General features: G+C 40.4%; 1 protein-coding gene across 13 annotated transcripts; it reads right to left on the bottom strand.

The window, feature by feature from the left end:
- Positions 1-43048: 43048 nt before the first annotated feature.
- Positions 43049-141745, bottom strand: LOC104346307 (transducin-like enhancer protein 4). 13 transcript variants are annotated; one of them, XM_086479067.1, is made up of 20 exons: positions 141701-141745; positions 141154-141251; positions 139963-140026; positions 138520-138564; positions 108453-108515; positions 99436-99540; positions 85097-85305; positions 71529-71538; positions 55160-55279; positions 54575-54628; positions 53780-53932; positions 52421-52553; positions 51949-52142; positions 51682-51758; positions 48397-48646; positions 47101-47348; positions 45998-46145; positions 45249-45399; positions 44851-44927; positions 43049-43174 (listed from the first exon to the last, which is right to left on the bottom strand). In XM_086479067.1, the coding sequence occupies exons 1-20, from the start codon at positions 141743-141745 to the stop codon at positions 43067-43069; spliced, it is 2352 nt and encodes a 783-aa protein (XP_086335193.1). In that variant the 3' UTR covers positions 43049-43066. The 13 variants fall into 13 exon arrangements, with proteins under 13 accessions (XP_086335193.1, XP_086335196.1, XP_086335198.1 ...); XM_086479070.1 differs by having other exon boundaries at positions 99466-99540; XM_086479072.1 differs by having other exon boundaries at positions 52448-52553; positions 99466-99540.
- Between the last annotated feature and the right edge of the window lie 2434 nt (positions 141746-144179).

Raw genomic sequence — 144179 nt, 5'->3', positions numbered from 1 at the left:
AAGGCATCAGGATGTGTGGGGTTTTGTGAATATACCGTATTTTAGATGATGAGCAAGCCAAAGTAGACCTTCCAGACTAGCAAGTTAGAAATTTGAGTTAGAGCAATATCTTGGGAAAAGATAAGTATCCCAAACCCTTCAGGCAATGGGGGGCTCATCCTGCATCTCTTGTTTTCCCCAAAACTTGCTGTCATTTTTTCTTTCTTATCTAAATGGCAAAATTCACCTGTTTGCTAATAATTTGGGGACATATAAACTACCTTCTTTTTCCTTTTTATTAGAAAAAAGAAGGTTCAAAAACCATAATCTCTAAGATAAAAAGCAAAGTGAATGACACTGAAAAGTAACTACGAAGAAGTTAATTTAAAAAATCAAAACAATCATGTTACTTAGACTATGAAGGTAGGAATCAGATATGGGTCTCCTCAGATCCCAGTTTCTCAGCCTGGACCCATTCTTCTCATATACCAAAAGTGAAAAAAAAAAAAAGAGTTAGCTAACTTTGCCATGTTCCCAAAGCCCTTCCTAAATTTCTCAGCTATCCTCACTGTGGTTGTTGAGGGTGGTTGAGGAGGTAGAGATAATTGTAAAGGGCCTGACAAATAAAAGGGACATGCAGAGATGTTGGTGGGGCCACAAAAAGAAAACAAACCACAGATATAGCTTTTCATGCTTCTGTGTTCTCTGGTCTGGGACATCTCGGCTGAGGGCCTTGACAATCTGGCCTGTAGTAAGTAAGATATCCAAATTTATTTTTGAAAGTGGAGAAAAAGTATTACCTTAACATTTGTTAGTCCAGAATATTTTCCCTTCTCTTTCAGAAAGGACGAGGCTCCTTAGCTGGGCCAGGATTACGTCTATTATTGTAGTTTACCCAGCAAGTCTTAATTTGTGTGTGTGGAGAGAAATAACTTGACGTGCAAAACCAAGAAAATGTGTGAAGCTTTGTAAAGGATATGTTGTGCAAAGGAGGAGGAAGAAAGTTGAAGCCAAGAAATGAATGGTCATGTTCTGAGAGCTCCTAATGTGTAAGTGGTTCAATATGATGTGGAAGGATGTGGAGAAGCAGCATAAAAGAGAATTTGACCATTCCTCATATGCTTGAGGTAAATAAAAAAAAATGGAATAAAGCACCCAAAAGGTCATACCGTGAGGACAGGAGCTCGTGAGAAGTTCAAGAATTCTTTAGACAAATTCTTAGAAATGTCCATCACATTTCAAGATTCACCATGGGTAAGAGCCTGAAATCTTTAATCCAGACAAATTACAAAGCCATCTAAGAGACCTATAATCTCCAGCAGGGCTGAATAAAGCAAAAGTAAGAATCTTCATTCTACTAAATGTACATAAAAGGGATAGGATTTGATAGATACATTGTATTCCTGCTATATCCTTTTCTCTCATCAGAATACTTCAACCCTCATCATGCCTCTTTTCATGCTAAAATAATAACAATAAACAAAAAGCATGATCAGCACAGTGGCATTTCACACCTACCCATCAGCTACACAGCCTGAAACAGGAAGCACAATTTTCCAAATTGGAAATGTTTGAATGGGCTGTCAAAAAGCCTTTCAGTAAATGTGTTCCATCCAACAGAAACAAACCCTGTGCAAACAAATCAAGTGGTGCAGAAATCCTTTGCACAAGATGATAGGCAAGGCCTCCATGCTGACACTGTATGCAAGCCAAGTTTTCACGTACTTTGATGGCTGACCTCCAACTCCTGACATATTCATTATATTCCAGCATGTTGGGCGCAGATTGCATTGAAGTGATGACAGCTACAAGACAGCCAACAAGGAATATGGGCATTCTGGCAACAGGTGGCCTTTCATTTGTAGTGGGAAAGTTAATCTAGTTTATCATCAAAGTATATTATGTTCAAGGAGTGTCATGTTTTGAGAAGTCTAGTGACAGATCAAACAGAAGAAGCAGTCTTCCATAGACTATGACATTTTTTGTAGACCAAACCTTTCAAACTGCTCTATTGTTTATGCTTGATCTAGGTCAGTTAAAAGTTATTCTGTTGTCTTCAGGTTAACATTGGTTGGCTCCAAATTACAGTTTCTGTCCTATGTTAAGGGCTGATCGAGGCATACTGTAAACTATGCAGCCCTGGGCCAACCATCAGCCACATGCTGAAGAATACTTGATTACCTTCTGACAGATCATTTTAGAAAGACGATACTCCTCAAGGAAAAATAATAGATAGAAATACTTCTGGGAATGTGTGTGTCTTTAGCTCTGACAACCACATTAGCTGCAAATCCAGACCTGAAAAATCCTGCCCCCCTGCCCACTTTGCTTATCTATTTCAACAGACTGAGGAAAATGATGTGTAAAATTGAAATCATGTCAAAGTCTCATAACTCAAGTGGCTGGTGTGAACTCTTGGTTTAATTTCACTTCTGATTTTCGACACAGGTCAGAGAAATACTCCACCACAGTTAAAACAAACCATCGATTTTACATGTGAGAATATAGCCATAGAGCTGACACGAATTTTTCTCTTAAAACTATTTTGGGGTAACAAATTGGGTAGCATTTTTTACCTAAACAAAGATTTTTCAACAAATAAATCCCCTTGCCTTGGAAACTATAAAGAAATATAGTCAGGAGATACAAATGAGCAGAAAATATCCCAAGGCCAAAGTATTTAAACTGGAAATGAAAATCTGGAAATCCTGGTGCACTCTCCAAATATTGCAGCTTTAATAATCTAAATTGCTTTTTCTTCTCTATTGACCACTTTTTGGGATACAGACATAGCTGAGGATCTTGGAAGTAAAAACTAGACACACCAAGAGAAATGTGATCTAACTGGGAAACTGAGCCACCAATAGAGCCAGCAGACTAGCAGGGCTCAAACTACAGCTACTGTAGGGCACCATGAAACATTTCCATATCAAAATATCAGGCTTTCAGATTAAACACTTTTAAAATTAATTTTATCAAAAAAAAAACAGCTTAGTGGGAAATGTAGACAAGTAGTGGCTTTGTTTCATAAAATAAGATTTGCCAAATAGAGGAAAAAACCCACATCTTTTTCTAGCATTTGTTGCTGGCAATGTAGTTAAGCTTAAACTACTGTTGCATAAGGATCCAAATGTAGTTTGACAGAAGAGCAGTCAGAAAAGTCCAGGCATATATGCTAATATTATTTTTGTAAAGGTGAATGTTAGTCAGGAATCTCATAAGAATATTTGCCTTTTGCATTCGTTGAACATAATACTTGAAAGATTTGGATCAGTACAGATGCATTAATATTTTAGGTGAGGTGAATTTTGTGTTCCTTTAAGTCATTTCCACCTCCTGGACTCCAGCTTTCGCCATGGAGTTGTCTCTGAGCACATGAAACAAATTAATTTGAGGTGCAACTTCATGAGAAAATGTGTTCCAGAAAAGCACGGGTAAACTACATCCTTCGGTCCTTGAAACCAGACCAGACCTAATCCAAAGACATTTACAATCAGCTTTTAGCTTTCCAAGCAAATAATTTACTGGCATGTATTTTTTTTACTGAAAGATACTAAGGATACTTTTAACTGAAAGATACATAATTTCTCAGTTAACAGTGCCTTTAAGACATCTCAGCAACCTCTAGAAACTGTGGCATAAGTATAAAATGTTTCTGACATAATCATAATTTGAATCATCTTCTGATATGGCTTTCATAGATGTACTTGTAAACAAAATCAAATATTTTAAGATGAGTTCTGAGAAAATATTGGGATCTGATAAACAAGGAGTCCTCTTTCAAGTGAGGAAAAGCAAAAATACACATCATCTTGAAAGGTAAAGCCAGCTAGGAAAAAAAATGTGGGAAATAAATTACTCAAGTTTGCAGAATGTGACAGATGAAACAGAGCGCAGGTCGTTATCTAATAAGGAAAAGCAGGCAAATGAACAGCAAGTATGCTGCTTTTCATAAATGAATACACCCAGATCACCACCTCTCACTGTTACAATGGCCATTGACACCCATTAGTTGACAGCTGTGAATATCTTTACCTCTGTAAGTCCTTTCCCGCATACATGAGTGTCTCCCAGTTCATCAGTTGCTTGCCCCAACCTGTCTACTGGATTTATAGCTTCTGATTATGGTCGTCTTTACAATGTTGTGCTGTTAATTAAGATATATGTGCATTCTACTCTGTGTGTGACTGAGAACAGAATCCTGCCCTCAGGCTCTAATTTCTTTCACATGACATAAAACCGTGTTCTATCGTTTTTGAGCAGAGATGTCTGGGTTTGCCTCATGTTCTGTGTTGTCCTAACTCCTTACGACTGATTTTATGAATGGCTTTTAATTAAAGAAGATGTCATGCAGTTCCTTGTGCTGCTCTCTCATCTTTCCCCTGTGATCCTTGCTGTCAGAGACAGCAATGTTTTGGAATTTTAATTTATTTTATTCCAAAGTTCTTTGCAATTTTGTCCTTAATCCCTGTAGCCAGTTATCAAGTAGCCGGCAGCTGGAAATAATATGTAATTTTGTTAACCAGGTGATTTTGCAAGTCTCCTGCATCAAAGAACACATGGCAGAATATGTCATACGGTGTTGCCTGAGATGGAAGTTAAATAATAACCATTTGAAATAATTTTTTGCCTGCTGTTTTATAGAGACACTTCCCCTTCTCTGCTCTTACAGTATTGCAGTTAGCTGGTGAAAACATATCTATGGAAAATAGGCTTTGTAATGGCTTCCTGCTTCCTGAAAAGTGGAAAAAAGCGGGCCCAGATATGAAGTTTTAGTGTCTCAAGCCCAGGGTGCTCAAGAAAAAAGGCAGTATAAACTTAATTTGATATATTTGTCTCCTTTAGCTGAAAGAGGGGCCTGAGTCTTGAACAACAATATTTTAAGAATAAACTTAAAGGCTAAATTTGCTTCCTTCTTCATAGCCATTCCTCTGAATGTCTGGATGCTTAGTAAAAAGTGAGAGAAGATTAAAACAAGTTTTGCAGTCTTACAAAACCTAGAAGCACTGTTGAACGACTTTCGGTGTTGCATACAAGCATATTAGCTCTCTCTACAAAGCACTTACTTCTGCCAGGTGTTACACCAGCGAAAACAAGACTGAGAAAAATCAATTTTGTTATACATACCACACAATTTTATGACTTTTAATAGGGTTCTGGTTCACAAAGGAGGTTTGTTGACACTATTCTAATTAAAAAAAATATTAAAAGACAGAAGTAAACAAACTGCAGATGGATAATAATCACGACAAGTTCTCAAGAGATAAGTACTGCTAGAGTTGATACCATTGCTGTTTCTGTCACATTTGAGAGAAAAATTTTGGTTCTCAGCCCAATTTATAGTATAGTATAGTACAGATCAGTGCAGTTATTATTTATAATATTAGCTTAATTCATCATTAAAATATATTTCCTAAATTATAATGTCTAAGAATAACGATTAAACTTGAAATAGATCAGAGCTGCTCACTCAGAATACTTGAAGACTGAGATACCCTTGTTAATAGGACAGATAGATGTCATGGCTTTCAATTATAGGAAGTAACACTCAGCCAGTTACTAGGTTTCTAGTAAGAATATTCAAGACTGGGAATTATGTTCCTCAATGTTCTTTTTCTTCTATGAACACATCTTGTATTCGTTTAAAAATCAGTTTTGCAACAAACATTTCGATCAGCAAATTTCTCTGAGACCAAATTTGCAAAGGCAAACACTAAGGCTTTCTCTGGACTGACTCAAAACTATGGTTTTTCTATAACTAGATAACAAAAACCTGGTGTTATCTCACTCAAAAATCTTAACAACAGGCAAAGTATGTTCATTGTTTCCTGTGAAGTACCCAGGTAAGTTGGATCTGCACCCTAGACCAGAAGCTGACCTCGTCCGATTGACCTTGTGCCAACTCTGAAACTTTTCTATTTATACTATATTTTTGGCACATATCAGTGAATTCATAGTAGTTATCTGTATGTAAAACACTTCTTTGCCATATAAGTCAACCACTGAGAAAGGAACTTATACAACTCATCCACTTAGGGATGCTATCAGACTGCCCCAAGAGCAAAAACTATGTTAGACAATCATACTTGTCTGTCCCATTTTGCTGTTGCCGTAGAGAAGGTGTCAACAGAAACACAACTATTGTTTCAAGACTGTACACTGGCATAAGTAAACAATCTCCAACCTGTTCCTAATAAACTGGGAAGGAATCCAAAGTTGCTTGCCTTTCCCAGTCACCACAGGAGCAGAAGCAATGTGAATTATAGAGAAACTTATTCTTTTCCCTGAAGAGATTTGTGACATGTTTGGCTGAAAGAGGCACCGATTTACATCCTCACCCTGCTACACTACCTGTCCTGCATTTGGCTTGTCATAGGTATTAATTCTTTAGAACAGGGTTTCAGACGTTTACACATCTGTAACACGCACCCCGAAAGCTTATATTGCAGCCTTCTGCTGATGCTGTCACACGTCAAGTAAGTTAAAACACTGAAGACATTAACAAAACATATAACATGTAACCAAAACACTGAAGACATTAACAAAACATATAACATGTAACCAAAATGAATTATAAGGCATTGTCTTTTGTAGAATAACAGTTCAGAAAAAGAGGAGCAATAAGCTTTTCACCCTAAAGTGTACATGCACCCTGTTTATAAAATGCAATGCAGTTATCAAAATGCCTGCTGATCTGTCGCACGTCTGCAGTAATTTCATGGCATGAGCTTCCAATGAGCTTCTGTGACACTGTCACTGATTTTTCTTATTAAGAAAAATTATTTCTACATTCCATCATGCCAGTTTCTGAAGGTATGCACTAAGGAACTAGTGTACAGTAACTCAAATTAGATACAACGTGTCTGTTTAATTTACTTCATGCTGTTAATTACCCATCTAGAGAGATTTTAATGATGCCACAGTTAATAATCCAGATCTGTCTATGTACAAGCACACATTTAAACTGAATGGAACTTATTTTGTTTTGGTACACAACCGGCAACAGTAACCTGAGAATTTCATGTAAGAGGATGTTGAATAAGCTGTTTTTTTCTAGTCCTCCTGCCAATAACAGATTGATAGTGTAGAAGGCTTCCCTAGGAGGCACTTTTTCCTGCCAAGACTATTCTGTGAAGAGCAAAGTCACTTAAACCCTAGGTCCTTTTCGTTTGCAGTTCAGAAAAGGGGTCCAGTCACATGTAGATGTAGATTCAGTATGTACTCTGCAAAGACTTATGCTGCAGAGACAGTTCCTACACTTTTCTCACAGCCCACCCTTGGCTGTATTTCACCATCCTTTGCTGGAAAATAACACAGATTGATCAGAATAAAAGGTACCTCCTGGCAAAGGAGTACTGGCGAGGTAGAAGAGGTCTGGCTGGGGTGATAATCCCCTGCCTAAATACCAGAGCTGAAAGAGGTAAGAGGTAAACATTTTCAAAATGTGTTTCAATATGATGATGCAGTTCTAAGTGGACTGTTACCATGTTTCAAGTACCTATTCCGGTAGTTGCTGAATTATAGCCAAGGATTTTGTCTGTCTATAAGCTGTTTCACAAATCCACATTAGTGACGATTTCATTCATCTTTCTGATAATTTACTTACCCCTGGTGTTCTGTTGCCAGTACTGTGGGTGCAATAAGGATTCCTGCTTCAGCTTATGCTCTCTGCACTCAAGAAGTGCAACCCAGAACGTATTTCTTCAGCTAGCTGGTCATGTCCAACATGGTCTGTTTTGCCCTCCATATGTGTCCTGTAGACCACTGACACTTGGTTAAGTTGCAAGATTTCAACCTATAGGGATACTTTTGAAGAAAAAATAACGCAGTTATAAACACAGATAAACTGCACTTAAGTGAAGAAGATACTCATCTGTGCATTTATTGGCTTAGCCTGACAAAGGCAGAAAACTTGTTGACTTTCTTCACAGCATGTTTCATCGGTCATGAAGATGAATGTGAAGACTATTTAGAGAGCAGTATTTTAACTACTGCATGAGGAAATGTGCTCGACTTTTTATTTAAATGCAAATAAGCAAGCAGTTGCAATTGATTTTACAAATTCCACAAATAACTTCACAAATAATTAATAGTGCTAATCTATCCAGTCTCCCTCTCATCACGCCCTATGCTTTAAGAGTTCTATTTAATGTTCAGAAATCCATAGGGATAGCAAAGTGTTTGAGCAGGCAAAAAAAGATTAGGAGTTTAAACTGAAATGGTACCAGTATACAAGAGAGTTGTACAAAATATCGAGAAATCGTTGTCATTTCTTTATCTGGAGTATTGACATTGCAAACATCTTGCATTACAAAATGCGCACTTTTTGAAAGCAATTTATCATTAATCATAACAACCTGACCATAGAAACTGACTGTCAAAAAGAACGAAACTCTCTACATAATAATCTCTCACAATAATTGAAAAGAGACACCAAGTTTAATGTCTTACAACCAATTAGATTTCTCAGTTCCTTTACCTATGTGTTAGGGGAAAAGATGCTGCTCCTTCATTATTAATATTCAACAGCTTTGATTTTATATTTCTAAGGTAACAATTTGGCTCACATCAGTTTTGAGATATTTAATTTTTCCTTTTATATGAGTTAGAACATCTCCCTTTTAGTTCCTCTTCGATGGCATTTTTTTGGTCTCCTGAGGATATGCAGTAGAATTTTTATTCACATATTTCCTCTTTTGAAACAATATGTTTGTCTTCATGTTTCTTATCTGTGAACACTCTGTAACCTGTTCCTAATAAACCAGGCTCAGTTTCACATGTAACAATAGTCCATTATGTTGTTCTTGATCTTGCCTACTGAAGTGTCCCTTAAAAGAACAAAAAAAATTTAACTAGTCAATGAACAAGTTGTTGTTCTGTCCTCCGAGGCCTTTCTCTAAAGTTTTAATTCAGCGCTTATTTCAGGACCCGTTTGGCTGGTACATTCACACATTCTACTTGTTTAGCTGTCCATTTGTATTTGAGCAATAGAGAGACACTCCCTTATGCATTGTACCCCTCATAGTCAAATGGTCCTCCAGCTCTCTGGAGGTCAGTAGGAATCCATTGTCCCTTAACAATGTTTATATTACCTTTCATTTTGGAGAACAGGGGTAAAAGCAAACACAGACAAAGAACCCCAGACCACTATGTAGGAAATTATGTGACTATTTCTATACTACAAAAATATTAAACCAGTAGTCCAGATATATTAGAATTAGGCTCCTCCAGAGTAATGATACAGAGTGAAGTTCTTAGAAAGACCGAAATATTTCCAGACATATCCATAGTTACTTTCTTATCCAAAAAGTTTTTGAAAGTACCACAAATGGTGCAATGTTCTCTTTTAACATCTATTTCATTTAAGAGAATAAAAGGTCAAATTGTATTACTAGGTCTTGCAGTAGCTTGGTATTACGATTGCCTTCATAGGTACAAAGATGAGACTCACGGATATTATACAATTGTGAAGATAGGGAGCAGATCCGTATTTTATTGGCAAGAAAGAGCTTGTCATATAACCTCACTCTTAAATTCATCAGATTCCATCATACAACAACAACCACCTTTGAACCATTTCTCCAGTTGGGAAGCCTTTTCATTTCTTTGGTGAACAACTCAAATGAAGTAGCCGCGGACGGAAATTTGACCAATATATTTCCTCAGCAGTATCTTATACACTAAGGGCAATATTTTTAAGCCATACTTAGGTAAAACTTCCTTTGAATTTAATATGGGCACATTTTCACATAAAAGGACCACCTAACAAAACTCCTAATTCTTGCAATTTTTTATTTTACACTCAGACTCCACTTAATTAATGGGAACAGTCTTTCACCATGTTTCTGAAACTGTCACAGTTTTAATCATTTATACTTCAGCATCCAAAGGACTTGACTAGATTGAGACATAAATGTCCTGGACATTGTGCAAAGATATGTTAAATGAGAGTCCCTGCCAAAAAGAACTTAGCCTTGTACATCACAGTTATAAAAGAGCCTGCAGCACTGAATATTCTGAGTTTTGTACAACCTTCAGCTAAAGATATCTGATTCCATGTGGACTGTCGAACCAAGAGATTGGAAATGTCTGCCTCTGTCAAGCTGGCAGGAATTAATTTATTCTGATAAATGCAAAAATGTTAGCTTTTTAAGTCTTCAATGTGTACCACTATCAGGGCATTTGCCTTTGATCTAATATAAATGAAGATACCTGTTCTGAGTAGCAGAATTTAATTATTTATTCATTCCTTAGTCTGTCCCTTCCCCACTAAAGGGCTTATAACAAAATATGGGATTTTTAAAAAACTTTACATGAAATATGACAAGCCTTTTTGAAGAAGGACTTGCTTACTCTGAATATAATGAAATACTGTTTATGGTTCTTAAAAGCATGCAGCCTATGAGAGAGGCCACCACTGTGAGAAGATTTGCACTGACTGTCTACACCAGTAGCAACTAACAGACTACCCTGAATGACAGGAGATGTTTGATATCTTTCAGCGTCAGGGATATGGGCAACATTTCAAAAAGGTATCTCTATTGAACTAAGTTGTCTGCAGTGGTGGGGACAGCCAGAGGCAGAGAAAGGTGGATAAGTTCCAGCCCTGAGATTATGAGAAACAGATCTCCACTTTTCTGCCCCTCCTTTCACGTTCTGCTCAGCTGACAGACACCAATAAATTGTGCTGTTGGGAATAAACACCTTCATATTTTCTAAACCATGAGTGCTTAAAAGTGAATTTTGCCTTTCCTCATGTAAGAGGGATCCCCCTATCACACAAATGAGGGTCAGACACCAGGCCCAAGAGTTATCAAACAAAAATTTCCTTAGGCAGGAATTTCTCTCCTAGGCACTTGTATCCTAATTATTGCCTCTTTCTGCCAAAACAATGAAAGGTTTTCACCTACTTTGGTTTTTTACCCCTTTCAAAACAAAAAAGCTCCCACAGAAACAAAGTTGCATTATCAAATATAGAAGATTAGTATTGCTTGTTTTTACCATACCAGGTGGTTTTCTGAATGAGAAGAAATACAAATTATTTGCAAACACAGTACACAAAAAAAGTTTTAAAGAGAATAACAAACTTGCTTACATGCATGCAAAGCAAACAGCAAAATGACTGGGGTTATGGCTTATTACAAGGTTTTCAGACATTTCATATACAAGAGCAGCTAAGCTGACCTACGATTTCATGCTGACATCATACAGATATGAGTTTTCCATGAATGGGAGAGCAGATAAAACTCAGCACTGGCAGATCTGACATTCAACATACAAGATGTGGGAAAGAAAATCCATTTCTCCACAAATCAAAGAAAATGTTGGCACCGATTTTTGGGTCATGAAGCTTCTGAGTTACACCCGCTCTGATTCAAAGTCCATTGCTTCTTTCATGTCAGCCCCACTTACGGTTTTGATTCACCACTACTATCACGGAGAATATGTCATTCACACATCTTTTCTTTTCAGTCAGCTATTTAAAATAGCATGCAAAATGGATTTTAAAAATGGATGTCACATCCCAGTTCTAGGAGTAATCCAGGGCCAGGTCACTTCTTTTAACAAAATAAACAAACAAAACCCCACCAACCTTGTGGTAGTAGCTTTGGGAAAGGGCTTTTCCAGTAGATAAAGTGAAATAGACTGACCAGTACTGGGGAATACAAGGCAGGTTACTTTCCAGCCTCTCCTTGCCTTCAAGATCTCCGGCTCCATGAAGCCTAACAGCCTCCTTAATTCCACCATCCCCTGGAAATCTCCATGGTGATCCTACCACAAAATTCCTGGGGAGAAGTTTGCCTGCAGTGGAACAAGTTTTAGCTAGTGGTCCAGAGGAGCCCAAAAGATGAGTGCCTCTCTGCGACCTCAATTTTTCAACAGGAGGCTCTTCCCTCCACTGCTTGTTTGCTCCCTGGTGGATGGTGCCTCACTCTGCATGAGCTGCCTGTGGCACAGCAACTTTGCTGGGTTTGTTCTAGAAGTGGGGAAGGTGAAACAAGTTGAAAATATAGGGACCAGGGCTGATCCACATCCATCATCATTTCTCGACGGTTTCTACACATGCAACTTACAGATCCCCAACTGCCCTATGGACTACACAACAAACAGTTAGCAGATGAGCCAACTTCTCACTCATGCTTGGTGAGAACATAAACAATCTTTTTACTATGAAGAAAAACTCAGTATTTGAGCTGAGCCAAAAAAGGTCATAAAACCTACATAAGCAGTAATTTTAGCAAACCAGACCCAGAAGTTCTATTCATGGTGAGACAATAAATTAAACTAAATGCAATAATGAAAGTCCTTTTTATTGATTAACTGCGTTATTGTTTTGCTGTCTATGTAGAAATAGATTTTTGCCTCTGATTGTTTTATTCACCTGTTTGACTCTCTGGAGAGTGTAGAACCCCTTACCCCTGAAGATCAGTGAAGTGTTTAACTTGCCTACTTTTCAGAAACATGTATGTCAACATATTGCAACCGTATTTTCAAACTCAGTTTGATTCTTCAGTGTTATAAGATGAATCTCACCCTTCATCTGCTGTATTGGGTGATATTGTCATTTAGAAGTTTTTACTTTTACTTGCCCACTAAAACTGAAGACACCACAAGACAGAAGATGTCTAAAATATAACTGATATTGCATCGTGGACAATCCACAAAAATAGAATAATATTTTCCTAATTTGGAAAGACTGTTCTATAATCCTGCTGAGATTCTGCCACAGACTTTTAACTCATTTTTTGCCTGTAAACAAACAGAAATAAAAAACCTGTGATTTGCAAAGCTCTCATACATAATATTATAGTTTACAAAATGCAAGTTGTTCACATCAGTTTGTCAGACAGATAGTTTGAGAGAACCTCTAAAGATATTTTGAGAAGCTTAATTATCTAACAGATCAGTGGGGAAAGATGGAAAAGAAACTATTCGTAGTTCATAGCTATGTTTTATTTCTTTTCTGTTACAGTTACTGAGGAGCATAAGTCCAGCCAGAAACTATTTTGAACAGAAGAGTGAACAATGACTCACAGACCATAACCTGAGCTTCTGCCACAGCTTTGATGTCACCTTGACCTAAAAAACTGACATAATTTTTAAAATTCACTCCTCCTTTGTTATTACAGAATCTTGAATATTATCCTTTGGACTGTAACACATTCATGTTTCATGCCATTGTGCGGTTTTTAAGCGCTTGGTTTAGAGAGTAAGTTACTCACATAGTTAAAACCAAACTTTCCAAGTTTTTCTGGAATTTATTTTTCTAATAAAGAGATACAATGAGCTCAGACTCCTATGGATTTCAAAAAAAAAAAGTTTTTTGTGACAATTAATGTATGCTTTTTGTGTACCCCATGCTTAGACATAACTGTAACACCTCTTGAAAGGGCAAGAATGAGTATTCTGTATTCAGTAATTAAAGGTGAATCCATGGCACAGATTACCACTTCTAAGGTTTATTTTTTAATTTTTTAATTCAGAAATTTACAGTTCCTTCCCATTACTTACAGATCTGCTAGCCATTTGAAACTGAGGTATATTGGGAATGAACAAATTCATTGATTGTTTGCAGGAATTTGAGCTGACTCTCCCTCCTCACAATAGGACACCTGACTCCAGAGAAGATCAGCTCCCTCAGTGTAGCATGAGACCTTTTTGCTCAATGTTGGCCATACTTGTATAAATAGACAATTTAGGATTTCAATAAAAGAAAATGTAGTTAAAATTTAAAAGTCAGTAAGGATCAGATTTACTCTGAAATCTATATAAGGCACTAGCACTAAAATAAAATTGTCCACAAGGGGATTTTTTTTTTAGCAAAAGAACAGTAGTTCTTTCTTCTCAGTTGAAGTAGTTAAAATATATATACACATTTGACAATAACAAATCTTAAGTAATGCTGCTTTACAGTTTACAAAATAATGAGGAAACACAAATTTAACAAGCCATTCTCCTGAAATACGAAAAACATGACTAGATTATTTCTTCAATATTTAGACAGTCTTGATGCATAAAAGTAAGGGAAAATGTTTCTATTTATGCTAATAATAGCAAAAAGGAATTTTTAAATATTGTCACACATTTCTTCTTAACTCTCTGTTCTATTTTACATTTCATTTCTAAAAATTGGTGTATCTTTAGCTTCAATTTGGTTTTGCACCATATTCTTACAACGCATTGTTGAGACAAATCTGTAAGACTAACATTACCAGAATATCTGAAAAAATGTGTTTCCTGCAGCTCATCTCCTAATTATTAATAATTACAAATTCAACATTTTGGTTTATTTTAATTTGCTCTTTTTCATGAAGTTGGACCCTCAATACTGTAGTTTAAATGATAGGTACAATTCTGTACCTCTTCTGTACCAGTATTTGTACCTCATTTAGTGGTTTCACTGAGGACTTAATATTTCCTGAGAAAGGAAGAGAACCCTGACTAAATTTCAACTATTGGATTGCAAATCACTTATCTTACCAAAACTACCTGTATAGATTAATCCATATAAAAAGGTTATATATCTGTCAGTCAGTCCTTTCTTCAAGGCTTTACAGTTTTGGACAGAAATGGTAATATTCTTCAATAGCATTTACCATCAGCTCAAAGATATAACCAAGTTAAAAAATTTCTTAGTCCATAGAACGAGATTCTGCTATAACGGGTAAGCTAAAAACATCAGTCCTTCAGATCCCAAGCCATGAAATACCACTCCCATCATGCAGTAAACTTCAACACTGTTAATTGTCTTCCAGTGATTCAGAAAATTCAACTTCCAGTGACTCAGAAAATTCAACTTCCAAGTTTTTATCCAAAGATAAAAAGTGCTCCAGGATACAGTGAGAAAATTACTGCAGTGATAGCCGTATCACATTTCAGTACAAGGACTTCCAACACAGCTCAGAAAAATTTGAATTCCTGTTGTATTTAATTATAATGAAACAAGAATTGAAAAGAGGAGTTGAATTTATTTACACTGCACATCAATGCAGTGGGATATTTACACACCCCAGAGCAGGGTCTTATTTTAAATCATACAATAATGTTTATTCACCAAACTGCTGAATTTATTTGGGATTACATAAAACTTCGTATTCTAATTTTATGACAGTTTTAGACTCAAAGACATAGGTTAAGAGTCCGTCTGTATGATTCATATGTTTTACTTTTCAACACATGTCTGAAAGAAGCGGTAAATAAAATGGCAAGAGTGACAAAAACCTTAACTGTACATTGATATTAAAATGCTCTGCTGCAGAACAGGATTTGCAATTTGTGGCAATTACTGTTTGACCAAAAACATTAACAATAGGGATTTTTTTCCAGCATATTTTGGGTGGAATTTAACACTAATATTGATTTTGAATAAGCATGGCAATACAGTAGCTGTAAAAAGACTGCAAGGAAAATTATTAGAGAGTGATCCAGTGAAATTAATTGCAAAACCATTTGCATTTCTCTTCCAAGTATTTTTTGAGAAGTTTATTAATTGGTTATAAGTGTGTTTCAAATGGAACTGAGTGTGTCAGAATTTAGTCTAAGATATTCTAATGATACATCTGATAATGTATCATTTCATTATTTTTAATGTTTTATTTTATGTAAAGATGCAGCATAAAAATAATCTTTATATGTAGGCATACATCACACACAGACAAACTGATGTTTCAAGATTGGTTTTGCACCATTCATTAATGAGTATTTACCTCCTAAAAAGAAACAGCACCTTTTGCGTGATCTATTAATAAAAAGGAGATTATTTTTGTAGTATTGCTGTCAGGAAAGCTGGACTCCATATTTGTTCTTCTGGAAATACAGTTTTTATTTTATTTTGTGAGAAGCAATTACACCTCTATATTTTTTTTTTTTAAATTTAGCAGATGAATACAAAGCTTTCCATGTGTAGCACTGGCATTTACAGCAGAACTACATAAGCCAATACTTTTCTTGATGTTTGCATTTTTTTCCAGTATGGCAGAGGTTACCTGAAAGCTTACAAATCAAATAACTCTCATGAACGTGTAGCAATATTAATGGAAGGCTAGGGGGCATATAAAAGTAGTTTATATAAACCCGGATTAAAACCAAGATAAATATTTTGATCTGGTGTGTAATAATAATACAATTAAAAACCAACCAACCAACCAAAAACCCAAAAACAACACCAAAAAAAACCCCAACACTTTTTGTAGAAAAAGGGGGAAACCAACCTTTTCGAAGCCAAATGGGAAGCGGACAATGTTCTATCTGTTCAACAGGCTTTGGGGACGTATGGACAACGGTGGGAAAAGCACTCAGCAGAGAAAAGCTGCAGAACATACTGCTCCAGGCACACAGATGCATCCTCTGGTGAGCATTGTCTATGCTATTGACTATGCATCTCCAAGGCCAGCTGCTGTGGAGGCATCTTGCCTCTTTCTTGCCCACTTCTCTGCAGACCTGATGGATACCAATGCCTTTGCACAACAGTGCCATGGCTGCCCTCTCCTCCTGACCGCAATCTCCTGCGCTGGTTGTATAGAGCTGAAGAGGCAATGGTCAGCACCAAGGAACTTTTGCCACATCCTGTTTACAGTCATATACTGAAAGTCTCTCTTGATTCTACAGCCCATATAGCAGCGGTGCCCCCACCCCAAGCACCTACTCTCCCTCCAGTGCACAAGACTAGAAAGGGGACTGGGTCATATATCCCTATCAAGTCTGCTGCCTATCAGTTTTAGGACAGACTCTAAGGATTTGCCTATAATGAGAATTTCTCATTATAGGCATATTGGTCATACTGGTGAAATACATAACTCCATGGCTGACATAGCACCAATAGCCTGATAAAAAAATGGTATATGCTGGTGTAATTTATTCCTCTTTAAAATTAGGATTATTAGTTCCAAACCAAATTACTCTTTACCTTGTAGTAGTTCACCTACCATGTACGAAGTAGTGCAAACAGTCATGAGGTTTATAATTATGATTAATCTTCTACTTCAGGCTCACCTTCATTTTATACCCATTCTACCTATAAAGCCAGGTTTTAATGCATGCAAGTTAAAGTGATAAGACTAAGAATATGGCAGCTAACATTGCAAGCTCTCAAAAATTTTGCTGAGATGCAAATCAAATTCTCACAATCAAAAAGTCACGGTATAAGAAAAGGCCCTGTGCTTCCTGAAACACAGTGTTTAGGAAAAGGACAAATGTTTAATAGAGAGAACCAAAATGACCAAGGGTCAGTGAGCTACAGAAAAGGAAAACATGCATTAAAAAAGGTTATTCATTACATCATTCTCATGGGTGTGTATCACGAACCAGAATCAAGAAACAATAGAGCATATGTTTAAATTTAAGCACTGACTGCAAAGTGTCTTAGGTGAATCCTTAAGTGCTATGATGAACAGAGATTTTGCAAGTGAAGTTATGTTTTTCTGCTTCACTGACTCGCAACCTTTTATATTTTCTGCAAAGAAAACTATCTTACTAACGTTTTACACTCAGATGTTTTCCTCATTGCTGTCATTGCTTTTTAACAGTGGAAATGAATTATTATAAAGAAAACATCCTTGACATAGATAAAATATCAGGCCTGTGCAACCTTTAAAAGCATCCTGTCATGCTGCTTGGAAAAAAACTAAATGAAGACAGTAACAGTAGCACTATACAGCTCTGCAACGATTAACAAGGCTAAAAGGATTAACATTTAGTATTTATTTTATGAGGGACACAATGGTATTCTGGAAGATCACGTAGAGAAATCACTTGCAAAAAAACCTGTATTTTTTGACGAATTAAGGTTTCTGTTAGAACAATTTGTAATTTCAGAGCGTATGGCTGCTGGCAACCATTGAAAAATGACATCATCTTTGACCCCAGAAATACAACTGATAAATATAAGAGGATTATAAACCATTTTCCATAGTGCTTTAATTCTACTTCCTAGCTTGTCAGAAATGATTGCCTTAGAAGCAAACTAGTAAATATTTAAAAGTCTTCGTTGTTGGCAGATTTAGCTTGTTAACTGTGAAGGCAATATTAGCATAAATATCTTCTAAATAGTACCATTATTGCTCTCAGGCTGCTCTTATGACCAGGCTAGCACCAAACTGAGCTTGTCACCACCCATCACTAGGAAAGGGCTTGCTATACATTTTGGAAACCACTTCTTTTCCATGGCCATGGCTAACCCTCCCAGCTTCATTTTTTCTCTAGGCTACCATTCCCATCCCTGTGTGTTCAAAGCCTCACAGCTGTGGTGCAATTTACTCTCTATGCCAACCACACACAGGCCCCCTCTCCTTTGAGGGCCGTACCCCGGTTGCCCTGAAGTCACGACTCCACTGTGGAGCCATGCTTTGCACTCACCAGCTTGACAATGCAAAGTAAGTGCTTTAGTTCCATGGATGAAGAGCATTAAGGAAGAGCTGAATATCTTCATTGTTTGTCTCAAATAATTTCGAGGGGGTGGACGTTGGTTTTTACTGACTGTCCCGAATCCATGGACTTTTTTCCTAACAATCTGTAGGGAGCAAACAGCAGCAGCATTAGAAGACAGCAGTCGCCTGTCATAGTTCAATTTACCAGTTTATGGTATTAATATCATCCCATGAACCATCAGGTGCATAGAAACACCAAAAACACAAATTAAAAAACAGTGTACTTACTTACTATATTTTTATAAATTATATAAAGTATATCTAAACCTCTTACTTATTTTCCTTTTCATAGGGTGTTAGACTTAAAACCAGACGTATTTTAGAAATTTAGCAGCAGGCACATTAAGGCACGTTTTCACCCGGGGAAAAGGAGAGAAAGGCTAATATATTGCTCCATTCTTGTGTAACCCCACTCTGCTTATTTATTTGTTTATTTTATTTATTTCACATATCTGATCAAGCAATCTAGTGTCTAGAATAGCAGAGTGTTGAGGACCTAAAATTTCAGGTGTGTAACATTTTGTGTTGCAGTCCTATATGCAGAAGAAGGGCTGTAGAATCAAACTTCAGGCTTATAGGGCTGTAGAATCAAACTTCAGGCTTATTTACTGTATTTTGCTACTGTACATTTCATTAGCTGTATGGCTGCCCTGTACAAGGAATGTGATTGAAACCAGGGTATCTGTTACACACTCTAAGTGTGGAGTCCTGGAAACACTTTTACAAGAAGCGCTTTCTCATTTGGAGTTAAAGGAGCCTTTGGCACTACTCATGCAAAAGTAACAACAGGATCAAGCCTAGTATCAGGACAAACCTAAGCAATGCTCGCACGACTGCTCAGGCACGCACACAATGCCCCTTAATTCAAAACCAGTATACAAAGCATGAAGCACCTTTGCAGAACTGGAGTCTCTAAACATAGGGTGGACGCTCTATGAATTAAAACCATCTGCCCTGTGTCTGTCCCTGTTTAAGGATAACTTGCATAAGTAAGGTTGCACAAGGCTGAAGAGTTATAAATCCAAGAAAACAAAGTACGTACCTGCATTTTCCGGGGGAAGCAGAGGACCGATGGCTAACCTTTGTATTCCTACCAAGCCAGTTCAAAATAAAGAAACTCACTGATGCTGAATGGAAAGAGCTTCCACGACGATTAATTTTAAATAGGAAAAGTACTGCTTAAAATTCAATTTCAGGTGAAGGCGATTTGAAATACTTAATTTTGTCACATTTCGTGTTTGAAATGGATAAGGTATTGCAGTTTTTCACAGAATTATTTTAAATAATTGATGATTGTTTACCAGTGTCAGCTTACCCTTTGATGTTTGTCATATTATTTCTCTTTTAGAAAGCACTTACAGCTGCATAGTAGGATTGTTTTATCATCAGTAAACTGACATATCATAGATTATTTCTTACACACAGCTCCAGTCCTGATTTCACCAGATCAATAGGAAGTATCACATTACACTTAATAACACCAAGATGAATGTTTTCAGTTTCTTTCAACTTTCTGGCCAGAAAGCACAGAGGATCCCCATATTCATATGCATACAGCCCTGGGAAAGTCAAACACTGCATTCTGACTCATACAATTAACAATATGTCCTCCTACCTGTTAAGGAGAAGAGAAATCTCAGACTGGTAGAACCACCATTGCTATGCTATTAATTATACCTATAGCAAAAGAACTGGAGTCTCAGATGTCAAGATGTTACACAATCGACTGCTCTGTGTTTTCACCTTTTCTACCAAAGGAGTACAGACTAGAAACTGCTTTGATAATCAGGAAGATTTGCTTTTGTTTTCTTTTGATTTGATTTTTAAGTCAGCATACCTAAACACCAGTCGCTGGACAAAAAGTTATCTCACATTTAAGAGAAATACAAATTTCTAACTAAATTTTTTAAATGGGCCAAGAGTGTTCTGAAAAAAAATCAAAAAATTTAAAAATTCCCAAGTCCAACCACCACAATGCAGAAAACAGAAAAGAAACAAAAAGAAGTCAGTATCAATTACTCAACATTTATCATATGGTACTTTGGGGTCTAGCTTATTAATTTCTTTAATCTTTGAGAATCTCAGTGCACAATTTTTTCAATAAAATGTTCCTCAAATCTTACATTCTTTATTTCTTTTTTGAAATCTAAGGGAATTTGTGGAAATGACAAAAATGAGAATAATTCTGCTTGGATGAGGTTGTCTTTTCTTAGAAGAGAGACAATTAAGCTACAGGGAGGGCCCAAGACCCACCTGTGCTGAAGGGGAAGTTACTGTGCTCAGCTTCACCTGGCTGACCCTCACCTCTTCCTGCTGAAAGTCACTAACCCTTCAGATTTTCCAGCTGATCCTCCTAACATGTCACTTCCAAAATGAATCTAATTTGCTCCTTTTGAGCTACCCTTTGTTAATTTTTAGCTAACCTGATGCATTCGGAGCAAGTTTACAGACCATTCATATAAAACCATTTTTCTAGAAATATGGGAAGTGCAAATGTCCAGATGGAGGGGAAAGAAAGGTGCAAGGCTGAGTACAAGCAGGTGGATAACTATGTCTCTCCCTGTTAGAGCTGCTCATAGAGTCTTCACATTTGTCTTCCTGTCTTTCACGCTTATCCTGCTCTATATACAGCCTCTTGAAAAAATAAAATTCTGTGATTTTATTTGGAATAACCAATTCTGTGGGTAACAAAGATAGTAAAACATTAAAGAAAGTGACAAATACTTGATTTCAAGGGTCTGAAATAACATCTGAGATGAAAATAACATGTATTAATGCCTGTCAAGTTAGTTTTTAATCTGGAAAATATATGCATATGTGATCCTTTAGACGACTGAAAATGATCGGTTAGCGTTGATATAACACTTTGAACAGGAGCAGATCCATCTTCAGGTCTCTGTGTGATGTATACACACAGGCTCGCACGCTTGTGTACATGTTTGCATCTCCATGATCAGCCATTGTGATGCGGAGGAACTGCAGACTAGAGTAGATGGGAATCTAGATGAAGAGGAACAGCTAAAGGATCTGAAATTTGCATATGTTACATTGTGTAAAGGTTTGGAAACTTCACAAAGAACAGATGATGCAAAATATAGTATACGTTTGAAGAAATTAAAATAGAAGTTATTCCTTCAAAGCTAAGAAAAGTAGTGTGCATATATGGCTCTACATAAGTGGTAACTGTAAGAAAGCCAAAATTTGAAAATGGGAATAAGCTAAGAACAAGACCAACTGTCAAAAAATCTAAACAAAACCAAACCCCAGCAGTAAAGAATGCATTGAGATAAGTGAAAAAGATCTGATGCAGCTGCTTTATCTAAACTAAAAACTAAACTGAAAACGTGCAACAGCAATGCCTTGTCAACACTAAAACAGAATACAGAGCAAAATGCGCAGAGATAATTAGAGGTTTTCAACACCTCTTGCCTAAAGATGATATTTAGTTGGCAATACGAAAAAGGCTGTGGTGATAGCCAACCAGGCCTATGTATAGATCTCCATCTGGAATGCTAAGGCTGATGGAAAACTTGGGAGCAGATGACTATGCTTAGATCTTACATAGCAACTTTATAAGCAAGAAGCAAGAATGTTATGGATCTTGTCTATTATAAGCTCAAAAAACATCAGCAATCTTCAAACTAATTCCTACAGAGAGCTTCAGCTGAAGAATGAGACAAAGGGTCCAGCTCAGGACACATGAAATGAATGAAAGAAACCAAGAGCAACTCATCAGTTCCCGACACCTCCTAGAAATCTATTATTTAGTTTAATTTCCCACTTAAAAAGCTAATGATACAAATAGGAATGCAAATGGAGATCCACATGAAGAGTAGACCGTAAATCTGGGTGTAACTACAGCAAGGTCTGTTTATGGGTTGAGATCTCCTGCATGCTGCATTCGGCTTTCCTAACTTTTTAGAACATAATCATGCAACCTTATGTTGCTTTTAAATATCTTTTCTGTATGAATTACATTTTTAAATGGTAAAATAGAAAGCTAGTAAGACTGAAAATGTAATATTACCATCTTGGAAGAGGGATTGGCATCTTTGGTCATGAAAATAAAATTCTAGCATTCCTGGCATTTTTATTTTGATTGACTGACAAATAACTTTTTATGTCTTTAAAGCAGAAAATCATATGTATGTTTTTGAGATATAAAATACTCTGGCTAAGTGTTCAAAAACAACAAGCAGGTAACCCTGCCAAAATCTCATGTGTCCAAGTATAAGATGTACTGTAAATAAACAAAAACCCCCATTCAAATGTACAAAAAATTAAAGATTTCATAAATGCAACAAAAAAACTCGAAGACTAGTTCACTCATCTAATGACAGACCAACCATTGCAGAAGAAAGCATGACAGACTTTTCTATAGTTGTACTATCTGAGAATCTCTTTACAAACAGCCGCATTGTGTTTATCTTGTCTACAAGAGAGCTCTGGACCTGTAAAACACCATGGATGTGCCAATAGAAGATGCAACCAATCCCTGCTTCTCAGTACTACATGCTAACAGATGACATTGCTCCTCCTGGGTGACCATCTCATCTGAGCCTAAATTACCCAAATTAGCTGCAAAACCCAGGCTCAACAGTACATCTTTCAGTCATTTGGCTGAAACAGGTTAGAGAATACCCACCCAAACAGCTGTGCCAAGAAATGTCAGGGGAAAGTCATGACTGCTAGGGAGCCGGTGATGACAGTCAATAGTGTGAACCAATTCACGTGGCAGAGGTACATTACAAAGACAATGTATTTCTACAGAAAGAAAATACTTGCCTTGGAAAGCTGACAACACAAGCTGATCACACAAAAACAGGGGGAGAGAAAAGGGCTGGTATTTTTCCTCATTTTTTATGCGAGATGTTAAGTCGCAGTGGGATTACTCTCTCTGTTCCATGAAACACACATCTTGCAATTATTGGGACATAAATCTGTGCTCAAGCCTTTAGCCAAATTGTGACCTGAGCAATCTGCTTGAGGTCATTCCTGGCACCGGTGAGAGCAAATCCTGTGTCCTGAGTCTCAGACCAGTGTCTTACTAGAAACACAGACTTCCTCTCACCAAAGAAGTAGCTGAGCATGGTGCAAAATGCCTGTTAATTTGACTCTCCATACTCAAGATATTGTTAGCAGCTATCAAAGGCAGTGCTGGGCTTTATCATTCTTTAGAAATGTTGGCATCCTTTAGACATGCTTTATATTTAACTTCACGTGGAAAAAACTAGACACCTGTCTATTCTGGGAAAATCACTGGAGTAGTAACTGCAGGACACCTCACTTCCTCCCTTGGCATTCATTTCTGGAACGGCATGTTTACTTATCTTATTTTGTTCTGGAAATACTACAACCTTCATAAAGCATGGACACAGTGTCCACAGGGGGAGCTATTTTGTAAAAGCTACTCCAGTCATGAGCAGCATTTTGAGGTACGTTAACCGAACATAGACAGAACAAGAAAAAGAAAAACCAGGCTACTCAAAGAATATACCCATCTGAATCCCTACTAAGAATTACAAATTCTGTTTATTTATCTAAATATTTAAAAGTCTTTTCTCAAGATCCAACCTACATGCTTTTTATTCAGAAATACTGCATTATCTGTGGGAACTAGACAGAGGTACATTCAGTGTTAGCCAATTCTTGGTCTGGCAGGCAAAAGTAAGATCTGCTTCATGCCCATATTTTTCATTTTTTGTTTTAACAGTCATGAACACTTTCTCAAACTGAAAAAGAACAGGGCTGCAATTCAGATAAATTAAGATTTCTGAACTCTGAAAACTACACTTAGAATTATTCACCAAATGAGAAGAAAATGTATTTTATTCCCAGAATATCATACCCTATACTAGTACTAGACAAGGTTTCAGCATCTTTGTGGATCCATTCGGTTTTGAGTTTTGCAATCCCAAGAACATCAGTCATGATAACCATTCAGGAGTAAACAGTTTAATCACCTCAGCCATCATAAGCACTCCAAAGAGCTGTTGAAAACCAAGAAGTCTTCATACTAAGAAAGTTAACAGTAGTAAGTTGATCACTGATGTCCTAGGAGACGAGGACCTTTGGGAAACTAATAAAATCCCGAATATATCTTCTCTTAATACTCACACTGTGAAATATTATCAATTAAGATATATTTCCAAATATAAAGGAGCAAAGTAGAATCTCTTTTTTCAGTTTCAGGAGATTTTTATATCTCATGTTCTCCCACTCTGAGAAAGGAATTACATAAATATTTACATGGGGTATTCAAGCACTGCAATACACTAACAAGGAACAAATATAATTGTCAGGCAAATAGAGCATTATATAAAAGTACAAGTTCTGTAGAACATATAAAACCTTCCTTCAGATACGAGTACAGATTTTCTCTGGACAGAAAAAGATCAAAATATATGCTTGTGTGATTTCCTGAAGCTGAGCCTTAGATGACTCTTATTTTAAAAAAAGAGTATAAACCCTCTTCTATTACAACAGATATAACACCAAAAATACATTTTTTTTCCAATATAAAGAAAATTCCTCTCTCCTTTATGCAAGGTAACACAAAAGTCCTGATGCTTAATGATTCTCATTAAGATCAGACTTTTGTTTTAAGAACTGTAATCACTTCAGTCTCACTTGAACCTTAAGTGCCACCACAGTATGGGACTTAGATACCTAAGACACAATTCTTCTCGGAAAAGTTTCACTCGTCCTTTCATTTTGCAACAGATGGAGTAGCAAGATTGAAGAGAACCAGGCAAAAGTCCTAGGAAATCTAAAAATGTTCCACGCAGTTGAAATACACACATACACACATACTTTCTGTCAACAATACTATAATTACATGATCTTATACTAATTTTAGCAATGAAAACAAGGGTGAGTTAAAAAGGAAAAGTAATAATATTTGCTGAATAAAACTTACATGAATTAGATCTCAGCCAGTGTAGAAATGTGTCCTGTAATGGACCCTTTTAAGCAACTGGAGGGTTCAGGTTAGAGTCAATTTGGAAACCCCAGTTTGAATGACAGTGACAAACAAAAATCCCTCCCAGACCCACGTCCTTCATGCAGCTTACCTGCTGTAGTAAAGACTAACCTAAGTTTCAAGCTTTGAATCAGAGTTCTTCTGAACTAGTATTTATGAACTTCACCTACCATCAGCATTCCTTCCTCTAACTAATTAACAAAACCACTTTGATTATCAGGTTTTCTGAAGCATTAAAAAACATTTGTCAAAGAGTCAGGAGTAATCTGCATTTATTGTACTGCTAAATGAGAAGGCCCTGGAAGCTTCCAAAGATTCAAAGAGAGAAATGGGATGAACAGAGTAAAAAAAAAAAAAAAAAAAAGTAGCTTTATAAACATGATATACGATTTGCATGGTATACAGATTTCACAAGACAACAAAACTACACCATTACATACATGAGCTGGATGAACAAGGACTAGGTGGCAGAGGTGAATCGTATTAGCAAGATCATATCTTAAAAAACCTTTGAGGACTTTTGCTAATAGCCAAAAGCAAAAAAAAAAAGCAGGCATCAGAAAGGCTGAAAAACGTGGATAACTCCATCAGTTAAAAATGACACCTAAAAAAACCAATAATCAAAATCTTTTAGGCAATGACAGCAGACTGGGAATATGCCCAGTATGAGCTGCCCCCAAAGCATACTCATCCTTCTATGTCGTGAGAAGTCCACACTATCTAATCTAGTCCTTTGAGACAGCAGTCAGAAGTAATATCACTGCCATCAAGAATTGCACATGGCTGTATTTAGCTACATACAGACTGTATCTGTAACGCATCCTGCTTGATAGACCTGTTAAACATTTAAAGACACTTACTTCTAACGAAAACACGGTTTCAGACTAAACAACTGGCCTGATGTAGTTCAGCTTTCCAACGAAAGCAAAGTCACTGTCTGTCAACTTTACACAAATATCTAGTAATTCTCTTCTAGACTGCAAGAAAAGTTCAACAATGCAATACAGCAATATAGCATACAGCTCTGAAAAAAAAAAAAAAAAAGGCACCAAAAAACCAAAGCAAAACAAAAAACCAACCAACAAACCAAAATCCTACCATACTCAGTAAAGAAACCTGTTGCCGTGAGCGAAGTGAACACCTAAGGCACACTGAAAGTCTCTCCAACCTGGGTTGTCTCCGATCTCTAAGGTCCAAAATGTTTGAAACACTCAGGTGAAGCTATTCACCCTTTTATTTTTGTCCTGATATTGGAAAAGGATTGAGGACTCTCAAAGGTATTCTGCCAAATTTTCCACCGTAAGCTAATGGGACCGAGGTAGCCTGCTGCCTTTGAAAGTATCCCCTCTAAACCACTTTCTTTTAATTAAATCTTATAGCGAGTATACTTATGTCTTGTAAGTGATTAATACTTGTTATAAAACTAGTAAGAATCTAAGTTCAGGTAAAGGACTGTTTTCATAATTTCACTCCCAGAGTATATTGTAAATATTTTTACACCATGTGAACAGCATTAAATAGTGCATGACCTACAGTAAGTCTGAAGAATCTCATTATTTCATACTAGCAAAAATACAGTTCTTACACTTTGAAATGTTGTTAATGTAATCCATGCAAATAAAATAAAATAAAATAAAATAAAATAAAATAAAATAAAATAAAATAAAACAAAACACTTAAAGTATTCAGTGAGTGTATTTAATTGATTTTCCACAAACCAGGATATATTTCCAGAGGCAAGTGTTAGTCTTTCTTGTGGTTACAGAATTTCTTTTGTGGATCCTTTTCCTGAGTTGTCAAAAACATTTGCCCCTTGGCAGGCAGCCAGCACTGATTTTAAGCCTACAGCAGGAGCTATTCTCTAACGCTGTTGCTTTCACTGAGAAGAGCTTTCTCAGCATTGTACTGGTGGTTTCTGCAAAAGTCAGCGCATTCTTGGAAACATGCTTTAGTTCCGAATTACGGATGAGATGCAGTAATACATTGCTCTAAATTTTGCACACCTGTCAGCAGTAGCTTTTGAAGCTTTGAAAGTGCTGCAAGATGATCTCCATTGCCTTCCTGCAATTCAAGGTCTCCTTGAAAGTGGCAGCAAATGGCACCAGGGTCAGGTACCCATTCACCCAGTCCATCTTCTCAGTGGAACACCTCTTCCTGCTCTCACATTGCATTTCCCCAACAGTGTCTTTCAGCCAGCAATACTGGCTGAAAATCAAAACATCAAGTGATTTTCACACCCACAATGGATTAGTAAGGAATAGACTTCGGAGTATTTTTATAGACTTCAGAGTATCTCTTTTTTTTTTAACACAGAAAAAAGTGTAAGGCAGTAGCAGGTTGAGCTGAGGGGAAAAAGAAGTTCTTCCCCTGATGGTTAAGAGCAATTTGAGATAGAAAATACTTTTTGCTCTTTTTTACTGCTCTTCCAGTGCAGATTACTGCTGCAACACATGGTCCAGTGCTTGGTATCATCTGGCAAGAGATTTATTTGCTCATAACTCTTCTGACTTTGAGAAGATAAGTTACTAGGATTTCAGTGCGAATTCTAAAGCATGTCCCCATATTTTGTGAAGATTCCTCAGCATTTCTTCATGACCACTCAAGCTTATCTAATCACACATCACTAGCAATCACTAGGTCCCTGTTGTCCCAATACAAGACAAGGACAAGCAATTTTATGGAACACCCTTTTGTTATTAACCGTAGTTGAAGCCAAATTCAATTCTCTTAAGCTCCAGCTACTTGTACCACAAGCGTGGTTTTGCATGGCTTAGCTCTTGATCTTCTGCTCTTTCTGTGAATTACTGTATCTGGCCTAAAAGCATTTCAGGTTAAGTTTCTTGGTAAATGCATGCTAAAAACCACCATATCATAATCAATAAGTAGATGTCTGAATGCTGAGAAAAAACTCAAACTACTCTCTTTAAGACCTTTGGCAGGAATTCTAAGGGAACAAGATCAGATAAGTGGCATTTATCTATTCTTCTTCTGCTGAAGAAAAGAACACATCTGCGAAATCTGTTAGAGAGGAGCTATTCACGTTCTTTTCTTTCTCTGCTTCCATCACCACAAAAAAGTACATTAAAATAGCCTATTAAAAAATGACTGTTCACAAGACTGCAGGGGAAACTGACCAAATGAGGCCTTCATCCATGACAGCTTGCCTGCAGTATTTATTTAAAAAAACGAATGTTTAAGAAAGAAAGGCAGCTTCAAATCCATATTCATCTGACAGTTTTCTTTGGACATTAGAAAGAGAAAAGCAGATAAACAGAATAATCCTATTCTGGTCTTGTTTGGCTTAAACAAAGAGCTCCTTCTTTAACTGTGAGTGTCCTTTTGTATTCTGTATTTCAAGTATTTCATGGCAAGTAGTTACATAGATCAAACTGTCTTGAGGATTGTTAGTAGCCTTAAAACTGCTCCAATTATAGTAACAATTATTTTTAACAACATGAATCTAACTTTGCTGTGGATTGCAATTAAACATTCACTTATTTTCTGGTGAGTGCAGACCTAGCTTTTGGTATACAGGTATTATCTCCAAGTTTGTATCTTTGCATTTCCAGATACATATTTACATAACATAACGGATTATATTTTTGAGCACTCCTTTCAGTAACATTTCGTTCATAAGAGAAAAGGGTTTTTTTTATCATCATCTTTCCCACCTGAGCTGTACTTCACATTTGACTTGTTTCTAAAGAAAATAAACCAAAGCTCAGAGTCGGTTTTCTACAACTTTTTGTCTGTGAAGAGGAAAACAGCTTGGGTTGTGGGTTTTGAGGGGGTTTTTTGACAGTTCATATTAGAATTCAAAGGTGGCACTTTTCAAATGCATTTTCGTATCCCAGGTATTAGTTACAAAGCCATGTGAGCAAAGTTGTTTAAAAGTGCAACTACAAAGCCTAACTGTATACCGTAATCTCGGCTCTGGATCTGAGGCTTTCTCCCTAAGCAAAAATACATGGAAGTAATAGGTAATTTGCCCAAGTAAGACTAGATGAAAATCAGAGGACTGTGCCTTTAAGAAAAATATATCATCCTTTATCACTCTGAATGGTTGCATTACAGCTCTGCTACTTTTGTGCTTCAGTTGAGCAAGTTACAGATATTAAACAGAATGGCACATCACAATAGGACATGAAATGAATTATGGCATAATGAGTGAACACATCTACTGTATTATTATACATAGTCACCTTTTATGTATTATATAAAAGAACGCATCTTGAGAGATCCAGCTCATTTTTCATTTCAAAAGAATTTTGTAGAGAACAGTCATAGTGTCAATTACTTCAGCATCAAATAGCAGGTATTTTGAAAGCTGTGAGGTGCAGGAGGGCCAAGCAGAGGTAAGTACATCACCAGTCACTTGGACAGCACTGATCTTAACACACAGCAACAAAAAGCAGCAACAACAAATTTCAACCCTGTTTTGCTATCCAGCAGCATAACTGCTCTGCTTGGGATAAATGACAATGCAGTGTCAGGACTCTGACAGGCTACACAGAGGTCTTACCAGTGTCTTGGGAGGATCTTCACAGTTATACCTACCATCCTATTTTACAGGTAGCTGCCTGCACTGATGAGGGGGTTTATTCAGTAAAACTGATGTCCCGTGGAAAACAAAGCAAAGCAAATTGGAACAAAACATTCCTTTCCAGGAGGAAATACTGTTCCCAGCAGTAGCTTGCAAAAATAAGGCTGTCTCCAGGAAAGAGGGCAGCAGACTAAAACTGATTGCATGTTTAAAATTTCAAATCTTTAAAAACAATGTTTTGGGATTTTGTTACTTCTTCTCAGAACAAAGAATTATCAGGTTCTTCAGCTACTAGACACATGTTCAAGCTAATACCTATGCCACCCATAGACCATCCTGCACAAGCTCAAACCTGTGTCCATCAAAATTTAAAGATGCTTATACAGAAAATAATATTTTACCTTAACTTCTTGAATATTAATGGTTTGTATGATCTTGTGATGTTTCAGTTATGAAAAAAAAGAATTCAGCCATAAATAAGCCATCAGAAAAATGTGAAAGACAATGGAAACTGTACGCTACAACCTTTTTTTTTTGTTCAAGATAAAATATTTGGTTTATATATGTCATTCATTTGGAGATTATCTGCATGCAACTGAAAGGACTATTGGATAGATGAAACACTTAAATAGACTAACCATTTTATACAGCTGATAGTGGTTCAACAACTGCAAGAAATATAGTTCTCTTTAGAGGAATAACTTACTAATCTTTTATCTACTGAAAACCAAATACATTTTAAGGAAAATATAAATATTCCTTTTATCTTACCATGATAAAGAGATTTACTGCAAACATTAATGTACCTACTCACGACACATAATTTATAACAGAGGAAGAGCTTGAAATGCTTTTATGTAAACAATCATAGATTTTCCTATCATTACTAAAAGGCTGTTTAAAACTCTTTAATAGCAGGGGATCTTGAAAAACACCATTTCTAGCAAATCTCAGTGTTTCCTGTAACTTTTGCACAATATTCACCCTGCTGACACCATTTTTGTCTCAAATCCTTAAATAAACAATGTCTGTAATAAAAGCAAATATTTTTTTACCAGTTTCAAATAAAGCAGGCCTTGGAATAGAAATGCAAACAAAGATACTGGTGCAAATTAATGAAAACACCTTCCAACTCCTAGAGCTCATCAAGTACCTTCAACCATTCACAGAAAATGCCACACTTACCCTAACTGACAGAACAGAAAATACACACAACTCCAAATATCATACAACCATACTTCCATAACTACCATCACCTCTTATTACAACTGACGAGCAAGGATGTACTCAAAAGGAAAAAAAAAAAATAGACACAGTTACACACTTACTCTATGCCCTCTATTCACATAATAATGTCTAAAGGCTTTCAACTACAATGCAGTCTTTTGTCAAAGTTCACCCATCCAGAATCTGGGTTCAGGAAAGGAGAAATGAGACTCCAGTTGTGATAAGCTATTTATTATAAGGATGTTTAGAGACCCAGAGTAAGCTTAATATTTTAAGTTCCTGGTCTGCCTGGGAAACTACTACAAGCCTCCATGTTACATTAAGTCCTCCTAAGAGACTAGTATCTCCAAGAGTACCATCACAGTGCGCAGCAAATACCAACTGACAGATGTCATGATATCGCTCAGAGAGGTACCTCATTTTATAAATGATTCTGCATAATGAGACAAAACGTGCAAGCGTTCTGGATTCTGGAATAGCTATAGATGCATCAGGTTCTCACACTAGCGTGTCTTTTGATCTCAAATTTCCTGAAGCAGATATGTTAAAAATACGTTTCCATCCTTTATGTAATCTTTCACAGAAGTGATGTTACATAGTTTATAAATTAATCCCTAAGTAAAAGATAATAGTTACACTTCCCACTTCTAATCCACAGATATCAAAGTGTCTCACAAAGAAGCATATTTATCAGGGATATTTATCAGTGTCATAGAAAAATCCATAGGTTTCAATGGAGGACATTATCAGAATATTAGATTAGGAGCCACTGTGGAATAATTGATCTGTTACGGTCATTACAGAAAAAAAAAAAAAAAAAAAAAAAAGAAAAATTATTTACATCAGAGTCTAATATCTTTTACTCCAATTGAAGTCACATTTGTAGGCATACACAGTGTAACAGAAAGCAACATCAAACATGCTTTTAAGACCTTCTAGCTTGGCCAGAATAGGATCGTAGGAGTTGATACTATGTCTCTTAAAGCCTAAACAGCAAAAAAAGTGTCCCAGACCCACTATAACAAATTGATGTGAAAGCTTATTACAACAATCAACTGTAAAATAGATTAAAAATTGGCAATTAGTTCAGAGGGACCTTTAGACCCATGGTTCACTCTAGATCTCTAGAACCAGCAACCAGGACACAATTTTATTTGTGTTCTGGTAAAGCAGAAAGAGCTCAGGTAGGCCCAGGCACAGAATAGAAGGCAATCAAAAGAGGCTGCAACCTAGGAAACAAGACAGGAAAAAGACACACAGACACACAAATATCTATCTGATGGCTAGGGTCAATAGCCTGCAATGTTGGAATAGCCAGCGCACAAACTCTGGCTCTGAGCTCAGGAGAGCAGGGGATGGAGCACAAGCACCCCACCTCACCTAGGGCCATGCCCAGGGTGCCCTCATGTGGGAAGGGAGCTTGTCATTTCAGCAGAAACCGTGCTCTGACTCATGAGAAAGCTTCCAGATGAAAATCTGACTAAAATATAAACTTCAATAGAAAAATGAATTGGTATCAATCACCTGAGGTTTTCCATGAAGGAAAAACACCACACTTTTTCTGAGGTACTTTTAGTTTGTTCAGGGGGTTTATTTTTTCTTTTTTTAAGTTTTTATCTGGCTATAATTTAGAATCAGAGAACCGCAGAATATTCCAAGTCAGAAGGGACTCACAAGGATGATCAAGTTCAACTCCTGACTCCACATAAGGCAACCTAAAAGTTAAACCATGTATCTAAGACCTTTCCTTTATTAAGCACAAACTTTCCTTTATTAGGGAAATGTTGCAAAATGCAGCAAAAGACCAATAATAGAAGAACAAACATTCATCCAATTCGGCTAGTAAATAGTACTATGTAGCATACACACTGTGACTGAGTCGCTTGAACAGTTAATCTGGAACACAAACCCTTTTTTTTTTTCCCTAAAGAATACATTGCCACAAACTTAACACTGAGCTAGGGCCATACAGAGATGTGGGGTAAAAGGCAGAAAAGTGACATATCTTCCTTCACCTCCAATCCCATACCTTTTGAACAAACTCAGTAACAGTCTTAAAGGAATTAACTCTCAGTCTTATACTCTATTGTTCAATTATGCCAGTCCTTCAAAAAGAAAAAACAATAAGAAAAATATATCTACTTTTTGTTGAGCTGCAATTACAGCAAACCCAGAAATTGCCAAGCTGCTAAGAGGCTTCGGATGCACACAATAAAGAGTTGTCTCTAGAAGCTGAAGGGCCTACATCAATTTTTTTTTTTTTAAAAAAAAAAAAAAAAAAAAAAAAAAGATTGCCAGAAGGCAATATAAAAGAAAAAATTCTTTTCCTGAAAGACTCACTGAGACTATAGCTCAGAGAAAGGGCATATCTCAGATGAGGTGGTGATGGGCAAGCCCTTGCAAGGATTCAAAATGCTCCTATTTTACTGGTTTAGATTTTTTAAGGCAAAGGCAGACTACCTGGCCTCTTGTGCCGTTACCACAGGCATGGGAACGCCCCTAAGGCTGGAAGCCATAGAGCTGCAGGTGAGATGCAGTGGGAGGAAATCATGTGAGGGTGAAAGCCATACAGAATGCCTCTGAAGTCAGAGTTCCTCTGACCAGACAGCTAGGACACCAGGCAGAAAAGACTGACAGCATGCTCCTCAAGTATCAAATATTTCAGTGCCACCAAGCTGGGTCAATATTTCAATAACAGAAACAAGAGAAACCTAAATGCCTCACAATCTTTTCATGTCCGTCCTTCTGAAGAATTCTTACTGCCACAGTGTGAACAACTGGGTTGGGAAACAGATGATAACCAACAAAGATTAGCAAAACCTGCTCGCATGACCAAGTGCATCATAGAACACAACACTATGATCAATAAGAAGTAGCTATCCTGTATTTTCAGAAGAATATGAAGTTACTTATCCCTCAGTGTGTATGCTTCCTCTGCTGAGTAGCTACCTCCCACCAGTCCTGCCACAGCTGGAACTCACCAACAAATAAAGTTTTTCCTGGACTGTGCCTGTGGTTTGTCAAGTGCACTGGACAGAGGTGCTATATAAATGTCATTAGTCATTTCAGGTGATACCCTAAGGGAAAGCTGCTACAAACGATGTCAGGAGTAAGTGTTACCACACAGCTAGCAGTAGTCACATTATCCTTCTAGAACCCCAGCACTCTCCTCTCATAAGCCATTGCAACAAAGTGATGAAAAGTTACACAGGAGCAACCAAGCACAGGTGCCTGTGCTCTATTAGGTAAATTCAACGTGCAGAAAAACAGAAGGTTGTTTTTGTCTTTTGATTTCATAGGAGTTTTTTTAATATGGCAGGTACAGTCAGCCTCAGGACTATTTTCTGCATAAGAAAATTCAGCCATCCATTTGTTTCATTTCTTCTGTGTATTCCCCTGCTGACCTCCTGCATTCCAGTTGGGTACCATTCCAGTACCTAACTTCAATTGCATCAGACTCTTTTTTTTTTTTTTTTTTTTTTTTTTTTCACACCTAAAACTGGTGTGAGACCATACAAAACTCAGTTTGCAATTTTCTTGTTTTGTTACCATTGCACGTTGGTGGATTTAAAAAGTTACTTGCAAAGCTATGCAGGATTGCCAACAGTGATTCCCCTGGTGGACTGATGTTCACCTTCAGAATATACTATGTTTGAAAAGGGGGGAAAAAAAGAGGGGGATGGGGGGGAATAAAGAAAAAAGTTAGTTGATACGAAACAACTCTCACAGTGACCCATCAAGTCTGTACATGCATGTTCACATTCTTCCATCTGCAGACTTGCTCAGCCCAAAGTACACAAGTACTTGTGGCAGAATCAGAAATTTTCCATTTGCTAGGCATCAAGAAATGTCTGATCTAGAAGACAAGGCTGGTAAAATTTAGCCTGGTGTGAGAAGGCTACCTGTGTTTCACATGGAACAATTTGGCTTTTAATACCATTTTCCCCTACTCTTCCGGACATGGTAAGTGAAGGGATCCTTCGCAATCCTTGTCCTCAAGCCGCATCTCTCACAGCAGTGCACAGTAGCAGCCAGTACAGCTGGTTACGCTGAGCTGTAATCATCTTGCCTCCCTCCTGTGCAATCAAAATCATCTTCCCTGTTTTTCCTTGCTGTTATTCTGAGCAGCTTACAGCTATCAGTCTGCATAGCCGCAGTCTGGGATACTCCACCAAACCCAAGTGTTATGGACACAACCAGCAACAAACACGGAGGAGAAACATCTGCCATATCTCCAAGCTCAAAAAAAATCCAAACACTTTGACTTATGAAACAAACCAGATCACCCACCTGGGCTGGTGGAGTACGAATCCAGCGAGCCTTAAGTAGGCTGGAACACGCTGTATTAGAGCTTGAGTAACGTGCAAATTTCTTTTTAACTATTGTTTTTAGATAAGCAGTGTCATAATAAATAGACCTAGGCAGAAATGCTCGTTTTTCAGCTGCGGAGAAACACTCAAAATGAGTGTTCTCTGTTTGACAGCCCTTCTCCCACTCTTTTCACTCACCTTCCTCCTCTCCCTTCTTCACACCAAACTTTTTTTCAGAATAAACATTCCTTCATTCTCTTACCATTATACATCCTTTATATATGCAGGTCAATCATGTAGGAAGGACTGGAAGACTCTTATGGGCTATGGATACCAACGTCATGCTATCACACACACCTCTTCAGAAATGCATCATGCTCCATCTTAAAAGCAGTCTGCTTTTTGCTCAACAATCTCTGGAGTGGAAACCCACTCCAGGGTCTCCCTGCTTTAATGGGAGATTCTTTAATTCAAGGCTACACTGTTTTCCTCACTTGTTTTTCATGCTAGCATTACTTTTCAGTTGTAATACCTTTTCACCCTTGATGAATAGACATTTGAAACATTTTCAGACATTTGTATCTGTTCTCGGTCTACCACTTTTCTAGATTAAAGGGACACATGCTTTTCTCACACGACACGTTCTCCATCCCCTTGATTTTCCAGTCTGCCTGGTAGGCCCTTCTCCCTATCAGTCCCATTTTCAATTAAGTTTTTCGAACACAGGTGACCAGGTTTGTACTCACTATTTCAGGCGAGGTCTCATCAGTGCCTTGTATAATGCCAGCAATACTTCCCTATCTCTGCTGCAAATGCCTTTCCTGATGCATCCTCGATCACATTTCTCTTTTTCATGGCTGTCTCCTGCCGGCACGCTGAGCCCAGCAAGGACTCCCAGCTCCTTTTCTTCCTCTGTCATTTCCAGCTGATGAGCACCTGTGAAAACTTGGTAAAGCAGAAGGGTCAGCCAGACAGAGGACTGCTCCTACTGCATCTCTTTATTTAAGACTGCTCAGAGGAAGAAAGAGGCATAAATGAGTCTGTAACAGCTGTCACAGCAGTTGTTATAGCCAGCCAAATCCTGTGAACACTTTCCATTCCCATTTGCTGAGCAACCCCTGAGATCAAGATCAAGCCACAAGCAACAGCATCTCTTGAGCACTGAACACCAGCTACAGGAAGGTTCTCAGTGGTGAGGAAGGAGTGAGAAAACAGCAGCAGAGTCACACACTACCCCAAAAAAAACCCTAAAATTGATATGACGTTGATAAGCTATTCTGACTGTTTCTTAAAAGCCTGAATGAAATAAGCTAATTTGCAATGGAGGCGGGATTTTTTTTTGTTAGGCAAATATGTGTGCATAGGTAAATGGGAGGATGACATTAAAGTTGATTTGGAAAAAAATATTTTCATTAAAGTATTAACATCACTGTCCACACTTACAAGATTATATTGTAAAATAAGCAGGGTTTTTTTGTATAATATTGCTTCATGTGTTGGAGAGGAGACACCCTGGTAACTATCCTCATTCTTTCAACATCACTATTTTTCTTTAAGATGGCTAGCCATGCCATCATTAATATCAGAATACGATTCATGTTTGTTTATTCTAAAATGAATGTAAATTGGCCTTCATACCTAACAGCTTAAAGCCATGCTGAAACACAAGAAAGTCTATTATCTTTATACCATGTATTTTAGGATTTTTTTCTTGCTATTGCAGCAGAAGACTGACAGTTCATAACACAGTAGTGCAACTGCCTCATTTGCACATTTACAGTGCTTGATAAGTGGTTGAAATGTTTGATTCCCCAGAGGTCCTCCTTTGTTCTTTTCCCAAGAGAAAATGTCTCACTGTACTTCAATATAGCTTTTATGATTTTTTCTAAATAATGGATATCTAGCCTTTAGATAATGCCTTTCATGCAGAAGAATGTAAAAACACTTTACACAGGGCTCATGCAAATCATTTCACTACACGCAGGGCAGCACAGAGCAGAGTCTGGAATCGGAAGCGGAGCAGCTCGTTGCACATGGTACCTCTTGCCTGTGGCCCTGACACCTGACTTGTCCCTACAAACCTTTCTTGCATGAAATGCATCCTAAATTACAGTAAAAAAAAATAAGACAGAATTGTTGAAACCCCTCAACTCTTCCCTAAGCCATACTGGACCCAAATGCATTCAAATATACTGCCAAAAATCCATATTGCTTTTGCTCAGGAAATGAGGTAACACCTTCGACCACTAAATCACGCTTTTTTTTTTTTTTTTTACGTCAATAGCACTGTCTAAAACCTGGCTTTTAATAGCAGCCATATCACCTATCCCCATTTATAGCATTACTGTGGATTGTGCCACAGCACATTTGTAATAAAACTCGTCAAGAATATTGACAATAAAACCAAGACAATGACTCCTCCAAGCACTTGCATTGGGTTTTTTTTTAAAGAATAGGTTTGATTGAAAGGTAAAGATTAGCTTTAAAATCCTCCACCCCTTCTTTTATTTGAATATGAAAAGAAGGTGTAATACAGATGCTTACCTTGATATGACATTAAAAGACAGTTTGGGTCAATATAATTACTGCAGAAGAGCAGAATTTTTTTAAAAATCCTTAAATATTTGTACTTACTGATTTTACCCTTCAGATGCATTTTAGCATTCTGGGGTAATCGGCCAAGTCCAAACCACAGATGCAGAAGTAACTACTAGACAGTTCCTCCCTTAAAGGGCATACTATGCATATGGTGTCATAGGTTAATCTCCCCCAAAACAAGAAAAAAGGTATTTCTGCAACACCAGTTTAGTACGTAACCATGTGAGCTGAAGTGACCCCCCAGAAGAGCTTCTTTGCACTGGATGGCAGGTTTATGGACATGTTGTAAATGTCAGACTACACCATTTTTAATAACAAAAAAAGACACTATAATACTGCTTCCTTGTAAGCAGGACAGAAAATCATTTGGTAAGAGTAAGAACACTTATTGGTTTTGACATAAAAATTTCTTGCTGTGAGGTGGAAACGCTGCACTCCAAATACCGGAAGAAACATGAAATCTCAAGGGTTATGTTCAGTAACTCTTGGTTCAAAAGCAGACGTGGCAGGTGCATTATTTAAAAGCTTGTCAGAGATGATCTTCTACTGCACACTACTCCAGGATTCATCTCCTGCTATGTCTGGGAAGGGGATTCTCATGCAAACACAGCAGAACTGGCTGGCTGCCCATCAAGCCCATACTGCCCAACCCTCTTCAGTACCACTGTAGTTACTACACAATGTTAGTATCAGAAAAGGTCTTCAGTACTGAATGCAACTACTCCTCCCACATACCCCACATAAGAGTAGTTCTTGGCTGAGCTCTTCAGAATGCATTTATTCTGAAAAATTCAAAGCGACATTTTTCTCAGTAGCCATCCTTGATGTTCTAAAGCGTATTTTGTATTGCTGTATTCAGTGCTAATTCAGTGCCACAAAGATGTAGTGTATTCAATGCAAATGAGAAATCATTGCAGCCCAAGCTACTGCTTTGAATTTCCTGACTCCTGCACATACAAACACTTGAGCAGATTTTATTTAACAATTTCTTTTTTGCTTTTCATTCTTTCAGAGCATAAATCCTTGAGTAGAAGCTAGTCACAACAGGATTTCAGTAGGGATGATCCAAACAAACAAGCTAGTAGAAAAACAGAAGAGGCTCAAAGGACCAAACTGTTAAAAACAAACAAAACAAAACAATCCAAATGGGATGACTGAGTCTTCTATGCCTATAGCAGTGAGCTAGATTTTCAGCTGTGTAAGCCATGGGAGCATTGCTGTCTTCAGCACAGATGAGCTCATTTGTGCAAAGGATCTGATCCGTGTTTCTGTACAAGATAATCGAGACATACATAGACCTGCATAGCTACTTTCCTGTTTCACACACCCATCAACATTTCAGGAAGAAGGAATTTTCTACGTGTTTCAAGTGCCAGAGTAAAAAACCCCATGAAATCCAGTTTGAATTATTCCAGTACAGACTTAAAAATTCCTCATACAGGAAAATCAGTCAGTAAAAAGTATCTTTTTTTTTCTTTTTGACATAACTGAGTAGCTTAAAAATAAATAGTAGAGAAAAATCACTTTGAGTTAAGAACAAGCAGGAGAAATATAATTTAAAATTGTTTATTTTTAGAAAATAGTTTTGATGGAAAGTGCTCCCCTTAAACAGTCTATACTGGCCAGTCAGGAAGGATAAAAAGACTGGAAAGAAATGGCTTTCCTAATCTATCATTGCACTGAATAACATTTGAGAGGGGAATACAGGGAAAGCAATGGTTGTACCTTGAATATGGAGTATGCTGGCCACATGTTTGTGGAACAAAAAGCATCTGTAACAAAACATTTTGCACAAAATTGTGCTCTGCAGTGGCGAGAGAAACTAAAAGAGTGAACAAGGAAGGTGACCCTATGTATGCTTAACTGAAAAACAGAAAGTAGCTCTGTACCATCTCTCAATTGCGCTGAACTCTGAAGGGGAAAAAAATTAGGATGATTACACATTTCACTGCAGTAATCCTGGATTAAAGCATTTAATTCCTAGACTGTTTACAAGCCATCAATACAAACATTAATAAGCAGATATATGGCAGGCTGCTTTAAAAGTATATTACTTTGCTGTCAAAACTAGCTCTGGTACCAATTCAGGAGTATGCAATGTTTTATTCTTTTTAAAGGAAGGCTGTATCTTAGTGATTTTAAGTAATCTCTTATGCCTGAACTACTACATAAAAATGTAACATCCTCTGCAAACATTAAGTAGGTGGTTTCTCTTCTGTTAACAAATGGAGTACACCCTAGTCTTTTAAATTTTTGAATGCCTTTGAAAATAAAAGGTGTCTCCAATATAATATTTATAACAGGTAAAGTATATCTCTTCAGACAAGAGTAACAATTAACAGAAAGCATCTGTACCATGTTTACCTTTATGAAGCATTATTGTACTAAGCAACACAGAACCTCAGTAAGAGTGAAAAACGTACGTTATTCTGAGAGACATCTGGAAAATTCTTCACCATTAACTCTAAGGAAACTGATAGCTCTGAGGGAAACTTGCCTTTGCACTCCTCTCTATCAACAAGTATTACCCAGTTGCTCACAGTAGAGGTAAATTACCTCATAAGCTTAAGCCTTGTTTTGGCATTTCAAAAAATCCAAAAAATTTCTCAGCCTGGGTTCACGTACCAGCAGTCACCATGGATTGGCATGTCAAAGCAGGACAGGCTTACATGCCTGTGAATTTACAACATGCACAATGTCATTTTTCATATATGGGTTGTGGGAGAAAGATTTCATTCCAATTTCCCCTTAGATTTTTTCCGTTTCCACTTCTTCTGTCATGAATAGCGCAACTCCTCCCACCCCCAACAGTATATAAATTAATTTCCCCTAGTACACTTTAACCTGTGTTTTAACTCAATGGAAGCTGGGTTAAATTCTTGATCTAAACGCAGCTGTAGTCAAGAGAAGCCTTTCCAGGGGCAGGAACAGGTTTTAGCTCCAGATGGGGAAATCCAGGTGTGACGCTGCAGTGCAACACCATTCCCAACGTCCTGCTGAGCTCTGTATACTTCAGTGGGTGCAGGAGCAGGAATTGTCCTCAGTTTCACTCTCTCCAAGGTATGGGAAAATGTAAAGCTTTGTATCAGATGGGAAACTACACAAATGGGAAGTGGCAAACTCCTTGTGACACAGCCAAAGTGTTGTGGCTGATGCCTCCAAGAGTTCAGAATCACTGCAGGCAGATAACCTGGGAAAGTAAAAATTATTTGATTTTGCTAGCTTGGAGAAATTTTGTGAAATTCTACATTGTCTCCCAGTGACAAAACCGCAAAATATCTGTAGGAGCATGCTCTGAGACTGAACGCTTGTTGTTCTTACAGATAGCATTCTGCCCACATAACTGAGATTATCACACATAAAAAGAATGAGGAAAAAAAAAATAGAAAAATGCATCTTAGAAGTTACTTATGTTTAATGCTTAAAAGTCTGAATGCACAAACAATAATCTACCATTATAGAAGTACTGGTGGTCAATACAATGCATTAGAACTATGTACAATGACACGGTTTAGTATCAAAATCTTTCTACAATGTAGAGTATTACGAAACTGTTAATGACATCAAACACTAAGCACTTAAGACACCATTTTTTGCTACCACATTTGGAACTTCAATGAACAGTCCATTTTAACTTGCAGCATCAATCCATTTCTAGTATGAAATTAAGTAATTTTCTACTTATACAATAAGATTTATCTACACGGGTCTTTTGATTTTGATCCATAGCAGCAAAGGCACTGTACATCAGCAGATCCACAGACTTAAAGATTTTTTTAAAGCATTCAAAAAAAAAGTCACAGATCATAGTTTAACAGCAACAACAACAACATAAAAAGATAACACGTTGTCTCTGGCACAATGGCTCAGTCTGCGTCCGTTTTAGGGACATCCAATCAAGACTTGGATTGAACTGCTGGCGAACAAAGCAAGTCCTTATCCCAATGAGAATCCATTCCTTTTTTGTATGTCGGAATGAGTACTCTTGTAAATCCTACCTCGGAGGTCATTGCTTTTGTAGTTTGTATATTGGTAGGCATCCATTCTTATTTCAGTGCAGTTTCCAAAGAACATATCAAATATTTTTCATAATCTCTTGTAATTGAAAAATTGCCCAAAGACACATATCCCCATTTTCAAGGAAACATTGCAAAAGTTTCCAGAAGTAACAAAGGTGATTCTTTGAGGCAACTTATTGTACTCTCTACAATATAACAAAGAGAGGTGTTTATATTAAAAAACCTAGGTTGACACCAAAATGCCTTATGTTTATCAACAGAAAAGCATCGAGAACAAATCTGTACACAAGATGCTATATTAACATTGCAAATATATAAATTAGCACATTCTTACTTAAAGTGAATTTAATTTAGATGTGAACTGAATTTGCCATTCATCACAGGCATGTAGATTACTGGCTACAGTTTGCAATTTGCTAAGTTTCCAAGACTGTCTAAAATAGTTAAGATACAGCATCTTCCCACCAAATAATTAGACTGTAATAACACTTAGAGGTCTCATCCAAGAACAGGACTAAAAAATATAACAAAGTTTATTTTTTTAAATAGAAACTACAAGTCTATTTAGTGTAACTTTAACTATTTCCTGAACATCCTTCTCCAAGATCCCCAATTCATCCACCTGCAAAAACACAAAGTATACAATGCACCTTTCAAACTAAAGCCGGCCCAGACAGCTTTATTTAGTCAGTTCATTGTTAGAAAGCCTTTTTTAAACAAAATAAATACATTACAGCTATAATACATAATTAAAGAGTCAAATTCACTTTTAAGTATGCTTATTCCATCTTCTTCCAAGTAGATATCTGACAATTTGGTATCACAGGTTCTTAATGAGCATTCACAAATCAATAGCAAGTTAAGAAGGTAAAAATAAATTCCACAACTGTGATGAGCATTTAAGTTCTCAGTTTAGAAAGAAAAAAAAAGAATATACAGCAAAGTGCTAGGAGAAGGAGTTCTGTCTGCATTCAGATTTGTCTCTAATAAATAACTTCATAGACTGTAGCTTTCTTGTCCCCAGAGCCAGTGACAATGTATTTGTCATCCACAGAGATATCACAGCTAAGCACAGATGAGGATTCTTTGGACTAAAAAGGGGAAAAAAAAAAAAAAAGAGAGAAAAAAAAAAAGAAAATTACATCTTTTCAATCCTTCAATCCAGAAGGTCTTGAAGATTAATTGGAAGAGTTTATAGAGAGGAAATACACTGAAATCTCATTTAAATATTAGTATTGTAGTGGCAGCTTTTGTTACAAGACTGTTTCTCCAAACTGGTTCCACCTAAAGCTCTATGGCAACAAAAAACAGCGGAAAGGGAAGTGAATTTATGGATGTAGAGATAATCTACCAATCAAACAATATGAAGCAGTCCTTTCTGTACACTTTACAAGCAATGAGCATTTATTAATATTTTAGACATTAGCTTTTGCACAAAAAATGAATGAAAAGGCATCTTCTTCTTCCTCCCTCCCTTTTTTTGTTGTAAACCAGAAATGTGTATGGAGAAGCATGACAAAGCCCTCCTCACCCACAGGTACAAAACAAAGAGACTCCACAGAAGTAACTGTATCTCCTCTCACTATTTCCCCAACACAGAAGACAAAAGCCTTGCACAAAGGAATTCACGTTATCAATCAGGGTAGTGCAAATATGAAAAGATAGGGTGGTGGAATAGGATGTGCAACAGTGTACAGCAGGTGAATGGGAGACAGGGAGCACCAGAATGCAGTAGCTCTGTCTCTCACAGCTTTTCTGTCTTTTCTGAGATGATGTGTACACATTGCCACATTTTCCTTGCTCTGTTAGTGCATGTTTTCTTTACTTAATGTATGTCCATATTCTTTTCTGCCTGGCACTGTAAGAGCTAAACACTTGCCGATCATGCCAAGTTTTTGCCAAGAAAACTCTGCTGCCCTGCACAGGCAGTTCCTTTCTCTACCCCTCATTAAGAAAGCTGCACTGAGGTTTTAACACCACTTTCAAGGGAGATATGTTCTTGTTAGCACAATTTGGGCTTTCTGTGGGAGGTGGTTCCAGAGCTGAATAGTCTCCACTAAGAAAACTCAGACCTCATCTTTCTCATGTCAAGGCAAAATGTGCTGTCCCCAAAGGCAAACAGCAAGTATCAGTACGGGTGAGATCTGACCATTTAAACTGCAACACCAGTTAACTTAATTCAAAAAACTCCCAGCCCAGAGGTACCTGTAGGTGAAAGAAGAGAACGACATGCCAAAAATCCCACTTTTCTTTAATGGCACTTCAGTGCCATTGAAATTGGGCACAGAGGGACTAAAGACTATAGAAGGGTTACAACTTCCAGTTACACTCCTCCTCCATAAGGATACCGTCTTCCGCTCAGGAAGCTGCCTGTCCAATCCACTGACTTTACACATCTCATCCAAGAAAAATACACATGTTGAATATGACTTCTGTTGTTTCAGCAACATCTTGGACCTTCAGTGAACACTCACCTAGCGACATGACTTGGGTACTGCATTACAGCAATACCCACAAGAAGGTGAGAAAGAAGGGTATTAGAAACAATTTTGGATTAAAAGGCTACTTTATCATAAGAGCTAAATTGCTCAAATGTTAGAAAGGTCAAAAGCGTATCTCTCTTTAATTACAGACAAAGTCTTAAAGGAACATAGTAATTAGCCAAGAATTTGTGTTTAAAAACTCCTTAAGCTAATGAGAGACCCAGAGATGTGCAGCTCTACTGCACTGTAATGTATGTGGAAAATAGCTTTTAGGAGATTATTACCTGGAATATACTGGCTCCATAAGGTGTTCTCCAGGCATTAAGAAGATTATCTTTGCCAGTGCTTACAAACCATTTGCCTGCAACAGATTTAAAATGTTATTGTTGCATTTTGTTTTCAAGGAATGAACCCCAAGAAACAGATTAATCATAAAAACAATGCACTCACACATTAATGGAAAGCATATCCAAAGAACACTCACATTTTCATCTGGTTGCACTATGACATTCGATCACAACATAAGCAGTTCATACAAAAAAAGCAGTCATACAGAATTTAAAAAATATTTTTAATATTTAAATTTAAGATCTAATTTTTAACTATACCCTACATTCATTTAAAGGTAATCTTGAATGAATTTCTCAGGAGGGAAAACACTGTCATAAAAAGATTTGCTTACCACAGTGAGCAAATTTGAGTGATAACACACAGCTCTCATGAAGATGCAGCTGATACTTGTCCGGCTTAGTAACGTGCAGCACCTCCACATTACTGTTCTCCATTCCTACTGCCAACCACTCACCGGTTGGACAATAGCCCAGTGAGAAGATCTGGAATTAGCACAGCACACACTTCAATCAGCAAAAGGAATGAGCTGGGGATATTCAAAACCGACTCTTGCTACTCTGTTAACACTATGCAGAAACACATTTTGGTCTACTACAGTTTTAAAAACATGATAATCCAATTACTGCAGTAAGCAAGATAAATTTGTTCATGTAAACAAAGCTCAATTAAAACTGTAAAGCACTGAATCAAGCTATAAAAGTTAATGTCCTATCTTATCTGACAGCATTTAAAAATATTTTCGTAAAATATTTTTGAACAAGAATCTACAGAAATGGGAACAGATTGCACACAGGAACATTTTAATCTGGCAATTCTTTTATGAAAAGGATTCTCCACTACTCTCATGGGAGAAGTACTAATCTGTCAAATAGTCATAATCCATCCAGAAAGATGTTTAGCTGCAACACGAAAAAAAAAGGAAAAAAAAAAAAAAAAAGAGTGTGAGACTAAGTGAGAAATTCTTTGGAAGATCTCTTTGAGCCTGCTTTTTTTGCTCACCCCAGCCCCAAAACCAAAAGTGCTTGCTTTAGAAAACCATGACAGATTTTTCCTAATATGTCAAAGCTTCTGAGGTTGAACCTGTGATGTGAAGTCATGTTGCTGTAGCTGTCTCCCTTCTCTGAGATCCCAGGATCTGACTGTATTGTCCAAGCCTCCTGTCCATAGTTTGGTGCCGTCATTAGAAATGTCAATACAGCTGGCTCCATCCGTGTGGCCCTGGAATTGCCTGAAAATAACGAAAGAAGATAAGCGTGCTGTCACACTGGAAAGAGGCGGTTTTGTGCATGTATACAAAATACCTCCTTTTTCTTTCAGTCCCTGACATGTAGCCATTAAAGACAACAGTAATGTAGATTCCAACAGCAACCTGAGATTAATAGGAACTCTGGGACGACCATGTGAGTTTTGTGATAAATTGATGAAGCAATCAGGCCAGACAGCCAAGAGCTAATTTGATTGAAAAAAGCACACTTCGTGAGTCAGATACCCTGGGGATCTTTGTTGCTGACTGTACAATACCGACAAGTCGACTGAAAATACTCCACTCCCCCCAAACAAACGTAGCACGATTGTCAAAATTCACTTAGTTTAAGAAGAATCTGCAGGTCACCAATGAAGTTGGGGGAAAAAAAAGAGCAGTCTAAATGCAAACATCAGGGAGTAAAACCCTGCCTTTACATGCAACATTGATATATTACATACAGACAACATACACACAGTGCAGTGCACTGAGAAGCCCTGTATGACTGGCTCTAGCTTACTGCACATTAGTGCTGAGCAGCAACTCATACTCCTAAGATGTTAAGTCTGCAATGCAGCAATTTACACACATCTTTACCCAAGATATATTTGCTGGAGCGCTGATTAAAGAGATTAGAATGTGAGCACAGTGTATTGCATGGAAACAAAGAAAACCATCTGTTCAAAGAACCTACAGCAGTGTCAATACCAGCTGATCTTACAAAATTATAGTTATGGGCTGCTCAATAGGCCTGGAATCATAAAACTCTCAAAACCTATAAACTTTTGTCAAGGTATTACCACAGCTATTGCCTAGCAATGAAATAGTGGAAGCAGCTATGCAGAAATCATGAAGGAAACAGCATATGTACGTAGAAGAGCACATAAGGCCATGTCTAATTAATTCTTCACAACCTGATGAGCCAGTTCTGTTGACCTACCTTACTAAAGTCTGGTTATGCAGATCCCATACTGCAATGTTCCCATCGCTACAGCAAGAGAAGCAGACCTTGGAATCAGGGCTGATAGCTAGGGCATAGCAAGCTGGAGCAGAAGATGTCAGCTCTGCTTTGATGCGGGGGGTTGGAGCTGCCAGGTCCCAAATGGATAACGTGCTGGCTTCCCCACCAACAATCAGGGTGCGGCCGTCGGGGAGCAATCTGCAGGAACGGATGTAGTTATCTCTGTTCTGTGGAGACAGAAGCCATCAAGAGATTACTCATGAGGAAAGGAAAACAGCATTAACATGAGAGCAGAAACCCATAAAAGTATTGTATTCCCTCCTGGTTTTAATGAGCCATTTATACTTATGACAATGATAAAGTGTATTAATGCCAGAAAATTACATGACATTAGGGAAGTACTTAAACTTGATCTACAAAATTCAGTAGTGAGAGATATTTAATCTTAATTAGCATCAAAATGCAAAGACCTGAACCCAGCCCCAAACAATTGAGGATAGCTGTATTCGACAGCTTGTGTAGAGAGTTACATTTTCATACTCTGTTTATTCCAGCCCATTAACCTCTCGGCATGGGGGAGTACCAAATTCCCCACACGCTCCCCCCTTCTCTGTTCCAGTGAGACTTGCTGCCATCATCTAGGAGATGTCAGAGGAAAATATTTGGGCAATTTTCTTCATTTGTGTAGCAACTTGTGTAGCAATTCATTATATGTCTACATGTGCTGCACAGTTCTCATTTTACTGTCTCTGTAACAAGAAGCAACATCTTAGCAAGAACTGGTAAATGACATGAGAAAAGCTGCTAACAATGGTTCATCTTGTTAGCACATTCAAATAATTTGTGAATAACACTCAGGGATATTTTTAATTGTCACATTAAGACAGGGCAATGCATGACACAATCTTCAAATATTCTCACAGAATACAGATGCAAGACAGCAATTTTTAGCATGATAGGATATCAAGCTTTAGGATTGCCAACAAATGTCAAAGTTTATAAACAGTATTTGCTGTGCTGGCTTTGATCTTTCCCCCTACCAATACAATTTTAGGATATTAAAGATGTTTTGCTTCATTGGGGGGCAAAACCCACAAGTACGACAAGAAACATACCTCAAACTCAGTTCTAAAGGATACAACAAAATTACAAACAAAATATCAAGCTTTGATACCAACGACAGTGCTCAAATAGCCACTGTTTTTTGTACCTTAATGGTATCATTTCAATCTTAACACAACCTTTTTTCACTGTTGTATGCCACTGTTTACGTACCAGGCAGTCCAGCTGAGAGACAGGGCTCTTGTTGCCAGGGTGGCTGATGTCCCAGACTTTGACACACCCCTTCCCACCTGTGTACACGTGTCTTGTGGGGTTGCTGATGGTAACTGCACACACAACTTCCCCGTGGTTCAGAGTGTTGATCTGACGGGCATGGCGAGGGATTCCTGGACCGATGAGGGCATCGGGAGGGAAAGGAACTGGCTGCATCTGACCATCTGCACTTACATGAAATGAGTATGCTCTGAGGGTAAAAAAATAAGGCGTGATTTAAGAAGTTTTTCTTCAAGCCTGTTTAAGAAAACAGAATTAAAGGTGTGTTTCCACTGCAGGCATTCAGACTGTGCACTCAGCTCCTTTTGCAATCTTTTTAATCATGTGAAGAAGAAATTATTTATTTATCTAAAGCATGGTCCTCAAAGCATAAAGTTCCGTACTCTTTCTTCTTTTAACATGGAAAGTCAAGCACCATCTACCAATCAAATGAGCTTTTACAACTCATGCAATGATGATTTCTGACATGACTGAGGATACACGATGCTATTCGTAAACCTGGGGCATGGGGAGACCGTCACATGCAGAGAAGGGAATGAAGGCTGGGTTGGGCTGGAAGACAGAAATAGTTGTCTGGCTGCTACAGAGCATGGTGGGTAGCTGGGTGCCAGGGGACATTTGGTTGCTCCCTTACCAACTCTCACATGCAAACTTCAGCTGGACTGCTACCCAGCTTCCCCAAATGCAGGTTCCACATCCCTCAAGCAAAACCGCCCAGCACTATACCTAAGGGTGCAGTGAAATCTCCACCATCAAGAAGTCAAGTCCTCAAGGCAGTTTCTGACATCTGACACGACAGGCCAACAAAAACTCACTGGAATTTTTTTCCTTCTTTTGGGCTTGCTGACTTTTTTCTTTTCTCCTCCTCCACCTTTTGGGGGTTTTTTATGGTTTTTTTTGGGTTGGTTTTTTGTGTGTGTGTGTGTACCTGATACAACAACTACAAACTCAAATTTCTCTTGCCAGAATCACGGCTCTCACTGAAAAAGAATGTGTTGTGTGACTGCCAGTTAGCCACCTGTGAATAACCTATCAACAGTTTCATCTCAAAATACTTTCCAGGGAGAACAGTTACGTTGTGAAATCATCTTGTTCTGAGATGTTACCTGACACATCACATCTATTACAAGAGCACAAACTTTATAAGAGGGTTCACCTACACATACCAAGGTATGCTTAAAGGAAGGTTTTAACTTCCTTAGACCTAAAAAATCATCATAGTACAGATGAAAAATCCATTGTCACAATGGTGGGATGAGAAGAGCTCATAAAAAAAAAAATCATTTTATGAGAATACTTACGAAGATCACTTCCTTAATTGTTGCTTCAAAGTCACTGACAAAGACAGTCTTCAGAACTCAACTATTGAGTTTGTTATTTAAGATTCATAGTGCATTATCTCTAGAACAATAATTTTCAGTGGGACAAAACGCAACTGCATTTTCACCTTTCGCCCTATTCCCAGAGTTTTACACACTCTTCTCATCCTGTGCTCTGTTTCTTGTTCTGGCAGGTCTGAGTGACAGATCATATCATCATTCTCCATTTTTTGACATGAAACACATTCAGGAAAGGGTAGGACAGATTTCTGTGGCTGTCAGAAGCAGCAAACTGCCTATACGAGTAGAACTAGGGTTTGATTATCACCACAGAAATTTGAAATATCTTCCTCGTTATCTCCCTAATTCCTGTTTGCTGCAGTACGGTACTGAAAAAACCAGCTGATGGTCAACTGAAATCTCTAACAAAAAAAGTGGAACTTAAATTATCATCTTTTCTGATTTCTGTATGCACTCTCTGCAAAGCCATGTTGAGTACTGAGTGTATGGTACTTTTATGAGCCAAAGTGATTTCTAGCATGCTTATGAAGTACACAGGAAACATATTTAACAATTACAGAAATAAAACTTAGATCTGGAGTGATCTGTGACTACATTATTCTCACTCTATTCATTACTCCATACCAGCACAGCACATGTGATTGAACTGTTGCTTTGTTGCTTGGTCTGGTTTTGTGGTGGCTGAGTGTTGTTTTTGTTTTGGTTTGGTTTTTTTCCACTCTGAGAACTAACACCATATGTTGCTTATTTGAAGTACGCTAAATATGTTACAAACACCTGACACTATAAATACCCGGCAAGCAGTTTTTTCTTCTTTTCACATTATCAATATTTTCTATTTATATATTGTATAATCCTCAGTGTTTTGATAGATGTCATAAGTGAAGAGAGAATTATTAGGGGCCAGATCCCTGATGTGCCACACGCTGCCCACTCCATTTCGACAGACACTTGGCAGTGCACAGAATTTACACAACTTTCGTTCTAAGCAAAAAGGAAGAGTAAATGAGAAAGCAACAATCCTAAATGATAGCTGTGAAAAGTACCACACTTAAGATGAAAAAAAAATCAATGCAATCATGCTAAAACAACCACAGATTTCAAAGGTTTCAGGCCCTGTGGCAGATAAATGACAGTTACATTTAAATGTTTAGAACAGTCTTCATTACATCAACAACATTCAAAAACTTTGGAGATGCACCACAATTGAACCGATTTGATTTCAGTTTGCCTCACGTTTTATTTCCCCCATCTCTAATAGGAGCGAAGTGTGAGCAGGAAGGTCTCCACACTCCTGTTATTGCTGTTTCTCAGACCACAGAAAGCATAACCTGGTACAGCAGGTCACCTTTTTCAGTCAGTTCCATCAAGGATGAATTTGAACATTATGATACAATAATTCTTTCCAGTATTTTCAATCAAGCAAAATATTTCAGTGTTTCTTTCTCTGCACACTGCTGTTTACAGCAGCTGATAAGTTTGCAAGTAATTGCAAGGCTTTTGTGAGCAAAGAAATACTTTTCTTCAACTGAGAAGCACAGTACAGTAGAGATGGAAAGCCGAGATCCTGTTCCAGTTTGCACTTCCATTTAAGACCAACCAGTCAGATTCAGTACGTAATACTTCAAAGTTCAGCTCCTTTTTCCATTTATTTCTGTCTCCTTTACTCTATATCACTCAGTCCTTGTCGGCTGCTGTCCTTGTCTTCAAAACAAATTTACAAGAGCAGCTTTAAGATTAAACAGTGTTTGTCCTGCCCTTACCAAATAGCTATATTTATTTCTATTCACACAGTAGTTTTCAGTAGCTAAGGGGAATTCCAACCAGCAAGGGAACACAACTTGAACAGATGATTGACTTTTAAAGTTGAATGCTTGATACTCACGGTTTTCCTCCTGGGATGCCTGTGAGATTGGGAGGGATGCCTGGGACTCGCATGTGATGATGTGGATCAAAACCAACCTATAGTTTTCCCCAAGCAAAACAAAAAGGTGTATTAAAGATGGAGTTGGGCAAAGGAAGACTGCTTAATTCATGTTCTCCATAGCACACTACCCAAATTACAAAGAGACTGAACTACATTTAACCCCGCAGGTCTTACATTTAATATGAACTCTTCTCAACACCAAACGCACTAGCAGCAAGCGCTTACCACTGGAGATCTCCCATAAGCTGCTGCTGCTGCTGCTGCTGCAGCTGCCGCACTCATTTGAGGGGAAATATTGTGTAGACCAGCATAGGCAGCTCCAGGGCTGGTCAGCTCCCCGTTCATACCAGCATGTGGCACAATCCCAAATGGAGTAGGATAAGGACAGGGCACTGCCATAGGTGTCCTTAAACCTGAAGCTATTGACGGGAAGAAAAAAAAGAGAAGTCACACAGCCAGCCCAAACCCATCAGATGAAATACAAGTTTGGCAAACAGTAAATAAATAAATAAATAAATAAGCAATCAATCAAACAAACAAATATACACACTCACGCTGTATTAAAAGTGCTGAAGAACCAGCTCAGCATCCAATTTAAGCAGCTGTAATATACTGCCTTATCACTGTAGACTTAGAGGGAGCCTAGCTAGGGAAAGATGGCCACTGTTTCACAGCACTGAAATATATGGACACTAACCTAGCGGGTCCACACCTGGGGGTTTGCCAGGCACTGGCCTCAGTCCGGGAGTGGAGTTGCTGCCTGGAGTTGGGGCATCAGTCCGTGGAGTTGGGGTATTTGATTTAGACACAGGAGTTGTAGATTTCTCATTCTAATCAGCAAAAAGGAAAAATGAAGATAGTTTGTTAGCTATTTTACTTTTTTAGCTAGTGGTTGGAAAAAGAGCCGATGACAACCAGAGTGAGTGTGATTAGTGAAATTTAGCTTTTGGGTTTGGGTTTCAACAGTCCCTGGCAATGAAGAGAAGCTGCAGAGACACTGAAATGGCTTTGGGAATTAACTACAGCCTTCACAGCTTTCCTTGTCAGGGGCATCTGTATGATTCAGAATTGAAGTCAATGACTGAAAATCATTGCTGTCTGACAATTACATTGGCAGCATATGTGAAATCTGTTGGTGGTCTCACTCTGGTCATGGTGGACCTGCTCCCATTACGATTATGAGTTTCTGTGAGAGGCCACTACGGGGTGGAGAGCAGAAAAAAAACCCACAACTGACCAACAACTCATGGCCAAATGTGGTGCTGGAAACTCAGGATGGAGATAGTGATGGGTATAAAGTCAGTAACTGTGCAGTGCTGCTCTTCTGACAAGCTTGTTCATCAGACAAACCACTGACTCTTGGGCCTGAACCTGTCATTCCATCACCTTTCCTGAGCACTACATTCACTTTAAGCTTTCTTTTTATTTATTTTTTCAAACAATCGTGTATCCTGACCTGTTAAGAACCTTGCAGCTCAGGAAGGTGATTAACTGTGGTCACAAACAGGAAAGCAAAGAACATCCCCAATTTGCAAGCAGCTCTTTTTTTTTGCATTGTGATTTGTGATGCAAGTCAAGAAAGGCTCTTGTAAATGACAGATTACTTTTTAGATAGAAAATAAAAATTATTGTTGTTGTATATGGCCTGGTAATTCAAACAAAGCTAACAACCAAATCACATCCAAACAGGGAACTGAATTTGTTATAAACCACAGCACAGGAAAACAGCTCAAGGAACCCCTGTGTACTTTTATTTATTCTCAGAATGACAGTTTTTCATATGGGGGAGGAGAAAAACATCTCTCAGCAAAGCACATCTATCATCTACCCATACCACCAGCAAAAATAACCTCTTCCTAACCCAAAAAAAGGCTGTGGACTTTCTTCTTACTATTTTATTAAATTCCCTTGAAGAGAGAAACTAAACAAATTTTAAATTGTTACTTCATAGTGCTTTACTGATAGCTGTGGAAATCCAAATTGTGTCCAGACAGAAATCCAGTAAGCATGTGTTTCAGTCTATGATCATTGGTCAGGAGCATTTTGAAGCACTTACAAGGCTAAGTTCTTTGGATTTGGAAGAAGGAGTACTGCTGGAGGATGCAATAGATGCTGGACTAATTGGTGCATCTTTCTTCAGCAGTCGAGTCTTGTCCAAGCCATTTTCCCGTGGAGAGTGTGCTGGGCTCCCCCGAGGAGATGAAGGATCCTAAACATCAGCAACATGGGTTAGTATAAAAACTTCATACTAGCCGCTAGTGCTTGTGTTGAGCAATTCTCATCTTGGAACGAAGATCTGTCATAAAAAGTGTCATCTTCGTTCAGTTCTTTATTTATTATTCAGCTGACAAAATTGTAAAATTGAGATGGATAATGAAAGACAACTTTTTTTTTTTTTCTTTTAAAGAAAGTCTTAAAATTTGCTGCCATTAACCATGAAAAATAATGTTAAAAATCTACGGATATTGAAATAGGCACGTAAATCACATTTGTCAGGTAACAGATTTGAAAGTTTGAGGCACTTGGCAGACTTGATAAAGTTCACAAATGAAGTCACGGACAGAGTGAAAGAAAACACAGATACTGTTACAAGCTGCATCCTATTTGCTGCACTGGGCTGGCTTCAAATATCTCAAGCAGACTTTTGGTTCATACAAGAAACAAAAAGGTCCTTTGTAGAAATAAGCGTTACAGATCTGACTTGCATTCTAAAGAAAGACGTCCTAACTGGATTCCCTCAGGCATTTCCAGTTCCTTTATGAAGGCAAAGGCTGTAATCTTATTCAGATACCAAATATGCACAGAAACCACTGAAGACACCCCCACCACTGCAAACCAGAATTGTGTATACCTCATTGGAAACATCAACTACCAAATTGTCATCACTCTTTTCACCATCGCTGTCCTGCAATGAAAAATCACAACGTGTTAAAAACATTTCTTTAATATCCCAACATCTCTTAAGTACTAAGAAGAAGTAAACCAATGAAATGCAAGGCTGCTCACAACTACGCAATACAACATTTACTTTTATTAAGCCTTATGTGGTAATATATATTTAGGTCACCTATAGGTCGTCTACTTAACAGGTTGCCACAGGTATAGCATTCTGCCCGGTTTTCAGATTGGTGAACAAGGACATAGGATGAAAACCCTCATACAAAGTCGCACTGCACTGAGAAGCAGAGCCAAGCTAGAGTCTAGATCTACCAAGTCCCAGCCTAATTAATGCACAGTCCGCTTGTCACACATCGTTGAAAACACTATCAGTCCTACATACTGAAGCCTTCTACCCAGCATAGATATTAGAGACAGGCAGTAAGAAACTGTTAAAAATTTGACGCTCAACTTTAAAATTAGTTATGCAGCAAGAATCAGGTGAAATTACAGAGGAACACTTAAGTTTGACAATGCACAATGTAGACCATTTACTCACGTAACGAGCTGCTATTTCCTTATCTTCTGTTTTCTGCTTTTTACTATCTGAAGAATAATCTGTTGAATTTCTGTGCTTTTCTGCTGTTCTGAAACTGGCTGAGGGAGATACAGAAGAGCTCTGCAGTCAGAAAAGAGATGAAGAAAACATCATCAGATGCTCACTCAAAACAGCGCTTCATTTGTCACTATCCCTCAGTACAACTTAACCCAATTATATCATTTGGAGTTGTTCTCACAGACAGTACTTTGGGTTTTAATCAGTGATAGCTACCCAGCAAGTGTCTTGTATTAAAAGTGCACAATGCATTGCAAGAGACAGATAAAGGTGATCAGCCCACAGATCGTAGCTGCCATCTGCAGTGTCAGATGGATGAATGCAGAGCTACTTTGGATCATTTTATAAATAATGTGCATTGGCTTGGTTTTGGTTGTTTCCTCTACAAATACGCAAGGTTAAATCAACACTCACAGAAGAGGGGGGCGGGTGTGTAAGTGTGTTTGTGTTTGCCTTCGCAAACCAAGAAGAATAAAGTGGCTCAAGGTAAGTCACACTTCAGCAAACATTTGAATGAAGATTTCTAGCAAAGAAAGAAGCAAGCTTCTGAACAGCCTCGAAGCAGGAAAGAACAGAGGAAAACACATAAATTCATTTTATTTCGGCACCTTTTACAATTACAGACTGTGCCTGCAGTAGACAGAAACACAATGCAGTGGCTCAGTGTCCTGGTTTCTGCTGGGATAGGGCTAATTTTCCTTCTTAATAGCCAGAACAGTGTTGTATTTTGGAGTCAGCATGGAAATAGGTATGAGAACGTTGATAATATTCTGATGGTTTTCGTTGTTGCTAGGAAATCGAGGACTTTTCAACTTCCCATGTTTTGCTAGTGGGCATGTACACAAGAAGCTGGGAGGAAGCACAGCCAGGACAGCTGACCCAAACTAGCCAAAGGGATATTCCATACCATAGGATGTCATGCTCAGTATATAAACTGGGGGGACTTGGCTGGGAGGGGCTGATCACTGATCGGGTATTGGTCAGCAGGTGGTGAGCAACTGCATTGTGCATCACTCGTCTTTCTTGGTTTTTTTTCCCCCTTTTTTCATTATATTCTTCTTAATTATACTAATTATTATTTTTATAATCATATTTTATTATTATTATATTTTATTTTCTTTCTGTTATTAAACTGTTCTCATCTCGACGCATGACTTTTACTTTTTTTTTTTTGATTCTCCTCCCCATCCCATTGGGAGTGGGGAGGAGTGACCAAGCAGCTGCATGGTGCTTGGTTGCTGGCTGGGGTTAAACCATGACACTCAATGAGTCTCTTGCTATTCTGCAGCTCTCACTTAGTATGATCATTAAAGAGCACATGTACAGGACAGGAGAGATAGGAAGACAGTATGTACTGTATGCAGTGTCATCCAACAGTTCTGTTCTACTACTTTAAAAAGGCAGGCCACATTTATCATATTTCCAAAGCTTGGTGGAGCCTGTGTCTTGGTATACAAAAAAGGAACTAATGAAAGATGCAAAGTTCCCTCTGGGACTGACTTTAGCAGCAGCAGCAGCTTTTGGCCTTAGTTCAAGAAAGCGTTTAAGCACGCGCTAAACTTTATCTCACACTGAAGTCAATGGTTGAACGTACATAAAGAAAGATGTGTTCAGGCATTCTGCAGAATTGGAGCTGACAGGAATGAAGATGGAAGTAATTCTCAGTTGAAACCCTGCTGACTGTTTCCATCTCTCTGTCCTCCTTACATAAGGAGGCGGGAAGAACAACAACCAAGTAAGTCCTTACTGTTGTATTTTAGATCCTCCCATGCATCTAGAAACATTGGGTTTAGGGTTCTTCCTCCGCACACTATGGACAGCTGTTGTTCTGCATAAAACTGTACAACACAGCAACTTGGTTTCAAGGTTTTTAGTGCACACCTCCCTAGGTTTATTTTATAGCTACTATCAAGAACACAAACCAAGAAATTGGCATTTACATTGTGCAACTTCTGTTCCATCGCTATTACCGAATTTCTTCTTTTCCTTAACTTATTACACAACAAAATTCTGGTAAGGATTAAGAACACTTAACCACAGAAGTTAAGCTGTGGCTGTTGCCAAAGTTACATGAGAAAACATTTCTCCCTTCTGGGACACTCAGGTCCTCCTCTCCACTTCTCTAAAATTTCCCATTCTTGTCAATAGCAGCTCAGATTAATGAGTGGTGGAATTTGCAAAAAATCTTTTATCTTTTTGATTGGTAATTGTTAATTATGCTCTAAGTACACTGAGTGGGAATGAAAATTATAGAACAAAGCTAGTACTGAACACAGACTGTGCCTTTGCCATTGGCCTCCCTGCCTTCTTCCCTCTCCCTCCCTGACTGTATAAAATGAGTAGACAAGGATTTCCTATCCTGTGCAAATACATTTTAAAACACATTCACTGATTTAGATTTAAAGCAGATCATTAATCAACTATTATAGTGCATGACCCAAACTAACAATGTTATTTTTTGCTCTGAAGAGACAACACATGTTAAGACACTTGGAGGCAGTAGTGGCAGTAGGCACAGAAGCCTTTAAAATAAAGGCCAAGTAGAAATGAAACATTAAATGAACTGATGGCTTGAAAAATGTATTTGTTTACTGCAACGACATAGCACAGTCTTTTGCAAAAGAGTTTAATAGTATGCTTCTATTACATTTATATTCATCTACAATTTGGGAGGCAGTAGCTTGTAATGTGAATTCAATTCATTATTTCTCAACTTCACCCTACAGAAAGCAATTTGCTTTAAAACGAAGAAAAATAATCACCAGTAAACTACAAATTAGAATGGTGTCTAAAGAATTAAACTACTACACTTATTTAAATAGAAATATTTATTTTCATAAATTTGAAACCATATAGTTTCATTTTTCACAATCTAGTTAGCTATGTGCTACAGATACCATTTTAATCTTTGATTTCACTGCTTAATAAAGTAATAAATTAAAGCTCCCTACTAGAATGATAAAGTAGCTAATTATCACTAGCACATAAAGGATGAGTACCACACTGGGCATTGGGGCAATGCACACTGCTTAATGGTTTTATTGCTTCAAAGATGCATCAGACCTGATACCAACATGGAAAGATCTTGCTGCGGCATCTCACCTGACAGAAAATCAGAGACAACTCACGTATTGACAGCAGGCAGAATCTTATCTCCCAAACTGAAATTTAGCCAGTGTACTAGGACTAACATTATATTGCCTCAGGAGTCAATTACTACAGAATAAGTCTAAACATTCTCGCTTTCAACTGCCCTACTCCTTTCCTTGCATAGAGCCAGTCAATCAATATCCCTGCAGTACTAGCTTCTTTTCCCTTCAACATGTCATGCACCTGCCACATAAAGATCTCTGACTTCATGCGATCTCTGGTACTGGTGACGACAGATCTAAATTTATCTCTAAGTAATAAAGATATGTCATGTACATAGCCAATGAGCTATGGTCTAGAAGTTCCTATGGGCTTAACATCTACTACTTTCAGTGTGCAAGGGACAACATTATTATCCATACTGAGTTCCCACTATTGTTTGCAATACCTTTTCAGCCTATAAACGCTTGTAAGATCTACCTTCAGTAAGACATACCAGGATGTAACAACGTCCTCGTGGTTTCCACTGACATCAGATTCCTACATATAATCCTGCACTCACCCAGACCTTGGTTCCTGAGCGTGTAAGTCTACATACTCCAAGAGAGGTCTTTATATTTGCAGACTGTGCAAGAAAACCTTCATCAGAGCACACTGTTAAGCTGTCAGACTCTGCCCTCTTCCTTGATTAAAACATCAGTGCTCTCCTAACAGCTGCCTTTAAGAAGCTGGAACAGGATAGCTACTCAGAGAAATTAAGAGATTCAGCATTATGACTTGTCAGGCTGTAACTTAATGGGCTAGAGTTCTCATTTTAATAACTATTAAAATTTATAGAGAAATAAAGTCTTTTCACAGTGCTGTTTTCTTCAATAAAATGCGTTAATCTACTAGAGTAGCACTTTCCTACTAACCAACACTGCGTTTGCTCACATATAATAATTAGATCAGAAATATGACAAAATCCTCTTCGGTGGAAGTCGGTTACATTTAGTTTCTGTTTTAGCAAAACGTATTGTTTTTTCATATTCCACTTAGGTGGAATATTTTGATTCATGTTAAAGACATCACAAAATGCTGACAAAAAACAACTGAACATACACATTTATAGAAAGGCTGAGCACATTGCCTTGTTCACATAATTTGCTTAAGAAGTGGAACAGTGTGGTTCTAGTGCTGGACCCATAGTATCTTTTGCATTAGGCTGTGAAGCATAGCATGCTATGCTTCAGTCTCATTTCGGGCAGTGTCGAGCACAGTGCTAACTGAAGAGATCTCCCACCACAAAGAGCACTCTATTTTCTCTCCATCACTGGCAGAGCGCTGCTTCTGGTGGAGTAACAGTGCCACACAGGCACAAATTAAATGAACATAAAGAGGGTCATGCAAGTCTCTTATGCAGCCATAAAATTCTTACCAGTAACAGGGCAAACATCAGCGTGCTTGCTCTTTATTTGGGATAACTAATACCTAATACCTCAAACTGCTAGGAAAACAAAATTTCACCATTTTACCCCCAACTTCCACCGGAAGTTACGTGCATTAACATAGATGACTCACACTGTAGTATGGCAGAAAAGAAATCAATATGCTCAGATTGCATAGCCACCCAACTGCTCTCAAATCCTGCAAGCCTCAACTCCCCATGTGCTAGCTCCTCCAGATGAAGACCTGGCCTGAGTAGACTAAGTGAAAATCAAATGGCATCAGTGTTAAAAGTAATGTCCAGTGATGACAGGATGCAAAGCCCTCCCACATGATAAAGCTGGTAACTCTTTAAAGCCTTCTCGAATATGATCATTCCCCAGTGTACCCTTACTACTATGCCAAAATGATGCATTTGGAGTGTAATAATTAAAACAATAATTCCCAACAAAGTGGGAATTACGAGATAATTGACCATCTTGAAGTATTAAGCAAACTGCAGTAAAAGCCAAGGATGCTCAATGCTAAGGTCAATTACGTTATAATTATGTGAATGACATTACTGCTGTTATAAAGTCTGTTCAAAGTATAAAAGAAACTATAAAAATGGGTACAATATGCATCGCAGGGAAACAACCAGGCAGTAATGCTGCTTGGTTGTCTGGTGCCAATGTTATAGATGGACGTACCAACACCAGAGCTGGGACTCGGTCATTGCTCCAGGCTGGGGCTTGAAGCACTGAGCTCTCTAAAATAAAACCACATGCATAAATCAGAAACACAAAAAAATTAATGAGTGCTGACAAACGAGGGATGGAGAAAGACACCGCTCTGGTGAATAATGAGTGGTACGAGATGGGAGATCCCACCAGAGAGGTGACAGGACAGGGCATATGAAACACCCAGGTGAGAGGAAGGGGCAGTCCAGCACAGCCCACCGAGACCATGCGTCCAGGGAGAAAAACTATTACCAAGAGCTCCCATAAAGCAAACCTTCTGCATGGCTCTAACTATAAGGCAACACCCATCTGTCTAAATAAATGTATTCATTTACATACCCCTGTAGGCACAGGTACATTACTTTTAGTAAACTGAGGGAGATGGTGTGAAATGCTGTGGGCTGCTCTAGAAACACCATATGGAGTGGTTGTGCTCCTGAAGTCACCCACACCTACACTGCTTACTGTGCCTTTTTGTTGTTGTTATTTATTAATTATTATTATTATTAATAATAATAATTACACTATTATTGCTACTACTACATCCCAGTAACCACTCCAGCCTCACGGATTTTATGATCTTTGCTTTAATTTTCCAACATCCCCCCTTTGCTGTTCTTACTTAGACAAGCAGGTTTTCCTCATCATGCCTTTACCTTTAGGTATATTCAGTGGGTCACAATGAGGCTGATACAGTCAGGTTGTGCAGTCCGGAGCGCATCTCTTCCGAAATGGCTCACCAAAGGAGGGGAGTCTGGTAGCCAAGTATTGTTCTCACACATATCACCAGTCACAGTGAACTTTTTAAAATATTTTCACCCCCCTCTTTTCGACTTCTTTCTCTACTTACCCAAACTGAAACCAAACTTCCACTCAGCCATACCATGATTAAATTTTTTTTTTTGTCTCATTCGCTGCCTTTTCCCTGTAGCTGCATTTTCAGATACCAGACAAAGTCTCAGGAATTGTTAAGTGGAAAATGCTACTAACTAGCTAGGAAAGATACAGAATAAAGCTGGTTTTAATATCACACGACCCTGTCTGAGCTAACTGGATTGAATTTAGTAATCAAGCGTGTGATAATTATTTTTAATACAAACTATGATTAAAATTCAAACTTTGAAGTTTTATATAGCATTTTTACCCACTAATTAACTTCACTAATTGCAAAATTAATGAAGTTAATTAGTGGATAAGACTGTCATAAAAAACATCAAAGTGTTCATGTGTAATGCTGCTGCAAGAGCAACGAGACAGCCATAAAGAAGTCCAGAATAAAGAGAATGTGTAGGCTGAGCAGTTAGTCTTTGAAACACAAGTGTTCTCAAAAGTTTTATGTGCACAGAAGTATAGATATGTATGTACATTATGTATCTGTGTGTGTAATTTCTTTAAAAATATCCGCGTAACTGTTTACACTGCTGATCTGCTTGCCCTGGTAGCACCACTGTGGTATTTAATTTAATCTAAGCTAATTAAAAGCATCAAACTCTAGATGTTATGAAATGGGTGATAAAATGAACAATAAACCTCTGCAGTTGTATATGTTAATTCCAGTCATGTATTTCAACATACCTTATCAATTTACTAGAAAAGCTAAGTGGGCCACACAGCAGAAGTTGGAGATACCCAGCAATTTTGATGTATAATCCTATCAGCATGTGCTGTTGTTTCTCCAGCCCCTCCTGGAGTACAGGTTCATGGTGGTGGCAAGAAAAGTAGGTGTTTAAAGCAACGGTGAGGGCTGCTGTCTAGCCTTTCACAGATGGATTTTTGCAATAAATCCTTTAAAATACAGCTTCTCCAGTAATCACTGGCTGAAGGACATAACACACACAAGGCCTAATCATTACTGACACTGTGAGGGTCAAAGGATGGAGAGAAGAAGCAATGCAGCTTAAGTACAAGCAGTGAAGCAGTAGAGGAACACAGCTGTGAGGCAAAAAGGAAAGACAGGTTTAGGTTAAAGTATATCTTAGCAGAGGCACATGAAGGTAGTGAAATCAAGGAGTGTGGCAAGAATAACAAGCACCCTTTGGTAAGCAAGACAGTTTGAACAAAGGACTTGGTTTCAGCAGGGACAAAAGAAAAAGAAACAGATGGGCAGGAAAAGGAGTTAAACACTTCTGATAGGTTTACAGAAGCTTCGAAGTTCACAGATTACATTTACCATCAAGTCTGCACTCGTCCGCATCTGCCAACTCGTAAATATTGAATTTAACTGATGGTAACACAACCCAGGCATTGTCAAACATCCTCCCCTTTAATCCACAGAGCAATTCACCTGATCCATTCTGCATTCACCACTGTGCTTCACTCTCCTCCCCTTTGAACAGACCCCAAACTAAGACCACATGCTTCAGCTCACAGCAGAGCAGGTAATTTGGACGGAGTGAATTTGGACAGAAGAAGGTGTTAAGGAACAAACTGCAACTGGTATAGGCAATACAGCAGGTGAGCTCCAGGGCATATATGCGGTCTGCAAAGGAATTCTGTCCCTAATGATATCGGAAAAGATAAGCGCTCCCAGATAACAATGGTGCAAATGTTACCATACAGAGAAAATCGTGCTTCTGGCATTGTAGAAAGCAAATGCCAACATCCGGGACAAACCTGCACGTTGGTCACCACAGCATACAAACTCCTAAATGTTACTTTAATCAAAATCAGACACACTGAAACAGAGGGTTCAAAGGCCACAGAGTTACAGAGATGCAGAAGAACTGAGGGTAAATACATATAATCATCTTCAGAAATCTGAGGAACAGAGCAGTGCCAAAGAAATGTGGAATTACAGATAATCATTTGGGGTTCCAATTACTGATCTTTCATGCTAATTCCTTCAGCAGAGACCTGAAACAGTTTGAGCAGCTCTAGCAAAACAGAAACAGAGAGGAAAGTATGAGGAGTTAACTAGGGAGAAAGAGTGAGGGAGAGCACACAATCACAGTGTAAGAGAAAAAGCTCAACCAGCTGGAGCATTCAGTGCAGCAATTTAATTGTGGGCTCACCACCGTGAAAGAGAGAGAGCAGGATAACCACCAGCCTGCATTACTGGCTTTGATTCAGCGGCGCACCATGACACAAGGAAAAGCAGCAGCGCTTCATGAGCGTTCTTCAAAAGCTGATGACAGACGCACACAGAAAATTCTCAACATCCAACATATCTTCAAAATATTAACACTAATTACATTTTCATAGCAACTGAATTTAAACAGAACACACAAGGTAATTTGGTTAGTTTTCAGAACAGTAAGAAAACACTGAAGAGTGAATGTTTTATGATAGCCATTAAAGGCTGTGTCAGTATGCTTTACACTTTATTAAAAAATATCTGCAAGAATCACGAAACCCCTCTGAAGAATAACTGGCTTTTGCATAGAGCCTTCTTTTCAGACTGAGCACCACAGTAAAACTGTTATCCTTTAACTTTGCACAGTGATTAAAATTGACTGTCCGGCACTGAGCCAAGATGAATGCAAATACTTTCCTGCAGCAGCTCAAGCCACAGGGGTTATAAAAATCTCGTCAGTACAAGCAACAGAGGTTGGGAGGTAAAAATACACACACCTATGCCCCCTCCCCCCCTCCCAGATTTTCCATATTAAAGTAGTAATGATCAGGCCTTAAGTGTTGCCTTCTCTGGGGATAGCTAAGTGGATTCAGTTTTCATTTGATAGGTCCTAAGAACTTTCTCCTGGGAAATAGGTTTCCTACCTAAATCTTCATTTTGACCAGAAGAATATAACCTAGCACTGATTAGTCTTTCTTTGTTGCTTTAAAACCACAGAGATCATGTCTGCAGACAGTCCCACCAGACACTCCAATTAGCTGCTTTCAATCAGTAATGTGCCCCAGTGCCCCACATTTTCAGTTTTGGTTACATCTAACACAGGCTATATTCGTGGCAAAGGCATCAGTTTTGAGTTTTCACATTTCTGTTCCCTTCCAATCTATCCATATGTATCAACCCTTCAGGGAAAAACACTTTCATTTTCTTTCCTTCTGCTTGTTTGTCCCTAAAGGATTTTATAGTTGTTCTGCTGCAGAGATGACTTAGGAGACGATAAGAAAACAAAGCAAATTATTGTTTTAACTGAATACTTCATGGATAGAGCTGATGATCTCTCCCCACAGTTTCTGAGTTGTTCCCTCCCTTCCTCCCATTTTGAATTCTATTTGTTCCTGACTTGATCAGTAGAAAAGTGATGGGAAAAGAGGTAGCCTTCGAGAGGCTACCATGATTACAAAAAGCACACTAAAATTCAATAGAAACATTCATTCCGCATACCTATTGCTTCAATCAGCAGAAACATGTGGTATATGTTTTTCTCAGGTGTTAACTAAGAGACTGGCAATCCGCTCATTTCTTCCCCTGTCAGATCTTGCGTGGCTTCTGAAGACTCAATATATTTTGTGCTCTTCTAGCCTTAGGAAGCCAGAGCCACTGCTAATTGCCCAGTGAAAACAGAACTAATCATCCAACTAGTCTCTTAATTGGGCAGGTGGATAAAACATGGCCAGGTACTATTAAATATTTCTATATTCCAGTTCATACTGATTCATACTGATTCTGAAGCAAAACATTCTCTCAACCATCTATAAAAATATCTTCCAGAAAGAAATCTTTGAGCACTGCTGTTCACCTCTGCCCAAATAACATCCAAGCCCATTATATTTTCCTCACTTCATCTACAGTCACTTACTTCTGGTCCCAAGACCCTTGTTGAGGAAATTATCCCATTTCCTATTCAGGAAAGCACTCGAGCAGATGCCAGATTTGAGGCACACACTTCGATCTCAGGAAAGTCACAAGGCACATAAAGAAATCAGAGGAACATACATATGTACTGAACTTTAGATGACTACTGCATACTACCCTGAAACTGGACCTCAGCCTCCTGCAAAAATAATTGTCCCCAGTCTCATTCTTCAAATCAAGGACTCTGGTAAGCGGAACGGATGGAGGGGTGGTGGGAACAAAAATCCTGCAGTCAGCATTAAAGCAGCTACATCGGTATGTAATAGCACATTATATGTACAACACCGACTTTGAAGACTGAAAAAATAAAACACACAGTCCTTTCTGACAGATTTTTAGATGCATTGCAACTCCTGAACATCCTAGAGCTTTGCCAAGAGAACCAGCAATAGCTTTTACTTTTCTGGGCCTTTCATTATTTATATTAGACAGGTCACGCTGTTAATTTTTTAAACATTAAAAGCACAATCAAATACTAACTTCAGGCTAGCTGGAAATGTTTTGATGTCAGCAATGAGCACCCAATACATTTTTAATTCAGGCTAGAGGAGAGGAAAAGCAAAAGTCTTCCTCTTGTACTCGCCCTACACTCTGCCAAGTAGTTAAGTGTGATAACTGGCATGCGCACTCATGACCTTCTGTTCTATTCAAATGAGTTATCTTCAGATAATTTGTGAAGACTGTTCTCACTCATTTAAGTACTTTATAATACGATCCATCTTTCCCATTGCTTTTGTTAAGGGAAGACTACAGTAATCCCCCCAAAGCAGCATTCTGGCAAATGCTCCTAAATTATGTAATTCACTAGGTTCAACTCTACTGTTACAACCATTTTCAAGGAAGAAGGGTATAATACATTATCATTATAGCTATACAATCCTGAGTTGAATTTTCTTTGGCTGAATTCCTAACACTTTAATGCTGAAATTGATCTGTTTTAAAAACATCATGTGAAAGGTTTTTTAAATACCATACATGCTCAAGCTCTTTATTTTAAATGGTTTAGAAATGAGCTGGTGGAAACAGGAGACCAAAAAAAAAAAAAAAAAAAAAAAGTCTTATGTTCTCTAATCTAGCATTAAGTACATTTTAAAGAACAGGCATGTTTCCAAACAAACTATTGCAGTGTACAAATTACCCAGCAGGGATGGGGATAACAATACCTACAGTGTGGGTTTAGATCCGAGAAGAAGTTGACATTTCATCAAGGTTGTCTAGGAAACCATTTTAAAAATTTATTTCTAAAACAAAATGAAAGATGTTTATTTCCATTTGGGATGTCTTTAGAGAAGCTGGCAAGTACCAAGTTTATTAAAATGACAAGTTCAAGGTACTTTTCTTGTTGACTGTAAATAACCTCCCTGTGAGCCGATTAAGAGTGTGAAGATCAAAGGCCCAAGCAGCACTATAAAACCAGGAGTTACAGGGTTAAGGGAAAGCCTCCCCAAGCTTCCTCAATATGGAAAACTTGCTCTAGCCACCGTTCTCTTGGGTAGCATAACAGCAAAGACCAGCATTTTCAGACTTGCTTTGGAGTATGCTAAAATCCAACACCTATATTTTAATGGACACCTAACCAAGCAGCTTGATTTTATCCACAGTCAGGAATTACTTTAACTGTAAAGACTGATCCAGATGAGACTGAAGCAGCTAGATGGTGAGAACGCAAAAAAGGAGATGGGAAGGATGCACACGTAACTTGTAAGATGGGTCTCTCAGTTGGGAAGGGTTATTAAATCCCAGATTGCAGCAGTTTGTGGGTGTATTTCGTTTCCTTACTAGCTGCCAAAACCACGACTTTTCAAGGCAGAACTCAGAATAGCTAGCAAAGTGTTTCCTAATGCAAAGCTTGACTACTATTATGATCTCTGCATACACCATCTTCAAATTTGACATCAATGTAGGGCATGTATCCTTGTCCTGATGAGTGAGTGGGGACTTGCATTGAGTACCCAAAGCACTACCAGCAAGTCTCTAGCTAGACCTTTTGAGGCTGAGTTGTAAGTCACACCACTGTTCACTAAACAATACCTGGGCTGCTTGAGCAACAGCAGACTCTGTTTCCTTGCAATGCCACCTCGCTTAGTTTCTAGTAATGAACTAAATCCAGCCCTATGACAGAGAAAATCCTAAATTTTAAAGTGGGTCTTTATTACTGCTTTCTACTATGATGAGGACAGATTCTGAACTTGCTCGTTCAGTCCATCTCCCTCCATTTCACTGTCCTTCCCTGCCCTTATATTACAGGGCAGGAGGGGAAGGAAAGGCTTTCAGCATTTTTTGTGACTGATAAGACCATCAGACTGCTCATTGTGTGTAGACTTTAGTTCTGACAGTAAATTTCCATTTAAAGACACCTAGAGCACCAGATGGAGCCCTTACAGTGAGAAAGTATAACAAGCTCTTTCACAGCAGGCACAACTGTATCCAGAGCTCCAGCCCGCAGATGGAAATACTTCTTCCCTGCCTACACCCTCTCCCCACAAAGTTCTTGCTTTCACTACTGACAAAAATCATGTTCCCATATCCACTTCTGGGGCTGCTCCCTCCACAGCAGCACCAGAGGAAGCCTCAGAGAGTCCTCCAGCCATGCAGCAGCCCACGCTGGCCACCTTGCTAGCTGGCAGCAGAGCACTGTGCCAACATGCTCCATGCATGGAAAGCAGCACAGCCCTGCTCGTGTGGCTGTGGACAGAGGTAACACAATGGGGAACAGCTCAGGCACACTGCTGGGCTGTCCGAGTCAACATTGCTGGTGGGCGATGTGCTACCAAGACGGGTTAGCATTAGCCCCAGGGTTTCAGTGGTGTGCTTCATGGCACGCTGTATATATGCTGTGTGATGGCTGGTTAGCCTGGGGGAGACATTGTACGTGTGCTTCCCTTGCCGTGACCCTCCCAACAATGCAGTGGGCTCCCGCCAATTCTGCTGCATCTACAACCCCGTGTGGTATTCAAGGATCCATACCACACACAAGAGCAATGTAATGGAATTCCAAGGAAGGATGAAAATTCAATCAAAGCTTTTTTTCTATAAAACATATACAGAGATTAGGTAGTCAACTGAAAGCGGAATTAGCCCAAAAGGATTGAGCTGGCAAACTAGCCCATACGAGCTGCCACCAGAAAGAAGCATGCACGTACTTGTCACGAATGGGACTCAAATCCACTGAGAGGTTTTAAAAGGAAGAATTAGGTAAAAATGGATCACGAGGCAATGCTGATGCCTGAGCAAAAAACTGAAACTAGGAAGGACGGAAAACTCTATTTGGGAAATCTAGGTTCAGTAGTCTGTTCTTTCATCTCATCATGTGAAGTCAATTAAGCCTTTTCATGCCTCAGTTCATTATCTATAAAATAGGGATAATTTCAGAAGCCTAGAGAGCATTTCTTTCCCTTACAGGGTTGCTGTGAGGATTAATGTATTGAAGATTTGGAAGTACTCCAGTATCAGAGGGATGGATCCATTAAATACACTAGAGTGAAATGGAAAAATAAGGGAGAGGAGAAAAAAAATAATAATCAGTCTTCCTGGTATCAGCAAACCACAACTAGATGACTAGAGCAATCCAACTACTACAACAGAGTGCCTATACTAAACTCCAGAAACTAACATATCTACAAATAATAACTTTAGCTGATCCTTAGTTTGCACAAATCTGTATCACACAGACAGAAAAAATGTAAAAGAGGAAACACTTCTGTATCATATGTACAACTGTCATCAGCTAAACTCATGATAACCTAAAGCCACTACATCTGAAATGTAACTAACTTAATAGTCTGAACAAAATTTCAGGAAGAAAATACTGCTGGTGTTTGTTGTTGTTTTTTAAATTACCCATGGGTAACAGAATTAACCAAGAAATGTGCTATCTGCAAGCTCACCTTTAAAATTATTTTTCTCAAATTAACCTTATGTATTTGAAATGTGAACAAAGACAAACTTGCAGCTGCCAAATAAACTCAAACCTGTACTTCAGAATGTGTAAAGCCTTCTCAAAGACAGACAGATGTCAGATAAACCTCCCTGATTTCAAAAATGCAGAGCCAGACATTCCATCATCACCCCTTTTACTATACCCCACCAAGTACACAGTCTTACTGCTTTGTGCTATGCAGTGTTTGAACTTACAGCACGCTATAAATAAGAAAAACAAACAGGGTGTGTGCTTATCTGATTAAAATCCAATGTAAATTATATGCAAAACAGGTGCACAGACCACTGGCTCATGGCAAGTTGCCAGTAAAGACATCCTGTGCTTAAGGTTGTGCCACACTGATTTAGGGCATCATCTCTCTGTCAAACTTTTACTTCTGCTCATTATTTTACAGTTTCTTATGCTACATTATTGAATGCTCTTTCCCATCCTACCTGGCCAGTTTAGCACTCTCATTTGCTTACTATCTGACCCCAAACTATGCAAAAAAATCCTGCACCATGATGTATAATCACTTTGTGATTTGGGTGAGTCCAATCGAATCTCAGCCTACTTCTTTCTCTCCTTCTTGCTTCCGTAATCATTCAAAACTATTATTACTCCAACGCAAATTCTTTCCAGAAGCACCTTCCTGCTTCCAGGTCTTGGCTTCCTGAAACTCATGCCTTTTCCTGGTAAAGCACAGCTTGCGGCCCTTCTTACAGGTCTGCAAGCAAGGCAGATTAGCCTAAAGAGCTAACTCTGTGTGACCAAGTACAGGGGAAAGTGCGTTTCACATGAACTCAGAAAACTATCCAAGCTTGATTAAAAACCATCCAGGCAATGCCACAGAACATTCACGACCTATTTTTTTCTGAATTCTCACACAATTTAGATGATCCAAAACTGTATTTCCCAAATGCTGTACAGACATGATTATGGAACATACTTGTTTTGATTGGGCCTTAAGTCCCTACTTTTCAGAGATCTCTCATTTTTCAAAGTTGAAATTTGCTATGAGAATTTCTTTAGCCCCCTGTAGATTTGTTCAGGGTATTCCCCAAAGAGGGAAAAAAAAAGAATTGGGGATTCATCATGCACAAGCTGATATTTACAGTAACATCATTCCCAGTACACGTTTGATGGAAATTGCTTGATATCTCTTGACTTTCTTTTAATATTTGTAGGATTAGTAACAAATTCAGGCCCTGATCCCACAGTATTTAACATCTGGGCAAAACGCTTCTTGCTGATGTCCACAGGGCTGTGGTTTGGCACAACAAACACACCACATGCTACAAAAAACCTTAGCAATGGCAGCAGTAAAAGGCAATTTCTTTCTTATCTCTTTTCATGCTTCCCTTCTTTTCTTATTGTGAAGAGACTAGGAATAATACAGCAACCATAACAAAGGGGAATAAAGAAACGACTCAAGGATGATAGCTCAAAGTGGGTCCATAAATGCCACAATTACCTGGCTACTATGGCGCTTGGTTTTAGGACAATTTGAAGCTGCATGAAGGCAGGTGACAAAAAATACCTGCATATGACAACTGTGGTGCTCCGGAACCCTGTGGGTACCTCAGTTACCAACACGCTACAGCAGAGGCAAGGAATGTCTTTGTATACATTCAGACAGCAATACAAAACCATGTCTTCTCCTTTCATTGCAGTGGTGTCTTCACTGCTGTGAACTCCATTTGCTTTCCAGTTGACCTGCACAACACTCTGAGGTTGATTGCTACAAGAAAACAATCGCTGGAATAACAAATATGAAGCATCTCTCCTGCCAAGCGGTAAGATCTTCCAGATCATACACAAATTTCCTCCATGACCAGCCAAGGAAACCATATTTCACAACACATTAAATGCATTAAGGGTCCCCAGCAAACAATGCTCATGTACAAAACTCCAGAGCCAGAGTCGTCTAGAACAAACTTGCAGCTCCTCCAGGGCCAAAACTGCCTTTCCAGCAGATATCCTAATGCAACTCTATTCTTCTGCCTCTATTCTCTGCGATCCCTCATGACAGACTTGAAAAGAAAGGACAGCTGGCAAAAAAGAAACAGTGACAAAACCGTGAGTCAGACAGGGGTAAAAAGGTTAGTCTCTGGGAGCCAGAAACCACAAGGACAGGCATCTTAAACACGTATTTTTAAATGCTTTCTTTCTCTCTCCTTCTTTTCTTCCCAAAAGACTAAATGCAAAATGAAATCATCTTATAGAAGGACAGCCGCTTCCCCCCTGTGCTCAATCATTCCAGTCACACTATGTTGTCCAGTAACCTGCATTGATAATTCCTCATGAATAAAATGCCAACATTATCATCCACAGCTATGTTGTTGACATGCTTTTGCTATTTCACTAAAAATACCATTAATTTTCTGGCTTCACAACAGCTGAGCTACTCCCCATTTGAATATACAAAAGAGTATTTTGTTTAAACCAAATTAAAAGCGTTCCAGTAAATGACTTCAATTTTGCTGGCTATACTACTTAGTGTATACTGCTCTATTTAATCCTCTCTTTTCTCAATTCTACCCCTTCTACTACCTCCCCCTCCTTTTCTTTCCTTTTTTTTTTTTTTTCCCCTCCCCTTCCATTTTTATACTTAATCTTTTCACGCCAGGAACTGGATTTGCCCAGCAAGACATCCACAGTCAGAAAGCGCTTCAAAAACGTGGTGCCAAAAAGTTAAGGCAATGGTGAAATTGCCTCTGCTCTGTTTTTATTCACATGTGTTTGCCAAAATGTACTTAGCAGTAAGAAAAGGAGGGGAAAGGCGAGGGGGTAGCACACAAATGCTGAACACACCTTCCATTTCTCATCCAGGTAAGTGTTGACATTCCCCATTTAAGTCGGAATGAAAACCACCATTACTGCCAAGCCCTCCTGGCATCTCACCATTTTATTTGTTCCCATTTGTATCTAATGCTTTTGTCAACAGTTCAACAAAAGTCAAAGCAAACAACCCACTACAAACACTGGGGGTAACAGCAACAAGCATGAATCCTTCACAATTATCCAGCCCAGCTGCTCAGTGCCTGTCCAGGCTGCTTTCATTTACAACAGTGTCAACAAAAGGCTGAAACCCAATAACTAGGTGGGTCAATACTACCACTGTAAACCCTCCGGAGAAGGAAATGCTATTCTCCTGTTTAACTGCTTCAGCAAACATGCAGAATAATTCAGTTAGATAGACAAGTGCTTGCCTAATCATTTGCTGTGTGAATTATTCAAGGCTTTCCCTGTAAACTACTAAACGATGGCTCTTCAAATATTTCCGAGGAATTACCAGATGTCCGACAGGAGAAAAGGAAACATTAGGCAAATTTTGACAACAGAGGACAATAGTAACCAATGATGTTGGAAAGCATTAATGTTCAGACGATGAATGCCTTCCTACACCTTGCTTCTGGTGTCACTGTATGGAGGGCAAACAGCTTTTAACATACAAGCGCTAGGCACGTATCGGTCTACTAGCTGTCTGATCTTTATGCCGCAAAATCAAGGCTGCTGCCTATGATTTTTATTCCTCTTTTTTCATGTGAGTTGTAAAAGGGTTCTCTCCAGAGAATATGTAAAATGTGGATAAAAATAAGCACAGTTGTTAGTCAGGTGGATGCAGAGAGGAAACATGCATTTATTCCCACATCTTTCTCCCTCCCCCTCCCCCTCCCCCCCCCCGTTTCCCTTCATGCTCATTTGATCTCTTCTTAATCACCCACCTTAGCGTTTCCTTCTCTGCAGCCACAAGGCGAATGTTCACGTGATTTCCTCCAGAGGTTTCACCAGGGTTCATGTTTACACTTTCAAAGAGCAGGGCAAACTAGTCATACAGCATAGAACCAAGTGCTAAGCGTGACACCTCTCACTTCAATTGCCTCTTTAGTGTGGGAAACAGCCGCGTCCAGATGTCTGCTTCCTCGTTTTTGTTGGCTTTTGTCACAACCATATTGTTACATATTCTTTTTAAACTTTAAGTAAACTTTAAGAAAGCGGGCAAATTAGATAATAAGTGGTGCTTATTTTGATTTAATCTCACTATTGGCAAGAACAACTCTGGATGGGAACAAATGTTTTTCCTAAGACCAGTTTACATACACATCACAGTGTAGCGTTGGATGGATATGTATCTTGAGCCAGAACACAATATCAAATACACTTATAAATATTTTATTTTTGACATCTACAGTAGCAGTTGCGCATGCTGAATAACTAGTATTCCAGAGAGAATCCCTAGCAGTTTTAAGACTTAGCAAAATAGTAAGAGAAATTCTGTCTGTATGTCAAATTAAAGCACATATTTTTGGTTTTATAATTAGAATCTGCAACACATTTTGTTTGTAAAACAAGCGGTTTTACAGTGATTGCACTGCAGCAAACTCTAGAGTTGTGTGTTGTCAACATAAAGAGTCTTTTTCAATCAAGTATAGTTCTGTTTCTCTTTCTGTCCAAACAATTATGAAACACTTGTCTACTAAGTAGCCGCAGCTCCATCACTCTGTGATAGTCACAGCTGCCAGTACCCATTTCAGCCCTACTCCACTTGGTGAGAAACTTCAGTTAAATTTACTATTATAAATCAAGTTATTGCTATTTGCACACTAAGTTTGTTTATCAGTATTAGCAGGACTATTACAGTCATTAGCAATATTTGCAAAATGTTTTAGGGTCAATGGAGACCAAAGGCACAACAGAGGGGTACTATAGCACAGAAAACGTTTGATATCAAAAGGGTTGCAACTTGCACAGATCAACTGGGAAAAACCTGCACAGTCTGATGCTAAATACTCTAAAAAGAACGGGAAAGAGAAACAACACCACACAAATATGTCTCCTCTTCCTCAACCCCTGGAACAGGAAGAAGAAGGGTCCAAAAAATGGCACCTCCAGCCTTTGCCATGGCTGGAGCCAACCTAGTAACCAGAAAACCTTCATGAAGCACACAAGAGTCCTATGGAAGGTCTGCTAAATACTTAATGGCTTTCAAATACCTGCAGTGTGATACAAAGTTTTCAGGCTACCTTGGTGGTGAGCATGCAGTGCTTTTTATAAAGTCACCGAACTGACCCTGGACAGGCTGCCTTTATGTTGAAAGCAGGGTGCCTTTGCTGCTCTAATGCCAATTATGCATCCTGACAGGGCAATTGGAAAGATACTGTACTTCAAGGGAATGGTACAAAAAGGGTTTCCCTTGCCCCATAAAGTTTACTGTGATCGATTTTAAAGGGATTATTTTAGAATTATTCGGACATTGAATTCCTCTCTTATTTTGCAGTATGGGACAGTAAAGCTCATTACAAAATAATATTTGCAGGTCAATGCAAGAAACTCATTCTCCAAGCAGGGGAGGAAAAGAAAAGCATTCATTTCCTTGAGAGCTAAAATAAATCGCAGTTTAGTATTTTTAAAATAAATAGGTGGGACAGAAATACAGTATGGTTTCTGCAAAGGTAGAGAAGGGAGAGAAGAAAAATATAAACACGCAGCTATAATTACTGCAAGCCAAATACAATTATTTCCTATTGCATGGTGGTGTAATGTCACAAGGCAAAGCCTTGTGTTATTTAGGTCAGCATTGGCTTTTCAACTTAATGCAGGCAATGATTTCTATATAGTCTGGCCACTTTGTTATTAAAATAAAATGAGGGAAAGACTCAGAAATACATTGCTGTAGCTGCCAAGTTTTGTGTTGTGTCTGGTCTGTGCCAAACTCATATCACAGACCCCTGCGGACAACCCTTCTTCTGGAGTAGCTGTGATTGGGAGACACCTCTCCTGGCCCTTCTTCCATACACCTACGCTGCACCTCTGTAGCACACACCAGTCTGACAAAACAGGACACCAGCAGCAAAATCAGTGTCATTATTTACTCTGACCTGGCAAGATTAATATAGCAAAGAAAATACTGTATGCCCTCTTTCAAAAAACACAGTGGCTTGAAATGTGCCACCTTCGCTTGCATGGAGAAGCTACGATACACAGTTCACCCTGCAAACGAAAAAAAGGAACGAACCGTGTCCAAATTTTTCCCTTCTAACTCCCCTCCGCCCTGCTTACTTACAAGTACACATTAGGAAAACTCCCACAGCTGCATTCATTGCCTCTCGAGAGGCAGAAAAACAGAGGTACAGCTGCGCCTGCTGACATTCGTATGCAAACAAGCAGCGTCCGACCGGCTGCAATACCTCACTTGAAAGCTCCTCTGTACCCTTTGATAAGCTCAGAAAGAAGTGATACAAGGCAATCCTAACGCAATTAGCAGACTAACGCAGCCCTTCACTTCCAATACTTCATTAAAACACTGATTGCACCCAGCATCCGCCGTCGATACGGCATACACAGTGTTCCCCCTACAGTCCTCTCGGGGACTCGGCGGAGAGCGACGGGGCCGGCCCCGCGCTGGCAGCCCGCGGCCGGCCGCCAACTCCGCACCCGGGGGAGCCGCGGCAGGGGCGGGGGGGCAGCAAACCGCGACCGACCCCCGCGTCGGGGCGCCCGGTACCGCGCTGGCGGCGGCGCAAACTACCGCCCCCGGGTGCCGCACCTCTCAAGCGCAGCCGCGGGCGGGCGCCTCGCCGGGCCGGCTAGCACGCCGCCCGTGTTTGTCACACGTCTCCGCTCCGCAGTGTGTGTGCGAGAGCCGCCGACCCTCGGCTTCTGTTCGCGCTACAATTCGGCAGGAGCGAAGCGTGGGAGTGGTGAGGTCCAGTAAACTGTGGTGTACACATAAGCGCTTATTTCAATTTCTCCCCTCAGATTGTTGGGGTTTTTTTTTTTCCACGGCAGACGGACAAGTCCGATATAGCCTCATTTGAGGAGAAAAAAAAAAATTAATTCGTTCCCCCGTGCAGCCGAAAGCAAGCTAACGGCATCCCACCGAGAGCGCCATCAGGCCGAGCCCCTCTGCCGCGGGAAGCGCTGCCGGTGGGGGACACCCGGCTACACCCCCTCTGCCAGGCGCTGGGGACATCCCTGGGGAGCCCTCCGGCTCAGTCCCCGCCGCTGCCAGCCAGCGCGGCCCCGCCAGTGCCAAGGAGAGAACAAACTAAAAAAGATTAATTCGCAGATGTTCATGCATTTCACACACAGGGTGCCCTGTGGTCCGTTGCCAGGGCAACGGGAGACCACCGGCGCGCGCTTTATTGGCTTTATGAAGTGCGTCTCGGGGGCTATAGTCCGAGAAATGCTGCATGATAATCATCAGGCTTTTCAGAAGCCTTGTTTTGTGTTTATTCACATTTAACCCTCTGAGTGTTATTAAGCGCATCACTATGCACGTCTGGCGCACCGAGGAAAGCGTGGACAGGGAAGGGGGGAAATGCACACGGCCTCCACTTCCAGCCGTGAAACCCTGGAAAAACGCATCCTCGGTGCCTGCTCCCACCTGCTCCGGCGTTGAAGTTTTCGCCCACAGGCCGCAGGTAAGCTTGTCCCCGGGCTGTGGTACCGCAGGGCTCATCATGGCACAGTCTGAGGGCAAAGCTGACACTGGCAAGTGCAAAGGCAGCAAAGTGTTGCGTTAGACTAACAGATTACTGATGCCAGGCACAACATGTTTTCTCAGTAACTTCAAAAGAAGAAAAAAAAAAAGGAAAAAAAAGGCCCACCAACTTCCTAGACACATTACAAGAAAAAACACACTCCCATTTTGAATCCCAACACATGACACCAGCCAGCCAGCCGTGGAGAAACCTTTTCCACAGCCCTTCCAAAGCTGCAGTCCCCGTGAAAAAGGAAAATCCCATGTCCAGAGAGCACTCGGTCTCACAGTACCAAGGGCCTACATCACCATCTATAAATTCACACAAACGAGTCAGAGCAATAATCTGCCCAGGTCTCGGCTGCTCTGCTTCCCCTCCTCTCCTGCTCCAGGCTAGCATCAGGCATCTGCTCCAGCTGTCCTCTCACCGGTCCGAGGCAGGGCTGGGGATGGAGGGACGGGGGTTAAAAATCAGAAATGCCACAACGCCCCAAGCAGCCACCGACATCAAGTGCTAATCCAGCAGGAGAGGGAGAAAGCAATGGTGGCAGAGGGGATCAATAGAAGAAACAGCCTGCATTCAGGCTTGCAGGAGAAAGAGCATGCAGAGACAATAATTTCCTGGGAAAAGCTAAAGCCTAACGAGAATTTACTCTGCCTCCTTTATTCAGACAACGAACCCTTTTGTGGCAGGGGCTTCCTGAGTGACAGGAACCCAGGGCCCCTTAATAGGATTTCCATATTATTTCCAACACCTGCCTAGAAGTTATTTGTTTACATTGAAGGAGGCGAGATTCTCAAATCAGACATCTGCTTCTGGTTCAGGCATATCTTAGGAAACCATCTAGAAAGAAGCTTTGTTGCTATGGAGACATTTTTATTTTCTTCCCTTAGTTGGCTGAAAAACATTAGCATTTCCAATTTTTTGTTCTTCAAAAGGCCAAATGTCACTCAAGAAAACACAGAACTTTTCCAATTGCTATGCCGAATAGGCTAATCGAGCTTTAGATATTTAATTAATTATTCGACTCAATTAGAGCTATACCAGAGAGAGGCTGGAGACACAGCGTAACTTTCCTGCAAATTCCCCTCAATGGCCGATTCCTGCTGGCCAGCCTAATTGCTTCTCCCCTCAAAGCACAGCTAAAACTTTGTAATTCATGATGCACTCAACAATCTTGCATAATAACTTTGGAATCAGTCAGACTACTCATTTCCTTCAGCTTCTTCCAAAATCATCCTAAGAGACTGACAATGGTTTGACTAGGAATATGCTTCTTTCCCAGTGCCAGGGAAGAGAAATAGAAATATCAATACAAATATTAACCTGCTACTAGCATTTGGTGACTTTAGCCAGAGGACGGAAACTTCCAACGTATGTCATCCATGTCGCTGATTCCAGAAGGTAATCTGTCCTCCTTCCTTCCCTTTAGCACATAATCAGCATGCCCAAGGAATCGCTGATTTGCATAAAAAGAACAGATGTTTCAAGTTACTTTGGATCTACGGGCTTTAAAGACAACTCAAAATCAAAACACTAACTGTTCAACACAACAACAAAAAAAAAAACGTATCATGGCATCAGCAGAGATCTGTAAGGCAAAAAGCAGCCATCTAGTTTCGTCCCACTTTGACAAAAATTGGTTAAGTATTGCTTATTTTCTCCCATTTCTCTTAACACCTATTTAACCCGATGTGCAAAAGTGTTCTTCATTCCAGACACGTTCACATGAATAAACTGGTGTAAGCCATGAATGCCAGCATCCAAAGTATGATTTTAATCACACACTTAGAATGAAAAGAACTTCAAAAGAGATAATAAACAAATTAATTCCCCCCCTTTACTTCTTATCCCCCAGCTATTACATTGTCAAAGCTTTCGCACCGGAGAAGACCTTCCCACCCACCTCCTCACCCCAGCAAACTTCCTCTTCCTACTCTATGACGTGAAGTCATAATCCTGTGTTATCAACATCACAGTCTGTTGTCATGGAAATAATTAGACATGACTGCTCAGGTTAGAAATTACAGCCCATGTAAGTGTTTGCCTCCTGGGTGAAGAGAGCATCTGGAGAGAGAACATTTGAGCTACCCTAAATCACCAAGTGGCAAAATAAAGTTTGATAGTGAGAAGCACTGCAGGAGCTTGTCCAAATGTGGGCACACCACCAAATAAGGGGCACGCCACCAAATAAGAGTCACCCTGTGGCAACTGGCAAAAGGGTGCAAGGTAAGAGGCCAGCGTACAGTTAATGCACAGGAGTGGGAAAAAAGCTATTGGGTAAAGGAGGTGAAGCCATGAAAAATGGCAGAAGCAGCTAATTCTTTGATACCAGAGTACGTGCTGTTACTTTCATACTAATACTCCACACTAAATTAAAATTCCCAGACGACCTCATTAAAAAGGCAAATGATGTGACAATGAATGAAAGAAAGAAATGTAAAACTCAGTTTCGGGGCGGGGAAGAAAAGAAGAAAAAAACGTACCAGGGAGATATATACCCAAGGTTCAGTTTCATGTTTTAAAAATCTTTTAAAAACCACAGGGCTTGAACAACGTGCTACAAGCCCAGCCATGAAAAGGTTATTAAGAAAAAAAAGCAGTGCCAAAAAAATCAGCTCCGTAAGATAGACAGAGACAACAAACAGGACCCTGCTAATTAATATTTGTTCTGCTTCAGCAGACAGTTACTGGACGAGACTGCAACAAACAAGCACGTCTCACCCAATCATATCATTAATCCATTCACGTTCACCACCTGAGGACCAGCTATGCCCCACAGATATTTATTCATCTGTTCCACAAACAAACAATTACAACACATTTTCCGGAATTAGGGCACCTGTTACATTCGGCACAGCTTACATGCCCCAAGGCAGATATCAATTAATACTGAAAAAATTGCTGTATCACAAGCCAACAGAAGTTACTTATTTTGATAACACTACCCCCAAAACACCCATGAAGATCAGAAACACAACTCTTGTGAAGCAAAATTTAGTTCAAATATGCTCAGCTTAAAACTATCACTTCATGGTTATGGAAAGCAAAATACACACACCATCTTGTTTCTGAACAGAGAAAGGCATGAGCAGAATCCATGACATGCGTGTGAAACGTTTGGATTTTAACAAGACTGTGAAGTGCCTTTCGGCTAAATGATTAATATTAAAGTGGCAAAATAACAAAATGATCAAGAAATAAATTCTGTACATTTCTTTAGGCATGTAACACATAACTACATTTCTTTGGCTTGCTAAATACATACTGAATGCAAAGACATTTGGTGAGACACTCATGCAACGAGAAGAAGTCTCATTTAAAAGAAACCTGACAAATAAGACAAAGTCCACAGCAGTACCTCACAGCAGTTTATATGGTGTTCCTCTACCAGCATAAGAATAGAGTCTGAGCAATACAATTATATTTGGTAACATCCAAAAATATTAGAATATATGTTGGTCATTTTGTTTGTAAACTACTTTGTTCTTTCCAGAAGCATTACACTCAAACAACTTCTTTTTTTTTTTTTTTTTTTAAGTATCAAATTACAGCTAGCTGCAGGAGTAAGCAGCTTACTCTTACATACTAAATTAACAGAGGTCTAAACACTTAATAGTGGCTAAAAGCTTGAGAAGCTAAATCGAGAAGCACTGGATCACCTGCCACCACAAATGTAAATGGAACGGGGGAATCGCACCCATCCACTTTCCCTGTATCTGCCACATGTGTAATTATTAGCCTTCACACAGTTAAGGCAAAAGTAATATTATTACTAAACCCACTTGAACTTGCCTGGGCAGACTTACCCTAGTTCACTACCATGATGGACAGAAATTCACCCCCAAACCTGCATTTGATGTGTTATTTCAGACTCTTTCATTTAAAACACTTTTTTTTTTTTTTCCCCCAGAGGAATCTAAAACAAGCTATTTTATTCCTGTCACAAAACTACAGCTTTTAATTACTGGCACTTGTTGCTGCTGAAAGAGTAACCCCCAGCATCAAAATTAGTGTCTCCACTATGTTGGCAATTCTTACTATGGACATGGTCTCTGCCCCAAATAACTGACAATTCAGGTAAAAAAAAAAAAAAAAAAAAAAGGCAATGCACCTCATGAGTATAAAGAATAACAGATCTGGATTAGCAGATGCACTAAAAAGTTTCATGAATTGAGTCCTGTGCACAAGGCAGCAATTCAGAAAACTTGAGACTCTTGAGTAACCTGCTCAGAGCCATCCTGGCTACCTCTGGCAGGCCCACAACCCAGCCATCATCTCGGGGCTCCTTCACTCCAGCTGCCACAGCGAGAGCCCCAGGAAGAGACTGCTATCAATAGACTACTTTCTGCCAGGTGGTGCTTTTGCAAAAAAATGCTTCCTTAGCTTCTTCACAAGGCATGTTTTAAAGAAAAGACTTTGTTAGGGACCAGAGAAGCTTTTGCCACATTTGTCCCAGTGAGAGTACCAGGGCTGGAAAGAACAACATGCCACCTGCATCAGTAGTTCTTGCAGGAGGTGGAAAAATCCTTGTGGTGTGCAATTAGCAAGCAAGAATCCACTGCAGAATAATCCTTTTTTTTAAAAAAAAGTTTTACTTCTTTGAAAAGGGGACGCACCAAGTCTTCTCTGAAAAGCTGCTCGGTTAACTGCAGAGCTGTTTGTCTTTCTGTCTAAACACATTATATTCCCCCAGAGTCCTTAAGCCAGGGCTGCACTTTGAGCACAGCCCTGGCGCTTGCCACCGTTCCCTTCCCTTTGTCCGCTCTGCAGCCTTGCTGCTGCACAAAGAGCGCTCCCATGACCCAGTTTACTGCATCTTGAGTTTTCCCACACTTCGAACTTTGCAAAGGATTCAGAGGACTGAATCCAACACCAAATCAAAGAGGTCTCAAAGCCGCCCTTCTCCACAGAGCTTGCTGTGCCGATGCTGATCTATTATTTAGTAACAGCTCCTGGACAATCATATTATCTGGAAGGTGACTACTCAGTTTCAGCAGTGAGCTGCTCGCTCCAGGAAGGTGCTCGGAAGGGTGCAAGCCTGATCTGGCTTACCAGGCAGGGAAAGTCACCTTTAGAAGAGCCATGCAAACTGCCTTTTCCCTGGACTGAACCAGGAGGAGGGTCAGGACCAGCACAGCTAGAGACAGTAAGTTTCACGAAGGCAACTACCCAGCAAATCCAAAGCACTGGAAGTGGTGTCAAGAAACAGGACGCCTCAGCCAAACTCCTTTTTTCTAGAAATGGGTAGGGTACCTTCGTTATCTGACTTGTACACTAAAGCGTAAATTTACACTTTATGAGCTGTTCTAAAATCTGCCCTGCTTAATAATCTGTATCAGCAAGAAAACACTTTAAAGTGTCTCTCACAATTAAATCCAGGCACAACCTTGTATAAATCAAAATTTTGCTACCATATCAAAACGTTACACTGGGGCTGTATAACATTGCCCATATCCTCATTACATGCTACACTAATTACTACCAGCAGATTCAGAATTTTCTGCACATTAGAGGCTTTTAGAGGAGCTATAAAAAATTTCAGGCACCATTAATTTAAATTTGTATTGAAATTTCCTTTTGACAGATGGCCAAAAATTACTTACTATTTAGAGTACCAGAGCTGCCTGTTTGCACATTAGAAGAGGAAAGGGAAAAATTAAAAGCAAGAAGGAAATTTATGTCACGTTCATTACCTGTTAAATGTTAAGGAGCATTATCCCGCATGAATAAATTATTTCATACAAGCACACAGACTCCAGCTGCTGGCAACTGGCACGTTTTGGCTGACAAAAACCATCTCAAGTCACACAGCAGACAATCATAAAAAGGCTCTCTTAACCAGGAGCCACTTAAGGGAGGCCAGATCGATCGAACAAGCGACTAACTGCTACTCTGGGCATCACTGAAAACATTTAAGGAAATTAGCAAACTATTTCACCTTGCAAAGCTGGCAGCAAGCCCCATAACGCTGACACACAAGCCAACTCACAACCTGAACACCATGCAAGACAAACATCTACTTATCATTTCAAAGTAAATTGGCACAAAGTAGCAACACCCTCCCCTCCCTCTCGAAGCTGTATGAATAACAGTGCCTTTGAATCATTCCCAGAAAAAATCAGCCTTTTTGGTACAAACACTCCCCGTAACACCCATGCCAGCGCAAACACCCTAACACCCCACAGACATTACAGAAACACGACTAGTGTATTTTATTTAAAACCAGCAACTGGCATATACTAGCAGTTCTCCCCATTCACTTCCTCTAGTGAAACGCTCGTGGTTCCAACTGCACAGGTATGCAAACTTGCTAAAGAAACCAACTGGGTGTATATTCTCACATTTAGGTACCTGTCCTACTTGTATTTGTTTGGAAACAGGAAAAAAAGAAAACGGACTAAATGTGTCTGTTCACAGTGAACAGGGAGCGTCCTAGGGAAATCATCATTAATCCGCGCCCAGCCTTGCCACATAAAGCGATAATGCCAGTTTCTAGCCCTCACAACAAGGAACCTGAAGTGAAATACGGTGCGCTGTTGTCCTGTGTCGGCAGACAGACAGCTTCAGTGCCTTTGCTGCTCACGGTAAAAACTGACAGTTCCTGTCAGCTCCTGGTTGTTATGCAGAGCCATGTGGGTAACAGTAAAACTGACAACCATCAGCTCAGTTGCACTCGGCTGGGACATGGCAGAGTTGCCAGTGGCAGAATGGGTGCACTGGGGAAGGCTGCGGGACACATCCTCACCTGCAGCTGCTGGAAAAGCAAAAGCACAGCCCCTTGCACAGGCAGCCCTGGCCAGACAGGTCTCTGGTAGTGACAAAGCCTGCGCCCAGCACCGTGCTCCTCCTGATACCTTCTAGAGCAAACCAGTAACATCTGCCTGGCAGGTTCCTGGTAATCTTGTCTCATGCACCCAAGACTCATGCTGTGAACACCTTTTCTGCCATTTGGCCAGCTCCAAGAATAATTACATCTTCCTATAAAAACACCACTAAAAACTTGACAAATTGGTTCTGAGTGCTCAATAAGGTGGGCATAGATCTTGCCCTTTGTAAGAGAAGTGTTATCTTTCATTTCACACTCACCATCACCTAAAAAGGCTTAACCTTCTGCTCCTGAAAATTGTGCAACCCACTCCGGCTCTACTCTGTAACTACATCCAGCTACCCAGAGCTCAGCAGGTAGCTGCATAGCTGGCAACAGCTAGGTCTGCTGCGAGTTGGTAAACTGCCAGCAGCAGTGAGGAAAGCAGACAGATCCAGCAGAGGGCAGGGCCAAGATGCACCTCCCCACTTGCAGCATTAAAATCCCAGGAACCTCTGAGAGACTCCGGTGGCTACCCAGTATGGACAAGCACCCAGGCACACACATGGAATCATAGTTGTATGCATTACTGAAGGTTCAAAATTACCTAAGCCACAAGGTGTGTATTACATCTACTTATAACCGCTACCATGCACAGGATGGTGCACCCATCTATGCTGCAGAGTCATTCAGAGCCTGAAAATTAACTTTTGGAAACAGAAGGCAGGATCACCAGTGTTGAGTATCACCTTCATTGTGGTAGGGAACAGCAGCTCACTCCTCTCCAATTGCTTTGGTAAGGACAGCAGGGAGCAGGCCACACCTCCCCTGCGAGAGACAGAGCTCTCCTTCCATAACTGCATTATTAGGATATATCAGAATTACAGTTTACAGACCCCAAATAACTTAAAACTACTAGCTAATTCTTTCTGTCTCATAAGCCTGGGCAGAGAAACCAGGCAGCCCTTTCCTTATATCCAGGAATAGCCTCAATGTTGTTCCATCAAACCCACTGGACAGTACATTGCCTGCAATCTTAGCTACCCCAACACGAGCCACCTTGTAAGTGTGATACACAGTCTGTGCAGGGCTCTGCTACCCAACATGACCATCACAATCCAGCTTCACTTTGTGGCTTTTCCCACCACTCTGGACCACACTTGAGAAAAATGCAGCACGTAGCTCTTTCAAGCCACCCCTTACACCTATGAAACGGAGTCCTACCTTGATGGAGTCTCTGTCTGCACGCAGAGCAGCCCCCATGTGCAAGAAAGGGAGGAGGTGGTGGCAGGGGATGGACAGGTGGGGGGAGAAAGAAAGAGAAAAGTAAAGGTAGTTTACATAAAATTATACATTTATCATACTCAGAAGAAAGAATCCTGATGTCTGTTAAATAATAAATTGCACAGATGTTAACTTTTCTGTACAGTTAATTATTAATACTGTACAGCCAGATTTATAAAACTGGATTTCTACCCTTTGAACACAATTTCTGGCTACCTAGGTAGGTTGGTAAAGATTACTGAAGCAATTAGCTAGGAAATCTTGTGAAAATTCCTTCTTTTTGCAGCCCCCCCCCCCCCCCCCCCCGGCTTTTTTAAAGGAGAGTTTAAAAAAAAAGAAACGAAGCAAAGACAAACAAACAAAGCCACACACTTATATGGCAGCACCTACCTCTTTGGTGATCGCTATCATGGTGCTTCTTCTCATCTTTAATTGGGAGGTGGGACTGCCCCCCCAGTGCACTGGACAGTGCCAGGAGACCAGCACTGCTGCCAATGGGTGGGATGGCTGGAGGCTGCAAGCCTGAGGGGTGAGGAGTGAGCGGCACAGGAAGACCATGTCCATGTGACAAATGCTGGGCCTGGAGTTGTTGCTGCTGAAAAACAAAACACAGATATTGAATTTGTTCAGGGAGCCAAGGGTTGTCCAATTGATCCTGCACATCAAATGTGACTGATCAGATCAACCAATGCATCTGATCAATCCAGATACCACCTCTCACAAACATCCTGGCATTTTTAAAATGTCCGTATGTTTGGACACAACACAAACAATAAACTTTAGGCTGAATTAAAACAATAAAAAAGAACCTAAAAAAAGAAAAAAGGAAAGGAATTTTACAGTTTTGGTGAAATTGTTATTTCTCTGACAGAGGTATTACATTTTACTCTTTCTAGCAGAAACGCACCACATACGTGTCTAACCAAAACATATGTAACTATAAAAGCAGTTATATAATGAAAAAAAAAAAAAAACCTGAAAATTGAGAAAATTAGTGTTAAACAGTTCTCCCAGCGCTACTGCACAGCATGCAGTGAGAGTTAATTTGAAAGAGAAAACCTGAATTAACAATCCAGAAAAGGAAACTGGTTGCAGCCACCGTTTTAAGCCCTTTAAGTGTCCTCAGCGGTACTTGAGCAAATTACTAAAGAAAATCTAATGTAGCAAGGCTTGGGTCCTCCTGTAGGCTTGCTCAATAATGCTGAAATAATTGGGCACTCTGTGCACGTTTAGTGATGCTCGAATGAAAAGCTAGAGGCCTGCCCTTGTACTCTTCTCTAGCTGCTGACTCTGTGTTGTGACAGGTTTATTTGAGTGGGACTGTGATGCATGCACCAGTAACTGCGCTGACAAGAGTTTAAAGTCATTTTTACCAGTACACTGGCAACACATAGAGAAAGCCCTTGAGAGGTTCGAATTGGAGTGCTTGACCTCAACCAGGGCTGCATCAAGCTCTGTGCTATCTAACCATTGTGGGGTAGATAGATTGTTTGTTGTCACTCAATGGGAAGGCAGAGAGAAAAAAAAAAAAAAAAAAAAACACACAAAACCCCCAAAAAAACAGGTGACAAAGTTATGTTAAATACACCCCAAGAGAGACCTGTTCAGGTCTAGTCTGTCCAACTAATTTCTGTTCATATGGTAACTAGATTAGCTCTGAAATTTGCTTTTTGTTTTTCAAGCAGTCACCGCTCAGGACTCAGGGCAAATCAAATCAGAAGCCCTCTAGGACTGCTCTGTCCCCCCTGCACGTCTGTATTCAGGACTTTGGAAGAAGAAGAAATAAAAACTTAACTCACTTTGCATAAAAACATTCAATTTTAAATTCCTAATCACGAAGATTCAAGTCACACTTTTGTCTGTTTTTCATTTGAAGCTAAAATCACTTCCCACCTTGCAAAAGACAATACGCCGTTCACTTGATTTTCCCCTCCCCTCCCTAGCATGAATCTCTACAGAAAGGTGAGCTGAAAGTAAAAGACTTGAGAGTCACATACAGCACACTAGCTAACTCGTGCAGCACACTGCATGCACACCTCCCTCAGCAGCCCCCTGTGAAAGTACAGATCCTTCTCTTACTCTTGGAAATACAACCTGGGCAGTGGAATCAGACTGACAGTGGCACCCACATGTCATCCAACCCAGATTAGTGCAAGGGAAAGGAGGAGAATGATCCAAAAGAAACATGAGAAAAACAATAATTAAAAAATACAAAATGGGGTGGGAGGGCACCAAAAAAAAAAAAAACCAAAAAAAACCACCACGAAAATTGAGAAGATTCTTCCAGGTGGAAGAGGAAAGGCTCAATCCTTTCCCTGCTTGCAAGCCCATGTCATTGCAGCAGGTGCTCCTTCTTGTAGAAAGTATCAAACACACTTTGCTTGTTTGATGCTTTTATAGAAGGATGCTTTGTTTCTCATAATCTTCAGTTAACTACAATGAAACAAAGCAAGAGCCAACAGCATATCGTTTAGCTTCGGGGTTTGAATGGGGCTGCCTTACAGCAAGGGAACAATCTGGCATGCCTGATTTAGGGAGGGGCAAGGAGAGCGAGAGAAAGAAAAGGAATGGACAAAATAATTTGTGTTCTGGAGCCTCACTTTAAACAAGGAATTTCCCGTTCCTGTTCAAAAATGTGCTACAAACCACTTCAAAAAAATGTCTGCTTGAATCTGCCAGTGGCTTGAAGCAAAGGCTTTGAGAAGAGCCTAAGAATACCAACAGTGACAGAGCTTTCCCCTTGTTAACTATTTCACTGTGGACCAAAGTGTACCAAGTAAGGGACATCCATTGCACAGTACTGTACAATCCATACAGATCTGCCTACAGATCTACCCAATTTGAATTATATGACCTTCTCTATGGATACAGGATCATTTCTGAAGAGCTTGAAGAAAACTCCACTGAAAATTCAATCCCCTTTTTCACTTCTCTTTGCTGGGAACCTCTCTATGTAGCTCAGCAAGACAGCAGCACAGACTGCACCTTGGATGTACCAAACATCATTAATACCTCCCAGACATAATATAGGCATTAAAAGTAGTATGAGTAATGACACCCCAGTGCCTAGCAGCTTGAGATCACCCAGAACAGCATGGCTGGCCCAGGCCCTTCTGGCCAAGAAACAATGCATTTTTACTGTAAGTTGAATTGCAGAGAGCTCTGAAAATAACTGGAGAGCAGGAAAAAAGCAAAGAGCCTTCCTGCCATGGAGAGCTTTCCTGAAGAGACCAAGTTCTTCCATAGAAAATGATGGGAATGTGAAATCTGGAAAGAACACGGCCTTTGCAGTCACAAAAGTGTCATTCACTGATGCAGCAGAAATTTGGTGCAACTTAGTCACACTGTAACAGTGCAAAGAAAACACTTTAGTATGAAAAACAGGCTGCTAAATAACCAAGCTAGCACCCAAAATTCCAGTATAGCCCCACATGCCTGTGCCACACAGACACAGATAATGTTGTGCATACTGTTAAGACTGGGTTGGGACAATAGGAAAAGGATCCGGGACTAGAATTGCATTGGTACAGGAAAGGACTATGAGCATCTCTAACATGATGAGCAACATTGTACAGCAACAGCAAGGCACTGGTCCGAAAACAGAAATGACAAGAAATCCAAGTGAAGCTCTGGGCAGGCTTTTGCTCTCAGAGTATAAAAGAGCAAAAGGAACAAAAGTATATGATAAGCATCGTTTGCTAATAGACATATTCAAGAAGGTAAAGACAAAGTGACAGTGCATCTCTAACTGCCATCTCCAGACCTTTGAAATCTTACTATACTCAAATGCCCTGACATTCACAGCTTGGTTTTGCTTTTCCACTGCCCATGGGTGTCACTGGTGAGCATTAGCTTCCTGGGTGGCCTGTACACGGCTGCTTGGTTAATAGGAAAGTTATAAAAACATGGGCAATTCCTTAACCAACGGGGCATTAAGTTAGTGCTACAAAGTGGTAAAAAAAAGTAGTCTCCTCTAGTCATCAAAATGCCAACGATATGGAGTAGTAAGACAACTGACACATATTCTTCCCACACAGAAATATTCCACTATGGAAGAAAGTTTACATTGGTTTCTGCCTGGACCATGAATTTAGATCGTAAAATCTGACACAATTTAAAAACTTGCAAGGAAAGCCTGAAAATGAGCCAACTGAGCAACCACATAATTTTTTTTTTGGTGTTGTTGTAAGGCTTTCACTTCCCACTCCTCCATCTTCTCTTTAATTTGTTATCCTTAGTCATGTTATTTATGAACTCTTAGTATGTGGTTAACTTTAGACAATCCCATCACAGTTGACTATAGTATGTGTCAAGTCAAGCATACATTTTCAGCATCAATACATAATAGGTGAAAACTTGCAAAGGCAGTACAACAGGCTTTATTATGCTGTAAATTTTCCAGAACTATTTAAAAATAAAACCTGGAACAGCTAGCTACCAAGAAATATGCCCTACAGAATTGCAAAATAGATTGCCATGTTTTTAAGAAACATCCAACACACAAAAATCATAAGAGCACGAGTAAACCCAGAAATCAGAAAGAAGCCAAAAAAGAAGACTCTGTTCTTTTTGGTAGTAAGTTTAGGAAGATGATAATTTAAATCAGCTCAGTAGTAAGAACTGAAGTAAAACTTTCAAGATATATTAACATATGTCAAATAAAGATAACATCTGGTTGCTACTAATCTGTTGGGTTTTTTTAAATTTTCTGTATATTCTTCTAGATAGTCTACAGTAAGGAGTGAAATAACTCCAAAGCCACGTCTAAACAAATGGGTAAAAAAGCTTTGCAAAAGGTTCTTACCTTAGTATCACTAATTTTTACAACTGCAATTCTAAATATTGATGCTTAGCTTAATTCTTTTCCCAACACAACTTAAGAGATCAAATTTAAAGTAAAATGTGATAATAAACCCACTAACAAATTAGCTTCTAACACTCTCTTGTTATAGTCAGCATATTCAAAGCCTATTTTCCTGGAAAATGTTCAAGTTTTTACTGGATAGTTTCCAAGCAGCTCTGCATCGCAGTAATCTACCACGTTTCTTTTCCTCTTACGGATCCTGAAAGCTCACAGCCATTATCCAAACAACCTGAACATACTCCTCTTAACCTAAAGACATTTCTAACATTAAAATAGTAACATCTCAAAAGATGTTTTATATCTGTACACATGCGTGCACCACCCATACCTGCAATACTCCTGGGAGGGGACCTCAAAACATCTGGATCAAATAGCTTCATTGTTTGTTTGAAATTTGTTAGATGAAGTGATTGAGTGCTCAGAGTGAATCATTAGTAAGAGCATACAGATAAAACAGTAACCAAGATGAAGAGAAAATAAAGACACAAAAGCAATGGCTTGAGAGTACACAATATCAGTGTCAACGGTCTGAAGAACAGCAAGAAAACGATGTTTTTTGGCACACAAACTTAAGAGCGTGCTTAGGATGATACAAATTTTTATCTATCATGCCTGTTCACACTCCTGACACGGCATGCATCGTTTGTACTTCTCTGCTGGCATACCATTACAAAAACGCTTTTTGGATGTTAAGATACAACACAGCAAAACAGCCTATAAAAAGAGTCATGCAGCAGTTCCTCCACAGAATGGTCCTGAAGCTGTATGTATGTATCATATGATTGGTTTGCCATAAAGAGACTGTGGTACAGATGTAAGGTAGAGCAATCTATTACCCTTACTCTTTTAAGGAAGCATGATCATTTTGCAAATGAACGTGCCCAGTGTGGAAGAATGGTATCAGAAATTGGTGGGAACTCTAAACACTCAGACGCAGCTGATCTACTGGAAAACACAGACGTTGTTTCTGTTCACAAAGGTGAATGAATGCAGAGGTTAGACAAAATCTAGGAAAAAAGAATGAAAAACAATAAAAAAGGAAAAAGAATAAGGAATAAACCAATAAAAATAGTTAAAAATAACTAAAAAAAAAAGGAAAAAAAAAGAAGAAAAAACCCAGTTTCTCACTCTCTGAGAATCAGTAATTTTCTGCCTTTGAGGATGCTGATTCTACAGGAGGAAAGCAAGCTCCACTGAGAAAGTTATGGGGGGGAAGGGAAAAAAAAATCAATAGCTGTCATTAATCTGAAGGGGAGCATTTAGAACTCCTACATAAATAACAAAGAAACTATCAGAATCATACCTCTACAAATTGCCTCAAAGATCTTTTAAGTGATCTAGGAACAAAAATTCATCTCCCGAATCATATTGTGGGATGAAAGGCAATACAGGCAGAGCACATTTCCGTTCTTAATCATATATATAGGAACATCCGTCAGGGTACGTTTCACCATTTGTCCTCCCTTCCCCTCTTATGACTATTTTTCACTCAGTGAAACAGCGCAGACAGAGGACAAAAAGTAACAAAAAATTAATACAACCCACTAGCAAATAAAAAATTTGTGGTAAAAAAGGCCAGCATTTTAATAAAGGAAAAACCTAGTCCCCTGCAAAAGGCCAAGTGCAGCTTCCCCCAGAATCTTGGAGTTCAGTAGTTCCTTCTGCCTGCAGGACTCTGCTTCTTCTCAATTTCACACTGGGGGCAGAAGGAGGAAGAATCAGGCTCTTCAGAATTACTTTCTATTATAATTTAATAAAAGGCAGAAATTCTTGCATAAATCATGCCACTTAGGCTCTCTTCTCCTTCCTTCTCCCCCATCAATTGCTAGCTAAGGAAAAGAAAATCCACATCTGCTGCAAGAGAAGGCAGAAAGCACCAAATGCAAGTAAGCTTAAGGTCTTACCATACGGAGTGCCAGTGGCATGAATGTGTCACACATACCATACTTCCACTTCAAAACCTCTTCACAAAGACCAGTGCAGAGAAAAGAGTAATGATTGCAGCAACTGGGTGTCTTCTGTTACAGATGAACAGATGGCAAAAATCAGCTCTGGATAGGGAGGTGCACACCGGTTGAAGTACCTTATTAACCAAGTGCTCCACTCATGTGCTGTCCTGGGAAGAGATTTTTCTCTCCTCTTGACTGACAGTAGGAAAACAGTATCCCTGTTGTGACTTTGTGAATCTTGGTCCCTTTCTTCAGAACTAGAAAATGAGAGTGATGGCTATGCTTTTCCCAGCAAAGTCCTAAATAACCTTCTTCTAGGGTCCTCACATGAAAAAGTTTCTGAAATCCTGGGCTACATAAACATGATTGAAAGATGAAAAAAGTACCAAGATGTATAATGAACCAAACAGTAAAAGCTAGAAGAAAAGTTAAGTAATGCCACTGGTCACAGAGAGACCTGAGTTGCTAAATCTAGAAGCAACTCTATCACCAGAGCTTTTAATGTGGGAACAATAATTCACTTCTAAGCTTCCTCACAAAGTGTAGTCTAAGAGCTATGTAGTCTTAGCATAAGAGATGCATGTTATGCATCTGACACATGCATTTCCTTAATGCATTTTTTAAAGTCAATCCTTAGCAAGTCAAATTTCTGGATAGCAATTACTGAAAAGCACAGGCTCCATAACTCTGTTAAGTGCCAACACTATGTTTCATCATGCTTACAACACACAAACACACACCGTGTTGGATTTCAGCAAATTGTCTTTGCTTAGGATAAAAACCTGGGTTGCTCAGATTGATCCATTCTTTCCAACCCATTCTGTGTCTTTAAAGACTGTAATTTCTGGTGCAGCTCGGGTGCTGTGTACAGCACTAAAATGCATGCTCTTCTCAGCGGTGAGCAGCCTTTTCCCACAGGTCAATGTTAGGTGTTAGGACACGTGGATACCATTATCTCTCTCCAAGCAGATTTCATCAAGAGATAGTGTTGTTTACTACTCTTTAATGTAGTGCCCATTAGTCAAATAACTGATACTTAAAGTGTTTTCTTTCGCTTTAGTTCAGTTTCCCAGTTACAGCAGCTTTGATAAAGGAAGATTTGACAAGGATCAAATCATCTGGCTCTGAAACTCTGCAAGGACCACTTACTCTCTTTGCCTCAGCCTCTTCCAAAGGCATAACACAGAAAGCGGTACTCCCTTGTTTCAGAAACATTACTAAAGTAAGTTCATCAATGCTTGTGATGCATTCATATACTAACAAAGTGTCTGTGAAAAGCTCATTAAACAATAAGCAAGGAACTCTCTAACAGAAGTCAAATATTCTGAAGTATCAGACAACTTAAAGATTTAAGCCGCCTTAAATTCCTTCTTTATGGATGAACTTAACGTCTGGAAATACTTTCCTAATGCAGTACTTCAGTGTCCATCCCACTTAAGCACTAAAGCCCTTGCTTTAGCCTACGTTTAAGATTGAAGACACCAAAAGAACTACCAACATACCTAAAGAAAAGCAAATGATTAACTAATCCACTGTACAGAGTCCTGGTCCTCCTTCACAGCTGTAGGCAACAGCCTATAAATGTGGTTGGGAAGAAATCTAGATGACAAATATACAACCCTGTTTAGGTGTGATATCAGAACTCTGTGGTATGAAACCATGACACAGTAATAACTGTCTTTAGGCTATACGGTACAGCAAGGGTACATATTTAAATGGATTGCATCTCCACTGAGTACATAAGCATTGCTGATTTCCAATGAAGCATTTTTGGGAGACCCCTGTCTTCACAATACTTCAAAATGAAACAGATCCCTTATACAGTTTTTACAAAGCACTGGTGTAAGGCCATCACTGAAGGCAACATAAAACACACAGTGGACCCAGAGTCTGATGGGGTATGGCAAATCTGTATTTGGTTGGAGACAGCTTCCATACACTGAAGTACAGACCGTCTGGGCAACAGTGTTTTCTCCTTTCTGCAATGTGTGAAGTGAGAGCATACAAAAGTAAGTCATAAATAAAATATTTCATATGTTCATGCTGTAGAACATGAAGAAAATTCTCCATAGGACTCCTCATATCTGCACTGACTAATCCTAATGCAAAAAAAAAAAAAAGATACAGTGGTCACATAGCTTTGGTGCCAGGGGCTGGAAAACCTTGAGAAACATGGAGGCAGAAGTCAGCCCTCCTGCCCAATCAGATAGAGTATGTGAGCTGTAACACTCATGTCATATGCACTTACTTAAGCATAACAAGCAGGACCTCTGGCATCAGCATATCAGCAATGAGATGTAGTAAGTGGTCTGCACTTCACACTGCAGTGTTGCTGGCTGCTTATACAGTGCTAGACCAATACAAATTCAGTAGCTACCACAGCTACTGAAAATAGAAGGAAAAGAAGAAAATAGTGGCAGCCCATTCCAAGTGTAGCAACAGTATTTAAAATCCATCCTCGTAGCTTTTTTCTCAGTAAATATGGAACCTGGAATTGTTTACTTTCTAATTAATTCCCTCAAAAATCCCTAAAAACATCCTGTGCCTCATTTTCAGCTTCCTTAAATCAGGATAATGCTGCATATGGAAGAAATTTATTTAAATCAGGACTCATCTTCAAGGCGCTCTCTGAAGCTGGCACCTGGGAATAATGGGAGAAGAAGAAAAATCCCTACAAAACACCTCCTTTCCCCTCCCCCAAAATAAGGTGTTTTTAACCTAGCCAAACTTCAGATGAATAATTCAAAACCAAAAGTGCTCACTCAAAAGCTTTCTGTATCTACAATTCCTTCTAGAATTCAATTTCAGGCACTAGGTAGTGTCAAAAAGTTTGCAGGATCATATCATCACACATACCTAATATATAAACAGCAAACAAGAGTAGCTGAACAGGGAGGAATGAATTTCAATTCAACATTTCTTTAGGTTACACAACTAAACACAACTCAAAGCACATACCCATTAAGTCAACCTCCTCGGCCACCTTCACACCTGTGAACAACACACAGCAAGTGGCCAAGTCATTTTACAGCATTTAAGCTTCAACCACTGCCTAATATGCTTTTGAACACGCAACACAGAAGGGCCCGGAGAGACAAGTGACTGTTGCCCCCATGGCACAACACACTTGCTCGTTCTACTGCCCTTCCTCATCCTCCCTGAAGCTTCCGTCTCTGAATGCATACACTTGGCAGGAACAACTTAGCCATACAAACTGGAATTGAAACATTTGCCCTCAAATGCATTGGTTCATCCAAAAAACCCCTGTCTCTTCCTCACAATGCGAGGCACACGTGAGAGGCAGAAACAATGCACCCTCCGCGAGGACTGGGAGATGCCTCTGTACGTTAAGCACCAATGCAAAGAAGCGCCTCAGCATTTGGTGGCAGAAGCCCTGGACCTCAGGCGCCACGGCAATGACAGCATGCACTGATGCCAAGTTTTTATTACAGCTTGCGTGCACTTATCTGCACTGCACTGCTTTCAAAGGCTTCCACGCCTGCGATGGCATACTGTTGATTTTAAACAGGTGTCGTTCTCCACAGTTGTAAAATGGACTACTTACTTGAAAGCAACCAAAAATTACACACCTTTCAAGATGGGCCAAACAAGCACCTCAGCCTCAAACACAAGGTAAAAATTGACAAGCAGTGTATTGAAGAAGGAACTTTATAGCTTGACGATCATATATAACAATACAGGAGTCCTTTCTTCCAGTGACTGCCATTTGCTTATTTTTAAAGAAGATAATAAAAGTGACATAATAAAACAAAATGCTTAAAAATTAAAGCAAAGCCTTTTTTTTTTTTCACTCAGATGTATAGAATGGTAAAGGAAAAATCATTTCCTTAGTAACACAAGTAATATTTAAATAGATTTAATAGTGCTGCTCCAAACCAATGAATTATGAGTTTAAAACCTATTAAAATGTAATGTTTTTTTCCTGAGCTGAGGGAGAGAGATTTAAATCCACTGAATTTTAATATTTCAGCTTGAGCTGCAGGAGGTAGAGAAAGTCCAAATGAACTATTCCATCAGCACCATTCAAGCATGAACATTTTAATCAGTTTTACTTCCTTGGAGTTCTCCAACACAGTTTACGCTGTCATTCTGAAAGCACTTAACACAGAGGGTGTGAAAAACCACCAAGGCTTGTTATTGCCTTCACAATTGATGGCAAATAATTTTGCAGACTTCCTATCATTAAAATGTCACTGCTAAAAATTGAGGTTCAGCATTTCTTGTGCTAAACTGCATTTCCTTTGAACACCACCACATACCTGTTCTTAAGTTTTTGGTGCATTTATCTCTCTCTGTGTGATAAACAGGCACAGAAGCAGTAGCCTCCATTTCTGCCTTACTACCCAACTGCAGATGAAAACTGACTATTTTAAACGGGGGGGGGGGGGGAGACTCTTATAAAATTCCTATAGTTACAAGTTAATTCCCTGGTTCCCTTATTAAAACGTAACCACATTCACACAGCATGTTTCGATTATATAGTATAATAGATTAAAAACAAAACAAAAAAAAAAAACAAAAAAAAAATGAAAACCAAACAGCAAAAACATTTTAAGACACTTAGACAACTCAATTTCACAATACAGGAAATGAAAACATCACTCCTAATTAGATCATATTACTGATTTAAGGCTACAATTTGTGGGTTGCTCCAACAGTGTCATCTTGCAGATTCTAATTTAGAAACACGGCAGCTATGACACATGACAAGATCAACTGGATACATCCCACTGCTCATCCTGATATACCCAACCTGGAAAGGAGCTCTGGATGTGCACTACAAATTGTTCTGAGCAAGAATGCTGTACCACACTGTCCATGGCAAACAGCAGGTGCAGATCCTCCTACAGCATGCTTATGATGGTTTTGGCTTAGTTTTTCTCCCTGCACCTCTCCAGAAGAAGACAGATGATATTTAACTTGTTTCAGCCCGTCAACAGTTTTAAACTAAACATGACCTGTGAAAGAAGTCATTATAACTGTGTTTCATTCCATTAAACACAACTAGTTTATTGTCAGGAGAACAAGCAGTCTCTCCGGGTTCCAGGCTCACTTCAGTATTTTGCATTTAAACTGCACGGATCAGTGATTTGGTTCATTTACCAATGAAGATAGAATAATATTGAAAAGTTAAAAAGTGCTTCATCAGATTCCATTAAATCAGAGCACATTCATACAAAACTATATACATGTGAAACACAAAGAGAGACATGATTTGTGCACATTTGAGTCTTTTCTTGTGCCATCCTCCATTCTGGTAAAATCCATTTTAAACTCAAACTCAGGGTTTCTCCATTCGAAGCAAAGGGCTTTAGCATGAGTGAGGTGAACCCGAATTGGGCCCCTCAAAGCACAGAGAAACTTAAGGAACAGTTATATTTCAAAAACTCAAATACTGCTTCTGTCTTTGTCTGATACACAGCTCAATGGGTAACTAAAAGATGCATTTTTAAAAACAATGTATTTTTTAAAAAGATGTATTTTTTTAAAAGATGTATTTTTTTAAAGAGCAAATGAACTTCAGAAACTTTTAAAGTATCACAGGGTTAAAAGAAGACAAACTCTGTCAAGACTTATAAACAGCAAAATCATGTAAGACAATCTAATTAGAGATAGAGAAAAGTCATGATTTCTAATTACATTCTTTGTTTTATTTTTACTGGTATTCACTTCATAAAGTATGACAAGCCTTTTTTAGTCCCATGCTACATTTTCAAGACTTTAAATCTACGTGCACGCATAACATTATTGTGGGTATTCACGGAACTAGAACTTAACCTTTTTTGATAACTTCCTATCCAATTTATTCCATTTTTAAAATTAATCTTTTAAAGATCACATTAGATTACTTCTCTTTAAACCTGATGAACACACAATTTTCAGTCCGTATCGTTCCTGTTTCTCTAAAACTAAAAAGAGGGCCACACAGCATTTCCTAAGTCAACATAAAACAGGAGAGTGAAAAAAGGCAGTAGAGCAAGGCAAAAATCCATCTTGTGCGGGAGGTGAGAGCTGTCCAATTTTAATGCACAAAACCAGAATTCAGATATTATGAAAATTTGAGGCGACAGAATTTCAATTGACTCGAAGAGATAAATTCAGACAGCAACAAACAAAACAGAAAATTTACTCCTGTCTGGTGGGGGAAGACCAACAGAAGTTACTGCCAGGCTCCCAGACAAGTGTCTAGTCTGTTTATGTTTATTCTGTGTGGTTTAGTGGTTCATGAAATCAGGATAACCTTAAATAAGGAGTGCAATAGACAGCATCTGTAACATCACAGTTTGCATCAGTCAAATTATTCTTTACTAGAAAGCAAACTGCTTTTTGCAGTCTAATACACAGAAAGGTGAAAGGCAAAAATGTACACAAGTAGGCTGTGAAGTATTCATACACATGCATGTGCACATACACGCACACTAGACAGCACGTGCACATATACACACATGCTATGTACGCACATGCAGCACACACATAAAAACTTCTTTAACAAAGAAGCCAACCTTTAGCTACTTAATTTATGCAAAGAATGTTAATAGAAGGCAATATTTTTGGTTAGGTAATGAAAACTAATTGGGAAATTATTCATCTCCTACTCTCCCCACTGGAGCGTAAAAGACGTACAACAAATGTTATTCATGATTCTACACGACTCGCTCCGATTCACCCCCTTCTTTCTAACGGGCACTTCAGAGGAAATAAAGGTTACTCTTTTCCATTTATATCTTCTAATTGACTACCAGTGTTTTCTTGTGGTCAGAGGGATACAAAATCGAGTTAGAAACAGCCTATTAAAAACAAGCTACAATCAGACTGCTGCTCCACACTACCGTCAGCAATGATCAGAGAGTCCTGATTTCCTTGTTAAAAGACAGAGGCATAATTGAAGCAATATCTTCACTTCAGATTGATTATTTGGCGACCCTTATCCACATCTTCACTCAGCAATTTGAATTTTAATGAAAGTAAATGGAATAATTAGCATTTCAAAGTGTGTTTGATACACTGAATAAAAAAAAGGAAAAGACTTTTATGTATAATCTATACACAAAAGAAAAAGCATTTGGGAGGGCGCAGAAGATAGGAAGTACAGTTGTAGTGTCTTCATTAGAATAACTTAAACAACTGCTTGCACCAGCTGCATAATTATACATGTGAATAATGTGCTATTAAGCTATGACTTCTCACCTTTATTTTATGTAGTGTGAACAGCCGTGGCTTTCGTTGTTATGCCTTTCCTCTCCAGTCGTAAACGTAAACACTGTGGCTCCCACACCCATAAAATCTCGCAGGACTGCTATACCAGTCTAATATTGCTGGCAGTAAAGCCTTTACAAAAGGGGCTTCACACACCATATTTTTAGATGACTAGGAGCAGGGCACCTATGAGCACACTGGAGACAAGTCATTCTGCTGTTGATTTTTAACGTTTGGTTTTGTGTTTGTTTTTTAAAAAAAGTAACGGCTATTTTTTAATGCAAAAATAAAAAGTGTGGTGAAAATTCAGTCTTGAGCCACCACCCAGAAAAAGACGTGGGCAGCAGAGATGGAAAAACCCTCCTAAAGCACACTGTCTCATACAAAAGCTACCTGTTACTGTGGCTGCCGAAGCAGACTGGTACATGGTATGCAAAGGAAGCAATGTTACTTAAAAAAAAAAAAAAAACAACAAAAAAACAGATACTGACCCAGCTTTGGTGAATGGATACAACACAGACATTAAATTACCCTGTTAGTCCTCTCATCACAGTGAAAACAAAAGTTTTCAGGTAGTAACCAGCTTTTATGAAGATCAAGCTACTGAACTTCACCATTGCCCATAACTTTTGCCCACTGGATGGAAATATGTTCATACAAGACAGAAAGAAAAATAAAAGCTATTTACTAACACTATTAGAGCTAAAATGGAAAGACCACATACCCCAATGATTGCGTTCAGCTCTGCCATGGTCACTTGCTTGGCACGCTCCACAGCCTGCACCACTTGTTGCTGGTGCTATAAATGAAGATCAGAAACAGAATAAAATTACTTGTTTTCTAAATTATTAAGCACAGATTCTTCCTTTTATCCTTTTTTCTTTGCTTTTTATACACATGTAGGGCTTGAAATAACTGTTCTGTAACAGTCACATTCTGTGCTGATCTGCAAGACTATCAGGTAAGGGGAGGATTTTTTTATGCCATTACTTGCTAGGAACTACACCTTTGCTCCCCAAAGAGCTATTTTACAACCTGGCTGAACAGGGAACTGTCTTCCTTTTGCTCATCAGCACAGCGTGCTCTTGAATTTACATGCCAGCCGAAAATGCAAGCCACTTTCCTTACAGCCACAGAAACTTCTTGATTTTTTTTTTTTTTTTAAAAAGGTACTGAAAAAGAAAGATACGTATTTCCAATAACCGCATGGCACCCACATCATTGAAGGATATACAGATTCTCCTTCTAGGTACATTTCAAAGCAGCTCAACCGTAAGAAAGAAATTTAAAATACCATTCACAATTCTGTCAAACACGTGAAAGAGAACTAATTATTTCAATCCACAACATGTAAATTTTAATAGCTTTCAAAAGTCCATCAAAAACACACGGTCTAATTAACAACACAGTTTACAAGCTTCAGTGGTTATATTGTCTCAGTTTGAGTGATACTGTATTCCTGCAGTAAATTCAAAATTGCTGTATGCTGAAAACTGATTGATATTTATCTGAAAACATCAACAACAAATAAAGTAAGGTCCTCATCTTGCAACCAGATCTGTGCCTGTTCGGAGCTCCACCAGTGGCAAACTCATCTGCACAGGCAGCCTTGTGGGATCAGGATTATTATTACGTGAGAAATTGGTGCAAGGGGAGGGCAGTGAGAACTGCAAGAAGGTTGTGTCGTCTGCACTGGGAGGGAGTCACCTTTGATTTACAGACACAGGTTGAACGCGGAGAGGAGTGAGCTTTTGCCTCTCAAGAGGTGCTGAAACCGTAACAATGAATCCTCAGCTCTGTATCAAAACCAACCTCTAGATGTTTTTTGTCACAAAGTTTAAGGAAAGGACTGAGAGGATCTCTTTAAAGCTTCCAGTTTGCCCCCCATGGCTGTGTATACAGGCAGAGAGGAGCAACACAAGCATAGGCGCAGAGCATCAGAAAGACGCCCCAGGCAGCGTCTAAGCCCTGCTGAAGAGAGGGGTCCATAAGGAAGGGCTCGGCTACTCGGGGCCTTGGCAGTCTCAGATTTGCCAGTCCTCGGTGCAATGCACAAAAATGGCAATTTCACTTATAAACTCTCTGCCAAAAAAGCCCTCAAGGTAAGGAAAAGCGAGACTAAAAATCCACTCATAACTGTTAAGAAATGTTGATCTCAACTATGAAAAATGGAAAAATGTAAATAATGATGGAGGTAATGTAGAAACACTCTTGGAAGGAAGAAAATGGTTTTACGGTTTGTTTGTTTTTAAGCAAAGAAGAATTAAATGAAGGAAATGCCAGGAGAGCAACGAACGAATAGTGCTGCAAACAGAATGACAGCGTTAGAGTTTTGTAAAGCTACAGTACTTGAGTAAACCAAATCTGTCACTTATAAGCAGACAAAGTAAAGGAAAAAAAGCAGGCCAAACACAAGCAAATGTGTTCTTGGCACTGAGAAAAAAAAAAAAATACAAAAAATGCACTGGTATATCACCATCACAGATAACCGGTAAAAAGTTAATTATGACACTCAAGCCTCAGGTTCCCCATGATGTGTTAGTATCTCCAGGTCATCACATGTTAAGGACATGTACAGCCTTCACAGATTATGCAGCTCAAAGTCCGGTGACATGCAGGTCTATATGACAACAGACTGGTCATAAAAATTACATCACCATTTTCTGGTGGAGGTCAGCCACACCAAAAATGGGTCATAGCATTTTCAATCAAGTTATCAAAAAGAAAACCCCAAAAATAGGTTTTAAAATCTTTACAATTATTTCAAAAAAAATCATTTACTGAGAAGTTTACAGGCATCTTTGCTTTCCTACCATTTCCTAGGCAATGCTTTTTGCACTGAGGTAAAGAAAGAGACCTAGCTCTTGATTTGTATATATAAGTATTCAATTCCAACACCCATTTACTTAAATCCTGCTCCCAGGGCCATTGTCAGGACAAGAAAAACCTTCTGAGGGACTTACAGAAAGCCAGACTGAAAACTTTGAAGCTATTGTAGAAATTACTCTGATTTTCATCCAGGTTTTTGAAAACAAGTCCACCAGAGTTTGTATGTTTTCCTGTCCTTCACAGCAAACATACAAAGAATGGCTCTCAGGAGGATCCGGGAAAAACATTATTTCATTCCCAGCTGACAGGAAGAGAAGGCAGAGTGGTAGAGGACCAAAATCTCATTCTTAAGATTTCTGCTGGAAAGCACTGTAAGACAGAAATTCCCTAAGCAGCCACATAAGGCGTCTTTCATTGATTCTAATAGGTTTGGGATCAAGCCTTCATAGAGAGAACCCATGGGCCTTGTAACACTGAACCTAAATTAGGTACAGTAAGAGACAATTAAAACTCTCCTGTTGCTAGCTGCTTTAACATTGATTTAATCTTCAGTGGCATAGTATGCAAAAGACCCAAAATAGATGGTCTGTAATTAGCCTCTCCATCACTTCCACCTCATTGCAACAACCAAGCAGACTCCCACTCAGCTCCCCAAAACGCCATGGGGGGCCTGCCCTCAGTGACCCTGGGGCTACTTCCAGTCACAGGCACAAACTCACGCTCCAGCAGACAAAGACATGGGAAAGCAGTCACCCCACAGCACCGCGCAGGGTTTGAAGAGCCCACCGGCTGCCCCCACTGTTTCTGAACCGGGGGTGGGCGGGCAGCTCCATGTTAGTGACCGTGGCTCCAGTAACGGGTGGAGATACCCACACGCAGAGAAGGAGCCCAGTTGCAACCCAAAACCAAGGTGAGGGGCAGGGCGCCCAGGGGCCCACCGAGTGGGACAGCAGCTGCTGGCCCAGCCTGCACAGGTACCCAGGGATGGACGGCTCCAGTGCTTACTGCATGCTTGAACGTCTTCCCTGGCGAGCATGGCCGCAACAAGCAGCATTACGTTAAAACCAAGCAGTACGCATTAGCCTGCCCATCAAGTGATCATGTAGCGATTTACAGCCAAGTAAAAACAGCACCAACAAAAAAAGGGTTACATTTTTCCCGACCAAATATAGACACACGGCTGCAGCTTTCACACACATTTAATGCTAGCTTTCCTCTGTGCACACAAGCAAATGACAGACCCATTTTCTTCAGTTACAGGAAAACAGTATTTTGCATTGCATTTAACAGGCCAGAGCAATGCACTCAATACCCTGCCCCGCCTGTCAGGCAGACTAGTATCATTTCTCCTTTTTAACTTCTTCCCTGTCTCTTCTCTTCACCCCTTTTTGCTTTCGGTAATAAGCAGTGTGTCTGCACTTGCCTTGTGTTGGAAAATCACCTCCTTTCAGTCTCACGGTGGGTAGCAACAACAGAAACCACAAGAAGGATGTAAGCTTTTTCACCATCACATTGTCTCACCACACTGTCTTGTCACCTAGCCCTGGCTCCTGCACAGGCATTGCAGCATGGCGGAAAATACCCAGACTTTTTATACCACGTCAGAGCTCCCCGCAGCTCCCAATGACAGGGGAGCAGTGCTGACAGCAACTGAGCAGCTCAAATTCCCCCTGGCATGCACACACAGACGCTGGTGTTAAAAACGCTTAATTCCAGCCTGTCTCCAGCACCACCAACAACATCCAAAGCAAAACTCACTGAACAATTCACTTTGCAAAAGCAAGCAGGCTCTGCTAGGTTTTATTCGTATTATTTTGTTGTTGTATTATCTGTTTAAAGCGAGTACAGACCAGGTCTTCCTTACGAACTGCAGCAATGCCACTCTGAAAAGCCTGATCTAGAGATGGCATAAGGTGACGAGAGCACACCAAAAACACCCAGAGAGAACCAGAGAGCAAATACACATTTACCATGGAGTACAGCACACACTTAGAAAACTAAAAGGGACCAGCAGGGTCACTGCATCCAGGCACCATGTAACTCAGACAAGCTATAACAACCACTTCATAAAAACGTAAGAACATTATTAGCAATATTTGCATAAACTGCCATTAAGATGCCTTCCTTGGTAGGATGACAGATACCTGACAGCTTCCTGGTACTTACTGTTTCATCTCTACTCTGGGGCAAGTCTAAGACAGAGGAAAATAATTTTGTCTTCTCAGCCTCTCACATCTCAGACCAACAGCATGTAAGGACTCCTGCTCTGCTTCTATATAATGGATCTCACACTCTTCACCCAAATTTACTGAACTTTAGAAGCACCTCTAGGGAATGTACGCATAGAGAAGAGCAAGCCCATTATGGCTTGTATCTATCTTGTAAAAGGAAAATCATCAACTAATATTAAAGTGTTTGAAAGGAGAAGACTGCATGCAGCATTTCCTTTTTGTATGTTTGTGTGTACGCATGACAGTGCTTGGCATTTTATTGTGCTTCTAAGTATATCTGACCACCTTATTGTGCATGGGGAACTGAAGATTCCTATTAAAGAGCAACCCTTCCAGCTTATTATTAGCTAGTTCACTGGCAGTTGGAAAGGAAAGTGCACCTTCTAAAGAAGTTCATTACAGGCTCCTCCAGCCTACATATGCTTGCAGTGTGGCATGGAAGTTGATGGGGCCAATACCATGAATATTTGTCTGGCTTCTCAATTAGCTTTTGCAGGTTGTGCTTAGCTCCAGGTTGCCACAACTACATCATTAGCTGTAAAACAGCCAGCTTGTGTGTGTCTCACGAATGTAAACACAGTAAATATTTACTCAAAAGAAGGTAACCATGATACATGAGTATCTCCAGCCACACTGAACAAATACTACTATCCAACAGACGAGGTCATTCAGCACTTGTTAGCCCACAGGGTCCCCCAAAAGCTACAGGTTGCAGCCAGCCACACATACCACCTTGACCAAACAGGAACCAGCCCCAGCTTGAAAGCCACAGGGTTGTGCAAGTGTCACACTTTGCTGCAGCTGGTAAATTCAGTTGAGAAGCAGCATAAATTAGCAAAGGCATGATCTACAGCTTTAGACCCAAAATGAATTGCATCTTACTGGCTAGATCACTTGATGATGGGAATATTGATTTATACCAGCTGCAGCAGATCAAAACAAAGTTAACTGAGTTCTAACATCCAAGTATTTACCTACAACCTTGCAGGCACCCCCTTCACCTTATGCAATAGGAACTACTTTGACCACACTGCCTCACAACATCACAGGGAGGTAGAAAATGACTGCTGGAACAAAGGAAGCTTGCAAGTGCAGCAGAAATTGAACACACATTGCCTCTGAGGTCCATCTCATGCCTCAACCACAGTCGCTTTCCTATCAAAATGGGAAGCTTGTATTTCCTGGTGCTGTTTTTTTACAATCTGCCTAAGTTGGAGTCAATGTAAAAATAAGGTACCACTTGAGTGCGTATTCAGGCAGGTTAGGAACTTTATTTTCAATACATTCTTAGATGATGTACAGCATAGTAAAACTGACTGAAGCCTGCCGAATTTCCTGTATACTTTACTGGATTGCCCCCTGAAACAAAGCAGACATTAGTACAAAGTAGCATGATGTATTATAATTGCATCCTTTTCACAAGATCTCTAGCGATTTTGACCACGATTTCTTACTTCTAAGTGAGTTATTGCAAGCCATTGATTCCTTACAAAGTTAACAAGCAATAAGACAAGTTAACCTGGTGCTATTATGAGGCAATAATGTTGCCATCAGTGCATGTAACCACTGTATTTTGTTCATTTTTCCCTCAGGCACAATACAAAGGAGCCTGATCACATTTTTCAGCCACTATTCCACAATTAGACTGTATGCAAAATGCATAAACAGCAAAAGCACGCTGCAATTCAATTCTCTATTAATCTAGATGATGAAATAAAGAGAATTCCATTAAGACACTCACTTTTTAAGACACAAATTAGATAGAAACCAAGACTAATAGAATACTCCAATATGGAGATCAGTTCTCTTTTGCCTCGTCAGCATATGCCAATATAAACTGATTTAAATAAGTGTTTCCACTAACAGAGGTCAAACAATTTCCAAGATTTTCCTAAATCCAATATGAAAACTACCAAAATCAGTGGCACTGTCAAGACATGGGAAAAGTTTATTCATGCTTCCCCTTTCAAACCCTCTCTGCTGTCCAGTCCTCCATCCCTCTGGCTCGCTGAACTAAAAAACACACTTGCCTCCACAGGAGACAAATGTGTACACCAGCTTTTTGGAAGTGTTCCTTTTGTCTTTGTCAATGCATATAAAAACACTGAAGTTGTGAATTTTTTGACCTCTCTATCTCCTCTGTAGCCCAAAGAGCTTTCACACCATGCAACATGCACAGAGGAGGAGCTGTAAGACTTGGTAAACAAGACATACAAACAGGTGAAGGAAACTTTGTGGGCCACAAATTAAAAAGCAGATGCTCACTAGCACAGAAGCTGTGTGAGAGCCTTCAGATCTAAAACTGCTTAGCTCAAAGCTCCGATCTAAAGCCTAACAAAGTAAACCACAGTCATTAAGCACACTGACATGCTTAAGACCTCACTGGGTGGTACTGTACCCATGACAGAAGCGGGACAACATCGTTTTCTAAATTTACAATCTGGATCATCTCGGTTGTCTACTTACACAGTTCTTACAACCAACGTATTAATGACAAGCTACTGCAATGACTAAGTCCAGAGACACTTCAAAATTTCTCTCCGTGCCTAGCTTGATGGCCAGGAGGTTGTTAAACAGTGATCAGGGCCCTTGGCTCATAGTTCACAAGCTACTGTATGTGAGCACCATACGCAAGATTCTCCTCAAGGGAAGAAAAGAACAAAGTACAATGTGCAGCCTTCACAGTGCTTTCTCCCTCTAAGGCTGAGACTTAAAATATACCAATACCAGGAGATTTAGATTTAGCTCCAGGGGCAGGAGGGCACGATGCATAGGGAGTAGACAAAAAGGAGAGATCCTGTGCTCACCTGAGTGGGGTGCCACTAACATCAAACCTCAAAAAACAACAGCCTTTTTTTTTTATTATTCTCAATTCCACATGAGTGTGTAGAGTGGGTGGTGGGCAGGATTTCTGAAATCAAAGGCCAAAATCTATTAGTCACTGTGAATCAAATACAACTTTCTTCAAATATATTCTAAGCCCATGTAATCCGTTTGCTCGTCTCACTGGCAAGAAACACCTACTCCAAGAAAGCACATGGGCTGGGTTTGTGAAAGCAGAGCAAGCAGAGCAGTGTAACTTACTTGTGTATGGTAACAAAGTTTTTTTAGTGTTCCAGTTGAAAAAAGCAGTACCAGTACCAGCAGTAGTACACTCTTTCAAAGTTTCTAAACACAGTATCACATACTCTACAGAAGATGTCTCTGTTGTGGAAACGCTGTTCCAATCTCTTTGCCAAGATCACAGCTTTGCCTGCCAAGTACTCACCCTGCCTTTGTTTCAAAATTGTGTCGTTTTAGTGCTCACTTCAGCATGAGTATGAATCAGCTTTACACCTTGTTTTTGTATACTGTGCTATTCCTGCACAGCAAACAAACGCCTGTAAGTAGATGTATAGAGATTCTGTAGAAGTCAAAGTACAAAATCAACAGCTACTCATTTTAGACCCATACAGGACTTGAATTCTGGTCCCCCAGCAATGCAACTAGATCATTACACATCATTTAGTTTTCACAAATCCATCTTCACGAGCAGAAAGTACAGCGGCACTCATAAGCATTGTCAGGTTCTAGTTTTGATAACGTTATTCTCATTTCAAACACACACAGATGCACACACGCGTGCACACACGCAGCGCATTAGATGAATGCTAATACTGAGCACATAGCCTCTTCTTTGCAGCAGGATGAGCAGCTCTCTTGAAAAGCAATGGCATCTTACAGAACAACTGAAAAGGTGGGAGAAAGAGTCATAGTGTGTTCTCAGGCACAGTGTTTTAAAGATGCACATTAAAGAAATACACATTCCAGCTTTGACTTCTCAGCTACCAATTCTACTGGATGAAACCATGTGTTAAATAGATGCATCTCAGCCTGCACCAGCAGATCTCAGTCTCCAGCCCCTTTCCTCCAGCAGGGTGGGCAGGGGAAGCCATTATGCACCTGAGGTCTCCTTTCATGAACCATGCTTTCATTTCACTTCACACATGCCTGGGGCTCCAAGGCTCCCTCACTACCTCCCCCCAAATCCCAGGGCCCCTCAAAGTATCTACAATGCACTCAAGATACTATCAGCAAATCATAATTTGGAGAAAATTAGTGCTTAGAGAAATTATCTCACAGAGAGTTTCAATCTTCTGTCTATATTCCCCAAATACACAGAAAGCATAAAAGGATTTAAGGTAATAAGTAATCCGGAATGCAGAGAGAAAAAAGGCTGAAAAAAAAGCTGCATTTGTACGCCTACTGTGTTGAACATCACTCAGTATGTCAAAATAGAAGTTTCTGCTGAACTTTAATGCCCACTGCAAAGAATGTAGTACAAATCATGCCTTTCTAACATTTTTGCAACCTGTCCTCTAATTTCAGATAGACAAAGTCATAATTGTGACAAATACTGCACTGTACATGACAGCAAAACATTTAAAACAACTAAAATTTTCCTTAGCACATTACAACACGTTCCATTTTATAAATATATTTGAACGATATTATAATGGACTTGGAGAAGATAATGAATTTACAGTGATAACAGCACAATGGAAAGTCATCTACAAGCACCAAGAGATTCATAAGGAAACATTCTCAACACAAAGTAATAGATATGATGAGGCAATCGTTCAGATCAGCATCAGTACAAACAACTACCTACCTCTTGGGACAGGAAGGGAATGACTTGTGCACATATAGCGTTCAGCCTCTTGACAATTTCTGCCTGCAAATGACAAGAAGAAAAGTTCAATTATATAAATTCTCAGATGTGACTGTCACCCATGAACACAGAAGATACATCTGTTTGGGTTTTTTCATCTCTAGTCATCCTCTGGCCAGGACAGATTATCAAAATAATAAAAGCATCTGGACATCAACTTAACAACACCTATGAAGCCAATAATTTCTGGCTAAAAAGTTTTCCTTAAAAAACACAGTTTAGAACTGACATAAAGAAAAGTTAATACGCAAGCAAAGGCATTTAAATCTCCAGGAGATGTAACAAAAAAGATAAACAAAATACTGTGTATCAAACTAAACTCGCTTAAAAGGCAAAAAGAAGGATCATTTCAGACTATAGCAATGCCACTGTAAACAAAGGAAGCAAATAAACCAGTTACTTCTATACTAAAACTGCATATGATGAGAACATTAGCAACATAATATACAACTTCACTGATAATCATTCTACCACACATTTTAGAAAGGGATACCGCAGTCTTGTATCATATTTATGCTGTTACGGAACAGGAGGCTAATAGTAGTCACTTTCATGTTGAAATTGTGATCAGAAATGAACAATATGCGTTTTATTTCCATACTGGAGATCAATTCTTATTCTGTGTATTTAATCTGCAAATCTCAACAGAGATGGAGATCTGGAGAGATAATATAAGAATTACAGCTCCAGCAACAATATTTAAAGCCACATAGACTTTCTTATAATAAATCATAACTTTCTTATAATAAATTTTAACCAGGATCAGTTCCTCATTTTATGGTAGGGCAGAGTCCTCTTCCTCTTGCAAAGTCACTAACCGCATAATGAAGACATACAAACTTGAGTAATTTAGGCTTCCTTCTTTTAACAGCAACCTTCCAGCCTTTTTGCTATGCTGTCTTTTCAACTGCAAACACTTAGAAAGAATCTATAGAACAGAAAAGCTCAGAGCCAGCAGTAAAAAAGTCAGAACCACTATAAAATAAACCTGGATTCAAGGAATATTAGTTACACAGCTACATAAGCAGAAGACGTGGTAAGCTAGAAGGAAGAGTACATGGGAAACTCACTCTGCCCCCTTGTGCATACTGTGATAAACTCAAGTTAACACATGCTGCTTTGCAATACAATTTCTTCATTTCTCTGAAATCCATCTAAACTCCCCCAGGTTATTTACACAGCAACTTCTATGTTACACTGTCCCAGCAACTTCTCACCGAAGTTCTCAATCTTCATGGGTTATGCAAGTCCTCATCTCGTTAAAGTTATGCATTTTAATACACTCTTTACATTCATCTACTAAAACTTTTCTGTTTATTCGCCAGCATAGGTACGTTAAAGGACACTTGAGAACAAGTACTGGTCACCACAAAGCTTGATAACCTGCTAATGTCAAATGTCTGTATGTGCCTAGAACATCAGATATCCCACAATGTAAAACTTAAACTACCCCTTTAAATAGACCGTGTTCACTATACTAGTTGAAACGGAGATTTGAAAACTGCTTGTTACAGAGCAGTACAGGGAGTGACAAGATATGTGCCAATATAGCATTACTTGAGAATATTTGATTAAGGAATTGTAGACAGTAATATGCATAGCTGCAAAGTACCCACGCTGTAGTGGTTCAAGCACCATTAATTCAGTCATTTCCAAATTTTGGGTCCAGCCACGCTACTATTTTTTTTTTTAAAGAAATCTTCCAAGTTCCTTAAAACCAAAGAGAAAACTGTATGTCCTGATCTTTGAGGCTGTTGCGTATGAAAACTCCAAAGGGCTGCCATCCTGACTTGAGCTGAAGCCTCTCTGACATGCCATTTAACGCATATACGTGCCTTAGTAACAGAAGGCACATTGTGCTTTCCTCTATTGCAAAACAACTACCCCTATCCATCTTTAAAATGCTTGTCACAACCCTACCCACCTGTGCAGCTCCTGGGAGAAACCTTTCTTTGCCTTGGCTGTGCTCAGCAGAAGACCACTCTTCCACCGCAGCTACGTTAGCTGGATGCTTTCACTGCACTGCTTAGGAACTGAGAATAAAACTGGCTTTGAAGCCATGCAGGAGCTCAGCATGTAATTTTAAAAGGCTTGTAGATCTGTAGATTTTAAAGCCAGAAGGGACCGTTACAGTTGTCTTACGTGACCTCCTGAGTTACACAGGCTGTAAAACTTCACTGACTTCTCCATCAAACCCATAAATTCTAGTTCAGCTAGAATATAGCTTAGTCAACAAAAATAATTTTATTCCAACTCACTTTGAGGCATTTCTTCTCAATTAAGGTACTCAATCCCAGCTACGGTGTTTTTCTTTTGATCGATTCCCTCACCCCTCCCCAACAGAAGCAGTATGTCACTCTCTACTGCTCTCCTGGCCAAAAACTGCTTGAAACATATTTGCTCAGTATTTATACAAAAATTCACCTCTGGCAGATTCTGAGCCTGGAAACATTAAGCTAAAAAGCGTCTTCCAAAAAGTTGTAAGTAACTGAAAACAGGTGACTGAATATGAATGGTTACATAACTGTAATAAACCTCTTGATATCAATCCCACTGGAGCATAGAACAGCAAGTCTTTTCATGCTGTAGGCAGGGAAGTGAGCAGATGGGAGACAGCACCCAGCTCAACCTATGGAGAAGAAACAGAGCTCACTAACAGCTTCAGGAGGTGCCAAGACATTCCCCAGCAGTACTTCCCAGTTAAGCAAGGGGCCTGCTAGGCCTGTCATAACAAAGCTGAGAAACCCTTGACACGCCAAAGCAGGTGTTCACCCTATTTTCTTATTAAAATGGTCTTCGCTTGCCCTAACAATGAGCGTCCCCATTTGAGTAGCTGTGCATGCAGTTATGTTTTACCTCCCTCAACACCTGGACAGGTAGGAAACAGTCCAACTGAGCAGCAGTGGACTGTAGAGGCACAGCACGATCGAAGACACAGACTGCCTACCTTTGGAGACCAGAGGCAGGCATGAAGGCATGAAGGAAAACACTATGTATGTGTGCAAACACTAGGAAGGACATTACACATTCTGTATCAAAAAAAATTTAAACCAGACATTTGCACATAGTAAATACAAAGTACCCTCTGCCTTGACACTGCAACTGTTTCTGCAATTAACCGTATGGGATAATACCACAGCAACAAGCTTAATTGTTTACCACAAAACATACAACAGAAGGAGACAGCTGCCAGAAGCTATTTAAGAGTGGGTTTCTTGTGACGACGCCCTAAAACTTGAAGGTGTAGGTACTGATAAGTAGGTTAGCATCTCAGTAGAGCTAGTCCTACTGCCGTTGGAAGGGGCCTGGAAACTCGTTCTGCTTTACATAAGGTAAAAAGTCAGACACAAAACATGAGTCCACTTCACATATCTATGCTCATACAGATTTTTAAAACCCTACATTTAAAAACAGTTTAGGATCTTCTCTTTTCTCTTAGATGTCAGGCCAGTGGATTTTTCATGATCAAAGTAATTGGCAGGAGAAGGAAAAGTATGATATCTTAAAATCAGGCAGCCAATTCCTCACATGGAAAACCAAAGTTGCCTCGGAAACATGGCTGCTTCCACATTCATCTAATTTTGCCTCTTTTGTCCCATGGGATCAGGCTTTAGAGAGGTATCATTTATCTACAGGCCCTTCCACTGGGCTTCAGTTATCAGCCGATAATACTGTGGACATACACACTTCTAATGGCCTATGTTTTGAAACCAAGTCTAATCTGATGGCGCAGCGCCCAAACTTCTTTTCCAGCATAGCCATTAAAGGATGTAGGTTATTGCTGTTGTCACCATTGATATTTGTCATTGTAATGTAATTAGGGCCCTAAAATGATGCATTACAGCCCTTGGCACAGCTTCTATTAAAATCTTTTCTTCTGCTCACTGAACTGCGACCTGCTTTCTGATGAATAACAGACAGACAGCTTTAGGGTGAGGAACAGATTCATCAAAGAAGTATTTTTCAGCTCTGGAAATAAAATAAATAAATAAATACATTACAGAGGGCAACCTAAGAAGAAAAGCACAAGGAGGCAGGGCGGGGGGGAGCATACAGCACATTTGAATTTCATCTGACCACTTGAAATTCTGATTGCATCTGATGAATCTTTCTTAGGACAATATATTCCCAGCCTGTGAAATCACATGGTTAATCAGGGCTCTAATCTGCTATCCATCAGCCTATGCCAGCACTGTAACTTCCAATCAAATTTATAGGTTATGTGGGTCACGCATCCCTGAGCAACTACATTCACAGATATCCCATTTAAACTAGCACAGATTCTGAAATGCTGTTGTTAGGGTTACTGAATGTTATAATACTATTCAAAGCTTTATGAAAGCTCCTGATAAACAGATGCTAAATTACTGCATGTGGATACAGCATGATGCTCTGAAATAGCATTAATGGCCCAATAAAAGGGCAATTGTTCATGCCAAAATATAAAAAGGATAGCTTTTGCTGCCATAGTTTGTCAAATATGTTAACAAACACTGGCACTTCTATTACTCCTTTCTCTAAACTCAGAAGATGTTTGGTTTTGCACAAAAACACACCAGCAAGGAACCAGAAAAGATGAGGGAGAGGCAAGCAGGGAAGGCTTGGGCTGGAATTGTCTTTTTACTTATCTAATGCAAGCTTGTATTGTTTGCATCCTTTAGGAGATACCTACAAAAGACACTATTTTAACAGTTTTGAGCTCTTTTCATAGCCACTTATGCGGTATCTTTTTCAAAGGGAGAGAGAAAGATTTAAGTATTTATTTACTACAATTTTAATAACTTTTTTCCTTTTGTTATGTGTATAAAGAGACAATAACAAAATCACTGTGCCAGAATCTGATCCACATAAAGGAATGAAGACCCATATCAGTTAACAGTCCCTCAGCATCATTGCAGGGATACAACACAAGAGCAACAGCTTACGTCTCTGATTCAGCCAACAAAATCTTTTTGACCAAAGTTGATGGTTAAACGGTACTTAATTGTCTATATATGCCTAAAAACCTGATCCTTAAGTTCTTAAGTGCCTATAAAGCATTCTGAAAAATGTTCAAAGACAAGCTTGTACACGAGGCTACACCTCAGGTCCCGTGAGGTAACCCAGCCCCTGAAGGAGGGTCAGTAAATCTGGTTCTTGGGGTACAACCATGAACCTGCAGCTACCAGCTGTACACAGAGGGGAGCATGTGATGGACCATTAGACTCCTAAATCCCTTTGAGGACGGCAACATAGGGGTTTAATTCAATTTACCCTTGCCACACACAGCTAAAATAGGACATAAGCACACAGTAAAATATGGAAATGTGCTTAAGTGCCTTGATAAGTATTTTAGCATATGTCCAAATTCTTAGCACAGATGGGGACTAAAAGAGAAGCAAGAGTCATATAAACTCCAGATATTAAAATACTCGGAAATGTTCTAATACATAGGGAGTTCAGAATCAATTTATTGCTTAAAAATCTCCATTTGCATTCTTTTTTGGCAGAGGGAAAAAAAGGGAATTGGGATTTTATTTATACTATATAAACTTCAGAAAAATATTTCCACCATATTTCACAAAGTTCCATAGTTATTACAATTATAAAAAATTGCTGGTAAAGAATTACCACTGGAGGCTGTAGGTCTGTCAGTGGAATGGAAACAAAACCACTATATATGTATTGTTGAAATAAAACAGAATAATAAAACACTATTGGGAAACCCATTTCAGCAGCCAGTAGGAAAAAAAATATATGCAATTACACTTTCAGAAAAATAATCTGAAACAACTGTTATTTCAGGTTTAATTTGTTCTACACAATGCAGCCTTTGCCAAAAAGATCAATCTAGTTTATTAAGTGCTTACCAAGAACACATGCACACACCCATAATATCTAAACAAGCATTTCACAAATTAGTGACAAGAAAAAACATTATTACAGTGTATGATACATATCACGATTCTCAATAAAGCAAGTAAAAAAGCTAATCTTAGTATTTCACAGAAAATTAACTCTTCTTTCATAAAGAAGAATGTGTTTTGTTTTAATCACAGACTGTTGTCTGGAAGTGCTTACTCCAGTTCTACAGAACTGGAGGAAATACTACAAGCCCTGAATATAAAATTTCTCTTCAGCCCTAAAGGAATGATGTTTGGAAACTGAGCCACCATGACTCTAGTCTTGTAGTCAAAGAGAGCAGAGGGAAAAGTTCACTGGTGAGAAGGAAACGAAACAGTAAACAATTTCTTCGCTAAGTCAATCGCTCAAGTTTAGGTGATTTAATTTCAGCAACAAGTTGAAAGTGAGCAGGACCACCAGACTCTGATGAATAATCATGCATACATTCTCCATCTCACTTTCCTACCAACCTTCTTTACAAATCCCCAGCTAACCTCATGAAGTACAGTAAACTTGATACTTACCCTTTCTAAGTTAATTTAGGTGCTTATTTTGCACAAAATACTGCAGACAGCAACATAAGCAATAAATTGAAGAGGCAGAATTTTCAAAATCAATTTTCTAATGTACATCCTGATCCGTGGGCTGCTGAAGTGAACTGATAAGACATGGCTTTTATTTAATGTCTCAAGCACCACATGGAGCTCAACTGAGGAAGAAAGGATACATATTGAATCATTCATGATTAAGACAATAAAAAGCAAGTCAAGTAAGGTGACATATAAACATGCTTCAAGCCTGTCACTTGAGGAAGTCGATGGTTTTTGTTAATATCAACTTCTACCAGCAAGTAGGGGAATAGAAATGCACAGCCTGGAGATCCCCATAGTCCTCCAGTTGTTCAGCCTGACACCAGATAGCAAGCTGCATCCTGCCCTGCTTTGCCACAAGCACCTGCAGAACATCCAGAAAAACTGCTGCAAGTGGAACTTGAAATGGCAGACTGGCTTCAATTTCCCTTACCTGAAGGCAGCAGGAAACACTTGAAAAAGCAGACAGAAACAGGTAAGAGGACACTGCTACAGAAGGTGCTGTTTCCATCACTAGAGCTTTGAAGTCCTCTATAAGGTACTATCCCTTCACCTATGAGCAATCTTCAACATTTCACAGCAACACTTGTTTTGTGAAATACAGCCTCATAACATAGGGATGAGAAGTTTCCACCACTCTCCACCAACTGAAGGAATCTGACTTCATAGTTTAAAAAAAAAAAACAAACAGAACTTTTCTTTTAAGCTTATAAACCTGTGGCACCACACTAAGGCAGCCTCAGCTCAAAGTTCAGTCTTTTGCATCTTTCTCCTAACTGCGATTAGGTCAGAATTTCCTATTTTAATATTTCCTGTAACAGCTGAAACACAGCAGCACATGCACAACCACCAGTCTCTTACTACTGAACTCCTCCCTTCACATATCCTTCCCAAGAGTCTGACCACAGTTCTGGAAACGGCACAAGCCAATCTGAGCCTCTCCTTCCATCTATATGTATTCAATGGTTTTAGTGAGCAGTTTTAACTTAATTGGACGCAGAATGTCTCCTTTTTATTTACATCACAAGTTCATACTCTGTTTCTCAGGGGTAACAGGAAAAGTACTCAGAAATAAATACTGCAGACCAGTAGTTTCAATGTGCACATTGTGAAAAACTAAAAAATGGTGAGAGATAATCAAAACCTGTTCTCAGTAGACTTATGTTTAACTTGAGGTGTCCTTAACTGCCTTGGAAAAACAGTAAGGAGGAAGCATTTCAGCAAAAAGTTGAAAACCTCTAGCAGGTGAATCTAAAAGAAAACTTGCTTTTAGAATTTACATATATAGTGCTTAGGAAAGGGGGTTCTGATGCTCTTTTTAAATGTCACCACAAAATATACAATAAAATTGTTTTCCCTCTACAAGAGAGACGTGTTCGGGCCACTTCTGATCCCCACCAGCACTTACCTTTCATTTCCAGATACACACAAAGGAAGACTCAGAAGTAGCTATAGGCACCCATTATCCTACATCCACTCTCTGTATTATCACTACAGTGCTTACTCTAGAGCAGTATGCTCCAAATGTTAACCACCAAGAAGCTGGTATGATATCACAGTAGAGAACTGTGAGACTGTGCCAGTTACATCTACAAAGTTGTACTGTTCAGTCTTGAAGCTTGCAGAAATCACTGCAACCAATGGTAACACATCACAGTCTGACAAAAAAAAAATGAAGAAAATTTAGTTTCTCCAGCAAGTGTTGTATTGTTCTAGGTTTTAATTAACTACATAAAGCTAACTCATAAAAGCAGCAATCAGAAGTCCCCCATAAAAACAAGAAAAGCAACATGACTGCTGAACTCAATTTATTTTCTTCCAGATTCATCTGGAAGCCAGGAATCAGCCCTTCTGCATCAGGAACAAGATTTCTTCTGTTCTTCCACCTCTGTTTTCCTTTGCTTACCTGCCTCAGCCCTGCAGGTCATGAAAGGTGGAGCCCACAGCCTGTCTGATTCATTGACAATCACACTTGATTATGTTTCCTTCCAGAAAAGATAAAAAAGATAAATACTAGGAATCGGCACACTGATCTATTCAGTGGGTTTGTTAGGTCTGGTTACATGAATTCTTACAGTGTTTGAAAACTTTGTCATGTTTCGCTTCAATCCCTCATCTTCCTACCCAGCAATTTCACACCACGTGGTAAACAGCTATCAATTAGCTTAAGAAATCCAGCAAAACCCCCTGGTATTTATTTCAAGGAAAAGCAGTCTACACAAAGGAAACAACATATCAACTCCTTCTCCATTCCTGCGGTACTATGAAAATGAGCAATACTCAGATGCAATTTCCATAGATTAAGGTAACAGATTTTTTTATTTGACCTAATAGTCAAAAACCCCGCCTTCCACTCTCCATCATTTTGAAAGGTCATGTTGAACAGGAGAGGTGCCTGAGGACTGGAAAAAAGCCAGTGTCACTCCAGTCTTCAGCAAAGGCAAGAAGGAGGACTCAGGAAACTACAGGCCAGATAGCCTCACCTCCATCCCTGGAAAGGTGATGGAACAGCTCATTCTGGCTGCTGTCTCTAAGCATGTGAAGGAAAAGAAGGTTATCAGTAGTAGTTAACATGGAAAGCAGTGGATGTTGTCTACCTCGACTTCAGCAAGGGTTTTGACAGTGTCTCCAGAACATCCTCATAGGGAAGCTTAGGAAGTGTGGGATAGACGAGTGGACAGTGAGGTGGATCGAGAACTGGCTCAATGGCAGAGTGCATTGTCTGGCCAGGTTTTGGTAGTGGGTGAGTCGGCTGCAGAGATAGCTATGGTAAGAGGCTTCTAGAAGCTCCTCCAGCTCCAATTTCAGATCTACCTCTGGCCAAGGCCAAGCCAATCAGCGTCTCTGTGAATAAACCTATTTAAGAGGAGTAAAACGTGTTGAGCAGGTTTTTGTTTGTAAGTCTTAGTCTGGAGCAGAGGAAAGGGGGATGGGAGAGAGACAGCCCTGCGGACCCCCGGTCAGTGAGGCAGGAGAGGGGCAGCTGTGCCGGAGCAGAGGTTCCCCTGCGGCCCGCGGTGGGGTGGCGGCTGAGCCCCTGCAGCCCCTGGAGCCCAGCGGTGGCCCAGAGGTCGCCCTGCAGCCCGCGGAGGGCCCCGGGCCGGAGGAGCAGGGACCGGGCCCGGAGCAGCCGCGACTGCGGCCGCGCTGGAGCCGCCCGTCAGTGGGAGGGCGGCAGCCCCGGGAGGGCCCCGCGCTGGGGGGTTCTGGGGAGCTGCGGCCCCGCGGGAAGGACTCGCGTTGGGGCAGTTCCTGGAGGGCTGTCTGCCGGGAGAGGGACCCCGCGGTGGGGCAGGGGAGGGCTGCGAGGGCCCCTCTTCCTGAGGGGGAAGAAGCAGCGGGGACACCTTGTGCCGGACGGACTGTGATCTCCATTCCCTGCCCCCCTGTGCTCTTCAATGGGAGGAGGTAGAGAAACTGGGAGCAGAGCTGAGCCCGGGAAGAAGTGTGGACTAGAGGGAAAGAGTTTTTAAGACATGGTTGTACTTCTCATTATCCTTGGTGGTGGTGGTGTTTAAATTAAATGGATGTTGTTTTCCCCAAGTCAAGTCTGTCTTTTACCCATGACCGTAAGTGGTAAGTGAGCCCTCTCTGTCCTTTCTCTAGACCCTCAAGACTTTTGGTTGTATCATGGCACACCCCCCCACACACACCCCCGCCGGAGGTGGGCAGGAGCAAGCAAGTGGCTGTGTGGTGCTTTGTTGCCAGCTGGGTGGGCTCAAACCACCACACAGAGCTCAGAGGGTTGTGATCAGCAACACAAAGTCCAACTGGAGGCCTGTGGCTAACAGTGTTCCCCAAGGGTCAGCACTGGGTGCAGTCTTGTTCAACATATTCATCAATGACCTGGATGACGTTGCAGAGTGTACCCTCAGCAAGTTTGATGACCATACAAAACTGGGAGGAGTGGCTTACACACCAGAAGGCTGTGCTGCCATTCAGCAAGACCTGGACAGGCTGGAGAGTTAGACAGAAAGTAACCTTACAAAGTTCAACAAGGGCAAGTGTAGGGTCCTGCACTTGGGGAGGAATAACCCCGTGCACCAGTACAGGCTGGGAGCTGACCTGCTGGAGAACAGCTCTACAGAGAAGGACCTGGGAATCCTGGCAGACAGCAAGTTGACCATGAGCCAGCCATGTGCCCTTGTGGCCAAGAAGGCAAATGGTGTCCTGGGGTGTATCAGAAGAGTGTGACCAGCAGGCCAAGGGAGGTTATCCTCCCACTCTAGTCTGCCCTGGCGAGGTCATCTCTGTGTCCAGTTCTGGGCTCCTCAGTTCAAGAGGGACAAGGAACTACTGGAGAGAGTCCAGCAGAGGCCGCTAAGATGATTAGGAGACTGGAACATCTCTCATATGAAGAAAGGCTGAGAGACCTGGGGCTCTTTAGCCTGCAGAAGACTGAGAGGGGATCGTATCAATGCTTATAAATATCTAAAGGGCAAGTGTCAAGATGATGGGGCCAGGCTCTTTTCAGTGGTGCCCAGGGACAGGACAAGGGGGAACAGGCACAAAGTGGAGCACAGGACATTCCACCTGAACATGAGGAAAAACTTAATTCCTTTGAGGGTGGCAGAGCACTGGAACGGGCTGCCCAGGAAGTTTGTGGAGTCTCCTTCTCTGGAGATACTCAAAACCCACCTGGCCGTGATCCTGTGCAACCTCCTGTAGGTGAGCCTGCTCTAGCAGAAGGGTTGGACTAAATGATGTCCCTTCCAACTTCTACCATTCTGTGATTCTGTGATTCTGCCCCTTTTAATCCAGTATACAAAAGCATGATTTTAACAACACTTAGAAAGATATGAAAGAATAGCGCAGTGGATTTTACAGCAATGCTATAATCAAGCTTCAATTCTGGATCCTTGCAATGACACAAACTCAAATAAAGCATGTTACTATCTCAATTTTTAAACTAAGTGGATGTATGAGGCCTGATAATTCTTTCTGAAGATAAATAAATGTTTCATACTCCTTGGTGGTATTTACCAAGCCCCAGTTTCTGGAACAAAGTGATCATCTGAGAATCAGATCACATTTAAGACTCCTTTCTCCCTTTCCCACCTAGAGAGCTCTTTTTTTTTTTCTTTTTTTTTTTAAATCAACACTCAACAAGTGAAAGTTATCTAAAATACAAAGGGTGTATAAGTAGGTCACATTTTCTTTCACTCTGAATTTAAATGCAAGTTTCAACTTCAGGTGCTGACTCACAATTTCCTCATGCTCTGAGACAGCAAAGCCATATTCCTACTGAAGCACCAACAGAGAACTTCTATACTGCAGCACTCTATGGATGGGCAAGCTAGGATGAACTGTCACCAGCCTCATCACTCAGGGTTTACACCGTATCACGTACGATGACACAGTCACTCAGGATCCCAATTCCTTTTCTCTGGAGGTTTCCCTGAGAGTAGTGGGAACAGTATCACGGAGCTGGCAAACTGAGCACATTCATCCAAAAAGGAAAGACTGGAAGTTCCAGCATTTCACACATCTCTGCCACCACTCAGATGATACTGATTCATATTCATATTTTTTAAGTAAAACACTTGCTGCGATGACTAGCTCAACGGGAAGGGATTCTTGATGCAGCAGAACACTGCTTTCCTGAGAACAACAAAAAAACGGCCTGTAGCTCCAACTCCTATTGAGGAGAAAATATTGATGTGAATTGTCATTGCTCCTAATTTCAATCATTGTGGATCATAACTACTTCTGGTGAAAATTATTCGGATTTCAGCAGCTCTGCAACTAGGGTTTCTTGCTATTTTTACCTAAGTGAAGGAGGACAAGAAAAGAACAGGTAATTTTACCCTTCAACATGTGAATATCTAACAAGTGGAAGTACACCCAAAATAATCAGGCTGTTTACAATTCTCTTTTTAACTCTTCTAAGAAAACACATTTGCAAAGCAAACACTAAGACATTTGTAAGACGTGCATGCTTAATACATTCAGGAAATTCAGTTGTCCAAGACAGCTGGATACACCAAGTACATCTTGATGTTCAATTCATTTGAATGGCATTCCCCCAGTAAAACTCCTGCCAAGAGAGACTCTGAGTCAAGCAACACTAAATGGCATTTATCTTTAAATTACATCAGCATCACTGAAGTTTTCAAATACTCTTCATCCAAGAGGGATTCCAATGTAAAATAACTTCTTAAAGAAACATGAAGTTTAAAAAAATGCCATAAAAAGCACAACAGGAGGTACGAAGCAAAGGAGAACTCTCTGGTTGGGAAATGTAGATTTCATGAAACCTTTTCCAGTGCTTTAAGTCCCTATGAGATCACACTTTGTGTGGAGAGCTACTATGAACTGCATTAATTTCAGACAAATGCTCAAGATGCACCATATGTTAAGTGCGCTCTTCATCATACTGTACCTACAGACTTTAATAAAAACATCTAGAATGTGGAAAGTAGGTCAAATGCAAGCAAATGAAAGGGGTAAATAATCAACCCTGTAAACCATGTTGTCTTTACTATGTGATTAACCATAATTAACCTTGTGACAATAATATCAACGCATTTTTCCTTAAACTTGTTCTTATCAGAAAAGGCATCGGTCAAATAGGATTCCTTCATAAAGTTGTCCAATTTCACACCCATGACCCCCCATAAAGATGTCTGGGCTACAAATACGTATTGCTCATCCACCAATTATGCTGTAGCTACTCAAGAGAGAGGCTTTCGCTGTAGCTTCACATGCACTTTAAATTGGCATAAAACCAGACACTGAAGAGGCTCTACCCTAACCCAGCTACTCCTGCTTACCCCACCCTTGTGCTGCTAGCATTTTTGTGGGTATGTGATGAACTAAGCAAAGCAATGAACTAATTCAATTTAAAAGCCAGCCCCTCCCCCCCCCCCCCCCCCCCCCCCATTATTCTCTTATTTTTAAATACAAACCCCAACCCAGACCCAGTTTATCATGGGGTTAACCCAAATGCGGGATCACTCCTTTCATTACCACTGCCATCTTCTGCCTGCTTGAAGTGCACAGAAAACTTCAGACACATAAAATCTCTACGCTGAGACTTCTTGTGAACATTCCTTTGAATCAGAAAACAGAAGCACGGTGAAGAAAGCAAACTACAGAGCAGCACTCCTGGCAAGCTGCTCATCTTGGTACAGATACTGATATTTCTCTGGGAATGGGAAGGCACTCTGTTTCACTTCCTCCACTGCCCTGCAACCAAGACATATTGCTATCAACCACATCCTAAACTTTTCACTTCTTGGGTTAGCATCATGATCTGGGTTAGCTGCAAGTTTCAACGAGTCTTTAGAGACAGCTGTTAGATTATCTGGTAAACCAAACCACCAATACCCAATTGTACAGTGAATTCAAAACAATACATAAATAAAAACTAGTGTACATTAGTGGCGGACGTACTAGGTCAGTAGTGGTCAGACGAAGAAATTAAATGTTGCGGTCAAAACTGAAAAAAAACCACACTCATGAAACAATGTATGCTTTTTCAGTTAAAGCAGACAGCATGACAGACAGCAAACCTACATTCCCGTGCCCTTTTTTTTATTATTATTATAATGGATCTCTGGCTTTTTGCCATAAAGTAATTCTATGGTTTACCTAAATGCAGTCTCTGGGCTTGTTAATTTAATATTTAGTTTCCTAGGTCTGTAATCTTCCCACCTTTTAATCAAAAAGGTTTCAGGCAAGCTTTTATATGAAAAATACTCATTCAATCTTAACATTTTTACCCACAAAAAATACACAGAGGTTGTATCTATCTTGGTTTGTGAGACTCTGTTTTGCACAAACTATTATAATTATTCCTTTTCGTAACAGCATATTCCCACGACAATTAGAGACTTGGTTGTGCTATTCTGTTTGCATTTGCCAGAATACAAGAAAGGAAACCTTAAAATCATTGAACTACCTACTGACTGTTTGCAAACCTCTTTGCATATAATCACTATCTGTTTTTCACAAAGACAGCAAAAAAAGCCAGAGGGAGGAGGAAAGGAAATAGGTTTGATGACTAGTGGATAGGTCAGACTGTGTTTCCTTTGTGTGAGCTTCAGTGAAGATAAAAGAGTAAGTTGGAAAATATTAACCTTTAATATAAAGAGAAGGCAGTTCAAAACGATTTATTTCTTTATTGAAATAAGTCGGTTTTCACTACTGTAACATACTGTGTTGCATAGATGAAAGCAAGGAAAGAGAAGTGAGAAGTAGCTCGTTTTTTGACAGTCACCAACAAGGGATACAGTGACTTTACCACCACAAGTACAACTTCAGCTCATGAACAGAACTAAAGCTGCCTTAAACTAGCTGCAGAACTGCCCAAGAATCTGAGGAAATACGCAGCACAGTAAAACTTTGCTGACTCCCCAGTTAGCAGGACCTGAGCAAGTCAGGTGGCCCAGTGGCTAAAGCATACCTGTGAGTACTTCAGTCACACTCTTGAACATCGTCCACATGCTCCAAAAAGCACTTTATCTTAACCCTGTACCTGTAAACAAAGTTTTAAAAATAGATGCCATTTTCCACCAATGCAGTCTAAAGCAATACAAAATTACTCTCGATATCCACTACAGAATCTGTGTAGAGCTCATTTGATATGGTTGTAAACCAGGCTTTCTCCAGCTCTACTGACTAAGCTAGACTGTACACTAAGAGATATTACAGCCTTGATAAATTCACAGCTGTTCTGCCTCCAAAATTGGCACCCTTCTGAGGAGAGGTAACCAAGAAAGGTAGCAGCAAAGTGATGCTCGGATAGAGAAAGTGACCTATTTTACCATCTAAATCCCACTGCTTCACCACACTCACAACGTCATTACAACTCACGTTGTCATTATCTCCCTTCAACCTCTGCAACAAATCAATCAAGAAAGAGCCTCGTACAGATTATTGTCTAATGGGCAGTTAGAAATTCAAGTGAGGTTAAAAAGAGACTAGCTACTTCAGATCTACACCAAGAGCCTACCTCAGACTAATTCTGCATAGAACCAGGAGGCACAGAACAGTTTAACAAACCCTGAGTTTTACCCAACTTTACAATATAATTGCTTGTACCAGAGAATCAAGATCCTACTATGCTGCAACCACTGCATCTACAGCAACACCTCTGGCATTCGCCAAGGTCTGGGCATGCAGAAAGAAGACAGGACACGCTACCACAAGGTAAGGAAGTTTTTTTTGTTTTTCCCCAAACAATCCCACCCAGATAAAAAAGTAGTATTATCCCATTTTCCAGATGGAGAACAGAGGCTGAGAAGACAGATTACCAAAGGCAAACTTCCTGAATACAAATCAAAGCGCTGACTGCATTACCGCTGAAAGGTACATCACTGGAGCACCCTAATTGCAGCTGGGATGGAAAAGACAGCAGAATTCACATGGCAAAACAAGGACAAAATTGTCTTGAGAAACAGCACCCTGCCCCAAGCGTCTTACAATCTAGAGAGATTAACACAGCTATTTCTAAGTGACTCCCATGTAATAGTATCTCACCTCCCATTTCTTAACATATTGCTCTCCAAAAACTCCTCTGTGCTAAGAGTTATGCTTCAGGAAATAGTATTACTTCCACTTCCCAGACAGAGAATCAAAGCAATGAAAGCCAGAGGTGAAATCTCCAGAAGGTATGTAATGGGATTTTTAAAAATGCCTAAGCAGACTTAGACATGTAATTCAGGCAGAAAGTCAGCAACAGACTAATGCTCAAGAAGATTTTCAAGACTTCCTAATCACAGGGTGGCACCTACCCTTACCTACAGATACACAAATGCACCCTGCATCTTAAAAAAATGTCACACTGAATATAAAGACTAAAGCACCACAAGGATTTAGGCATTAAAATCCTAAACTACAATCTTCACCCCCTTGCCTCACAACTCAGGAATGACACAGTGCTGAAGTCACCAAAATTGTATAGGGAGTCTCCACCTCCAACACTGAAGCTCCCCATTAACTCTCGTGAGCCCCCTTTCCAGACATGTTCAGAAGAGTCTTTGGCTCAACAAGACCAAGCTCTTTGGCATCCAGCTCACAACTAACCTCTGCAAACACCCTCCCTCTGCAAGTCCCCCAACTCAATGCTTCTCCATCCATGTGCTCCAGGGAGCTGAGAACCACTGCCAGAATTACTCCCACATAAAATAAAGCAGCAGCGCATTAAAAAAAAAAAAGGGGGGGGGGGGAGGGAGGGGCTGTGACAAGAACAGATAAGACTTCTGTGTAACAGCTTAGTGGTTAAAGAGTTTAATCTAAACATTATACACATGACTTTAATTCTTTCTTTAATTCCCCTTCCCACCTCCTAGGGTGCCCTGCCTAATAGGTTTCTGTGAACTCTAGGAAGGAAATACTCCCCATATTTCCACTGGAGAAGTTAAGTCCGTCTTCCAGGTCCTCCTTTCATTATCATACATGAAAAATCACCATGGGCTAAAATATGTAAATGGCTTTGGGGCAGGGACTGGAATCCAGCACAACTCCTTCCAGCTGGCCAGAGCCTTTCCAGGACAACAGCACAGCATGCATCTCTCCTCTTTCAGCTCTACTGAACCATTAAGGATGCAAACCAGACAGCTTTCTGCTGAGTATCCCAGTCGTTCTCCTGGGAGAGAAGAAACGTGGGTCTGGCTAGCAAACAGAAAAATAGCTGAACTAAGATGAACCAAGAATGTTGTCTTCTCCTGCTTTTTTGATCACTTTTTTTTGTTTAAGAAAAATCTGCACTATGCTTATACTTTAAAATAAAGTTTAGGTGCCAATCTTCAAAAACTGATTCTGAGACTACCAAGCCAAGGCAGCATGTCCTGGCAGCACCAACTTTGGTGTCTCAGCCGTCAAGCAGTGAGAGATTAAAGACACACCCATGACCTCAACATTTCCCTATGAGCCACCCTCTGTACGTGCTGGATTTTTTGGCTCTGTGCTGAATTGCTTAACTCACCCCACACACTGCAAGCATTGCTCTGCCCTCATTCAGCTGGCCCTGCAGCCCTACAGTGCAAAAGCACCCATGGCATTGCTCCCATCTCACTGCAGACAGCGGTCAAAGCAGCTTGGCCGAGGTCTCACAGGTAGCCCTTGACAGCACAGTCCAGAAACTTGCACCTGGATCCCCCCACAGCCCAGACCCTGGTGGCTCCCTCTCATCCACCTGGCAGCTTTCTGCTTTGCTTCACATTAATACACAGAGGTATTTCCTGTGTCTACAGATTTTCAGGCTCTCCAGGTTCTGTCACAGGCTTAAACAAACCTCATGACCCTTAATACAGTGCATACTTGGATCAGAATTTTTCTTTGAAAATGTGTAAACTAAGATTATCCCATGATTCTTCTCACCCCCCAAAAAAGACTTGTTAAAAATCAATGCTTTAGAAGAAATACACACCTGAGTTCCAGACAGAAAACAGAGCTAAGTAAATAGCAACGAAACAAAGGATAAAACATCATAATTTCATACATTCACAAGGCCTATACATCCCTTTGGCTGAAGGGATATTTGAAAAATAAAAAAATATTGCATATGCAAAGAAGCTGGACATTTGTATCTGTAAAGGAAAGCCTTATGTCTTTCTACAGAGGTAAGTTTTGACAGTGTATAATAGCAAGGCTGCCAAAGTTAGTTTGAAAAGCACCTTGTATACATGTTCGAAAACTCGTCTTCAAGCAGAAACCTACAACCTCAGAAAAAAAACACCCCACATGTAAGCTTGTGGGAGCTCTCTTCATGTATAATCTTGTGGTGCTGTTGCTCTTTACATCTCCATCTACATCGAGAACATAAGAACAAATGGCATCCTCAGTCAAATGTGGTTTTAGAAAAAATGTCAGAAACAAACCATTCCACAGAAATTTCCAGGATGCCGCAGGCACAGAATTGTAAGACTTCTCCTTTTGCTGCCAACAAGTGAAACAGAATGCATATTTTGGTGTCACCAGTCTGTACAGATAAACAAGGGAACATCATGAGGGGGAAAAGAACTAAATGCCTTGTACAGGTGCATGGAAAATGTCTTTCTCCTCATGTTGTCAACATTAAAGACACATTATTAGCTTAGTTCTCCTTAAGAGCCATCTCCAGGAAGCACCTGGAAGTGGAGAGATGCAAAGGAAGCAGGATGTCACCCTTGAATGAATTAAACCAAAAGCTTATACACCATTTACTTCTCAAGAGTAACACCTCCAAATTTACATACAGACAAATACACAACAAGTAACTTTCATATAAAAACTCCTTTGATATTTGGAGAAGTCAGTGTCTCTTCCATCGATACTGTTTTAGAGTAATAAATAAGCAAGAAACTCTCATCAATGCTTGGATTGTGTTGGCATTGTAATTGTTGTTTAGGACAAGACTGAGAAATAAAACATACGGCTCATCCTCAGAAATTACGAAGTACTGATAAAAACTGTAAGTAAGCAATGTGCTTAGACTGCAACAGCCTTCTGCAATCATGACAGAAAGCCTACTGGTTAAATTGAGTATAAGAATACACAATCTACCCTTTGTTACACGTTGACACAAACATACGTGGTGCATTTTATGCACAAAGTCTTTCCAATCTTGTGTTATTCAAACACTATGGACTGATGTTTTCAGAAGAGGCACCTACTTTGTATCTAGTCACATGCTTTATAAAATTGCAGAAAGCAGACAGTAGTGGTATTGTAGCTGACTCTTTTACACATCAGCACAGTGCCATCTTTCAAAGGGGGCACTGTGAAAGTGGATGGTTGTCATACAGAGTGAATGGTACTGAAGGGAAATAGGAGACGTGAAAAGAAAACCAATTAGTGATCTTCCTCCAATCATTCCTCGTTCTCTGCCTCCTCCCTCAAACCAGACATCCAGCATAAGCATTATGGCGAGCTTTGGCCTTATTCTCTTTGTTTTCCTTCTCCAAACGTTATCGCAAGACCAGCCTCCCCTATTTCCAACTTTTATTTCCAAATACAATTAACAGAGTACTAGGCAGGAGGATAATTCAAGTATCTTTAGTGTTATCTCCTGGCAACCTCTTGGGCATAAGAACAAAAGAAATCCCACAGCAGTGAAGGTAGTGCTGGACCTTGTTACATGGCAGACACAGATTTGGAAGGAGTTCTCTTCCCTCCACAGCAAACACATCTTCATTCAATATTCCGTGATTCTCTAGAGCCTCTCATCTAATAATGGACTTTAACAAATTAAATCTTAGATCACTCCCCGTAATGTATATCACCACTATTTCAGAGAGGGAGACAGAGGCACAGAAATGTTAAGAGACTTTCACAAAGTGCTGCAGAGCATGAGCTCGCAGTCAGAGAAACCACAACTCATAATTTGTCACATGCTTTAAATTAAAAATGGTCTCTTCCCCAGACCTGTGGAAGTCAAGCCCCTGGGCAGGCATCTGCAGCTATCCAGAGCAGGAAACAGAACAAATATTAATGCTGACTTTTCTCTGCAGACCCACAGTGCTTCACGAAGGATGAGTACTGAACTTACACCCCTTCATCCTGCAGCAGCCTTAATAATGCAGCAGAGCCTGACATCCCTCTCAAACCCAAAACCATGATATAGCTTGGCTCAACTGCCGGATTCAAATGTCCACAGGGGCGTATACACTGCCGCTGGCTGCTTGGCTGTCAAGCAGCTAGATGTTTGCTTGTCCACCTGAAACGCAACATAGGATCTCCCAAGGCTGACAGGAAGCTGCTCAGAGACACCACCAGAGCTACAGAGAGAAACCCAGCCCTGAACAGCCCTGAATGAAGTGGCTTTCATGAAAACATGTGGACAAGCACTGCCAAGTTCAAGTGTTTGCCCTTCCCCAAGCCTTATCTGGGCTGCACTACAGTTATTTTGTCTCCCTTGCATTTATTAATAGGAAAGCGTAATAGGAAAACAACACTGTGTTTTCAAAATGAAGTCCAGAAGTGTTTCAGCTATGAGACATGGCTGAAAACTCCTTATTTATCCCTGTGAAATGTTAGAAATGGGAAAAAGTGGTTGTCCAAGATAAAAACTTTCTTCAATGCTTATTCCACTTTCCTCATGGTTTTGAAAGGTAGGATTTGATTCAAATGCTAAATAGGAGTAATTGGTTGCTCACTAGACAGAAGTTACTGAGATAGAGAAGTTACCCAAATATTTTAATCTGGAAGCCCTCAGTTAGCTATCTGCGTAATAAAGAATGAGCAAAAATTAAGTTCCATCTCTCCTGCCAAGAAGCAAACAGATACAAGAAAGAAAATGAGTGATCAAAATGCGACCTTCTTCAATCCCCAGCTAAAAACTTCACTCCAATTTGCCTTACGATCAATTTTAAATAAAGCTGTCATGTTAAATGGGTAAACGACAGCTTCAGGCATTAAGCAACTGTGAAGAAGAACATCCTGCAACCCAGACTTTCCAAAACCTGAAGTGCGTGCATCATCATGCAAGCCTCCTCCCAGCTGCTGCAAGGAGGAACCTGAGGATCACACCACTGTGCCACCTCAGTGGGCTTCAGGTTACCTGCTATTCCCTCATCCCCTGCTGAACCTGTCATTGTAACCCCATGGCCACCCCATAATGAGTTTTGAGGAAGCTCTCTGCCTTGAGGACAAAACTGACCCAGGCTAGACCTTTTTGCTGTTGTTCTTGGGTCCAAAACTGTCAGCGTTAAATTTCAATAGAACTTGCTGTTACTGCCTACAAGTACCACAATGTTTTATTAAGTATTCGCAGAGAGCATCTGTTGGCCCTGCTGCGTTTTGATTTGTTAATGTTGGGTTAAAGTCAGAAAAGACAAGGGGAAAGGGGCTCCTCTGCTTCCCAAAGTACTCCTCTGCCACAGTACATCCACATCACCACTATGCCTGTAACTGAGACGCAGGTGATGTCTTAGCAGCAGCCTCAACATGCTCTCTACACGGTGCTACTCCATTACTGGCTACTCAGTCCTAGGGCAATCACTTCTCTGTGGCATAAGCCAGGATGGGGTCAGAGGGGTTTTTTTGCATCTGCAAATTCTCCAAACAACCGAGACACTAAGAGAAGCCAAGCACATAAGCAGACAGAGTGAATAAAAGAGAAGTTTATTGTATTTAAGATGAAGGAAAGAGTCGCATTTTTAAAATGAAATGCTCTCAGTAATCATACACAACGTGCACACAACACATGCCAAACAAAATCTAGAGGCAGGACCTATTATGCAGATTCTTTACAGCATGAAGGGGGCAGATTTTGATTTCTGCATCTGTGAGATGCTCTGCTGAAGTTTCTAAGCAGAAACAAGAAAAAAGAAAACCACATGTTCTCATTGCCAATGTTCCACATCCCAAAGAGTGAAAGGTTTTTCTCCTTTGATGAAGTTGAATCTCATCCAGCAAATGTCAGAAACCTCTGGCAGTGTAAGATTTGCAGAGAAATCATTTAAATAGACCAAAAGAGAGAGGCCAAGTTAGACCTTCACTCAAAACTATGTCCTGTGCTTCCCCTCGTTCTAACAGAGAAAGGGGAATTGCCATGAGAATATCTGTACCATCTTATGATATATAATCCACAAAAATTCAACAAGTTATGATATATAATCCACAAAAAGTTAACAAGCAATTCCAGAAGGAATATGTATATATTTTCAATTTGGTATTATTTTTTCTTAGGAGAGTACACATCACACATTTTCCGAGAATAGGAAATTATGACAGAAGTTGCCAGCTGTATCTCATACCCAGCTCCCTTGACTTTATCATGAATCTTGGGACATTTCGCTCCATACTTGCAAAAAAAGATTATGGAAGGATACTGGAGGAAAAATTAAGATGCCTGAGCCAGGTGTGGTTTGACAGCTTAAAATTAGAAGTGAAATAAAAAGAACCCCAGATTTATTATTTTTATCTCATGATTAATTTTAAGCCAATCTCATGATTTTCTGGGGACTGGCATGATTTAACAGTTGAAGTTGGCAATACAGCATACCATACAAATACAGAACCGTAAAGAGACCAATTCTAGTTTACTGTGGGGACTATAACTTTGACTTGCCTGACATTTACACATTTAAACGTCCTAGCCGTAACACCACAGTGTTCAATACCAGAGCATTACGTACCTGTCCTGGGCTAGGAAAGATGATTCCTTGTGTCTGAATTCTTTCCACGCAGGCAAGAAAGCACCATTTACAGTTCTGTTTACTATTTGTGACATATTTCAGTTCTATTTAAAAAACATTATTAAAAAAAGTTATGGACACCTGCTTTTGACATCATGCCTAAATGCTTCCTGCTACACTGAACTACAGAGTTTGTGACACCACTAAGATACACAATACCAAGGTAAAAAATTTACAGAAGTTTTTCAAGGTACCAGTGGAACTGTAAAAACATCATCGTGAACCAAGACAAAACCTGTAACAATATACAGATAAACTGAGAGACAAATAGGTATTCTTAAAACTACTTCATACTTTTGTATTTTAAAATAAGATTTTTTTTTTAATTCAAACATTCAATTTCTGTCATAGAATAGCACTTCTTGAATATAGATAGGTTCAGCTTCAAGTATACTGTCATCTGTTCGTTAATGCAAGTATCAGTTTATACATCCTGTGTTTCAAATTATCATCTTTGTTCTGCTCCCACTGTGCCTTGTGGCTAAATAGGTTTTCTGAAAGTCAGTGGCAATAGATGTGCTCAATCTGGAGACAGCAAAGTAAGTGACCTCTGTAACAACTATAATCGCACTGTTCACACACTGGCCCACGTCTGTGACAAACCCAGTTCTCTATCACATCCACAAATAGTACATCACATCTTCTCATTGGGGAAAAAAAAAAAAAAAGTAAGACCAAACTGATAACTCCGAATTCTCAACGTTTGACAGCCTTGGTGTTAAGAGTCATAAAATCTGTTTCCCAGCTTTAATGTACCGAGTCCATGGTAAACACTGTGATTGACCTGTGTGAGCACCCCCTTCACTTTTTGTAACATATCCAAAATGAGAATCCCTGCCTCGAGGAGCTTACAATGGCAATTATTCCACATGCCTGAATCCTTATGTTTAAAGTTATTTCAGTTGCCGAGCCAAGCAGCCAAACATTTTCAAGCCAGATTTACAATCGCCTCTGCAGCCTTAATTCTACTTTCCTAATGTCTATTTTGTGCACTGAAAGAGGTCCTCTAGGAAAACTGGTAATGAGATCAGTGAGTGTATAGCTAAAACTTGCACCACGATGCACATACACAATGGGGCAGGATTAAGCTTACACAAATGCTGTAAAGCTTGGGCATCCCAGCATCCTGATACCTCACTTTGAAACCTATCTGCTAATTAATGTTTTTTTCCTCTGGTGAACGACCTCAGCACTTCTTTTTTGCCCCCAAAAGGAAGGCAAATCTCATCACACAAAATGGTGCAAAAGTTATTATACATAAAATGGTGACACAGCTTCCCCTTCTTAGTGCGTAGCAAGTTCTGACTGTTCCACAGGAGCCTTATGCCAGAGCTGTTATTTCCCGCCGCGCTAGCTGACCCAAAGAGCCAGTGGTGGTAATGGGCAGAAGGGGGGCCTCCCACTGCGGAGGTCCACATCACCTCTCCTTCTCCCCCATCACTGCCCAAAAGGAGCTGGGGGTTCTCATGAGAACGGTATCTTTTACTGCAAACAGCATAGGCAATGAGGTTTCTTGTATATTAAAAAAAAAAAAAAAAAAAACCCTAAGAATTTTTTTATAGGGGAAGGCATTTAGGCAACCTTAATCACAGAGTCATCGCCGGCCCCCTCTGTAATTACAAGCGGGCCCATAAACTAACAGAGCCAGTGAGACAGCATCACAGCAATTAGCATCTTTCAAAGACAGAAAAATGCTTTTAAACACTGTAGAGTTCAACCTTTTGCCAGTAAAACCAGAGCGTATGTCTTAATTTAAAAGTTTGCTCAGCATGTTTTGTGCTACTTCCCGTGTGTTAAGCATCTGTCTGAAATGCCACAACAAGTGGGGGAAAACGACACTTTCCTTTGCTTATGAATGGGAAAACCAGGGCGATATGGAAGGTCTTGTCCTCATGCACGTTATTCTGCAGTTACAGGGGGAAAGGTTATTTCAACAGTAACTTGCGGAGAAGTGGCAACAAGTTCCCAGTAATTAACAGGACCTCTCCACAGAAAGGCTGTCTAACATCTGTATCAGGAGCAAAAGAAAACACAGAATCTCGTTTCAGAAACTGGCAGCTATTACCAAGTAAAAGGTTTCCGGTTTAACTGCAGAGTAATACATGTTCTAACTTTTCATAAGCTTCTAAGCTTTTCTGCTGGCTTCAGAGGCTAAATAACCTAAAACTGGGACAAACAAGCCTCAGTTGTCAAACTGATTTGACAGCCTATTTTTTTACATTTTGCAACTTCGATGGAAAATCCACTTGTTTTTCTCTTCCTCCTTAATAGTCCTGTGTGAGCTGCAGTCTTCAAAATTTCACTTCTAATCTCTCTTATTTTGAAGTTTTCCGGTTCAGTTCTGACTACCCATTGCCTATATCTCTATTAAATCTTTCCTACTGTTTATAATGGGAAACAAATTCAGCCAGTATAATTTTAGCTGGCTCTCCAGCTATTATTCAAATGGAAGACAATATACACTCAACTACTGAATGTGTTAAAAAAAAAACAAACCATACACACATACTCACGCTGAGCCCAAACCACTGCCAAAAAAAAAGGAATAGAAAAAAAGAGAGGAAAAAAAAGAGTATTTTTCTGTTACACAGGTAGCACATACACAAACCATTTCACTGTGACATGCGTTTTATGGCCACGAAGATGAAAAACGGTCAAAACTCTGCCCTAAATTAAACAAATTGATTCCCATCTTTACCCCTTTACCAAAATAATTTACTAAGTTCTTAAGAAGGAAGCAGACTCAAGGCTGGGCACATATATTAACTCAGCTGGCAATAAATCTCCCCTTACTCTCCATACCACTTTCTTAAATAGCTCACTATAAAGCCCTAACCTAATTAAAAACAGCTTTCTCGGCAACAGTGGCCTTGATTTCACTTATTTACACATTAACTGCAGCCTCCGTTTGGCCAATCCAGTCTATTCCCTGCACCATGCAGGGCCTTTTATCTGCCCTGGACAGCATTTTCTCCAGCAGATGAAGTAGATGCCGATTGATTTGCTGTCGAGCATGGTAAATTAATAGCAACAAATTGCTGAGGGCCCCATCTCGCTGCTCCACCATGCTTCGGCAGTTTTGCTTTATTTGCTCCATGATGGGCAGCAGTCAGGCCTCTTCAAGTCAATTTCTTCTTAACAACCTGCAATACTTTTCAATGGTGAAAATAGAGCCGTTCCTTGTAAGTCAGAAATCAATATCCTATTGCCCTTAGAAAATGCTAAACAAGCAGTATTGGCAATCCACTTGGTACTAGAGGGTATCAGATATAATGCAAATCCATACTGCTTCCCTCCTCGTAGTTATTACAGTTTGCTAAAAGGTTCCTAATGCCATTTATCATCATTTACCATCGACTACTGCAGCTATGATTATGATATCCTATCAGCTAGCAGAGCCCTTTCATTTCTATCCAATTAATATTTTAGCAGCACTCAAATGGTTGTTGCCCAAGTCTTGTAATAAAATTTACATGGATTGGACTGAATTTTTTTTTTTACTGTGATCTTAAAAAGTCATTTCATTTATTTTTTAATACCCAGCTTCTTAAAAGACCTAAATTTTCTTTCAAAAATGCTGAAATCCAACATTCTAGAAAGTGAATTAGTTCAAAGACAGAGGTCTAACCAGAAAAAGTGACTCAGAATTTACACATTGCCACCTCCAAAAAACATAATTGAAGTAAAAAGTGAATGCTGTATCATTTATGCTTTCCATCAGTCCCATTCACAAATATCTGTTGTCTGTAGCCAAATATAGACACTTATTTTAAGCGATAATTACAATTCTGAATTAAAACCTTCAGTAAGCATGTTTGATTACAGCAATTTAAATAAACTGTTTATCATAACATTAAAACAGCCTAATTTCCGAAATTAAACCAAATGACCACCACCAAGTAGCAACAGTGTATTAGAAGCAGAGAGCAGCATGTCAACTACTCATTCATAAACTATCAGCTAAGCCTCTTAAAAACAAATGTTGAAAAAGCAACTCGGTAAGAAATGGGCATTTTCAGACCACACTCAAATGTTCATACTTAAGCTAATATTAAAATTTAAAACTGCAGGGAAGTATCTGTTCATACCGTGACCCAAAACCCCCCAACTCAATGCCTTTTTTCCCCAAATGTGTCTATTTTGAAGCTCTATTGATCCTAGTACAGAATATCAAAAATTAGCTTAGTATTTTAGGCTATAACACACATGTCACAACATAACCCACACTTGTCTTTTAAAAAAAAAATACAAATGACTAATTCTACCAGTCTAATGCTATTTACTCAGTTACCAAAATTTAAATTAATTATGTTCTCAAACATAATTGTTAAAAATTGGCAACATTATGCAGGCTTAATTAAGATTAAATCCAATTTACTAAATGTACTTTAATTGGTACTAATTACATTAGCTTTCCTTTCAGAATGACAAATTCCCCATAGGTTTCACTTTAATAGTCTTCTATCAAAATCAACACAGGATGACTGATGATGAGCATCACATGGCGGGGGGGGGTGGGGGGGAAGAGATGCTCCCCCCCCCAAGACACACTGGCACACTCACTACCACTGCTCTCTGCACGTTTATCCTTTTATCAATTTGCTAAGTCACAGAGTCATGACTCCATCACAGCCATCATTTTCTGTTCCAGTGAAAAATTTCTCTAAAAATAAATACTCTGTGGCTGGGAGCAGCCAAGAAGAACAGAAGCTTTAACAGAAAAACACACAAAGGTTTCAAATATCAGGGCCACCAATTACTAAGGTACTTCCAAGGACTCCAGGGAGTCCTGCTCTTGAACCCTTTGAGACGCAAATCTAATAAGTGAATAAGCCTAACCTGATCTTGAGAACGAGGCCCAATTACGCCGAAGGGCAACTTTACTGCATTATTGCCTGCTTTCCATTACAAGGGCATCCAGCGAGTACATCTGGAAAAAAACCTGAGAGGAACCAAGGCTGTCTGCCCAGAAAAACAAATAAAGACAGATATGCCTCTGTGCTAAAGTGAAAAAAAGAAAGAAAATATAATAAGTAGGTGGTTTGCAGGGCTGTCTGTATTTCATAATGTGATAAACTGCCCTCAGGATTTTTGATATGATTGAATTTAGAAAGCGGGCAGGGGGGAGGGAGAGGGGAGGAAAAAAAAGGGTGAATCGCTCAATTTCAGCTGAGTAAAATTCATAGATGGGAGAGGAAGAGAAAGGAATTTAAGGTGGAAGACTAAAAAAGCTTCGTGCACATCAAATGAAGCAACCAGCGCTATCTATATAATATATCAAATTGGACTCTAACACTGTGATCATAAAGCAAAATGGGAAATATTTTGCAGTTGCTGATGAGGAGAAAGGGAAAAAAAACCAACGCTGTGGCAACAGAAGGGGAGACATGAGAGATATGAGACTGATACCAGATTTAAGAATGATAGTGAACAAGTTTCTTAGCTGCAGCTAATTTGAATCAACATCTGACAAAATATTTAAGTGTTTTGCATGAGAGTATGATACTTAAACTACTATTTCAAACAGACTGAACAGTAATGGGAAAAGGTGTTTAATTAAAAGCCAGTCCTTTGTAATCCCCACACTTAGTTGTAACTATTTAATTTCTCCAGAATATCATTGATGACTCCATCACCATAACTGTACACAATTTCTGAAGCAAAGCATTTAGAAATTAAAAGGGCTTTTGCTGTGGGTTTTTCCCCTACTTAAAACAATTTAATTACACATTGCAGTTGCTAGCTGATTTTGTGCCACAGAATTTTGTGCAGTCAGTGTAAGCCTACATACAACTAACTGATTGCTATAAAAACAGGGTATCCAGAAGTATAAACAAGTTTGACTGCAATGCTTGCTTTCAAATGCCTGTAAGAATTTGCTATGTAGGTGGCCTGTAAGGACTCTAATCTTTGTGAATTGTTTCCATATCTACTGTTTTACTTATTCGGGGGTGGGGGGGTGGGGGGGGGTTAGTTTTCGTGGGGGGGTTGGGTTTCTTTCAAATGGGACATAAAACAATCTGTCTATTCATTTGAGAACAGACCTAACACCTCTGAGAGTCAGTGACCAGTTTTTCCACCAGCACCTGCAGACCTGAATCAGGTTCAGAGAGTCACCTTGTACATAAAATCTGATCAGCTGCAATCACAGCCTTTTCCTCTCAACTGTTTGTCAAATACACCTGTGGAGTGTGGAGTCTTCACGGTACCTGTGAGGAAGACATCTGAATTCAACATATCTACGTGTAGGTCTGTAAAATAATATGTATGTACAATGTCCCATAAGTTTGGAGTTGCAGATGCAAAATGCTTTGAGGCAGGAAATCCCACCGTCTTCGTATTTGTATGCCATCTAGCACAAATGGCCCTAATCTGTACTGTGGCGTTGGGATGCTAATGGAATACAAAATATAATAAATCATAAATAACATGAAAAACATTTGACTTGTATGTCTGCTCTGAACAAGATAAAGAAATCCTATTTCCACAACCCAGAGAAGTTCCAAATCCCTAACTTTGAACAGAAATGCGTACAAACCAATTTTCGGACAGTCTTTCTTCTCCCATCCAACCATTTCTTTATTTCTGCAGTTTACACTCCCCAGCAACACTGGCAAATTGCTCAACCGTTTGCTAAAATGAGTTGTCAGTATTAAACTCCACCAGAAAAAAAAGTTCCCTCATTGGAAAAGAGGTCAGATGTTTAATTCATTCTCCTCTAGAGAAGGTTAAAAACACACATTACCGAATAAGAAACTCTGATTTACACTACCATGCTCCATCTGACTAATCTCCTGCTAATCTTGGCCTAAGTGCTAGACTTCAAGGCACAAAACCCAGCATGCTAACATCCTCACAGAAAGCTCATTTACTCTTTCCTGTTTCAGACGCTAAGACACTAGTTTTGGACAAAGGTCCAAGTAAGCAGCCTGAGAGAAACAAGAAAATGGCTGTGCATCAATAGCTTTCATAGCTCCAGCTTAAATCAGTCCAGGTTAACTGAAGAGAACAGTCTTTTCCACACACAAATACGAACCCTTTGACACCTAAGATGTATTTGTGATGCAGCTATCATTCTGAAAAACAAACCCTGAGGTTTCGAAGGTTGTAACCCACATACCCATCCCTACCCAAGCACATAGTCTCTGTGCCGTATAAGACCACTTGCATATGCAGAGACTGCATGTGGAAAGTCAACCGAATAATGCTCAATGGTAGGCAAGACCATAACCTACGCACAGCTCATATATGATAAACAAGATGGAAGCTTCAGGGCCAGGTTAAGTACAAAGTATTTCCAATGCGTTCAAGCACGCAATTAAAACGAGTCATACAGAATATACACCTGTTTTAATACTGATGGGAGAAATTATAGAGAGCATTCTTACACAAAACAAATCATCTACCTACCTGTTTATGCATCTCTATATTCAGCCCATAGGACATCTCGTAATACTGAGAAAGAAGAAGATTACTCTATTAGACCTTGCAATTGTGAAAACTATCTAAAATTCACTTTGACTCAAACATCTTCTCTAGAAAGACAAACAGACTTAAAAACATCTATTGGCCTTGAAGAGCTCTTGGAATTCAAAACAGCATTTCACAGCAACATTTTTTTTGCTTTTTTGCTTTATCCACACTGCTTCGTGTGAAATTTACAAAGAACAGCCACAAAACAAGGAAAAAAACAGACAACAAAAACAAAAAAATCACGAAAAGTAATCACGACCAGAGTTAAAGATTAGAAGCAGAAAAAAAGCCACACAGAAAATGCTCAAGATTTTATTCCCTAGCAAACATAAAAGATGCCCAAAAAAGCGCCCAAACATGTATGTCCCTTGAAACTGGACAAACATATAAATCAGCAATGTCTAACAGACTGGTTATTCCATATTTTAAATTAAAAACACAAAAAAAAGCTGCAATTAAATTGCAAGGATGCAAAAAATGAAAAAGCATGGAAATTCAGAGCCAAAGCAGGTACACCAATCTAAGTACGTCCTGTTGTGCCTGAGTGTGGTGGGGAACTCGGTTCAGCGTGTAATGTTAGCACCAAAGAATCTCCAAGACTTAGGTGTATCAGGTACGGAAAAGATAACTGTGAGCCTTAACATTTGCTTGTAGTCTTGGTTAAGAATTTTCAAGGTTGTTTACTCTTTTTGTGAATACAAGAGTGTTATTTGTCACATTAAAAAAAAATGGGTAAACCTTCATAGAAGTACAAGAAAACAGCAAGAGCTCCTCTGGAGTTAACACGATCCATCGCGCAATTATGTATTTAGAGACATCTTCCTATGCACGTTATTTAACCAGGCAGACCACAACCACTGAGGAAATCTCTTTTGCATCTGAGATCCCAGCCATTCTGAATTTAGTGAAACAATGAGCCAGCTGCCCACGTGCAACAGTTCTTCTAGGAAGTAGGCTTTGGGTTTCTATGCACACATGTACAATTTTGGCTTACTTCCATCACAGAAAAAAATACTATACCAAACCATTTTAAGGATATACGATCGTTAGGAGAAGTCAGCAGAAGAGAAAACATCATCCCCAGCTACGCTATGGAAGTTGTACATGGCTTTAAAGGGCTGACGAGTAATCTGCCAGCATTTGGAAGAAATAGCCTCAATTGCTTAAAAGGTTAAAAAGCAGGTTTTGTGCGTGGAAACTAACAGCTGCAAATAAGTTATAAACCCTGGAAACTGAGGATTTATAATGGAAGCAGTGATGCAACTTCAACAACAGCAGCGCTACTATAATCTTTCTGTTTGCCTCCAGCAATACAAATGTATTTCGGTCTCAGTATACCAAGCTAATAGACATTTTGAATTTGTTATGCAGCTTGCTTACCATGACATAATGTCGCTGCATCTCTGTCTTCTCGCTGGCCAGTTTTTCACATTCTAGCTTTAAACTGTTCAAGACATAAAAAGGAAAAAGCATGGGTACCTCATAACTGACATTCTTCTAAGCACAGGTTACTCCCCTTTTCAAGCATTTCTCCAACACAGATGGAAATGTGCATTCCAGCTCTTGCTTGGGAGTTCAGGGTGGGGTTTGTACTTTCCCTCTTTCAAGAGATCCTGTGCAACATCCTCATCTCCTAAGAGAACTGCATACAGTATAGAGGAGAGTATTTTTCTCTGTCAAAAAAAAAATCCACTACTGGTTCACTGAAGAAGCATGCAGGGGTTCATACCTACAACACTTCAGCTTGAGAAGCCACTTACAAATCTGTAATTTGGGTTTTGGAGTTTTTATTTGAAAGAGTTTTAGGAACACCTCTTGCTTTTGCTCAGCCCACAAAGGAATCAAACATGTATCACCACTTCATGGAGCAGAAAGTTGCTGGGTTTTTTTTTTTGTTTGTGGTTTGTTTTTTTTTTTTTTTTTCTGTTACTGATGGCAGAACTGCAAGTCAAATACTGCAGGTAATTTAAGGAATACCATGGTAAACACGAACACCTCCGTTGTTTTTTCTGATTGTTTTCAGAAACCCTCTAAGCAATCCTGCCAGAAGTCACTTGTCACTTTGAGGACACGGCGCTCTTCCACCTAAGGATAATGAAATAGCTCGCCGCCTCGCTTCCAGGTTATCAGCACTTGACATGTCAATGAAAGGCGCGAGGGGGCCGAGCCAAGACAAGATGCGTGTCCTGAGCGGCATTCTGAAGAAAAGCAGAGGACAAGCCCAGCCAGACACATATTTTTCTGCCAACCCCCACCCCAGCGCCCTCCCCCCCCACCAAAAAAAACCGAAACAAAACCAAAAAAAAAAAAAAAAACCAACCACAAACCAGAGCGTGGGGAAAACAAGAAAACCCGCTCGCACCGTTCGGCTCGGGGCCCCTGCGAGCACCTCGCGCCGAGGGCCGGGAGCGGCGGCAAGATGCGGAGGCGCGTTCGGCTGGGGGGCGGGGGTCTGCCCCGCTCCCAGGCTCTGCCGGGGGTTTCCCGCGCCCCCGCCCCGCCGCCCACCCGGGCAGCGGCGGTGGAAAGCGGCGAGCCCGCGCGGGGCTCGGGCAAAGTAGGCAGCGTTACCTGTGGTACTGTGCCTGCAAAAACTGAAACTCCTCCTTAATCCGATCGCAGGACTCGGAAATGGTGAATTTAAAGGGCTGCGCTGGCTGGTGAGGAGCCTGCAAGCAAGCAACAGCGGGTCTTTTAATCGCCCCCTCTCGCCCACCCGCGGCTTCCCCGCGCCCGGCAGCCACCCCCCGCCCCGGCCCTCGCACTCGGGCTCCGCGGAGGCGCAGCCCGCCGAACCCCCGCCCGCCCGCGGGCGGCGGCCCGACACCCGAAGCGCCCCGGGCTGCTGCCCCGACGGGGCCGGCGGCGGTGCGGGGCCGCCGCGGGGAAAGGCGTCGCCCGCTCGGACCCCCCGCACAGGCCGTAGCTGCGGGATGCCGGACAGGCGCCGGGAGCGCCGCGCACCGGGCGCGGGCAACTCAGAGGAGCCAACCCCGGCCCGGGGCGGCGGCGGCGGCGCGGCGGACAACAATAAGAAAATGGCTACAACTCCGCGGTGCCCGCGCCGGAGCGGTGCCCGCGCCGGAGCGCTGCCCGCGGGTCCGCCGCCGCCACTCACCGGGTGCCGGGTCTGCGGGTACATCTTGCTCAGGTCGCGGATCATCCACGCCGCTTCGGGGGGCGCTGGCGGCCGGAGCGGCGGGGATCAGGGCTGCAGGCGCGGCGGCGGCGACGGGCAGGGACGCCCCGACCCCGCCGCCCCGGGGCTGGCGGGGCACCGCCGGCAGCAGCGAGGCGCGGCGGCGACGGCGTCCGCGGCGCGCGGGGGCCGCTGCCACATCCCCCGGGGGCGGTCAGCGGGCGGCGCCGACCGGCTCTCCCGAGCGCCGCTGCTCCGCGGGCTCCGGCGGGCTGCGAGCCCCGTGCGGCGGCGGGCGAGGAGGAGGAGGAGGAGGAGGAGGAGGAGGAGGAGGAGGAGGGCGGGGAAAGCCCCTCCGCCGGCACCGGTGCGCGCTCCGCCGGAGATCCCCGCCGGCAGTTTTCTCCCCTTCTGCAAACTTTTACTGCTGCCGGCGGCTCTCCGGCGTGGAGCGCAGCGGGGCGGGGCGCCCCGGCGGGGAGGGCGGCTGCGGCGGGCGGGTCCCCCGAGCGGCGCTGCCGCCGCGGAGGTGCGGTGCGGTGCCCTTTTGTGCGGCGGGGCTCGTCCTCGTTTCTACCGGCCGGACCACATCTCCCCCGCTAGCTCTGCTTGGCCGCTCTTTTTTCGTTCTTTTTGGTTTCTTTTTTAATTAAAAATAAAAATAAAAAAGAGCGAGAAAGATGAAAAAGAAGATACGGTCCGGGTTGCTTTATTTATGTCTTTTTTTTTCTTTTCTTTTCTTTTTTCCCTCCTCGCCTTTCGAAACTCCGGGAAGTGGCGGCGGCAGCAGCGGCGGCGTCGCGCGACGCGGAGCGCCGTGCCCTGCCGCACACTGCCCGGCTCGGCTCGGCCCAGACCTGCCTGGCCCGGCCCACCCAGCCCAACCCGCCGCCACCGCCGCTCCCACAGCACGCTCTGGCGAGGTGACTCCTTTGACCAAATTTAGCAGCGGCTGGTCATTAACATTCTGATACATATTCACAGCAGCCGGAAGGCCCCTGCCCGCGGGGCACCCTGGGAGCCGCAGTCCTCACGGCGCCACCTCCACCCCGCCATGCCCGCACGCCGCCGCGGCCGGGACTTCTCCTCCCGTCGGGCACCGCGGTGCTACCAGCCCCCCCCCCCAGCTCGCCCCCTCCGCCGCTCCGCCCATGAAGGGCGTCGCTGGCGACCAATCGGCGACGGCCGCACATTAATCGCTGTTCTGTGTTAATGCCCATCATTTCGCCGCTGACAAATGGGCATACGGGCTCGGAGAGGAAGGAGGGGGGGCGGCCCCGGGCTCAAGCCCCCACGTGGGGGCCTGACGCCGCGCGGGCCCGCAGCCAATCAAGCGGCTCCCCTTGCCTCTCCACTCCTGTTCGCCCGCCGCCCGAGGCGGAGCCTCGAGATCGCTGGCGTTCCGCGGCGCCGGCGTTCGAACAGGGGAAACATTTGTTCAGCCGTCAATCAAAGTAACGTGGGCCGGTGTCGGCTGTCGCGGCCGCCGCTGCTACCGCTGCCGCTGCTCCCGCCGCCTCCTCCGCGCGGGGCGGTGGCGCGAGCGGGGGGCGGTGGGGGGCGCCCGCCCCCGCCTCCCGCCCTGCCCGCGGCCGCCGCCGGTAGCCCGCGCCGCCAGGGATGCGCGCTAATTAGCGGGCAACGTCTCCTTAAAGAGACAGGCGCTGCCGCCGGGGGAGCTGCCCTCCCGTTGCCTACCATGAGGGACGGGCGATCCCCGAGAACGGGTGGCGGGGCGGGCCGGACCGGCACCCTCCCGCCCTCGCCTTGCCGGGCCGCGCGGTGCCGGGGCAGGCCTCCCTTCGCAGCGGCCCGTTTTCGAGCACGTAGAGGCGGTAGAGCCGAGGCGGGTGCCGGCGGGGCCGACCCCGGCCGTTTGAAGTCCCCCGCGCCGCTGCTTTTTTTCTCCCTGTGCCCGGTGCCGCTGGGCCCCGCGGCGCGGCCTGGGCAGGCGGAGCGGTGCTGTGTTACAGTCGCGGAACGTGATGCGGTTTAAGGCTTTTTTTTCCACTGCTGGTTTTACCTGAAGGACTCAGTCTTTACTCTGGGAAGCAGTTGCAATGGGAGGGTGTCAGCTACTGGCAAGAGCAAGGCTTGAAGACTTGGCCTTTACAGGGTACGTCTGAAGGCGCGCTGGCCTTCGACGGGGCGTTTTCCACCGGCGTCGGGTGGGAGGAGGGCAGCTGGGTCCCGAGGGCCCGTTTTCCGAAGGTGCAATGAACGCACCTGGAAATTAGCCGTGGAAAGGCAGAGGGACGCCCAACGACGGCTGCGTCGCACAAGCAGCTCAGCTGTGGCGGCTCCCGCCGCTTCTGTGGTCTGGAGGCTGGGCAGAGGCTCTGGAAAGGGTCTTCCCAGGCCTGTGCGTCGCATGCCTGCTGCAATGCTGCCACTGGCGTGCTGTAACATGAACGCCTGATTCCGCCCCCCCTCCCCGTCCCGAAAAAACCCACCAATT

Source organism: Leptosomus discolor, chromosome Z, assembly GCF_034619465.1.
Source record: "Leptosomus discolor isolate bLepDis1 chromosome Z, bLepDis1.hap2, whole genome shotgun sequence".
Taxonomy (NCBI): domain Eukaryota; kingdom Metazoa; phylum Chordata; class Aves; order Leptosomiformes; family Leptosomidae; genus Leptosomus; species Leptosomus discolor.
The sequence above is the reverse complement of the archived record's forward strand: the minus strand, read 5'-3'. Positions and strand labels throughout refer to the sequence as shown.

Bases quoted from the DNA above. Each gene is read 5' to 3' on its own strand.
- LOC104346307 (XM_086479067.1), bottom strand. From the start codon at position 141,745: ATGATCCGCGACCTGAGCAAGATGTACCCGCAGACCCGGCACCCG. The intron at 138,565-139,962 runs GTAAGCAAGCTG...CTTCTTTCTCAG, and splicing joins TGCAGCGACATTATGTCATG to TATTACGAGATGTCCTATGG. The intron at 45,400-45,997 runs GTTCAACCTCAG...TGCTAATTCCAG, and splicing joins AACATGACTTCACATCACAG to ATCTTCTCACTGGGCTATTG.